The sequence below is a fragment of the Salvelinus fontinalis genome, chromosome 13 (assembly GCF_029448725.1).
Source record: "Salvelinus fontinalis isolate EN_2023a chromosome 13, ASM2944872v1, whole genome shotgun sequence".
Classification (NCBI taxonomy): domain Eukaryota; kingdom Metazoa; phylum Chordata; class Actinopteri; order Salmoniformes; family Salmonidae; genus Salvelinus; species Salvelinus fontinalis.
In genome coordinates this window covers 38,538,629-38,682,807 of record NC_074677.1, presented here as the reverse complement: position 1 = coordinate 38,682,807, position 144,179 = coordinate 38,538,629, and the positions used below count along the sequence as shown (strand labels likewise).

The 144,179-nt window shown below is 42.0% G+C and overlaps 4 protein-coding genes and 1 pseudogene across 10 annotated transcripts; 2 read left to right on the top strand and 3 right to left on the bottom strand.

Moving 5' to 3' along the window:
* Positions 1-46,743: 46,743 nt before the first annotated feature.
* On the bottom strand, positions 46,744-60,672 carry LOC129868637 (FMR1-interacting protein NUFIP2-like). Of its 2 annotated transcripts, none has more exons than XM_055942787.1 (4): positions 60,440-60,672; positions 57,234-58,910; positions 53,639-53,671; positions 46,744-53,472 (listed from the first exon to the last, which is right to left on the bottom strand). In XM_055942787.1, the coding sequence occupies exons 1-4, from the start codon at positions 60,585-60,587 to the stop codon at positions 53,420-53,422; spliced, it is 1,911 nt and encodes a 636-aa protein (XP_055798762.1). In that variant the 5' UTR covers positions 60,588-60,672; the 3' UTR covers positions 46,744-53,419. The 2 variants fall into 2 exon arrangements, with proteins under 2 accessions (XP_055798762.1, XP_055798764.1); XM_055942789.1 differs by lacking the exon at positions 60,440-60,672 and adding an exon at positions 59,708-60,006.
* A 16,833-nt stretch (positions 60,673-77,505) lies between these two features.
* Positions 77,506-79,298, top strand: LOC129868636 (60S ribosomal protein L36a). Its single transcript, XM_055942786.1, has 5 exons — positions 77,506-77,613; positions 77,939-78,044; positions 78,641-78,708; positions 78,903-79,025; positions 79,229-79,298. The coding sequence occupies exons 1-5, from the start codon at positions 77,611-77,613 to the stop codon at positions 79,247-79,249; spliced, it is 321 nt and encodes a 106-aa protein (XP_055798761.1). The 5' UTR covers positions 77,506-77,610; the 3' UTR covers positions 79,250-79,298.
* Positions 79,299-80,272: 974 nt separating this feature from the next.
* Positions 80,273-122,340, bottom strand: LOC129868635 (glycine receptor subunit alpha-4-like). 3 transcript variants are annotated; one of them, XM_055942783.1, is made up of 10 exons: positions 122,063-122,340; positions 121,051-121,178; positions 120,079-120,146; positions 119,762-119,985; positions 119,472-119,554; positions 119,136-119,273; positions 118,422-118,636; positions 117,544-117,702; positions 82,640-82,750; positions 80,273-81,131 (listed from the first exon to the last, which is right to left on the bottom strand). In XM_055942783.1, exons 1-10 carry the CDS (start codon positions 122,119-122,121, stop codon positions 80,862-80,864), a joined length of 1,455 nt encoding a protein of 484 aa, XP_055798758.1. In that variant the 5' UTR covers positions 122,122-122,340; the 3' UTR covers positions 80,273-80,861. The 3 variants fall into 3 exon arrangements, with proteins under 3 accessions (XP_055798758.1, XP_055798759.1, XP_055798760.1); XM_055942784.1 differs by lacking the exon at positions 82,640-82,750; XM_055942785.1 differs by lacking the exon at positions 121,051-121,178.
* An 8,898-nt stretch (positions 122,341-131,238) lies between these two features.
* On the bottom strand, positions 131,239-135,484 carry LOC129868634 (non-POU domain-containing octamer-binding protein-like). 4 transcript variants are annotated; one of them, XM_055942781.1, is made up of 10 exons: positions 135,361-135,484; positions 134,550-134,676; positions 134,264-134,457; positions 133,657-133,958; positions 133,453-133,548; positions 133,093-133,289; positions 132,671-132,858; positions 132,401-132,431; positions 131,839-131,936; positions 131,239-131,626 (listed from the first exon to the last, which is right to left on the bottom strand). In XM_055942781.1, exons 2-10 carry the CDS (start codon positions 134,674-134,676, stop codon positions 131,522-131,524), a joined length of 1,338 nt encoding a protein of 445 aa, XP_055798756.1. In that variant the 5' UTR covers positions 135,361-135,484; the 3' UTR covers positions 131,239-131,521. The 4 variants fall into 4 exon arrangements, with proteins under 4 accessions (XP_055798756.1, XP_055798757.1, XP_055798754.1 ...); XM_055942782.1 differs by having other exon boundaries at positions 131,239-131,629; positions 132,401-132,422; XM_055942779.1 differs by having other exon boundaries at positions 131,239-131,629; positions 135,361-135,483.
* A 4,385-nt stretch (positions 135,485-139,869) lies between these two features.
* On the top strand, positions 139,870-140,761 carry LOC129868633 (melatonin receptor type 1C-like; annotated as a pseudogene).
* Positions 140,762-144,179: the final 3,418 nt, after the last annotated feature.

Below are 144,179 nucleotides of genomic sequence, written 5' to 3'. Positions count from 1 at the left end.
AATAACACAATGTCAAATATAGGTAGCCTAGTCAAATAATTAACATCCAATCACATTAACCGTTACTCTCTCGCGGGAATTCCACTAACGGGCTGTATGTAGCCAAACGTAGCTGCTGCTCATTCCGTTTGCTCTAAATGGATAAATCGTTTTTAAAAAGTAAGGCCCGAGACACATACCAGCTCTACTGGTAGTACTGCTACTACCAGCAGTACTACATCTGCACCTGTCGACGACACAAGTTGTTCTGCTTCCACGAGCACATCCAATGCTAGCATTAGCAATTCTACATTTATTGTTAGCCCAGCTAGCATGTACACTGACAGTTGTGAATTTGATGCAGTCGAAAAACTACTGCCCCCTTACCCGGAAAAGCACCGAACAACAGACAAGGACGTTGGACCATCGAAGAGGCGCAAATATGATGAGAACTACATTGATTTGGTGTTCACTTATATTGGGAGTAGTGCCTTTCCTCAGCCACAGTGTTATATATGCAAAAGTACTATCTCACAACTCAATGAAACATTCACTGTTGCGCAGACATTTAGTAACAAAACATGCCAATTTGAAAAATAAGCCATGGGAGTTTTTTGAGCAAGAATTAAGACGACTTTTGAGTAGTAAGACATGTATAAAAGCAACAGATACCATTAATAAGACATGGCTGGAAGCGTCTTATATGGTGAGCTACCGAGTGGCTAGGACAGCCAAGCCCCATACTATTGACACAACAGTGGTAGGCCTGATCACCGACAACAACGAGACAGCTTATAGGGAGGAGGTCAGAGACCTGGCCGTTTGGTGCCAGGACAATAACCTCTCCCTCAACGTGATCAAGACAAAGGAGATGATTGTGGACCACAGGAAAAAGAGGACCGAGCACTCCCCCATTCTCATCGACTGGGCTGCAGTGGAGCAGGTTGAGAGCTTCAAGTTCCTTGGTGTCCACATCACCAACAAACTAACATGGTCCAAGCACACCATGACAGTCATGAAGCGGCATGACAAAACCTATTCCCCCTCAGGAGACTGAAAAGATTTGGTTTGGGACCTCAGATCCTCAAAAGGTTGCATCACTCCCTGGTATGGAAACTGCTCGGCCTCCGACCGCAAGACACTACAGAGGGTAGAGAGATTGGCCCAGTACATCACTGGGGCCAAGCTTCCTGCCATCCAGGACCTCTATACCAGGCGGAAGGCCCTAAAAAAGACTCTAGCCATCCTTGTCATAGACTGTTCTGTCTGCTACCACACGACAAGCGGTACCGGAGCGCCAAGTCTAGGTCCAAGATGCTTCTAAACAGCTTCTACCCCCAAGCCATAAGACTCCTGAACATCTAGTCAAATGGCTACCCAGACTATTTGCATTGCCCCCTCTCCATATCACTGTTACTCTCTGTTGTCATCTATGCATAGTCACTTTAATTAACTCTACCTACATGTATATACTACCTCAACTAACCGGTGCCCCCGCACAATGACTCTGTACCAGCACCCCCTGTATATATTGTTACTTTTTACTGCTGCTCTTTGATTACTTGTTACTTTTATCTCTTTTTCTTATCCGTATTTTTATCCGTAAGCATTTCACTGTAAGGTGTTGTATTCGGGGCATGTGACTAATAAAATTTTATTTTATTTGATTTCATTCTTCCTGCTGCCGCGGACATGGCTGGGACAATGCTGGGGGAAAAGGCCCAAAAAACTATACAGACAATGACTTCATCAAACAACACTGTTTCACAACGCATCAGTGACATGGCAGGAGATGTTTTGAAACAATTACTGCTTCGCATACAAGCCAGTGAATTCTATGCATTACAGCTGGATGAGTCAACAGACGTGGCGGGCCTGGCACAGCTCCTGGTATATGTCCGTTACGTTTATGGGGGGCCAATTAAGGAAGACATTCTCTTCTGAAAACCAGGACAAAATGAGAGGATATTTTAAAGTACTGGACAGTTTTGTGACATCAAATGGACTTGGTGGTCAAGATGTGTTGGTATCTGTACTGATGGCGCAAAAGCCATGACAGGGAGACATAGTGAAGTGGTAATGCGCGTGCAGGCAGTTGCTCCTGACGCCACTTGGGTACACTGCAGAATCCACCAAGAGGCTCTTGCTGCCAAGGGAATGCACGACAGCTTGAAAGATGTTTTGTACACTACAGTGAAAATGGTTAACTTTGTTAAAGCAAGGCCCCTGAACTCTCGTGTATTTTCTCCGCTATGCAATGATATGGGCAGTGACCATGTAACGCTCTTACAACAGACAGAGGTGCGCTGGTTATCAAGGGGCAAAGTATTGACACGTTTTTTTAATTGAGAGATGATTTTAAAGTTTTCTTTACTGACCATAATTTTCATTTGTCTGACCGCTTGCATGATGACGAGTTTCTCACACAACTGGCCTATCTGGGTGATGTTTTTTCTCGCCTGAATGATCTGAATCTAGGATTACAGGGACTCTCCGCAACTATATTCAATGTGTTGGACAAAACTGAGGCTATGATTAAGAAGTTGGAGCTCTTCTCTGTCTGCATTAACAAGGACAACACACAGGTGTTTCCATCATTGTATGATTTTTTGTGTGCAAATTAATGAAGCACCTGAGTGAGTTGGGTGCGCAATTACGCAGGTACTTTCCCGAAACGGATGACACAAACAACTGGATTCGTTATCCCTTTCATGCCCTGCCTCCAGTCCACTTACCGATATCTGAACAAGAGAGCCTCATCAAAATTGCAACAAGTGGTTCTGTGATAATTGATTTTAATCAGAAGCCACTGCTAGATTTCTGGATTGGGCTGCGCTCAGAGTATCCTGCCTTGGCAAATCTCGCTGTTAAGACACTGATGCCCTTTGCAGGCACATACCTATGTGAGAATGGATTCTTGGCCCTCATTAGCATGAAAACTAAATACAGGCACAGACTGTGTATGGAAAAAGACTGAGACTCTCTCCAATACAACCCAACATTGCAGAGTTATGTGCATCCTTTCAAGCACATCCTTCTCATTAACCTGTGGGGAGATATTTTTTATGAACAAATAAGGATTTATATGTAAGATGGCTAAATAAAGAGAAAAATGACTGATTATTATTATGTTATTATTTGTGCCCTGGTCCTATAAGAGCTCTTTGTCACTCATTCTTATGTTTAATAAATGTGTCGTATAGTGTGTGTGTGGCAGGCTTACAATGATGCCAAAAAACAACATTTCAGAGTGCGCCTACTCTGGTGCTAGAGGGGGTACGCAGCTGGAGGTTGAATGTTTGAAAGGGTACGGGGCGATAAAAAGTTTGGCAACAACTGGTAGACGAAGGGAGGAAACAGGCTAACGAAGAAATGTTGAGCCTTGAGACAATTGAGACATGGGAGTGTGTTTCAGCTCTACTGAACGAGCTGCTTTCTGTGCTTATCCCTCCTATGTTAAACATAATAAACGGCTCTCTTTCCACCGGATGTGTACCAAACTCACTAAAAGTGGCAGTAATAAAGCCTATCTTGAAAAAGCCAAACCTTGACCCAGAAAATATAAAAAACTATCGGCCTATATCGAATCTTCCATTCCTCTCAAAACATTTTGAAAAAGCTGTTGCACAGCAACTCACTGCCTTCCTGAAGACAAACAATGTATACGAAATGCTTCAGTCTGGTTTTAGACCCCATCATAGCACTGAGACTGCACTTGTGAAGGTGGTAAATGACCTTTTAATGGCGTCAGACCAAGGCTCTGCATCTGTCCTTGTGCTCCTAAACCTTAGTGCTGCTTTTGATACCATCGATCACCACATTCTTTTGGAGAGATTGGAAACCCAAATTGGTCTACACGGACAACTTCTGGCCTGGTTTAGATCTTACCTGTCGGAAAGATATCAGTTTGTCTCTGTGAATGGTTTGTCCTCAAATCAACTGTAAATTTCGATGTTCCTCAAGGTTCCGTTTTAGGAGCACTATTGTTTTCACTATATATTTTACCTTTTGGGGATGTCATTCGAAAACATAATGTTAACTTTCACTGCTAGCGGAAGACACACAGCTGTACATTTCAATGAAACATGGTGAAGCCTCAAAATTGCCCTCGCTAGAAGCCTGTGTTTCAGACATAAGGAAGTGGATGGCTGCAAACTTTCTACTTTTAAACTTGGACAAAACAGAGATGCTTGTTCTATGTCTCAAGAAACAAAGAGATCTTCTGTTGAATCTGACAATTAATCTTGATAGTTGTACAGTCGTCTCAAATTAAACTTTGAAGGACTTCGGCGTTACTCTGGACCCTGATCTCTCTTTTGACGAACATATCAAGACTGTTTCAAGGACAGCTTTTTTCCATCTACGTAACATTGCAAAAATCAGAAACTTTCTGTCCAAAAATGATGTAGAAAAAGGAATCCATGCTTTTGTTACTTCTAGGTTAGTCTACTGCAATGCTCTACTTTCCAGCTACCCGGATAAAGCACTAAATAAACTCCAGTTAGTGCTAAATACGGCTGCTAGAATCCTGACTAGAACCAACATTTTTTATCATATTACTCCAGTGCTAGCCTCCCTACACTGGCTTCCTGTTAAGGCAAGGGCTGATTTCAAGGTTTTACTGCTAACCTACAAAGCATTACATGGGCTTGCTCCTACCTATCTTTCCGAGTTGGTCCTGCCGTACCTACCTACACGTACGCTACGGTCACAAGACGCAGGCCTCCTAATTGTCCCTAGAATTTCTAAGCAAACAGCTGGAGGCAGGGCTTTCTCCTATAGAGCTCAATTTTTATGGAATGGTCTGCCTACCCATGTGAGAGATGCAGACTCGGTCTCAACCTTTAAGTCTTTACTGAAGACTCATCTCTTCAGTAGGTCATATGATTGAGTGTAGTCTGGCCCAGGAGTGTGAAGGTGAACGGAAAGGCTCTGGAGCAACGAACCGCCCTTGCTGTCTCTGCCTGGCCGGTTCCCCTCTCTCCACTGGGATTCTCTGTCTCTAACCCTATTACAGGGGCTGAGTCACTGGCTTACTTGTGCTCTTCCATGCCGTCCCTAGGAAGAGTGCGTCACTTGAGTGGGTTGAGTCACTGACGTGATCTTCCTGTCTGGGTTGGTTCCCCCCCCTTGGGGTGTGCCGTGGCGGAGATCTTTGTGGGCTATACTCGGCCTTGTCTCAGGATGGTAAGTTGGTGGTTGAAGGTATCCCTCTAGTGGTGTGGGGGCTGTGCTTTGGCAAAGTGGGTGGGGTTATATCCTACCTGTTTGGCCCTGTCCTGGGGTATCATCGGATGGGGCCTCAGTGTCTCCTGACCCCTCCTGTCTCAGCCTCCAGTATTTATGCTGCAGTAGTTTATGTGTCGGGGGACTAGGGTCAGTCTGTTATATCTGGAGTACTTCTCCTGTCTTATCCGGTGTCCTGTGTGAATTTAAGTATGCTCTCTCTGATTCTCTCTAATTCTCCATTTCTCTCTTTCTCTCTAGGACCTGAGCCCTAGGACCATGCCTCAGGACTACCTGGCATGATGACTCCTTGCTGTCCCCAGTCCACCTGGCCATGCTGCTGTTCCAGTTTCAACTGTTCAACTGCTCTGCCTGCGGCTATGGAACCCTGACCTGTTCACCAGAGGTGCTACCTGTCCCAGACCTGCTGTTTTCAACTCTCTAGAGACAGCAGGAGCGGTAGAGATACTCTTAATGATCGGCTATGAAAAGCCAACTGAAAAGCCCTTTACTCCTGAGGTGCTGACTTTTTGCACCCTCGACAACTACTGTGATTATTATTATTTGACCATGCTGGTCATTTGTGAACATTTGAACATCTTGGCCATGTTCTGTTATAATCTCCACCCGGCACAGCCAGAAGAGGACTGGCCACCCCTCATAGCCTGGTTCCTCTCTAGGTTTCTTCCTAGGTTTTGGCCTTTCTAGGGAGTTTTTCCTAGCCACTGTGCTTCGACACCTGCATTGCTTGGTGTTTGGGGTTTTAGGCGGAGTTTCTGTACAGCACTTTGAGATATCAGCTGATGTAAGAAGGGCTATATAAATGCATTTGATTTGATTTGATTTGTGTTCCATTCAGAGGGTGAATGGGCAAGATAAAATATTTAAGTGCCTTTGAATGAGTTATTGTAGTAGGTGTCAGGCACACCGGCTTTAGTGTGTCAACAACTGCAATGCTGCTGAGTTTTTCACGCTCAACAGTTTCCCGTGTGTATCAAGAATGGTCCACCATTCTGTGGGAAGCATTGGAGTCAGCATGGGCCAGCATCCCTGTGGAACACTTTCGACACCTTGTAGAGTCCATGCCCTGACGAACTGAGGCTGTTCTGACGGCAAAAAAGGCTTGCAACTCAATATTAGGAATGTGTTCCTAATGTTTTGTACACTCAGCATATATTTACCTTGACGGAGTGCTGCTGAATGTAGAAAATGGCTCAACTTACCCCACTCTCCCCGACTAACATTGAATAATATTAGACACACACAACAAAGGAGACCACGTCAACATTTCAGTACAAAGAGCTACAGTGAAGGAGTATTACATGACAATGCACGCCCATGCAGTTTTTGTGCAGCCATGCTTTGGTGAGGGATATCACTTACCTCATAATGTAGACCTTTCATCTCAATATCATATTGGGTCTCTGTTTGACTTTATTCCATTTTAGTGAGCGACAGAGTTGGTAAGTGGGACTCTGGGCTGAGGCTCGGTCATCACCATTTCCTACCACTGTCAGAAATGAATCCTGGTTTATTTAAAGCACAAATGAATAAGGTCAGATTCATCATAGTGTTCTTCCTCTCATAGTTTAAATTTTTCATGTTATTCAGGGGACAAAAATAAGCTTTCTCCTCCATTCCTGATCTGTGATATCCCATTACTCATGAGTTCTCACTCTGGGACTCATATATCTGCGTAGGCCTGGTAGGTGCTGTGAATGCAACTACTTAAAGCAGGACCTGGTACCGACTGTGAGGATTGACACTGTTTTCAAGGTTATTTTTGATCCCGAGAGAAAGAGCCCTTCCCAAGGGCAGAAGCAATTTAGAAATCAAAAATAAGTATTTCATGACTCTCAGTTTATATCAAGGCTCTAACTTTTAGCACAACATTTAAAAAAGAGGTTGCACCAATGCCGAAGAAAGAATGATACAGTTAAATATCTTGATATCTTAGACCTCAAGATGTTTTCATCCAGTCCCAACTAGAGATCATCCTTTTTTTAAAGACATTCTTATCAAATGGTCATTAAATGATCATTCGTGGGTAGCCTTGTTGAAGTGGATGAAGTGGGCATTTGGATTGCTTCAACCAATTACTGACAGCTTTTCCAGGCTCATGAAAAATGTCCTTGATGCTCACAAACAGGTTGGTGTAATTTTTGCCTCGAGGGCCACATTGGGATTTTAAAATTAACAGAGTGCCACACAGATTTTTTTCAGAACGATTTGTTTGTCAAAAGCAATTTGTGGGCCATCAAAGTGCAGTTATTTGAAAACATATAGCTCCATTATAATTTCTACATACTTCCTATTTAGTTTTATACATTCTAGAGTGGGTTTTTTTAACCCCAAAAATCTGTTTTTCTACTCAAACCTCACAGCATCGGTGCTCATAGTGTTGGGTGAGACAGGATCTTTCCAGCGGTATTCAGATGCTCCTGCAGTGCTGTGCTTGGTGGAGGAGGCCCTGTCTTTGAACTCTCTCTCATACAAACACATACAGCCCACACAGCTCTCTCATATGTAAGAAGCTCTTAGGGGCTTTATAGGGGGAGGTATGTTAGCCCTCTCTAACCCACACCCACAGGTGTCTGTGTACATTCATTACACATGCTATCTCTTTTTCCTGAAACATTACTTATTTTTGCCTGTTGACATCAGACATTAGAAACACTGTATCAGTGTAATATACACTGCTCAAAAAAATAAAGGGAACACTTAAACAACACAATGTAACTCCAAGTCAATCACACTTCTGTGAAATCAAACTGTCCACTTAGGAAGCAACACTGATTGACAATAAATTTCACATGCTGTTGTGCAAATGGAATAGACAAAAGGTGGAAATTATAGGCAATTAGCAAGACACCCCCAATAAAGGAATGGTTCTGCAGGTGGTGACCACAGACCAATTCTCAGTTCCTATGCTTCCTGGCTGATGTTTTGGTCACTTTTGAATGCTGGCGGTGCTCTCACTCTAGTGGTAGCATGAGACGGAGTCTACAACCCACACAAGTGGCTCAGGTAGTGCAGTTCATCCAGGATGGCACATCAATGCGAGCTGTGGCAAAAAGGTTTGCTGTGTCTGTCAGCGTAGTGTCCAGAGCATGGAGGCGCTACCAGGAGACAGGCCAGTACATCAGGAGACGTGGAGGAGGCCGTAGGAGGGCAACAACCCAGCAGCAGGACCGTTACCTCCGCCTTTGTGCAAGGAGGTGCACTGCCAGAGCCCTGCAAAATGACCTCCAGCAGGCCACAAATGTGCATGTGTCTGCTCAAACGGTCAGAAACACACTCCATGAGGGTGGTATGAGGGCCCGACGTCCACAGGTGGGGGTTGTGCTTACAGCCCAACACCGTGCAGGACGTTTGGCATTTGCCAGAGAACACCAAGATTGGCAAATTCGCCACTGGCGCCCTGTGCTCTTCACAGATGAAAGCAGGTTCACACTGAGCACATGAGCACACGTGACAGACGTGACAGAGTCTGGAGACGCCGTGAAGAACGTTCTGCTGCCTGCAACATCCTCCAGCATGACTAGTTTGGCGGTGGGTCAGTCATGGTGTGGGGTGGCATTTCTTTGTGGGGCCGCACAGCCCTCCATGTGCTCGCCAGAGGTAGCCTGACTGCCATTAGGTACCAAGATGAGATCCTCAGACCCCTTGTGAGACCATATGCTGACACATGCACATTTGTGGCCTGCTGGAGGTCATTTTGCAGGGCTCTGGCAGTGCACCTCCTTGCACAAAGACGGAGGTAGTGGTCCTGCTGCTGGGTTGTTGCCCTCCTACGGCCTCCTCCACGTCTCCTGATGTACTGGCCTGTCTCCTGGTAGCGCCTCCATGCTCTGGACACTACGCTGACAGACACAGCAAACCTTTTTGCCACAGCTCGCATTGATGTGCCATCCTGGATGAACTGCACTACCTGAGCCACTTGTGTGGGTTGTAGACTCCGTCTCATGCTACCACTAGAGTGAGAGCACCGCCAGCATTCAAAAGTGACCAAAACATCAGCCAGGAAGCATAGGAACTGAGAATTGGTCTGTGGTCACCACCTGCAGAACCATTCCTTTATTGGGGGTGTCTTGCTAATTGCCTATAATTTCCACCTTTTGTCTATTCCATTTGCACAACAGCATGTGAAATTTATTGTCAATCAGTGTTGCTTCCTAAGTGGACAGTTTGATTTCACAGAAGTGTGATTGACTTGGAGTTATACTGTGTTGTTTAAGTGTTTCCTTTATTTTTTTGAGCAGTGTAGTATCATATGTCAAGATTCATGTTCATTGTGGTGCCACACTGGTGCTGATTAGAGGCAAGGCAAGCTTAATTCTGACCCATGCAGCTTGGGCTACTGTCCTGTCAATCAGGGGAGGTATAGATACTGTTAGTTTGGGGATGATGAGAGTAAGAGCAACCCTGTCAGCCCTCACCATTATAGCAGGGGTGGCTAGAAGAAGTTAGATGTGTTACATTAGATACAGTCAGTGGCTGAGAAACAGAGGCCGGTTTGGCTGAGTTCCTTCACATTCTCCTGTACTACAGGGACACAGGGAGGGAGGGGGACTGGGCCTGCATCCTTATTTATTCTCAGCCAGGCTGGTGGCAGCAGGTGCGTCCCTAACTTGTAGTTATGGCATCAATTTAAATGACAGATAATTACTTTTGTGACAATGTGCCAATTAGATTAGGCCCAGGCAAACAACATAACAGCAATTTGCTATGCTCTGGTGAGCAATAACACACCGATCATCATTAAGAGCTATGACCAAAATAGCATGCTGCTGTGAATTGCAAATACTATTACAAACCAAAACGGAAAAGGAGAGATCATCTGCTTGGAAAGAAACCTGGAGGATTATATTTCTCTGACCTGTTGAATAACATGCATAAACTTTAATTAACTTATTTAGCCTTGCTTCAGGCCACAACGATTGGTTAAAGTAGGCTTCAAGACAGCAACTGTCTGTTAAGTTTTTCCAAAAAGATAAACTGACAATATATAGTGGATGTTGTGTCTACGACGTCAATGCTTCTCTGAATCTACAGGTAACTGCCAAAATAAAGGAAACACCTGAGTAAATGAGGGATACAAAGAATATTGAAAGCAGGTGTTTCCACACAGGTGTGGTTCCTGAGTTAATTAAGCAATTAACATTCCATCATGCTTAGGATCATGTATAAAAATGCCCAGTTGTCCATTATTTTGGCTACCATGGCTAGAGGAAGAGATCTCAGTGACTTTGAAAGAGTGGTTTTAAAGGGGCATAGGGGGTTTAAAGGGTATGTGTGTGTGTCTGTTTCAGTCACCAGATCTCAACCCAATTGAATACTTATGGGAGGTTCTGGAACGGCGCCTGAGACGGCCTGAGAGCGGCACCTGGAATTTCTCATGGAAGAATGGTGTTGTGTCCCTCGAATAGAGTTCCAGCCCTTGAAGAATCTATGCCAAGGTGCATTGAAGCTGTTCTGGCGACTCGTAGTAGCCCAATGCCCTATTAAGAGAGTCCCTCATACCTACAATTGATTGCTCTGATGTCATTCTCAGTTAAACAGAGACTAGCTCAGAGGTTTTCCATGAACGCACATCTCTCTTCTCCGCTCTGCATGGAACCAAATGAGACTAAAACAGCAGGGCCATATGTTTATAATATTCAGTCTTCATTTACAACCCATTTATGACTGCCTACCTGGGGAGTCTTCAGCATAATTCATTGTTATTATGATCTAATTGGTTTGCAAAAGGCTTAATCTTCCTTCAGGAATTAACAGGGTGGTGTTGGGGGTGGGAGGGTGCTGGGGGTACGGTGGAAAAGGATTTGAATAACTAAAGCTTGCGGAGAGGCATTCTCTCTTTTTTGTTTGCTCTGACTGACACTTTGGCAGCACCATGACGCATTGCTTGGGGTGGCTCCCAGAGCGAGGCACCTAGCTAACGAGAACTCAGTCATGGCAGCCAACTTCATGTTGTTTATCTGAAACAGACACTGCCTCTTCCCCTCCGTCCTCATGCCTGAATGACCGGCATGAAGAACGCCAGGGGCCAACGTCAAAGCACGAGGGCACATTTACCCATAAACGTCTCCTTTGAAATAGCCTTTGGGAGGTGCTACCTGTTGGAAACGGTGTGGTCCGGAGACGCCACAGTCACACAGAGGAATATGCACCAGGGAACTTTCCCCGGCTTCCTGTCAATAGAGCTTGGAGTGAGGCTCCATGAATAATATATCTTCTGGCATTTGCCGTCGGGGGTCTTAAGAGGGATGAAGCGGCCGCGATGCCAGTCATCCGGCACGCAGCGTGACAATTGTTCTCTCTCAGTTGTCATGGGGATTCTTATTTATTTATTCGTTCTCCAGTTTTATTGGGATATGGTGATGGACCGGGGAGGGGGGAGGTTGTTTTGTGGATGATGCATGCCTCTCTAAAGGCTGATCTTAAATGTATTAATTTGCTCTGCTACGCTCCGAATAATTGTCATGCACTGCTAGATTTACCTCTTACAGGCCTGTTATTCCCAAACTCATATTTACACCTGGCTTTTTCAATTCTGAGCTGATCCCAGATTCACAGCTGTCACTCTAGTTACACACACACACACACACACACACACACACACACACACACACACACACACACACACACACACACACACACACACACACACACACACACACACGCACACACACACGCACACACACACACACACGCACACACACAGGCACACACACAAGCACGCACACATGCACAAACACAAACACAAGCACACACACACTAATAGATATCTCAAATATATATACTGAACAAAAATATAAATGCAATAACTGAGTTACAGTTCATAAAAGGAAATCAGTCAATTGAAATAAATTAATTAGGCCCTAATCTTTAGATTTCACATGTCTGGGTAGGGGCGCAGGGAGCCAGGCCCACCCACTAGGGAGCCAGGCCCAGCAAATCAAAATGAGTTTTTCCCCACAAAAGGGCTTTATTACAGAAACACTCCTCAGTTTCATCAGCTTTCCAGGTGACTAGTCGCAGACGATCCTGCATGTGAAGAAGCCGGATGTGGAGATCCAGGGCTGGCGTGGTTACACTTAGTCTGCGGTTGTGAGGCTGGTTGGACATAATGCAAAATTCTCTAAACACCATTCAAGGTGGCTTATGGTAGAGAAATTAACATCCAATTCTCTGGCAAGAGCTCTGGTGGTCATTCCTGCAGCCAGCATGCCAATTGCACGCCCCCTCAAAACTTGAGACATCTGTGGCATTGTTTTGTGTGACAAAACTGCACTTTTTAGAGTGGCCTTTTATTGTCCCCAGCACAAGGTGCACCTGTGTAATGATAAAGCTGTTTAATCAGCTTCTTGATATCCCACAGCTGTCAGATGGATGGATTATCTTGGCAAGTGAGAAATGCTCACTAACAGACAAATTTGTGCAAAACATTTGAGAGAAATAAGCTTTTTGTGCATATGGAACTTTTCTGGGATCTTTTATTTCAGCTCGTGAAACATGGGTCCAACACTTTACATGTTGTGATTATATTTTTGTTCAGTATAGAAATGTGCACAAGCGGGAATGCTATTGTACAGTATATCTCATATGAGAGAATGCTCAGAAAAGAAGACAATTACTCTGTCTGCCATACAGTATGGATAGCAATTGTGAAGGCAATTTCTGAAAGCTTCTGTCTCATCATCTCTCTCATTCTGGGCACTTTACTGAGAAGATGGACAGAGATGATCTGTACGTTTTCAGCATTCCGTCTGATTTCACGGCACCTAGTTTCTTTGTTACACTATACTTAACTACAGATTCAAAAATAAAGAACAAAAAGGGAAGCCAAAATCAAAGGCCTTCCAAACATCCGTGCTGCTTCGCATGGTTTCAGTAGGAAGTACACTGCAGCAGGCATCTGCCCTTCAATTTGCTACAGATGACAACTGCTCAGTGAACTGTGCTGCACGCACTTTAGACTGAAAGGCCTTCCTGTCCAGTCACAGATGGAGCTGAATGATAACAGCTTCACCCAGGGGCAGCAGAGGAACGTTACCCTCTCTTGTCAGAGAAACTCTCATGGCTTCAGGCTATTATTCAACAATGACATTTCCCGGCTAATCAATATCTCATCATTGGCAGTCAACACAGCCTGATCCTTGTCCCTGGAAATAGCTGGAGTTCTAAGCGCACATATACCATTGTGTGTGTGTGTGTGTGTGTGTGTGTGTGTGTGTGTGTGTGTGTGTGTGTGTGTGTGTGTGTCTGTGTGTGTGTGTGTGTGTGTGTGTGTGTGTGTGTGTGTGTGTGTGTGTGTGTGTGTGTGTGTGTGTGTGTGTGTGTGTGTGTGTGTGTGTGTGTGCGTGCGTGCGTGCGTGTGTGTGCATATGTCAGTTGTCACATCTCACATCAACTATTTCACGATAAAAACTTAGCCTACATCAATGAATTGATAAATGTGTGACAGACATTATTAGATTACATTTCCTAGACATCCAATCTTCTCATACAAGACAATGAGGTGAGAAAATGTCCTCTCTTTACTTTGGTTTCTTTCTCTCTATGCAAATCATCAAAGAAACACATAAACACCACAAAACAAAACGCACATCAGGCTCAGAATGGTGAAATGTCAGTCATAGTTCATAAGCTAATAAGCTTTAAGGCCCCATGAGATTCCCATTCTTTTCTTGTGCAAGACAAAGCAGTTGAGGAGGCGGATGATGGAGTGAGGTGTGATGATAGGGGGGTTATGGTAAATATGAGCAGGATATAAGTCAACAGATAAAATAAGTCACTCAAAGCCGTTTCCTCTCCATTTCACACACCGCGATATAGTTACATTTTAGAGCTGTCCGTCAAAGTGACTGGCAGCCAGTCCCTCTTCAGCGATAACACACAAAAAACAACTGTGCTTTCGATATAGAATAATATCCTGTTTTCTATGATAATTACAGACACCATGCCTATTTCATTGTTGTTTTGGGGACACCTTAGATATTTAATGACAAAAATGTGTCGGCTCAATCAGAAATTACCTTTACGTTTCTATCGCACAATCTGTAACACTTTAGCGATACAGATTGAATAGAGCCTATACCAAGGCAAGAGATAGAAACACAATAATTTATTGATAAACAAAATATTGAAAAACGTATTTTGCATAGAAGTGCGGAATGTAGCATTTACGTTTTCTAATTAAGCAATAATGCCCGGGGGTGTGTGGTATATGGCCAATATACCACGGCTAAGGACTGTTCTTATGCACGACGCAACGCAGAGTGCATAGATACAGCCCTTAACCTCGGTATATTGGCCATATACCACAACCCCTTAGGCATTATTGCTTAATTAGAAAACGCACAAATACACGCACGCAAACAGACACACATGCCAGAGGTGCCTTATTGCTATTATAAACTGGTTACCAACATAATTAGAGCAGTAAAAATAAATGGTATAGGGTCTGATATACCACGGCTGTCAGCCAATCAGCATTCAGGTCTCACCACCCAGTTTATAATTACAATCAATCTTGCAGAATGTGCAGACAGTGTATGGCACTCGCTAAAGGCAGCATGCATGTTTTGAAAAAGTCACTGCGAAATATCAAAACATTCTACTCACACAGCTACATAAATGTGATAAAATTAGCAATTGCTCTTTTGTTTTAGAAACTGCATTCATAACCAAGTGGGAAGGTGGTACTTACCACATTCGACTGGGAAAAATCCACTTAATAACTAATAATAATGCTGCCCCTCCAACTCGTAATTACAACTAGGAAGACCCCGATCTTTCCCACATGCTGAACTCTAACGCCATGAACCACTGAAAATGGAAGCAAAAATGGCCGTGATTTCAACTGTCAATGGTGAAAATAGTTCATTAGTACCTTCCGCGCTCCAAGCACGTGAACACTCCAAGTCCTTCCTCCGAAATACACAAGTCGCTCCTCCGATCACTCCAACATGATGTGAACGCGGCATTACTAGTGAGAAACTCATCTATCATCCCTGGGGGGCAATTCGTATGATATGTTACGAATTACAATTTGTACAATATGTTACGAATTTGTAAGTGCTTAAGATCCCGGACTGCATCTTTAAATGCAACAACAAAACATTATTTATAAAAAGCAATATATTAATATGGTTTTTGAACACTATAATTTGTTTGCGAGCGTGATAGCTGTACTTTTAGATTATGGTTAACGCAGCTTGACATTGGTGTTTTACCCAATAAATGACTTGGAGTTTATATATATAGAGAGTGTGCAGCTCTTTTTATAAAATAATTTTCCGCAGCTTGTTTGCCATTAGCCAATCTGAGTTTCTCAACAAGTTCAAAGCATGTGAACGCATCCAACTCGTATTTACTACTTTACAAATGGAAATTACCACCTTCCCACTTGGTTATGAACACAGCATAATTCCAATAGTTCCAAATTATACTGCAAATGAAGGGTGTAATTTTCATCATAAATGGTGGATGGAGGGTCAGAGTTATAATGCTAATTTCTAAAGTTTATAAATATAAATATTTTTTTACACGTTTTCCTTTCAGAAATGGTACACATAGATATTAAGTGTGAAATTTATGCAACAGTTATAAATGCGGCCCCTGGGCCCTGCTCATCCATAAGGTCTTACGGCAGGCCTGCCTCCTGCCCCATGGAGGAGGACTGATGTCTGGGTAATGGGTCTCCCATGGGTGAGCCATTTTTCCATTTATCTTAGTTGGAGGGTGGCTGGGTGGGCTGGCAGTGGGGGGCGGATTGATGGGTGGTAATCAAATGAGGGCCAGTGTTGCTGCATCACCTGCATAAGGGACGAGCCCTCCTGATGTGACAGCTCCATTGAAGGCCCACACTCAGCACTCAACGTGGATTCTGATATTAATTGGTGTGTTTGGCACAGCCCCCGCTGCTGCTTGGCACCACCAGGTGCCATTAACTTTCTCCATTTATTACACTCAGTCCACTTGAGTGGCAGAGTAGAAGGCATTCTGATCAATTCAATTCCAGTCCATGCTCCATTGGCATCATTTATATCTTCACTACAGGTCCTTGCCAGGAATCTAACCGAAAAAACCTAATTACCTGCCTGGGAAGACGTTTTCAAAGGAAGTATTGGGAAAGCTTGGACTGGTGCCAGCAGGAGGAAATACAGTGTGTACAGAGTGTTGCAGTCCTTGTAGCATCAACACACACACACTGACAACACCTAGCACACTTTTAGTCCATCTTCATTCCATCAAAGCACGCAAGTATTGTAGTAGTACAGTGTATACAAATCATATGCTTTTATTCCATTTTTTATTTTACTTTTATTTTAGCAGTCCCATTGAGACTGAGCTTTGAAGAGCAAAGTATGATAAGAGTCTCTCACTTTCTTCACATTACAGTAGGTTGGCTTACACCACTGCTACATCAACGGCAGGTAGAATATTTAATTGAGGAATTATTTGCAACTTACTGATCATGATGGATCACAACTGACTTGACTACAACCCAGTCTGTATGTTTGAAGGTGTATTTACAGGAAAGAGAGCCAGGGCTTTTTTCACTTCATTTTGAGCTTAAAAACTCTAAATGAGATCCTCTGTTGAGCCATGTTATTATTGTCCTCAGTCGCTCTGGAATTCATAGACTATTTTTTACAATCTCATATCTATCATTTTCATTGCTGTGTTTATAACTCATCTCCACACCAAAGATAGGCCTCTTACCGTCAGGATTGCTTTCCAGTCGATTGTGCGCGAACAATCACAGGTTCTATTATGATGGAGGCATTTTTCCAGGTACAACAGGGTGAGAGGGAGCATCAAGAAAACCACTGTCTTTTTTTCACAGCAAAAATAAGGTTAATAATAAAAGACAGGGACAAGGTCATTGCTTTCAAATTACGCTTAGCCTGATCTCAACCATCTCCTTTGTCAGCTACAGGGACTGGAGAAATTGTGGCGGTGGGAAATCTCTAGCTTTCATGAAGCCAAACACCACAAAAGCCCCTTTCATTTAACCCCTTGGCTTTGTAAGCCCTGACTCGCTGGGTCCTTTTGAATGGAGACCTGAGTGTAGAGACCAGAAATGAATAGGATCAATCTCCCTTCTGGTGCTGGGACATGGAAAGGAATTCTCCTTTGGTTAGGAACAGGTAGGGAGGGAGGCCATTCATACGCTCTGCCAATCCTAATTACTTCACTATAGATTTTATACAGGACTTCAGTTATAACAGACTGGTAGATTCTGATGGTATGAACTGGAAATATTGCAAAGATATTTCTAGGGTTTTTTGAAAATCAAAGTATAATTTAAATGCCAGCTTTTAGCAGATATCTTACAGTATGTGGTGAGCATCACTTTTTCTCATGTCTATTTTTAATGCTGTTATTCTATTACAGTATCACACAAATATCCCTTTAAGAATACTGAATACACACAGACAGAATGGTATGCAAAACGATGTAACATGCTCTCCTTTTTCTCTACCATATCCTCGGGTGTGTATCCACACTATACTTTCAGTGCTGACACAATACCATCATTATTTTTACTTGCTGTGGTATTTTGGCTCGCTGCACTCAAATGAAATAATAGTACAGTGACAATGTGTGCATGGCTGTATTTAACAGCTTACATCAACCTCCTCCATTCACAGTATTCCATCCATACACTGAGAGCAGGACTGGAGCTGACAGAGAGGGGGGGGGGGGGGCAGATAGAAAGGACAGATCACAGCACTAAAAACACACCTGTATTTGTATTGTCCACATCCTGCAGGATCAGATCCATCAACAAACCCTCACTGCCTCCACCCAACCTGGTCTCAGAGTATTTCATATTATTCTGTACGTAAATCCGAGACACTCCATTTAGTATCATATGTTACATTTGTTATGGTTAAATTCGTAACATATTCGTAACAAACACTTCAGCGAGCAGGCCTTTCTAGTGCTTTCCTCACCATATTAAATAAGCATGCCCCATTCAAAAAATGTAGAACTAAGAACAGATTCACTTTTTGTGCTGCCCTTGACCAGCACAAAAACATCCTGTGGCATACTGCATTTGCATCGAATAGCCCCCGCGATATGCAACTTTTCAGGGAAGTCAGGAACCAATATACACAGTCAGTTCGGAAAGCAAAGGCTAGCTTTTTCAAACAGAAATTTGCATCCTGTAGCACAAATTCCAAAAGGTTTTGGGACACTGTAAAGTCCATGGAGAATAAGAGCACCTCCTCCCAGCTTCCCACTGCACTGAGGCTAGGAAACACTGTCACCACTGATAAATCCACGATAATCGAGAATTTCAATAAGCATTTTTCTACGGCTGGCCGAAACGGCTGAAAGAGCTGCAAAATTTGGACTCCTACAAATCAGCCGGGCTAGACAATCTGGACCCTCTCTTTCTAAAATGATCCGCCGCAATTGTTGCAACCCCTATTACTAGCCTGTTCAACCTCTTTCGTATTGTCTGAAATCCCTAAAGATTGGAAAGCTGCCGCGGTCATCCCCCTCTTCAAAGGGGGAGACACTCTAGACCCAAACTGTTGCAGACCTATATCTATCCTGCTATTCCTTTCTAGAGTCTTCAAAAGCCAAGTTAACAAACAGATCACCGACCATTTTGAATCCCACCGTACCTTCTCCGCTATGCAATCTGGTTTCCGAGCTGGTCATGGGTGCTAAACGATATCATAACCGCCATCGACAAAAGACAGTACTGTGCAGCCGTCTTCGTCGACCTGGCCAAGGCTTTCGACTCTGTCAATCACCACATTCTTATCGGCAGACTCAAGAGCCTTGGTTTCTCAAATGACTGCCTCGCTTGATTCACCAAGTACTTCTCAGATAGAGTTCAGTGTGTAAAATCGGAGGGCCTGTTGTCCAGACCTCTGGCAGTCTCTATGGGGGTGCCACACGGTAACAATTCTCGGGCCGACTCTTTTCTCAGTATACATCAATGATGTCGCTCTTGCTACGGGTGATTCTTTGATCCACCTCTACGCAGACGACACCATTCTGTATACTTCTGGCCCTTCTTTGGACACTCTGTTAACAAACCTCCAGACGAGCTTCAATGCCATATAACACTCTTTCCGTGGCCTCCAACTGCTCTTAAATGCTAGTAAAACTAAATGCATGCTCTTCAACCAATCCCTGCCCCCGCCCGCCCGACTAGCATCACTACTCTGGACGGTTCTGACTTAGAATATGTGGACAACTACAAATACCTAGGTGTCTGGTTAGTCTGTAAATTCTCTTTCCAGACTCACATTAAGCACCTCCAATCCAATATTAAATCTAGAATCGGCTTCCTATTTCGCAACAAAGCCTCCTTCACTCATGCTGCTACACATACCCTCGTAAAACTGACTATCCTACCGATCCTTGACTTTGGCGATGTCATTTACAAAATAGTCTCCAACACTCTACTCAGAAAATTAGATAAAGTCTATCACAGTGCCATCCGTTTTGTCACCAAAGCCCCATGTACAGTCGTATGAAAAAGTTTGGGCACCCCTGACAATTTTGATGATTTCCATTTATAAATAATTGGGTGTTTGGATCAGCAATTTCATTTTGATCTATCAAATAACTGATGGGCACAGTAATATTTCAGTAGTGAAATGAGGTTTATTGTATTAACAGAAAATGTAAAATATGCATCAAAACAAAATTAGACAGGTGCATAAATTTGTGTGCCCCAATAGAAAAATCACATCAATATTTAGTAGAGCCTCCTTTTGCTAAAATAACAGCCTCTAGACGCTTCCCATAGCCTCTAATGAGTGACTGGATTCTGGATGAAGGTATTTTGGAGCATTCCTCCTTACAAAACATCTCCAGTTCAGTTAGGTTTGATGGTTGCCGAGCATGGACAGCCCGCTTCAAATCATCCCACAGATTCTCAATGATATTCAGGTCTGGGGACTGGGATGGCCATTCCAGAACATTGTACTTGTTCCTCTGCATAAATGCCCGGGTAGATTTTGAGCAGTGTTTTGGGTCGTTGTCTTGTTGAAATATCCAGCGCCAGCTTAACTTCAACTTTGTGACTGATTCTTCAACATTATTCCCAAGAATCTGCTGATATTGAGTGGAATCAATGCGACCCTCAACTTTAAGCCTTTTCTGCAGAAAAGGCTTCTTCCGCATCACTCTCCCATACAGCTTCTTGTCTTCTTGTCTTCTTGTGCAAAGTGCGCTGAATTGTTGAACGATGCACAGTGACACCATCTGCAGCAAGATGATGTTGTAGGTCTTTGAAGGTGGTCTGTGGGCTGTTTTTGACCGTTCTCACCATCCTTCGCCTCTCCGATATTTTACTTGGCCTGCCACTTCTGGCCTGAACAAGAACTGTGCCTGTGGTCTTCCATTTCCTCACTATGTTCCTCACAGTGGACACTGACTGCTTAAATCTCTGCGATAGCTTTTTGTAGCCTTCCTCTAAACCATAATGTTGAACAATCTTTGTTTTCAGGTCATTTGAGAGTTGTTTTGAGGCCCCCATGTTGCCACTTCAGAGGAGAGTCAAAGAGAACAACAACTTGCAATTGGCCACCTTAAATACCTTTTCTCATGATTGGATGCACTTGTCTATGAAGTTCAAGGCTTAATGAGCTCACCAAACCAATTGTGTGTTCCAATTAATCAGTGCTAAGTAGTTACAGGTATTCAAATCAACAGAATGACAAGGGTGCCCACATTTTTGCATAGCCTATTTTTCACATCTGATTTAATTTCATACAACTTAATATTGCTACACTAAAAATCTTTGTCTGGACAATACCCCAGTACTCAACTTTTATTAGAAAATTAATGGCATGCCACTGTGATCATTTTCTGTGATGACAGAGTAAATTATTATGCAACCTCAGAGGGGTGCCCAAACTTTTTCATACGACTGCACTACCCACCACTGCGACCTGTATGCTCTCGTTAGCTGGCCCTCGCTTCATATTCGTCGCCAAACCCACTGGCTCCAGGTCATCTATAACTCTTTGCTAGGTCAAATCAAATCAAATTTTATTTGTCACATACACATGGTTAGCAGATGTTAATGCGAGTGTAGCGAAATGCTTGTGCTTCTAGTTTCGACAATGCAGTAATAACCAACAAGTAATCTACCCTAACAATTCCACAACTACTACCTTATACACACAAGTGTAAAGGGATAAAGAATGTTTACATAAAGATATATGAATGAGTGATGGTACGGAACGGCATAGGCAAGATGCAGTAGATGGTATAGTGTACAGTCTATACATATGAGATGAGTAATGTAGGGTATGTAAACATAAAGTGGCATAGTTTAAAGTGGCTAGTGATACATGTGTTACATAAAGATGGCAAGATGCAGTGGATGATATACAGTAAAGTATATACATATACATATGAGATGAGTAATGTAGGGTATGTAAACATTATATTGAGTGGCATTGTTTAAAGTGGCTAGTGATACATTTTTACATAATTTCCATCAATTCCCATTATTAAAGTGGCTGGAGTTGAGTCAGTATGTTGACAGCGGCTACTAAATGTTAGTGGTGGCTGTTTAACAGTCTGATGGCCTTGAGATAGAAGCTGTTTTTCAGTCTCTCGGTCCCTGCTTTGATGCACCTGTACTAACCTCGCCTTCTGGATGATAGCGAGGTGAACAGGCAGTGGCTCGGGTGGTTGTTGTCCTTGATGATCTTTATGGCCTTCCTGTGACATCGGGTGGTGTAGGTGTCCTGGAGGGCAGGTAGTTTGCCCCCGGTAAAGCCCTGCCTTATCTCAGCTCACTGGTCACCATAGCAACACCCACCCGTAGCACACACTCCAGCAGGTATATTTCACTGGTCATCCCCAAAGCCAAGTCCTCCTTTGGCCGCCTTTCCTTCCAGTTCTCTGCTGCCAATGACTGGAACGAACTGCAAAATATCACTGAAGCTGGGGACTGATATCTCCCTCACTAACTTTAAGCATCAGCTGTCAGAGCAGCTTATTTTTGTTAACCTTTATTTAACCAGGTAGGTCAGTTGAGATTAAGTTCTCATTTACAACTGCGACCTGGCCAAGATAAAGTAAGCAGTGTGAGAAAAACAACAACACAGACTTACACATGGGATAAACAAACGTACAGTCAATAACACAATAGAAAAAAAATATATACAGTGTGTGCAAATGTAGAAATATTAGGGAGGTAAGGCAATAATTATGCCGTAGTGGCGAAATAATTACAATTTAGTATTAACACTGCAGTGATAGATGTGCAGATGATGATGTGCAAGTAAAGATACTGGGGTGCAAAAGAGCAAAAATAAATAACAATATGGGGATGAGGTAGTTGGGTGGGCTATTTACAGATGGGCTGTGTACAGGTGCAGTGATCAGTAAGCTGGTGCGGCAGGTAACCTAGTGGTTAGAGTGTTGGGTCAGTAACCGAAAAGTTGCAAGATCAAATCCCCGGGCTGACAAAGTAAAAATCTGTCATTCTGCCCCTGAAAGAGGCAGTTAACCCACTGTTCCTAGGCTGTCATTGTAAATAAGAATGTGTTCTAAACTGACTCGCCTAGTTAAATAAAGGTTAAATAAAAAATATATCACACATTCTGAAAACTCCTAACATATTGTAGATTTTGCAAATTCTTAACATATAATACAAATTGTAATTCATAACATATCATAGGAAATGGGTGATGGACTTCCACAAATTAATACATGCCATACAAAACGTAATATATCATACTAAATGGAGTACCCTCGGATTTATGTACAGAATAATACGAAATGCTCTGAGACCAGGTTGCTCCACCATGCAATAAGAGAGGTTCATGTCACAGACAAGGACACTATCTGAGACAACTCAGTCTTATCCTTCCCGCCCCCATGTCAAGGGTAATCTTGTTCCCTGTTCGTCATATTGGCCACCACAATGAGAGGCATCATCACTCTTGCCTGGGCCGACAAAAACGGACAGTGATGGTGAACAGAGAGGACCCGTGTTGGACCACAGATACTGTCAACATAAAGCTAAAGTGAGAGATTTGAGAGAAAGGGGAGGGCAAAAGGGACGGACAACAACATCAACAACCCTATCTCTTGCATTCAAAGCCAAGAGATCTGGATGCCATCTTTTCAAAAAAAACTTTATCCGTGCATTCTTTCAATGATACAGTGAATAACAAATACTTGCTTCACTTTGCAAAGGTCACATTTTGGCAAAATGTAGTCTTATTTCATAGAACATCTGTTTTCACATTTGATTTGAACAGTTCACTGACGGCTCATACAAACATGCACAATGTATCCGTGCTGCTATCTTAGGTGACCTGTCTTCTTATTCAGGATTCAGCACTATGTATATGTCAATAGACATATTTTTAGATGGCCATCATACAGTACCCTCTACTGTATTTAAGCCTTGTTGCATTGCAAACAACAAAATCATAATCAAACGCATACCATATTGTACATGTAAATATTTGAATAAAAGTCCATTTAAACCCAACCACATCTGTTATGTCTCCTGCCGGTCATATCAAGCTTTATTAGATAACATGTTTGAGCTGAAAAGCTTTTAAGAGGCATGTTGAAGGGGCTTCTCCTTTTCCTTTCCTTAGGAATAATCATGGGCCCACAGCACCATCTACAGGGGATCAGCATTTATGGTAGCCATTGGTAGTGGTAGTACAGCTGTAGTGAGACTCAAACACGATTAGGGGGCTCAAACGTTTCTCTTTTTTATCACCAAAAATGTTACATAATCATTTTCCATTAAAAATGTCACCTCCTGGTGCTGTGAATTTGCTCTCATCTACAAGAAAAAACTAAGAGAAGAACAAGAAAAAAACAGCACTGCTGTTGATGTCATTCGTTGGAAACCTTATTAAAAGTCAAACAAGATGGGATGACATGGTAAAACATTGCCAATGTTTAGCCAGGTGAGTGGATGAGAACTAAACCACAACACAGGGAAGTGATTCAAAAGAAACGGGACTGCTTCAGAGTCCAATAAAGGCCACTGTATGTACCACTCAAGTGGATATGCTGTCAAGGGCTGGTGGAGTAATCTGTTCATACTCATGGCCATTTCATTCCAGCATTCGTTAGCAAGGGTTTTTCAGAGTATTCATGGCATCCCCTTTGCTTCTTTTGGTCTCTAGTGAATGCGTATAGCTTCAGCTCCTGCTCAGTGGAAGGATGTATGTGTAGGTTGGCCCTGATAGGTCTAATACAACACAGCTAGAGGACATACCGTGACCTTGGGACTGACTAGAAGGTTCTATCTGACATTTTGGTCAAAAATGAGTTATTCACATAGAGTTGCTGTTATAGTGAGATACACTATATATACAAAAATATGAGGACCCCTTCAAATTAGTGGATTCGGCTATTTCAGCCACACCCGTTGCTGACGTGTATAGGTGTTGTTATTGTAAAGTTGAAGCGTTTTGGAGCAACAACGACAAAACAGCTCTGAGATCTGGGACTTGGAAAAGACTCATTATCTCAAACTATACATTTTGCAGATAGAACCTTATAGTCCCAAGTCCTTGATTATTAATATCATAGGTTCTGGTCCACTTTTTCAATTACTTAGATTTTTTCCCACCACATTTTCAGAAGAAAGGCCGTAATGTAAACTCTTTATGGTAAAAACAAATAAATACACGTGCCTTAAGTCCCTTAGGAGAGACTGCTGTTTTTGGTCTTGTTCTATATCAATATAAAAACCTCCATGGAAGGTGTACTTCACAAAAATGACAAACTTACAACATTTTATAGATTAATAACAAGTAGTTTACTAACTTTGGGTGTCAGAGACCAAAAACATATATCAGTTTATTCATCCAGTGCTAAGCTTTAGCGATGTTGCTAGTTATCCATAGGATATAGTGTACTTGTCATTTTAGGGAACTATCACTTTAACAAATGTGTGATGAACATGAATTAATATATTGATGATGTGATTAGAAAGAAGGAAGTGTATTCTTTTTTTTTTAAATTGAAATAATATTTACATTCTGTCCCAGATAGAACCTTATGGCTGAACCCAAATTACATGTAGTAATTGCTGAATCATTTACATAAGAAAAAATATTTTAGGATTTTGATACTCTGCACTTCAGGTAGGTTTAAGGTAAAGACCTTAATGGGTTATGAAAGAAGAATTTACTACAAAACAATTCTGAGATCTAGGATGAGAAACTTTGATACTCAACATCTCAAAATTATGCTTTGCGCAGACTGAAACTTATAGTCCCAAGGTCTCAATACACTAAGTCACAAACCAACTCTCTACTTTAAGGAGAGGTAGACAGACTAGCCAGGTAAAACACATAGTCCAAATTGTAGGAGGGGACAGATACACTGCTTAGGCTGAGATATGGGTAGATAAGAAATTCACAATGTGGAAAAGAAAAACGATTAAATCAACGCATGCTGTGGAAAAAGTCTTCAAGATGCTACATGCATCTTCCCTTTCCCTGGTACATGGCAAGAACTCATGGCCATCCCGAGGGACTGGATGATCAATCATAGGGTCACACAAAGAACACACACCACACCCCATACTGTACACCAGTCATATGTACCAGGCATAGGACTTTATGTCAGCAAACAGTTGGCTACCAGGAGACAAGCTAATCCCCTGGTGGAGATAATGCCCAGAGAAAGAGAGGAAGGAGACCCAGTTTATTTTGGTAGAAAGTCTGCCTTAAGCCCACAGCCTTCTAATACCTGCTGACAGACTAGGCCACAAATCCAAGGCCGTGGCACAGGATGACAGTCCATGACAGAAACACACGTCCCTGGGGGGATTTCACCAGGCCATGATGGAAGCATTATTACTATCAGCAGAGTAATAGCCTCGGGAATGGATCAGTGTCATAAACACTGACTGATGTGCCATATGCTCACATAGGAGGTGAGGCACCGGAAGGCTCAGAGCAGAGCCCAACAGCAGTCTGAACCGCTAACCAGGAGGCAGGAAGGGGAGGCGAGAGAGAGAGTTACATGGAACACGTTTGTTGGTGGATGACCTTTCACCCCTCCAGACAGCAGAGAGGTCATTCTTACAACGCCATCATAGAACTTATAAGCAGTGACAAGCTGAAAGTGGCATGTTTAGACCTGGCTGGTAGAGGCCAAGCACAAATATCCAAAGTAAGGTGGTGACCACCCTCATGAGAGGTCTAGTTGGATAAGTAGAATATGATATAAAGTAATGCCTATGAGGGTGAACATCAACATTATCAACCTTTTTCATCAACCATTCACTTAAATACATATCGATTGTAATGACTTCCCATATGAGAGTTGCTGTATTCAGGGAACACTGATGGGTTGAGGTATAATGCACTGCCCAGGTAGCACAAAACATTCTGAGAACCATATGTTTCTTAGAGCTTGGTGAGAGCGTGGTTGTCCTATGGTTATTTTTCATAAAACGTTCCCACAATGTTCTGGGAATGGTGCACGATACCCAGACAGCACATGACATTTTGAGAACCATATCCCAATGGGAACACACTGGTTGAATCAATGTTGTTAAATTACGTTGAACCAACTTGGAATAGACGTTGAATTGGCTTCTGTGCCCAGTGAGATGTTTCTTAGGTGGGAATTTGTTTTTTTGTTTTTTTCTTTTTTTTCTTTTTTTATCCCCTTTTCTCCCCAATTTTCGTGGTATCCAATCGCTAGTAATTACTATCTTGTCTCATCGCTACAACTCCCGTACGGGCTCGGGAGAGACGAAGGTCGAAAGTCATGCGTCCTCCGAAGCACAACCCAACCAAGCCGCACTGCTTCTTTAACACAGCGCGCCTCCAACCCGGAAGCCAGCCGCACCAATGTGTCGCAGGAAACACCGTGCACCTGGCCCCCTTGGATAGCACGCACTGCGCCCAGCCCGCCACAGGAGTCGCTGGAGCGCGATGAGACAAGGAAATCCCTACCGGACAAACCCTCCCTTACCCGGACAACGCTAGCCCAATTGTGCGTCCAATTGTGCGTTGCCCCACGGACCTCCCGGTCGCGGCCGGCTGCGACAGAGCCTGGGGGCGAACCCAGAGAATCTGGTGGCGCAGTTAGCACTGCGATGCAGTGCTCTAGACCACTGCGCCACCGGGAGGCCCTTTAGGTGGGAATTTCAGTACTTCAACATAGCTGTCACGTCTACTCCGTCTCCAGCGCGCGACATCGCCAGTTTACTCATTATTACGCACACGCACACCTGTCACCATCATTGCACGCACCTGCGCCTCATGAGACTCACCTGGACTCCATCACCTTCCTGATTACCTCCCCTATATTGGTCACTCCCTTTGCTTCTTTCCTCAGGCGTTATTGTACGCTATTCGTGTTTCTTGTTTTGTTCCATGTTCTGTCATTTATTATTAAATACACTCCCTGTACTTGCTTCCTGATTCTTAGCATACACGTTTCAATAACGTTTTCTGCAGGTTTACTCATGGTTCTATTTAAAGTCATGTTTTCAGAACATAAAGAAAACTGCATAAAAACCACAAGAAGACAGTAACATTCAAATAATGTTTTAAGAGTTATTTAAAAAATACATACATTTCATTCTCAGTGTCTACAAACCTTTCTCTATCCTCTATCTTGTTAAATGTGTTCCAGTGTGTTGGCTGCGCCCACTAATTGGCAACACCTGATCTAAATGAGTGCTTGTTTCCTTTGAAATGGGGTCTGTTTGAATAGAAAAAACATGGCATGCTAGCTCCATCCTGGTGACTAATTCCATAGATAAAGAACAGAAGATCAAAGGTTTGAATCTCACTGACGCCATGCCACAATAAAAAAGAAAAGTGTTTGCATGATTAATGCCTAAGGAAATTAATTTCCATGTGTTCTATCTGTGCTTGTAGTTCAAAACAGTTAACCTAAGCAAGAAATGTTATTACAATTCTTATTGAACATGTTTTCAGAACATTAATTACCCTCAAATAACCTATAATTTCCATTCTCAGAACATTAATAAAACCTCCCAGGAAAGCTTTCAGGGACCCATAGTAAAACGTTCTCAGAACCTCCCTGTAACCTGAAAAATAACATTCACCGGCTAAATTTTCACTTCCGCTCTCAGAGCGTTTAAAAAACAGTAAAAAAAACGTATGGCTTTGTTCCCAGAATCAATTGGAAACCCAAAACGTACATTCCCACAACTTCCAAGGAACTAACTGTGCTGGCTGGGTGCATGGCCATTGCAATCCTTCCCATTTCTCTCTGCACATTCTCCCAGTGGGATTTTAAAATGAGCTTCAATTATACTTTTTCATCTTGATTGCATTTTCATGAGCAGCCAGAAGTGTAGTGAAGTCCTGACTGGTGATTCACTCATGAGGTGATGGCTTACTCCCCTCCCAAACCCACTTCATCAAAACAGATAGCAACAGTAGCTCTGCTATACCAACCCATCCACACACTGATAAGAGCAAAGGTCATGGACTGGCAGGGGCTGTTCATGAAAGAGGCGGCTAGGAGCCCTAGGAAGTCAAAATGAGGACCCTTGAATTACATCCTCCATAATTGTTGTCCTCTGACTTACTCCAAAAAAGTCCCAAATGGGCTGGAGACATCTCAGAGCTGTGTGAACTCTACTGTCAGAAATCTCTGGGTTTTCAACTTTCCTTCCCCTCGCCATTTCCTTCATATTGAACTTCTAAGACTACATCTTGAGAGGCCTCATCTGTCCCGCCAAGGTCGCCTCAAGCCTCACTCCGGCTATCAACAAATCTTCTCACTGCACCACTCCTGTCACCCACCTCCTCTCTCACTTTTCTTCTCATCTGTAGGCACCCTTTACCCCCTCCAACCTTTAGAGGAAAAAATAGATACAGAGAGAGTGAGCTGAAGAGAAATGAGATAAACACTAAGTGTGTCTTTGAATGATAGAGATAGAGACCCAGACACTGGCAGTCTGGGAACTAAAGTATGTTGACTTTCCTTTCATCTCAGTCCTCTCCTCCACACCTCTGGTCTACCCTGAAACTGCCAGACTTTCTTTCAGACCTGAGGATGCTAAAGGAACCACAACAAAACACAGATTTAAGCTTTGCTGATGCTAATCTGTCTTCAAGCCATTCCAGACTTGACGGGATACACAAAAAATCTCTGGAATTAAGCAGGATGCCTAGCTGATTCAGAACAAGATAACAACATGCTAGTCGTTTGCAGCTAAGTGAATCTAAGCCTTTACATAGTTCCCAAAAAATCTATGCCAGGAAATAGCAATATCATGTCCATGCTCCACAGAATACATAATCCATCGAACACTATGGAACATACTAATACTCCCACCGCAGTTCCATTCACGGTTCCCTCCTGAACACACTCCTCTTTGTTTAGAGCTGTAACTGACACCTGAGGGTCAGAAGGCTAAGTGAAAAAAAGTCTCAAAGGTAGACTCAGCAATTACATCATCATACACAGTGGGGCAACTTCCTGCAGACAGAAATCAACAACAATAATATTCAGAGACCTTTCGTCATTAAAGACAAAAATATGATTATTAAAGAGTATAAGCGATGGGTTAAACAGGCAAGTTGTATAGGTAAAAACACCTCATGACTGAGAGGAAGCTAAATAAAGAAAATAATGGCCAATCCTCAAAAAGGGCTTTAGTTTTTGAGATACCCCTACCCGTGGTAGATCAAAACACAACCATGTTTTTTCACATCTATAGATTTATGAAATTGATGGTTGTGAAAAAAATATTTTACTGCCAAAGTGGTTAAATGTATAGATATTGTGACACTCCCTAAATGCAAAAAGTGCAGAATAATGCATGGTTGACCACATAAGCCAATATCTAACCCAATATTACAAGCACTGATGTTGCTAAAATGTGGAATACCATTAGTCAGTTGTCTGGACTACATACACAAATAAACAGCATTGGGATATTTTATTGCAGCTTGGACATACAGACCTGTAAACACAGAGATACAATAGGCGGGAAAATCAACTATGAATATTTATCACAAATGTAAGCTTTACCTTTTGGTAGCTGATTAATAGACAACTTTCAAAGTGAAATTTAGACTCTTCACAGTGCTTGAGGCGTCACTACAGCCCTGGGTTTAATCCCAGGCTGTGTCACAGGTGTTCGTGACCGGGAGACACATGAGGCGGTGCACAATTGGCCCAGGGATGGGACAAGACTGTAACTACCAATTGGATATCATGAAATTGGGGGTAAAAGTACATAATATATACACTACCGTTCAAAAGATTGGGGTCACTTAGAAATGTCCTTGTTTTTGAAAGAAAAGCAAATTTTCTGTCCATTAAAATAACATAAAATTGATCAGAAATACAGTGTAGATATTGTTAATGTTGTAAATGACTATTGTAGCTGGAAACAGATGATTTTTTATGGAATATCTACATAGACGTACAGAGGCCCATTATCAGCAACCATCACTCCTGTGTTCCAATGGCACGTTGTGCTTGCTAATCCAAGTTTATCATTTTAAAAGGCTAATTAATCATTAGAAAACCCTTTTGCAATTATGTTAGCACAGCTGAAAACTGTTGTCCTGCTGATTAAATAAGGAATAAAACTGGCCTTCTTTAGACTAATTGAGTATCTGGAGCATAAGCATTTTCTGGGTTCGATTACAGGCTCAAAATGGCTAGAAACAATTAACTTTTTTCTGAAACTCGTCAGTCTATTCTTGTTCTGAGAAAGGAAGGCTATCCCATGCGAGAAATTGCAAAGAAACTGAAGATCTCATACAACGCTGTGTACTACTCCCTTCACAGAACAGCACAAACTTTCTCTATCCAGAATAGAAAGAGGAGTGGGAGGCCCCGGTGCACAACTGAGCAAGAGGACAAGTACATTAGTGTCTAGTTTGAGAAACAGACGCCTCACAAGTTCTCAACTGGCAGCTTCATTAAATAGTACCCCCAAAACACCAGTTCTTTAACACTTTTCTTTAATAAACAAGGACCCCAAACTAAGTGACCCCAAACTTGTGAACGGTAGTGTATTTATATTTTTTTAAAGGCATTTCGGCTCTAAGGAAAACAACTGGGCTGAGACATTGAAAACTGTCATTTGTTTTCAGTCAAAGGTTCCTGTGTGGATTTTATATGTTCAGCCTCTTGCAATTACGTTAGGAGACCCCCCCTAGATTTGAATGCAAATCCATTATGGTGTCCAAATCCAATATGGTTACAATTAAACAATACCATTAAATGGTGGTTTAATCACTGCATGTTTTTAAATGAGAGACATTTTTCAGATTTGTGTACTGTACTTATGACCTGTACGTAATACAATTTTTGTGTAATTCAACTATGTTTGGAATCAATAGGCCTGCCATAATTACACTCAAAGACCACTTTTTGGATATAGAAGGCAGCAGACTGCTTGGCATGGCAACCTCAAGTATTTATTAAATCTAGAATCTGTAACGGCTTTCCTCTTCCTCTTCATCAGAAGAGGAGGAGCAGGGATCGAACCAAAATGCAGCTGAGTTTGTAGACATGATTTATTAACGAAAAACACGAACTCGACTAATACACTAACAAAACAAATAAACGGTGTAGACAGATCTGAACGACGGACTCACATAACACACGAGAACGCACGAACAGGGAAAAAAGCCTACACATAAATGACACTGAACAAAACAAACCGAAACCAGTCCCGTGTGGCGTAACGACATACACAAACACAGGAGACAATCACCCACAACGAACACTGTGAAAACACCTACCTAAATATGACTCTTAATTAGAGGAACGCCAAACACCTGCCTCTAATTAAGAGCCATACCAGGCAACCCATAAACCAACATAGAAACAGAAAACATAGAATGCCCACCCAAACTCACATCCTGACCAACTAACACATATAACAAACTAACAGAAATAGGTCAGGAACGTGACAGAATCGGCTTCCTATTTTGCAACAAAGCCTCCTTCACTCATGCTGCCAAACATACCCTTGTAAAACTGACTATCCTACCGATCCTTGACTTTTGCGATGTCATTTACAAAATAGCCTTCAACACTCTACTCAGCAAATTGGATGCAGTCTATCACAGTGCCATCCGTTTTGTCACCAAAGCCCCATACACTACCCACCACTGCGACCTGTATGCTCTAGTCGGCTGGCCCTCGCTTCATATTCATCGCCAAACCCACTGGCTCCAGGTCATCTATAAGTATCTTCTAGGTAAAGACCCGCCTACTCTCAGCTCACTGGTCACCATAGCAGCACCCACTCACAGCATGCGCCCCAGCAGGTACATTTCACTGGTCACCGCATTTCCTTCCAGTTCTCTGCTGCCAATGACTGGAATGAACTGCAAAAAATCACTGAAGCTGGAGACTCATATCTCCCTCAATAACTTTAAGCACCAGCTGTCTGAGCAGCTCACAGATCACTGCACCTGTACATAGCCCATCTGTAAATAGCCCATCCAACTACCTCATCCCCATAATGTTATTTATTTATTTATTTTCCTCTTTTGCACCCCAGTATCTCTACTTGCACATTCCTCTTCTGCACATCTATCACTCCAGTGTTTAATTGCTATATTGTAATTATTTTGCCACTATGGCCAATTTATTGCCTTACCTCCCTTATCCTACATCATTTGCACACACTGTATATAGACTTTTTCTATTGTATTATTGACTGTATGTTTGTTTATTCCATGTGTAACTCTGTGTTGTTGTTTGTGTCACACTGCTTTGCTTTATCATGGCCAGGTCACAGTTGTAAATGAGAACTTGTTCTCAACTAGCCTACCTGGTTAAATAAAGGTGTGTCATGTTCTGACCTTAGTTCCTTTTTTATGTCTTTATTTTAGTTTGGTCAGGGCATGAGTTGGGGTGGGCATTCTGTTGTTTTTTCTATGTTTTGTTCTGTGTGTTATATTTCTATGTGTTTGGCCTAGTATGGTTCTCAATCAGAGGCAGGTGTCGATCGTTGTCTCTGATTGAGAATCATACTTAGGTACTCTGTTTCCCACTATGGGTTGTGGGTAGTTGTTTTCCGTTTTAGTGTTTTCACCATTCGGGACTGTTTCGGTTTTCATTTTGATTCTCTTGTTCTTTTTGTATTTTGTATTCATTCTCATTAAAAGTTATTATGGATACCTACCACGCTGCATTTTGGTCCTCCTCTCCTTCCACCAACAAAAGCCGTTACAGAACTACCCACCAACCAAGGACCCAGCAGTGTGGTAAACAGGAGCAGAGGATTCTGGACTCATGGACATGGGAGGAGATACTAGACGGTAAGGGACCCTGGGCAAAGGCTGGGGAATATCTCCGCCCCAAGGAAGAACTGGAGGCAGCGAAAGCTGAGCGGCGGCGATATGAGGAGGCAGCCTACTGGCCTGTCTCCTGGTAGCGCCTCCATGCTCTGGACACTACACTGACAGACACAGCAAACCATTCTTGCCACAGCTCGCATTGATGTGCCATCCTGGATGAGCTGCAGTACCTGAGCCAGGAAGCATAGGAACTGAGAAGTGGTCTGTGGTCACCACCTGCAGAACCACTCCTTTATTGGCAGTGTCTTGCTAATTGCCTATCATTTCCACCTTTTGTCTATTCCATTTGCACAACAGCATGTGAAATTTATTGTCAATCAGTGTTGCTTCCTAAGTGGACAGTTTGATTTCACAGAAGTGTGATTGACTTGGAGTTACATTGTGTTGTTTAAGTGTTCCCTTTATTTTTTTGAGCAGTGTATTAAAAAGTATGTTTGAATGACAGTGAGGGGCAGTGTTTTTACAGCTAATGCAGTTTGCCTGAGGCTGATGCCGTGCAGGTGTTTGTGCATATACACACTCTCATTCAAATAAACGCATAAAAGAACACACACATACATGTAATAGTGCCAGACATGCACACAAACATATACAGTTGGCATTGCTGTTATGATTGTAGTTGTCCTTGATGTCCTTTGTTTTTTAAATTATTATTTTGCATTGTTGTTTGCTGTTTTCTTCTGTCTTTTTCTTTTTTCTCTTTAGTTCATTCTCTTGGTTGTTGGTGCATTGGGGAGTTCTTGGGGGTGGGGAATGGAATTAATTAAAAAAATTATTTTCTTTTTCCTCTTGGGGGGGGACTGTGGGAGGGGTCTCGAATGGTTGAGGGACAGCTATTGGGGAACTGTGCAGGGATCTTGGAGGGTTCGGATTCACGTTCTTTGGCCTGGTGGGAGATCTGTCAACATGCCCTTGAGCAGGGTATGCCCTTGACTGGTATGGTGTAGTTGTTGAGCGGCTTCGCTGCAAGTATATTGTATGTTTCAATATTCAATAAATAAAATGTAAAAAACTAAAATTTGAATGAGCTTTCATGCTGTGGTGACTTATGTTTTGGTCTGGGAAACTGTTCAATTATCTCAACAAGGACATCATTTGAAATAAAATACAAATTATTTAACCAGGCAAATCAGTTAAGAACAAAGTCTTATTTACAATGACGGCCTACCCCGGTCAAACCCTAAACTGGATGACCCTGGGCCAATTGTGCACCACTCTATGGGACTCCCAATCACGACCAGTTGTGATACAGCCTGGAATCGAACCAGAGTATGTAGTGACGCCTAGCACTGAGATGCAGTGCCTTAGACCACTCCACCACTCGGGAGCCCAAATATTCCATCTATGGCAAAGAAGAGGCCCCTTAGGATAGTCAAAGTTAAACAAAGATGCTGTATGTGATTGTTTACGGTGGCTGGGTATTGACTGTGAGAGTGGTCTTTGTGCACCATGTTTGATCAGTTCCACCACCTGTTCAACGCCTTTACTTTCCATCAAAGCCCATGCACCATCTTCAAATGTTTATGTTCTACGTCCCTCATAACCAATGCTTTATAGTCATAGTCTATGACCTACATTCTAAGTAACCTCTAGGTTCTGTCACTCTCTTCATCTTCTGCTTGACCTGCCCCAGCCAATAATCACAACCAACTACCCACAGTAAATATCAGCCAAATAATCATCCTAAACTCTTAGAAATAAAGGTGCTATCTAGAACCTTAAAGGGGTTCTTTGACTGTCCCCATAGCATAACTCTATGAATAACCATTTTTGCTTCCTGGTATAACTTCCTGGTAGAACTACATGGAACCCAAAAGAGTTCTACCTGGAACCAAAAAGGGTTCTACTATGGGGACAGCCGAAGAACCATTTGGAACCCTTTTTTCTAAGAGTGTACCTGATTCCAAAGAAATATAAAGCAATATTGAGCATGTGACCTGCAGGACTTTCTGCCACATTCAACATAAAAAACTTCAACCGCAGGTCAATAAAGTGTTGGAAAGATGTACAGGCAGGTCTGTTTGTGACAGCCCTTTCACAGACTCTCCTTCACAACCAGACAACCAACCATTTGATAACATTCCAGTTACTTATTGGCATGCAAGCTGCATCTGCTGAGTGCCTGCACCCAACTGTTATAGAAATGGAAACTGATCACCACACAGCCCTGAATACCCTGCCAGCCATACAGGAAGGTTACTGCCCTTGTCGCTGCAGCTTGCCCAGAATGCCCAGTTAGTTGCGCAAGTCAGGCCCCAGGACTACAACCACTACTGGCTACTTTCTCTTCTCACTCTGTTAGCACACACTCCCCAGCTAGCACATTTGTTTCCTTGGAAGTTGTGGGAACATACTGTATGTTTTTGATTTCACATTGGTTGTGGGAACAAAGCCATATGTTTCCTGACATGTAAAACTGAAGGAAGAAAATTACGATCTGGTAACAGAAGTTAATAATTTGCCTGTTCTGGGAACATATATATGTAGTTTGCAGGGAGGTTCTGAGAATGCTTTACTCGGTTCGTTGAAAGTTTTCCTGGGAGGTTTTATTAACGCTCTGGGAACAAAAATTATAGGGTATTTGGAGTTTTTTTTTTAAACTTCCTTAAAACTTTCACTGAATGTTTCAATAAGACTGCTAGTGTATTTGGGTTATTTTTTATTTATTTATTCCAAGCACAGATAGCACACATGGAAATTGATTTCTTTAAACCTTAATCACACAAACACATTTATTTTATTATTGTTACACAACATCTGTGAGATTTGAACCTATAATCTTCTGCTCTCTATCGATGGAATTAGTCTTAGGCACCACCAGGATGGAGATAGCAAGACATGTTTTTACACATACAAAGCTGTTCATTTTAGTCTATTCCAATGGTCCCCATTTCAAAGGCAACAAGCACTCATTAAGATCAGGTGTGGCAAATTAGTTGGAGCTTCCAACACACCTGAGCATACTTAATTAAGAGTCTATTGACGCACCGGTGCATCAATCTATGCCTTCGGAAAGTATTCAGACCCCTTGACTTTTTCCGCATTTTGTTTGGTTGCAGCCTAATTCTAAAATGTATTAAACAGTTTTTTCCCCCTCATCAACCTACACACAATGTCACGACTTCCGCCGAAGTTGGTCCCTCTCCTTGTTCGGGCGGTGTTCGGCGGTCGACGTCACCGGCCTTCTAGCCTTCACTGATCCATTTTGCATTGGTTTTGTCTTGTCTTCCTTCACACCTGGTTCCAATCCCATCAATTACATGTTGTGTATTTAACCCTCTGTTTCCCCTCATGTCCTTGTCGGAGATTGTTTGATTGTATGTGATATGCATGTATTATGTTGGTGTGCGACGGGTTTTGTACCCACTTTTGTTATTTTGTACATTTTGGTTTTTGGAGTTTTATCAGCATTTATTGAACAACTCCATTATTACCAAGTTCGTTCTCCTGCGCCTGACTTCCCTGCCACCAACACGCACCCATTACACACAATACCCCATAATGACAAAGCAAAAACAGGTTAAGAAATTTTTGCAAATGTATAAAATTAAATATCACATTTACATAAGTATTCAGACCCTTTACTCAGTGTTGAAGCACCTTTGGCAGCGATTACAACCTTGAGTCTTCTTGAGTATGATGCTACAAGCTTGGCACACCTGTATTTGGGGACCTTCAATGCTGCAGAAATGTTTTGGTACCCTTCCCCAGATCTGTGCCTCGACACAATCCTGTCTCCAAGCTCTATGGACAATTCCTTGGACTTCATGATTTGCTTTTTACTCTGACATGCACTGTCAACTGTGGGATCTTATATAGACAAGTGTGTGTGCCTTTCCAAATCATGTCCAATCAATTGAATTTAGCACAGGTGGACTCCAATCAATTTGTAGAAACATCTCAAGGATGATCAACGGAAACAGGATGCACCTGAGCTCAATTTCGACTCTCATAGGAAAGGGTCTGAATACTTATGTAAATAATGTATTTCTGTTTTTGTTTTTAATTGGCAAAAAATGGGTCAATATCATTAAAAGTGTTATTTTTGTCCGCAAGATAAATCATTCTAAATAAAAAATATACACTGGATCAAATTTCAAAAGGATCCTTATGTGTGTATGCCTTCATGATAATAGAAGCATAATGACATAAACTTCAAAGTAAATTTTATAATTTTTTTACTATTTTATTTCAGTGGAAGGAGGCAATTTTTCAATGTCCCAAGTGCTGCACAATCAACTTCAACGAGAATATTTCAGGGTAAAATTCTACACAAAAAAAAATATTTCAACATTTTCTAATTTTCTTCATTAAATGTTATCTTGTGTATAGTCTTTTTATGTGAAATGCTGCACTTTTTATAAGAATATTGACTATTTTCTGTACGTCCTCAAAGTCAATGACATCACAAACAGGAAATTATGTCACTTCCTTAGCGGGAAAACAACTGTGGTGAACTTGGTGAGTATCTAGATTTCATACTATTATATTTTCATCATTATATGTTGGTGATGTGATGTGGGAAAGCATAACATGTCCACCCTGTTAAGCAAAAATACAAAAGATGACAATCGAATTTCATAATTTCCATATTTATTTGTCAAACAATGCAAATTCCTTTTCAAGCGGTAGCCATTATCCTAGCTTCATCACGATCACTTGGAGCATAGTTGCTCATTTTAGCTAAAAATGTCCACCCTGTTATTGTCCACCCTGTTATCCATGTACGTGTAACAGGGTGGACATGCACTCAACAGGGTGGACAAATGGATATCTTGCAAAATATGAGTTTTGGTTCATAAATTGTATTACATAATTACTAGTATATATAGCATGTATAGTGTTTTAAGAATAAATACATATCAATTGAATCAGTTCTTTCTGAAGGAATGGCACCTCCTCTTAGCGCATCTGAAAGACAGCGGCATTACAGAGAACGACATAATGCTGACCCAGAAAGAAGGAGAGAGTATCTAGAGAAAAAGAGGGAGAAATGGAGGAAAGATAAATAGACAGGGAAGAAGAAGGCAATAGCTGAACTCAGTGACAGAGTGGAGTGTGCAGAAAGGAAGAAATGGAGATATTCAAAAAGGATACTCAGAGCCAGGGCCAAGGCTAATGCGTTGCTGCAGTCTGCAGAGGTAACCCTCCTTCCTCCCCTTACACACATAAAAAAATGTTGTACAGTAGCTGGTTGAGTATTGAAATGTGTAAGGTGTTTGTTACTCTTTATATCTTATCATATGCTATCTCTTCTCACCTCAGATGCCTGCCTTAGATGCCATTAAAGGAACGATGAATATTCATCAGGTTGTCAGTGTCTCACCAGGCCAGATAAAATACAGGGATATTACTTGTCTGTGCAAGGATAGTGGCATGGTGGACTGTCCTTGTTTTCAGCTTTAAGAGGCAACTCTAGGTGACCCTGCAGCATCTAACCAGCTCCCTGCATCTCATGACAAGGCTGACACCACATGGCGACCTGGCACCATTGAACTTAATCACGTAGGGGAGTGGTGTGTCCATTATGACCATGAAGGATACCCTGGCATCATCATGGATGTAGAGGAACACAACAGTAAGGTGAAGTGCATGCACCGGAATGGCATCAACAAATGATTCTGGCCAAGTCCAAAGGAAGATATTTGTTGGTACTCTGATGGACAGATACTTTGTCTGATGCCAGAGCCACAGGCTGTTAAACGCTCTGTGCAGATGGAAAAATAAAGTATGTGGAAGAGCATTTGGGGTGAAACGGGGAGAGATGGAAAGAGGGGGAGGGGGAGAGGGGGAGAGGAAGAGAGGCACAGGAATGTGTTTTAATGCTAATTCCAATGATTTTGTACCGGCATATGTATTTTTGTGTTGTTGCTTTTGAAAATGTAACTAAATAGCAGTTCCAATGTACATCTATTACTATGTAGATGTCTATTCAGTGTTCAGTATTCAGTGTTCAGGGTTTAATTTATGTTCTGTCCTGTTACAGCCATCCACCCTGTTATCTTGGAATCTTTTTCAAATTAATTCAGTTACATTGTCAAATATCAAAAATGTGTGTAATGTATTTTAAAGAGTAAGACAACACAACACAATTATAAACTTGGATAAAATATCATTAATACCTGTCTCAATTTAGAAAGATAAGGTGCAAATTAGATGAAGCTCTGTATAAAACCACGCATTGTATACAAAATCTGTTATTTCTTTATATTTTGACCAGAACAACTGGACAGGATTGACAAGGGGACACAATAGCTTTATGAAAATTTAAATATTATTAAAATAGTTGAATGAAAGTAATTAAAGACAGTTAAGTGCATGTCCGTAACAGGGTGGATATAGCATATGTGTCACGCCCTGACCTTAGAGAGCCTTTTTTATGTCTCTTTTTGGTTTGGTCAGGGTGTGTTTGGGGTGGGCATTCTATGTCCTTTATTTCTATGATTTGTGTTTCTATGTTTTGGCCCGGGTATGGTTCTCAATCAGGGGCAGCTGTCTATCGTTGTCTCTGATTGGGAATCATACTGAGGCAGCCCTTTTTCCCACCTGTGATTGTGGGTAGTTGACTTTGTTGGTGGCACTATAGCCCTCGGAAGCTTCACGGTCGTTTATTTGGTTTCTTGGAAATGTACGCTTACCACGCTGCACTTTGGTCCACTTCTTTCGACGGCCGTGACAATATGGCTGATTCACTGAAAATGTGTTTATAATTATCTAACTCCTGGAGCTTGGCCAACATGTTTTTCTACAAGTCTAATATTTCCTTTTTATAGTAAAACATAAAAGGAATACAACATTTTTAAATGTTGCATGGTCCAAATGGTACTGTTTTGTGATATTGACCCAAATATCTTAAAACCTGTTTTCACTTTGTCATTATGGGGTATTGTGTATAGATCGCTGAGGAAATTGAATCCATTTTAGAATAAGGCTGTCACGTAACAAAATGTGGAAAAAGTCAAGGGGTCTGAATACTTTCCGAAAGCACTGTTAGTAACATAATAAAAAAATCAGTCAGTTCAAGCTAGAGATATCAGCGGTGGAAGGTGGTCGAGCAACAGCGGTGTTTGTCAGACCATGAGACATCCTGGAAATCGGTATTCTCACGAAAACGTCTGTAGCATCCGAAAGGGAGGGCCTACAAACTAATATGACCACTCTATGGAAAGATGAGAATCTCCGTTTTGCCCTATGACCCCCACAAGCCAGACGGGACTCGTCTGATGTCGGTATGGTTGATGTGCCAACTTCTGTTTATAGCGTCCAAACTGTTTGGGCTATAAACGAATGTGACTCCATTGTGGAATGGGGAGATTCTCATGAACACAATGGTGTTCTCTACGACTTCTCCGAAGGTAACCGGTACCAGTTTTTAAAAAATAAATAAAAATGGAGGTACTTTTGTGCCCCTCAATAAAGGGTACAAAAAAAATATATCCTTAGTTTTCTTATATCTCCTAGATATAGGAGACACTTCAAAACCGTATTCCTTCACCGTAGGCACCAGCCCTATGGTGAAGCATGGTGGTGGCATTATCATGCTATGGGGATGTTTTTCAGCGGCAGGGACTGGGAGACTCGTCAGGATTGAGGGAAAGATAAACAGAACGAAGTACAGAGAGATCCTTGATGAAAACCTGCTCTAGAGCACCCAGGATTTCAGACTGGGGCAAAGCCTCACCTTCCAACTGGACAACAACCCTAAGCACACAGCCACGACAACACAGGAGTGGCTTCGGGACAAGTCTCTGAATGTTCTTAAGTGGCTCAGCCAGAGCCTGGACTTGAACCCGATCAAACTTCTCTGGAGAGACCTGAAAATAGCTGTGCATCAACCCTCCCTATGCAACCTGACAGCGCTTGAGAGGATCTGCAGAGAAGAATGGGAGAAACTCCCCAAATACAGGTGTGCCAAGTTTGTAGCCTCATACCCAAGAAGAATCGGGGCCATAATCACTGCCAAAGGTGCATTAACAAAGTACCGAGTAAAGGGTCTGAATACTTATTTAAATGTTATATTTCAGTTTTTATTTTTAATACAAATTTCTAAAACCTGTATTGTGTGTAGATTGATGAGGGAAAAAAAACGATTTAATCAATTTTATAATAAGGCTGTAATGTAATAAAATGTGGAAAAAGTCAAGGGGTCTGAATACTTTCCGAATGCACTGAGTTTAGGGGGTCTCACAATATCTATTGCTAGCTAGCTAGGTTTCCATCCAATTGGTTACAGATTTTCATGCGAATATTCTCAAATACGCATAAAAACAATATGTATATTTTCCCAACAGAGATGTTTCCATCAAATTGACATGTTGCACATAAAAAGGCTGTGCGTGATGACATAGTGCACATAAAAATAAATTTTGTTAAATGGGTTTCCATCGCCACTCTACTGATGGTTTTCTCACAAAAAATTGCATTCTGAGACCCGACCCCCCCCCCAAAAAATTGGGATTTTTTTCAAATCTAATTGTCCTCTGTAGTGGTCATTAGGATGTAAATATAAAATAATTGACATTACAGTCAATGGGTACAGTAGGTTAAAAACAGTTACAGCATCTGGGTATCCACTACAAAGGGCATTTCTTGATAAGCTATACAATGAAACAATTATTACACAGCCCTGACAACTCACTTAACTATTTCTGATATATTCACTTACAAGAAACAATTTCAATATCACTCACACAAATTATACACTTGTCACGCCCTGACCTTAGAGATCCTTTTTATGTCTCTATTTTGGTTTGGTCAGGGCGTGAGTTGGGGTGGGCATTCATGTTTTGTGTTCTATGTTTTCTATTTCTGTGTGTTTGGCCGGGTAAGGTTCTCAATCAGAGGCAGCTGTCTATCGTTGTCTCTGATTGAGAACCATACTTAGGTAGCCTTTTCCCACCTGTGTTTTGTGGGTAGATGTTTCTGTTTTTTGTGTCTGCACCAGACAGAACTGTTTCGGTCGTTCTCTTTGTTGGTTTTGTTCTTCAGTGTTCAGTATTATTAATAAATCATGAACACTTACCACGCTGCGCTTTAGTCACCTTATTCTTCAGACGGCCGTAACAACACTGAACAAAAGTATAAACGCATCAATTTCAAAGATTTTACTGAGTTACAGTTCATAAGGAAATCAGTCAATTTAAATAAATACATTAGGCCCTAATCTATGGACTTTACATGACTGGGAATACAGATATGCATCTGTTGGTCACAGATACTTAAACAAAAAGGTTGGGGCGTGGATCAGAAAACCAGTCAGTATCTGGTGTGACCACCATTTGCCTCATGCAGCACAACACGTCTTCTTCGCATAGAGTAGATCAGGCTGTTGATTGTGGCCCGTGGAATGTTGTTCCACTCCTCTTCAATGGTTGTGCAAAGTTGCTGGATATTGTCGTAAACTGGAACACGCTGTCGTACATCTCGATCCAGAGTATCTCAAAATGTGCTGAATGGGTGACATGTCTGGCGAGTATGCAGAACATGGAAGAACTGGCACATTTCCAGCTTCCAGGAATTGTGTATAGATCCTTAACATGCATTATTATCATTCTGAAACATGAGGTGATGGTGGCGGATGAATGGCACGACAATGTGCCTCAGGATCTCTTCACGGTATCTCTGTGAGTTCAAATTGCCATCGATAAAATGCAATTGTGTTCGTTGTCCGTAGTTTATGCCTACCCATACCATAACCATGGGGCACTCTGTTCACAATGTTGACATCAGAAAACCGCTCGCTCACACAACACCATACACGCTATCTGCCATCTGCCCGGTACAGTTGTAACTGGGATTCATCTGTGAAGAGCAGACTTCTCCTGTGTGCCAGTGGGCCATCGAAGGTGAGCGTTTGCACACTGAAGTCGGTTACGATACCCCGTGTGGCTCAGTTGGTAGAGCATGGCGCTTGCAACGCCAGGGTTGTGGGTTCATTTCCCACGGGGGGACCAGGATGAATATGTATGAACTTTCCAATTTGTAAGTCGCTCTGGATAAGAGCGTCTGCTAAATGTACTGTAAATGTAATGCAGTCAGTTCAAGACCCTGGTGAGGACTACGACCATACTGATGAGCTTCCCTGAGACGGTTTCTGACAGGTTGTGCAAACTCACAGTTTTATCAGCTGTCGGGTGGCTCGTCTCAGACCATCCCGCAGGTGAAGAAGCCAGATATGGAGGGCCTGCGCTGGTGTGGTTACATGTGGTCTGCAGTTGTGAGGCCCGTTGGACGTACTGCCAAATTCTCTAAAACGACGTTGGTAGAGAAATGAACATTCAATCTGGCAACAGCTCTGGTGAACAATCCTGCAGCCAGCATGCCAATTGCACGCTCCCTCAAAACTTGAGACATCTGTGGCATTGTGTTGTGGGACAAAACTGCACATTTCAGTGGCCTTTTATTGTTCCCAGCACAAGGTGCACCTGTGTAATGATCATGCTGTTTAATCAGCTTCTTGATATGCTACACCTGTTAGGTGGATGGATTATCTTGGCAAAGGAGAAATGCTCACTCACTATGGCTCCAAATTCTTTAGAAATAAGCGCTTTGCTCGTATGGAACATTAATTTCAGCTCATGAAACATGGGATCAACAATTTGAATGATGCGTTTATATTTTTGTTCATTCTAATTAATAATTACACACACTTCATTTTAAATTTCCATAAAATGTGCACATTTTGATGGAAGAGGGTTTTTTTTAAACCAGGGAGATAAAGTTGTCAAGGTCACACCCCCACACATATATAATTGAAAAGCCCAGAATGTCCTCTCAAAAGGACAATAGGACTTAATACAGTGGCTTGTATGGCCTCAGAGATACGGACCAAGAGCTGATGTCCACTAGAGGACAAAAATGAATTGCTGGGTCTCAGGAGGCTATAGTGAGTGTGCCCACTCTGGTGCGCCCTAGCCAACAGCGCTGCTGGCTGGAGCGCACGTATAGCCTACATGGTGAGATTATTATGGACAAAAGAGCGAGATAAATTGTATTTTTAAAACGGCAGTCAAGCACTAATTACTATGTCACCAGAATAAGAATAACCCTCGATATTTATTGGAAAGGAGCACGAAGCTCATCATGTGACTGACTCCAAGTTTACTTCGATATGGTTATTATATCCATAATTGCGCATAAAAGCTTTTCCACCAACATTTCTCGCATAATTCATTTCATCGATACAAAAAGATCCCACCTTGTGTAGAGTATTTTGTTTTGTCGACATTTGGAAAGGTTACCGAAAAATGTGACTCACCACCTGGTTTCGGTCTTATGTAGCAAAATCTGTTTTTTGTTTTGTTTTTTACATTGGTAAAAAGTAGAGACTCAGACCTACAAATTTGTATATCATACACTGCATTTTTGAGGAACAATGGGAAAGTAATTCTGATTTGAAAGTTGATAAACGTGTAACTTCACTTTTTAGAAAATGGCCTTTGAATGTTTGTTTTGGCACCTACTGGAGAGCTTTGTCTACACACATTCTGCATTTTTCACTCCCTCTTAAGCCTGCCTCACCCATCTCTTTAAGGAGTCACATGTGAGGTCATGTGCTAAACAGTGAGTAGTGTTGTTAAGATTTTCCATCAGGCCTGTCATTACATTTTTTATTCAACATGTACTTTACTTACACAAAAAGGTTGGATGGAAATCTGGTTAATTTAACCACTTTTTCAGTAATATATTTTTACACAACCATCCATTTCATAAATAGGAGATGAAAAAGCATGGTTATGTTTTGTTCTACCTCAGCTACCTCAAATTTGGAGGCCTTGCCCCTAGCTTAAACAATGCTGAGCCAGGTTCAAAGTGGCAGTGAACAGGAAAGGATGGGGGATGGAGAGGGAGAGCAAGGCCCAGCAGGAACTGTACAGGATATTATTAGAACCAAGCGTCCCTTGTACCAAATCAAACTTCAGCAGTATTCATACAGTACATGGATCAAACACTATTGAAAATAAATATGCATTATTTATTCATATTGCCTTAATTCTTAGATAAATATCAAGTCTACAGTGAATTTGTTTGAACAGCAGCCATACTTGCTGGATGGGGCTGTTGGCCTGGAAGAGGATTTGTCAGATAACAGATGTGATTAATTTCAACCACAACTAACTTAGCTACAAACATATTATACACATGCAGAAAGAAAAGTAGTAAAATACTAAACTAAGGATAACAGAAAGCACAGGAGGCAATGGATGAAACAGAGAAGAGACCAATATTTGACAAGTGGGTTGTTGTTCTGGCTTCAGGAATGGAGGTTCAAATCCACTCTCTTCCCTCCTGTTGCTACACTCCAGTTGGGCTTTGAGGATGGATGCCACCAATGCCACCGAGCGAGGCAGACACAGTCAAACTAGATCAGAGAAAAATTTAAGATCTGCTATGCAGCCCCTGTGACAGTCAGAGAAACAGAAAGCCCAGACACAGGCATCATTACACATCATTCCAGCTAACAGCAAACTCAATCCCAAGGCGCTGCCTGCCACAATGTATGACTGGCTATACTGTAGTGGTTCAGAACAGCCAGGAGATGGGGGGATGTTCTCAGGGTAACAGACAGCGCTTCACCACCCGTGTTAATTTTTTTTTTTAGACATACACAAATGACAGACTGTTTCTCTGCTATCTGAAGTATTTCCCTGCTTTCTAAAGTAGCCTCTGCTTTGGGTACTTGTTCCTCATTTCCCAGTTTCCATGTTTTGTCCTCTACCTGTAGCATAGAAGGAACTGTGTTTAGAATTACAAACAACATTTTGTTGTTACTTGCCAGACCAGGGCAAATGTTTCAACATTTGTTAATCCCAAAATACTGATATAAATGGCAGAATGGTACCAGAAATCAAACATGATATGGTCCCGTGTGGCTCAGTTGGTAGAGCATGGCGCTTGCAACGCCAGGGTTGTGGGTTCATTCCCCACGGGGGGACCAGGATGAATATGTATGAACTTTCCAATTTGTAAGTTGCTCTGGATAAGAGCGTCTGCTAAATGACTTAAATGTAAATGATATCAATGCTCACCAACATAGCCTATGTACCATGACGTTAGGTGCTGCAGCAAACTTCCATTTTCATGGAAAATTCAGCAATAGGTGAGTGAGGTGCACTTAATTTTCCACGCCTTGTACCGGACCTACTGTGAAATCCTTTGTTTTCCTGCAATGAGATCTCAATTGAAAATGTTAGGGGAGAACTAAAAAACAAACCAGTGACGATTTTTAAAGAAAATTTTACATTTTAATGGAAACTGAAATTGTGAACACTGAATTTCTTTCATTTATTACATTTGTTTGGAAATTGAGGGATATTATCATGCAAAAAATAAAATAAGCATTTGTTAAATTCAGAAAATGAAACCATTTCACACTCTAAAACTTGTAAATGTCAACTTGTAAATGCCTCAAATTCTGAGGGACAAATTTCCTAGGGGCCAATTGATAAACCATCAACAGGCACAGAGAGTACAAAGATGGACTTGGCACCACACACAGCTGTTTTCTAAAGACACACATCTCAGTATGACCACACCACCTTTCAGAGCCCCAGAAATAAACACTTTTCCCTTGTCTTTAACATAATGTGCATCTACAAATAGCTCTCATGTGCCAAAGAGAGTAAACAAAATGGCCCCATCCCAACCCCCCCCCCCCCCCCCCCAAAAGAAAAATGTTTTTACAGGAGGCATGGGAGACCATGTTCACTCCATTTTCACCTTAAGTCCAGCATTTCCCATTACAGACAATCGATAACTGGATGAAGAAGCAGCACTTTCGGTATTTGTGATTTCTATTTACATGTTGTTGTTTTATTTTAGATTTGTCCTCACTCATACCAACACAGACTCCCACAGTGGCATTCAGCTGCTGTTGGCTCAGACAAAGGCTGGCTTAAACCATCAGTCTTTCCAATCTAAGAGCATGGACCATACAGCGGCTGAATATCCGAGTAGTGTACCTTTGGCGAACGTGAAATAAGAGTTGTCAAACAGTACAAATTCTTTATAGGCGCACTCTGGATTTCTTTCATTGCTCATATGTCCACCATTACCATTTGTTTTCAGACACAAAGATCTGAACATTGGGGCTGTATATAAAATTATGAGAATTGAGATTCAATAATGAAATGGTCTTTAAAAAGTAGGTACTTGTTAAGATTTAAAAAATGAGACAGCCTAATTCTCCCCATCATTTTCCTTTGATGCAAAATAGTTCCATTCTAGTTGTGCATCTACAAATAAATTAAAGTGACACAAAATAAAATAAAAACAGCTTATTAAACATACAAAGTTAATACATTAATGCGTTAGAACAATTAAAAAGTAAAATTCTAAATTGCTCTACTAACTTAACGACGGACAGACTATAATATACCACCAAGCAGTTTTCATTAAAATGCAAGCCCACTGAAAGATTTTGTACATCATTCGATTTTGAGCTGTGAAATTTTCCTTCAAAACATCTAAAAACACACATTGCTTTCAGCTTCTTTCATGTCAGTGAAAGGATGCAGCAAAGGAAGCTGTAAAAAATGTTAAACAGCATTGCAAATGTTGATTTTTTTTTTTAACAAAAAAACATGGCACAAATTATTATTTTTTTAAAGAAGAAAAGATCCTAATCACTGTAAAAGCATACTTTTCACACAGGCACATGAACATGATACAAGGGTCTTGAAAAAAAAGGTGAAACTTGCATATAATTGGAAGAGCTCACTTTTACACACACATCAAACAGCAGTCCTCCTATTCAGAACTCGGAGGACTGTGCGAGTATCCTTGAGGTGATTGCACGTCCTAAGGAGGATGAAAATACAGACAGAAATCACTTTCTCGATTTTCTTTCACCACACAAAGCACAAACGCGCTCTCTTGTAGCAGAGTATGTCTCAAACCAACTCCTCTATTAAGAACCAGTTTTTGGTTTACATCCTACTACACTATCGTTCAAGTAATATAGCTATATTATTTTCTTAAATACAAAAAATACCCATTTTACTTAAGTGCTTTAAAATATCTAAGGGGGAAAACTTTTGTGTTATTTCCCTAGAGATCAATGAGCCCTCTTAAGAATCAAATAAAAGGGGACATGTCTGGATCAAAACAATGAACATAATATGTACTTAGGACTGTTAGAGCACACCGACTCCAAAGAGATTGCATGCCCGCTTTCACAAAGAAGCATACTTGTTCTCCCACTCAGGATTAAAAATAAAAATAAAATTTAAAAAAAGAGGTTAGGGTTATGAAAATGACAAACTTGTTTGTTTTTTTTACGTATGATCTGGTGTTTTCTATTCCAATATTTTGGGGAACCAAGTAAAGAAACATAAATCGACTGCATGAACATTCAGAGTACAAGTAATAAAATTTAAAAAAGATATTCATTTAATTTTTTTGCCGTCAATGTCACCATTGCAAACTATTCAAACTTGGTTGTCCATCGCAAAAACAATTCCCACTGCCGATCAAGACAAAATAAAACCGATCAATTTCGCCATTGTCCAGCATTAGCCAAATAAGATATTATTTTGCTCGATAAGAGTTTCCCCATCTGATAACACTTAGTAAAATACCACATCCAGAGGTCTATCCTTTGCTTTGAATTCCACAGCGAAGTAACTTAAAAAAGGGCAATCTCACCACTTTTCAACCTAATTGTCATTATCTCCAGCACAATACCAGTGTCTACATATGTGAAAATGGTGCATTACTAAAAAGTTCTACCTGATAACAGCAATTTTTCAAATGCAATGAGATTCACAATGACATGGGGAGCAAGAAAATACCCTCCCTCTGGCTAGAAACTTGTTGCAGGTTTTGGAAAATCAGTTTCTTACTTTTAAAACCTACCCTGTGATGTCACAGAGAAGCATTTTTTTAGGACCTTTCTTCTAAACCACAGAAATGTGCGTTTTTCATATGTAGACACTGGTATGGTGCGGAGATGATGAATGAGGTTGAAAAGTGGCAGAATTGCCCTTTAAGTGTATGTGAGACACAGTTTTGTACACAGCAGGGGTATATGTGACCTTCTTGTAGTTCCCTCTCAGTCTGCAAGAACAAGCCATGATGTGACCAGAAAACACAAGAGAGGGCTGGACTAGGAAGCACAGACATAGATTCCTGCCATTGCATATAACCTGGACTGGGAACACAGAGAAGTGCTTCAGGTCATGAATGACAAAAGAATCAAGGACAGTAAGAGATCCAATAACAGGTGGAAAACGGTGCAAATCAGTGTGCTTAAAGTGAAATTGCCTAAACAGAGAACTTAAAAGGTTTGAAGCCTACATAACATGTATGACAGCTGCTTGCAAGCAATGTCAGTGTTTTCTGTAAGCTAAATATTTTGGTATTTTATCACAGCTCTGTAGTTTAGTATTAAATATGACTCCAATTCAATATTTTAGCAATTCAAATTTGAGCACAATATGAGGATCTTGTTCTGAACCATTTGGCAGAAAACAAAATTGTTCCAACTTTGTCATGGCTTTACCAATGCTACCTGAGTGACATTTTGTATTTATTCATTTATTTTTCTTAAAAAGAACAGCCCAACCAAAGCCATTCTTAAAAGAAGTTAGTATGCCATTATATAAATATATACACAGTACCAGTCAAATGTTTGAACACACCTACTCATTCATGGGTTTTTCTTTATTTTCACTATTTTCTACATTGTAGAATAATAGTGAAGACATCAAAACTATGAAATAGCACATGGAATCATGTAGTAACCAAAAATGGGTTAAATCAATAGAGTTTAAATTCTTCAAAGTAGCCACCCTTTGCCTTGACAGCTTTGCACACTCTTGGCATTCTCTCAACCAGCTTCATGAGGTAGTCATCTGGAATGCATTTCAATTAACAGGTGTGCCTTAAGTTAATTTGTGGAATTTCTTTCCTTCTTAATGTGTTTGAGTCAATCAGTTATGTTGTGACAAGGTAGGGGTGGTATACAGAAGATGGTCTTTTACCAAACAGTGCTAAGTCCATATTAAGGCAAGAACAGCTCATTACTTTAAGACATGAAGGTCAGTCAATTCAGAAAATGTAAAGAACTTTGAAAGTTTCAAGTGCAGTCGCAAAAACCATCAAGCGCTGATGAAGAAACTGGCTCTCATGAGTACTGCCACAGGAAAGAAAGACCCTGAGTTACCTCTGCTGCAAAGGATAAATTGCTTAGATTGCAGCCCAAATAAATGCGTCAAAGTTCAAGTAACAGAATCATCTCCGCATCAACTGTTCAGAGGAGAATCAGGCCTTCATGGTCTAATTGCTGCAAACAAACCACTACTAAAAGACACCAATAATAAGAGACTTACTTGGGCCAGGAAACACGAGCAATGGACATTAGACTGGTGGAAATCTGTCCTTTGGTCTGAGGAGTCTAAATTTAAGATTTCTGGTTCTAACCGCTGTGTCTTTGTGAGATGCAGAGTAGGTGAACGGATGATCTCCGCATGTGTGAATCTCACCGTGAAGCATGGAAGTGTGATGGTGCTCTACTGGTGACGCTGTCAGTGATTTATTTAGAATTCAAGGCACACTTTACCAGCATGGCTACCACAGCAGCGATATGCCATCCCATCTGGGGGACTATCATTTGTTTTTCAACAAGACAATGACCCAACACACCTCCAGACTGTGTAATGGCTATTTGACCAAGAAGGAGAGTGATGGAGTGCTGGCCTCCACAATCACCCAACCTCAAGCCAATTGAGATGGTTTGTGATGAGTTGGACCGCAGAGTGAAGGAAAAGCAGCCAACAAGTGCTCAGCATATGTGGGAACTCATTCAAGACTGTTTGAAAAGCATTCCAGGTGAAGCTGGTTGACAGAATGCCAAGAGTGTGCAAAGCAGTCAAGGCAAAGAGTGGCTACTTTGTTTAACACTTTTTTGGTTATTTCATAGTTTTGGAGGTCTTCATTGTTATTCTACAATGCAGAAAATAGTAAAAATAAAGAAAAACCCTTGAACAAGTAGGTGTGTCCAAACTTGACTGGTACTGTATATCTGTAGTAATTGAAAGATTTTTAAAAAACTATGTTAAATAAAGTGCTATTAATCCACACAACCAAATAATTTATGCTAGAGAAAAGAAACTAATGTCCTTCCTTAGCGCAAAACCAAAAACCCAGAGGGAGATGGTAGTACCAATGACATCGTGGTTGTCCACTCATTGTATTGCCAAATTTGTCCTGCCTTGACATATTTAGGCCTCTTGACACAATCACTTTGATCAAAGACTAACGCGATGATACAGTATTATGAAACGTCATCACCACCAAATCTCTATGCACAGTATAACAAAGAGCGGCTGGTCTGGGGCATGAAATGATTACTATTGCGATTGTTTTCTGTCTAAAATTTGCTTGGTTATATTATACTGCGACTTCTCACATCTCATCCACACATGCAAGAAATACATTGTCATAAGAGAGAGATTAAAGACCAAATGCTGAAAGGGCAAATAGTATCATATGCTGAACAGGTTGGTCAGCAAATCAAAAGCAAATTGCTTGAGAAAGAAAATAGGAAATTTGCCATTTCTCCACATGGTGTCAGCAAATATAGCTTAGACAGGCCTAATGAATTAGACATTTTGAACCTCCTTACTGATGAAATACAAACATTTTTTTTTTTGTGTGATTTTGTTTTGTTTTTTGGGGGTGAAATATCACTTACATAGATAGCCCTTGCTCCACAATGTCACTTCTCTCATCTTCCCAAAAACTCCCACAATCAAGTGAAAAGCTCAAGAGAACCTACAACTAAAATTAAGGAACAGCCTACATCAATCGTAATCTGAAGTTAATGAAATTTGTAGACTGAAAACAGCAAGTGTTAAGAAATAAAAGTACAAATAAAGCTAAACTCAGATAAAGACAATTAATGCCAAAACTTTTTTACTGATTAGCACGGCTACCAAAAACTGACAACCGAACCACGAGATTATGACACGGCTTTAGTTTCATTCCGATTTGACACGTCTCTATCTGTGCTCTGGGAGCTTGTTGCTACTGTAGATCACATCTGAAATCGCTAAACCATACAAAAACAGAGTAAAATAGTTGTCAAAACTGATACCAAGCAGTCAGGTCTTTGCTGGGCATAGTTATTTCACTAAAGTAATTAAGACAAATGCGTTCCCTCAACATATATATTTCTCATTTAACCTGCAGCCTAACAGGACTATCAATACTACCAGCCTTCTCATAATCTTCACATTTTGTAAATTTCAAGGCGTTCTTAGAATTGAGATAATTTTCTTTTAAAATGTATTCAAATGTGCACATATACTGATGTGTATGCATAAATCATAACACATACACAAATGTACATATATTGGACTAATTTGAATGCATGAGGAAATAAAACGATTGAGGCATCCTACTGTCATACAGTCACCACAGTTCAATGGGCAAGAGGATAAAGGCTCGGGAGGTGCAGTTTGCACCTTCCTCAGTCTTATGTCCCCAACACCCAGAGGAAGGAGCTATGAGACCAACATCTATTACAGCAGAAAGTGTCACAAGTGTCCATTCACATGAGAGAGGCACCCAAAATTTCTTTCAAGTGTTTGAGTCTTTGTGTAGTCCAGAGCGTCAGCAAAAGCTCCTGCGCTCAACTTAATGCCAATAATTGGATTAATATTTCCTCATATTACACCTTCCCTTGTCATCTTCCTCTTCTTTGACGCACCCCCCAAAAACGAATCCCATTATCCCATTCTGTATTCCAATAAATGTATGTCACAGGACACACATCTTTCTGTCCCAATATCACAGTTGACTCAAGTTTGTTTTCCAAAGGGATCATAACCGCCAAAGAAGACATCTGCAGCACCCAGGTAGGGAGAAGGTACATGTAATTGTTGACATGCACTACCTCACTGATCAGGTCCATCCTTGGTCTTGTCATAACAGACTACTCTTTTTGGATCTGGGGGGGAGAAGGACAGAAATTGAGTGTGTAAGCCCTGGGGAACTTAGTTAACGCATAATGCATGTTATTCAAACTTCAGCTGTATACCTTTGAACATCAAATAGAAAACCCAACTTCACATCTTTAAAAATACACTACACAGAAAAGAGACCTTTTACTTTACCTTGTTTTTGCAAATTGAAAACATATTCCATTTCTGTAGAGAAAAAAAAAAATGATTATCATCTCCAGATGCATAAGACAATTTTATTATTAGACACATTGTCTTTAATGTGAAGCTAATGGATTTAAAGCTTTTGGTGCAAGTGAAATAGTAGGTTAACGCTACTAATGTGTAATACATATTAGATTAAATGGGTCCGATTTCAAGTTTTCATAATCTGTAACTGGCATTTCTGGACTCCGATTATGGCCGATTACATTGCATTCCACGAGGAAACTCCGTGGCAGGCTGACCACCTGTTATGCGAGTGCAACAAGGAGCCAAGGTAAGTTGCTAGCTAGCATTAAAAACTTATCTTGTAAAAAAATAATCACTCTTCACATAATCACTATTTAGCTACACATTGTTGATGATATTACTAGGTTACCTAGCTTGTCCTGCGTTGCATATAATCAATGCGGTGCATGTTAATTTATCATCGAGTCACAGCCTACTTCGCCAAACGGGGGATGATTTAACAAACTCGCATTCACGAAAAAAGCACAATCGTTGCACGAATGTAACTAACCATAAACATCAATGCCCTTCTTAAAATCAATACACAGAAGTATTTTTTAAAACCTGCATATTTAGTTAAAAGAAATTCATGTTAGCAGGCCATATCAACTAGGGAAATTGTGTCACTTCTCTTGCGTTCATTGCACGCGGAGTCAGGATATGTGCAACAATTTGGGCAGTCTGGCTCGTTGCGAACTAATTTGCCAGAATTTTGGTTTGGTTCCGTATTTCACTGAAAGAATAAATGTTTTGTTTTCGAAATTATAGTTTCCAGATTTAACCATATTAAAGACCAAAGGCTCGTATTTCTGTGTTTATTATAATTAAGTCTATGATTTGGTAGAGCAGTCTGACTGAGCGGTGGTAGGCGGCAGCAGGCTCGTAAGCATTCATTCAAACTTTACTGCTTTTGCGAGCAGCTCTTAGCAATGCTTGAGACTAGAGGTCGACCGACTATGATTTTTCAACACCGATACCGATTATTGGAGGACCAAAGAAAGCCGATACGATTCATCGGCCGATTTTTTAAAATGTATTTGTAATCATGACAATTACAACAATACTGAATGAACACTTATTTTAACTTAATATAATAGATCAATAAAATCAATTTAGCCTCAAATAAATAATGAAACATGTTCAATTTGGTTTAAATAATACAAAAACAAAGCATTGGAAAAAGTAAAAGTGCAATGTGCCATGTAAGAAAGCTAACGTTTAAGTTCCTTGCTCAGAACATGAGAACATGAAAGTAGGTGGTTCCTTTTAACATGAGTCTTCAATATTCCCAGGTAAGAAGTTTTAGGTTGTAGTTATTATAGGAATTATAGGACTATTTCTCTCTATTTAATTTGTATTTCATATACCTTTGACTATTGAATGTTCTTATAGGCACTTTAGTATTGCCTCGCTCCTACCTGGGCTCGAACCAGGAACACATCGACAACAGCCACTCTCGAAGCAGCGTTACCCATGCAGAGCAAAGGGAACAACTACTCCAAGTCTCAGAGCGAGTGACGTTTGAAACGATATTAGCGTGCACCCCGCTAACTAGCTAGCCATTTCACATCGCTTACACCAGCCTAATCTCGGGAGTTGATAGGCTTGAAGTCATACACAGCGCAATGCTTGAAGCCCAGCGACGAGCTGCTGGCAAAACGCACAAAAGTGCTGTTTGAATGAATGCTTACGAGCCTGCTGGTGCCTACCATCGCTCAGTCAGACTGCTCTATCAAATCATAGACTTAATTATAACATAATAACACAGAAATACGAGCCTTAGGTCATTAATATGGTCGAAACCGGAAACTATCATCTCGAGAACCAAACGTTTATCCTTTCAGTGAAATACGGAACCGTTACGTATTTTATCTAACGGGTGGCATCCCTAAGTCTAAATATTCCTGTTACATTGCACAACCTTCAATGTTATGTCATAATTACGTCAAATTCTGGCAAATTAGTTCGCAATGAGCCAGGCGGCCCAAACTGTTGCATATACCCTGACTCTGCATGCAATGAATGCAAGAGAAGTGACACAATTTCACCTGGTTAATATTGCCTGCTAACCTGGATTTCTTTCAGCTAAATATGCAGGTTTAAAAATCTATACTTCTGTGTATTGATTTTAAGAAAGGCATTGATGTTTATGGTTAGGTACGGTCGTGCATCGATTGTGCTTTTTTCGCAAATGCGCTTTTGTTAAATCATCCCCCGTTTGGCGAAGTTGGCTGTCTTTGTTAGGAAGAAATAGTCTTCACGCAGTTTGCAATGAGCCAGGCGGCCCAAACTGCTGCATATACCCTGACTCTGTTGCAAGAGAAGTCACACCATTTTTCCTTGTTAAAAGAAATTCATGTTAGCAGGCAATATTAACTAAATATACAGGCTTAAAAATATATACTTGTGTAATGATTTAAAAAAAGGCATTGATGTTTATCGTTAGGTACACATTGGAGCAACGACAGTCCTTTTTTGCGAATGCCACCGCATCGATTATATGCAGCGGAGGACACGCTAGATAAACTAGTAATATCATCAACCATGTGTAGTTAACTAGTGATTATGATTGATTGATTGTTTTTTATAAGATAAGTTTAATGCTAGCTAGCAACTTACCTTGGCTTCTTACTGCATTCGCGTAACAGGCAGTCTCCTCATGAGGCAGGTGGTTAGAGCGTTGGACTAGTTAACCGTAAGGTTACAAGATTGAATCCCTGAGCTGACAAGGTAAAGATCTGTTGTCCTGCCCCTGAACAAGGCACTAAACCCACCGTTCCTAGGCAATCATTGAAAATAAGAATGTTTTCTTAACTGACTTGCCTAGTTAAATAAAAAGGTGTTCAAAAATATATTTAAATTTGGCCAAATCGGTCCAAAAATACAGATTTCCGATTGTTATGAAAACTTGAAATCGGCCCTAAATAATCGGCCATTCCGATTAATCGGCCGACCTCTACTTGAGACACAGCGCTGTTTATGACTTCAAGCCTATCAACTCCTGAGAATAGGCTGGCAAAACTAAAGTGCCTATTAGAACATCCAATAGTCAAAGGTATATGAAATACAAATGGTAGAGAGAGAAATGGTCGACGCGTCATAATTCCTATAATAACTACAACCTAAAACTTAACTGGGAATATTGAAGAACTGGGAATATTTAACAACCAGCTTCATATGTTCTCATGTTCTGAGCAAGGAACTTAAACTTTATCCTTTTTACATGGCACGTGTTGCACTTTTACTTTCTTCTCCAACACTGCGTTTTTGCATTATTTAAACCAAATTGAGCATGTTTCAATATTTATTTGAGACTAAATAGATTTTATTCATGTATTATAAAAAAAGTGCTCATTCAGTATTGTTGTAATAATCATTATTACAAATATATATATATATATTAAAAAAATATTTAGGCCGATTAATCGGTATCGGCTTTTTTTGGTCCTCCAATAAATCGCTATCGGTGTTAAAATCATAAAATCGGTCGACCTCTAATATGTTCATAGAATTGATAAAGCAGGGGAAGAGGAGTTACCTTTAGTGTGATAAGTAACAGCAGCTTTCAGATCAAACGACCCCCAGCTACCTCTGTCCAGGCTCTTAGAATGGGGCGGCTCTTTAGACAGACCCAACACCAGGTTGGTCAGGGGGACCTGGGCAGGCACAGCACTAATGTCTTTACAAGAGGCCAAAAAAACTGCACCTGGACTCTTAGCCTCACCCTTTGTCTTGTCCTGTCTAGACAGCTGAGCCTTTTCCCCATCCTCACCCTTCACTGTAGCAGGTGGGCAAGCTGGGGCACTAGTCCTTTTCTCTGAGTCTTGAGCCAAAGTGAGAGGCAAAGGCTCTGGGATTGATAGATTAGAGTCAAGGCCTGGCTTGGCAGCAGGGCATTGCTCCCCTTGAAATGTTACCACCGCAGCCTTGCCCAACACGGCAGCCACCGGCCCGCTTCCTCCTTCTGGCCCCACGTTTGGCTCATTGATGAAAGACAGCCCCCACTGATTCTGGAAAATGTCCCCCAAGGCTTTCTGATTTGTCTGAGCAGCCTGGGTGTCCAATTGGCGAGCACTAGGGAGCACAGGTTGCATATTTAAAGGGTTTAGGGGGTAAATGAAAAGAGTACACTTTCTCAGATCTACAGCTGCAGGGTTGGTTAAAGAGTTATAGTCATTGTCCAAAGTGGATGCTACGTTCTCCCCACATGGGAGAGAGGGGGCTGGCGGAATACTACTAGCAGCGGGAGTGAAGAAGGTACCAACAGACGGGCAACTATTTCCATCTCCAGAAACGGGGCCATTAGTAAAGCTAGCTGAGATGATGGTTTTCATAGCAGACATGGGGACCTGCGAGAGTCTACCAGGCACCTGAGGAGGCTGCACCTCTCCTCCAGTCTGGGCTGCTTTGTTGAGGTTCTCCTTAACTTTACTTGCATAACTAATCTTGGGCACTATTTTAGCACTACTGTTGTCCACAGGAAATACTGGAGGCGGCTTGAATAAAGTCCAAGAGTCCTCTTTTGAAGAGGAGGAGAGCTTGGCTTTAGGCCTATTCTCAAACTTTTTACCAAAGGCACCTGCAGCAGTCTTACTGTCTGAGTTTTTCTTCTGCAGTTCACCCATAGCCACCTCTGGAGCATCCATCCGCTTGACTGCTGTCTGGGCGTCTGCTTTATGGACAACTCGCGAGCTCACCAATTTCTCTGTTGGTTCAAGTCCAGAAACCTCTGGCTCCTGTGTGGCATTGCCCTGCTGCATGACTCTCTCCCTTTCTCTTGTCACATGCTCTGTGTTCTTGATGCTGTTGCGTCTGGTCTTACGTTTCTTAGGAGTAGTATATCCACCTTCTGAGCCACTGCCATCATTATCAGGGGGTGTCTTGCTGGAGTAACCATTTGTAATATGAGCAGAGTTTACCACCCCATTCAGAAACAAAGCAGATTCCTTTTTGTCCAAAAACTTTCCCTCATAGTGATTAGTGAAATCCAGGGCCTTGTCATTTATGCGGTCCATATTCTTCTTGTGAACAAGACCCTCTTTGCTGCCCACTTTTGAAAGAGTGGTAAAAACATTTCGTGTTGACTTCTGTTTTACGTTAGCATTTATCAAATGTCTGTTACCATTGCTGTTGGTGGGAAGAGGGATACCAACAAAATCCTTTGCAGACAGAATCTTCTCCCCCGCCACCTCCCCGGTGTTTATTTTTCCATTGCCTGTAAAAGAAAACAAAAGAAAGTTAGTTGCACTGTCAATAATACTTCTTTAGACTATAAAGTCCAAGCAAAGTCCATAATTCCCTACCACCTCACTCTCCAAATATATCAAAAGGGACTAATATACCTAATCTGTCTACAAGAATGCAAGCTCGCAGCTCCTTTCACAGGAAACATGGCAAGGCCTTAATAAAATGCTGTAGACTGAAAAGGTCAGCTGGCAGCAAACAACCACACACCAGTGCCAGATCAGATTCCCTTGAACATAGTAGTCCCATAGCCTACTTGTGACTAGATACCATACATAAATCACTGAAGAAAAATGTGTGCTGTAGGTAGAAATTACCATAACATTGTCCTATAACGTTTGATAAGGGGAAGGTGGTTGACAATGTAACTAGGCTTGACTTCGCCAGCTAATACTAAAATACGTTCCATACTAGCATCTAAAGACAACATTTTAAACTAGATGAAAGATTATGCCATTGCGCCTAAAATACCTGTATAAAATATTGATTAACAAATAACATGTTAATGTTATAGCCAGAATAACTAAAATTGTGTTAAATGGTGTTCTATTTTCTTGTCTGAACTGAAGCCAAGGTATGTAACATTTTGTTTTATGCATGCCATCAAGTGTGAACTTATCGAAAGAAACTGGCTACAATTACATTTCAAGTCACGTACTTAGTTAGCTAAAACAAGCAGAAATTGGTTCTGAATTGTTTATTAAAATAAAAATCCCATGAATCAGCCCGCTTGCTAGCAAGAAAATGCTATGTCGGCAAATCACCTACCCAGGCTAACATGTTTGCGTGGCTTCATCATGGTTAAATAAACGCAACAGGCCCGACCCAGTCGAACCTGCTTGCAAGTGTAAAATGTCTGGCACGAACCAGCTACTTAATCCCCGAAAAGTCTCAAAAGTTAGTTAGTTAGCCATCTTGCTTTTGCAGACCTGTCTGCAGCCAGGTGGTAGTAAACAAAATAAAATTGAAACTTGTTTTATGGACAAATCTCACTCTCGTTGCTAGGATTAACTAGCTAGCTCGTTAGCTTTCTATCTCGCATTTTCTAACATGGCCGACGGGAAATGGCAACTCAGAACATTCCAGTGGAGCCGGCTTGTTTTTGTTAGCAAAATATTTCACGGAATTCCGACCAAATTTGCATGAGTTTTTTGACAGAGTCAATGTATGCACGTGACAAAATAATTCAACTACAAAATGACTAATTAGTAACACAGGTGAATTTTGTCAGGGAGTAGCATAAATGTAGAAATGGGTGGGGAAACCGGAGCACAAGGTCAATCCGCATCTGTCAAACCATCAGCTGTCACGCGACGTTTAACTACCCCATCCAGCAATATGCAGCGCTTGACCCAGATAACTAATGAGCTAAATATGTTTTTTTTAACAGCTTGCAACCACTCTGCTATGAGTCACGCAAGCTACATCGACGTAAGTAATAAACTGGCTAGCTAAGTCATTGACATTAGCTAGCTTGCTAACTTTTCCGGATGGCCCAACCTGTTTTCTTCGTCTGCGTTTCCTGATGCTGGTACTGGAAGTAGATCTGATCATTTTTTAGAGCTGTTTTGTATTGAATGGGGTTTCTTTCTTCTCCATGGTGGTGATATCGTCTCTCTTGTGCCCGATCTTTGGGCTGTTCCTCCATTGAAGTGTAATATAATATCCGAGCTCGTCTACCAGTGTGCACCGCTCACTGGGCAAGTGGGAAAGCAGACTATTGAACTGTCCAATCAACGCCACTGACAAACGGAAGCTATTCGAGGTCTCTGTATTCGTCAGCTGTATATCTAAGAAGTATTTTAAAAATGTTGGTGGTTCCCCCAGCAACATTGCGAAGGTATTGTCAATATATACATTCATGCAGGTTGAACAACTGGAAATAATATATAAATCAGAAGCGTAGAGATTATATTTTATTCAAGCAAATCTGAACTGCCCTAAGTGGTCCAGTCACACACACCATTGAGACCTGCTGAGACATGTGTCCATATACGGTTTATGCATGTATCACATTGTGGTTGGTTGGATTTTACAATACATAATTCTGTATCATGCATCATTCTAGCCGGCATTCAACTGACACGGGAAACAATTTAATCAAGATACAAATACTGTCTGTGTAAAAAGCATACTAATTATAAAATATAGTTTAACACATTTGGAATATGCTTTGTAGCCATCTGACATGGTGTGGTGGACAGCTCTTACTGTCAGAGCTACTGTAAATTGCTATCCAGGCACCAGGTGGTGGCATTTCATAGTTTAGAGATTTCATCCCACCCTAATCTTCAAATACTGGTAGTCAATGTTTGACCACTAAGTGACCACTCAATTTGTATTTTAAAAGCACGTAATGAAACAAATTATTATACAGACATAACCTAAGGGTACTACTATGCCATAAGAAGGATTAAACTGTGAATAGCTTTCATACACCATGAAGATAGACCCGGTATTTCCCACTACCTATTGATGAACATAAGGCACCAGCACCACTTGACATCTCACCACAGAGATGTAATATTGGTTTATGCACATCACATAGAGGACCAAGTCCGAGTGATTAAGCCACCCTCACCCCTCCTCTCCCAGCCTGCTCTCTAAGGTGCCGGAGGTCACTGTGCTTGTGTTGCCGTCTGGAAGTCTACTTGAGTGCAGTGAAAATGCATCAATGTGAAATACCTCATCGGTTCCGTTGCTGCTGGCTTCTTTCTTTCATTTGCTTTTCAATCTCGCATTTTGGCACTGTGGGTGATGCAGTAGGACGGGTGGCAGTGAGCGGACTAGACGTTCTCTCACAGGAGCCACATAGAGGTTTGGTGGTCCTTGGTGTAGGTTTGTGTGTGGACCACCACCATTGTGGAAACTGTTGACAAAACCCTTACAATCAGAGAAGATCAGATCTCACTCAAGGAATTTGATGTAATGAGTTGTGTGCAAGGAATTTGATGTAATGAGTTGTGTGCTCATCACAGCAGCAGATATTCATATATGCATACATGCCAACACTTTTTTTCTGTCATGTAATTCCTTAGGTTGCACTTGTAAGTGCCAACAAGTTTTATTTTTATGTTCATTCTTAATTAAGAGCATTTCACTCATTCAAAAGTTCTGGTCCTAAGCCGTAAATAGCATCTAAAAGGCTTGTATCAGGGCATGTATTAAAGAGCAGACAGTGTGAGACAAACTTGCTTCTTGTCAGGCAACAGAGCTCTTCCCGCACTAGCCAATCCCCATGTTCCTTTGGAAACATCACTCATTTTGCAACCATATGCAAGGTTCTCAATTGTTATCAAAATTATGTTTTTAATATTGTGAGAGGGTAATCCTCTCACAAACAGCACTACTACCCTAATCCATGCCTTATGGTAGTAGTGCTGGAGAGCATGACACCCGGTGGCAGGTAGCCTAGTGGTTAGAGCGTTGGGTCAGTAACTGAAAGGTTGCTGGATCGAATCCCCGACCCTGACAGGGTCATTCTGTCCCTGAGCAAGGCAGTTAACCCACTGTTCCCCAGGTGCCAAAGCAGTGGATGTCGATTAAGGTAGGCCCCCGCACCTCTCTGATTCGGAGGGGTTGGGTTAAATACGGAAGATACATTTGAAGGCATTCAGTTGTACAACTGACTAGGTATCCCCCCCCTTACCCAGTTTGCAGTAATGCCAAGTCTCATAGAATGGTTTCCTTATTTGCAGTGGCACATCTTTCAGGGCTCCTGAGTGGTGCAGCGGTCTAAGGCACTGCATCTCAGTGCTGGAGGAGTCACTACAGACCCTGGTTTGATTCCAGGCTGTATCATAACCGGCCGTGATTGGGCGGCGCACAATTGGACCAGCGTCGTCCAGGTTAGGGTTTGCCCAGGGTAGGCCGTCATGTAAATAAGAATTAGTTCTTAACTGACTTGCCTAGTTAAATAAAATAATAACAAATCTTACTGCAGTGTGTACAGTGGCTTAGTGGGTATCTGTTAGGAGAATTAAGTTCTCATTCTTTAACCAATTAAATTACTCAGTCTGCTATCAGGATTTGTAGGATACTGATAGAAATAAAAACAGACAGAGGCCCAGTCTACAATAGTCAAATGTTTATTTACTGGAACGTTCTGCCAATCATTACATGTACATTGGTTTATATACCTCTCATTTCGTCATAAATGTCCCTCTAATACAATGATAATATAGTTTACAAGTCCTTCTCGTATATTGCCTGCCCCCTGTTGTACAAGCCCAAGGTTTCTCCCCTCCCTGGTTGGAGAGACTTCCTTCCCTGTTATCAGTTCCACAGTGGTCAAAAGTTGTCTGCCACAGTTCCTTGCCTACTAACAGTCCCTCTTTCTTATGGACAAACATTCTTCATCAGACAGAAATATAATTCTGTTAGTTATAGTTATAGTTAAATGTATACATCATTTAGTCATTATTCATAAAAATCCCATAACAGTATCACAACCATTCATAAAGGTCAGAACAGATACAGTATATGGTTTGCAGGAAGAAATCACTTTAAGATTCACTCATGTGTCTATATTTGTTATCTGTATTTTAATGGCCATCTGACTATACTGTCATGTGTCCCTGCTTGTCTCCTCTAGCTCGGGCACGCCTCTCCATGCCACAGTGTCCGTGTGAGCCACAGCCATACCCTGGGGGGTCCGTGGGGTGCTGTGGATCAGTCTGGCAGAGGACCAGCCAAGCAGCAGGGAAGGCAGTTTGTAGACTCAGATGTGGTTCTGGTGTAGGGAAGTCCAACAGAATCCTCATAACACCAGGTAGGACAGTGCAAATGGAAGGTTTGTGTTGGCCTCTTTTGAATCTGAGTGTTGAAGTCTCCTTACTCGTCTCTGGTATACAGTCCCTTTACAAGTCAAAATGTTGAATAAACGTCATTTTAATTTACTCTACCTGTTGTCTGCTTTATTTTGTTCTTCTGCTGTTGAACATTTTAGCCAAAATATCAACAGGAAAGTATTATTAAACCAGCTTCAAAATGCAGGTCTCCAAGTGTGTCTCTCACAATTTGTTTGAGGCACATGCACAAGACTGAAGTGTATACTATTGGAAGTCTTGCAGGTGTTTACATGGTTTTGCACATGACAGGTGATAGAAATCTCAATGGCAGTACCAGTGTTTTGAAAAGTCAGTTTAATAATCCTGTGGATATTTTTTCTCATTTGTAGATTCATAAGGACCAACAGCACAGAAAACCGGTAGTTCAAATGACATTTATTCAACATTCTGGCTTGTAGATCTTGTGAGAGTACACTTTCCAAATAAATGTACAGCATTGTCTCAGAGGTATCACAGTCTGATGTATTAGATTTGTGTATAACACATTATTCCTAATGCTTGGAGAGAGAATTGTATAGCACTGAGCAGAAGGGATTTATCTCTGTTGATGGGCCCTGTCTGTAATGTTATTGTTGGCCTTGGGTCTGCAGAGACCATACATACTTACTATGAACTGTATTTAATGTAAAATATTCTGCATGAATGTGTTTGCATAATATTATGTATATGAGTTGGGTCTTTATACGAGCTTGGTCTATAAGAGTCCACAAAGAACATGCGTATTTGTATAGTGTGTGTACTTGTCTGTGTGCTTGCTTGTTTGTGCCTGTTCATGTGTGTGCCTTGTGTACGCTGATGCTAAGACTGTTTCAGGGTTAATGAATACATAAGGTAAGCTAGTCAAGCAGAAGAGACGCAACCATGCGTTTCCCCTGGCATTAGCTTTCAGCTTCAATACAGAACAACCCATCTTGCTTTTTATTGTGATGCCAGTAGAAGTCAAGCTCAACCCGGATAGATTGAAGGATGCCTTTGTGATGCTAACATCACATAATAGATACTTAGTCCACAGTATCCTTAACTGGGGTGTGTTGTCTTTAGCAAATGTGCTGTGATGTGCCCTTCTAGATGTGTTTATATCATGTGACTTATCTGCTCATTTAGCCCCTGACATTCTGTACCTGTTACTGTGGCCCTGTTTGTCAATTCCATATTTTCCTGTTTGTTTATGGTTTACAGTTTTGGTAAATTGTTACTTTGTTGGTGCTGTTTTTTGGGGGGGGGTTTTTTGTCCCTACCGAGGAGGATGGAACTCATTGAACCAGCCAGAGTTCTATGGAGAGCGGAGAAATTTGCGCTAACACACAGCTTATCTCGGAGGCTTTAATTGGCACATGAACCATGAAGGGACCCCCACTGACTCTCACAGCACTTAGACAGGCTGGATTTAGCATTTTGATTGCTGGTGTTGACGTTGAACTGACAGAAAGTAGACATGGCTCAATCATAGATAAAACAGAGGGAAACATGCCCTGGAAGAGTGTTACTTGTCATTGCCATGTTGGATTGAGCGTTTGAGGGTTACATCTTTCAGACTGCTGGGCTCAGAGGCGGCCTCTGTCAGGGTATTGATTGGCTCTGGAGGCTGAGGTCAGGTCATGTGTCACTAGGGCATCTTTGTCTGTAGCTGGTAGGCTTGGTCTGGTGTGAGGAGGAAGTCATTACAGTACATTTCAAACACATCCATTAACCCCCCCCACACACACACACACACACACACACACTGATTTCACAGATTCAAACTTTTCACATGATTTTTGAGAAATGCTGTATTTAAAAATACAAGATTAGTGTTTGTTTCAAAATGTATTTCCTATCCACACAGTGTAGGATTGGCGAATCTCTGACATCAATGAGACTACAGCGTTTGCTACAGTACATCATTAATTTATCTCCTCATACAAGTATTTGGGAGTATGGCTAGACGGTACACTGTCCTTCTCTCAGCACATATCGAAGCTGCAGGCTAGAGTTAAATCTAGACTTGGTTTCCTCGTAATCGCTCCTCTTTCCCCCAAGCTACCAAACTAACCCTGATTCAGATGACCATCCCACCCATGCTAGATTACGGAGAAGTAATTTATAGATCGACAGGTAAGGGTGCTCTTGACCGGCTAGATGTTCTTTACCATTATTGTCGACACAGAGCCCCGCCGATCCATCACGACTGGACTGCCGACGTGATCGACCGATGTGGTCTCAACAGGCTATTCTGTTACAATATCACAAAGAACCATCTACTAGCCCCGACCCGCTAGCTTTTCTGAACGCTATGTCCCCTGCTCGCCTAGCATAGTAGTGACCGAACAGCACCCTGACTCACCTATTGCTGCTCTTTTGAACCTATTATCACTCGGCTACGCAGCTGATGGCCCCTGGACTGTTTCAATAACACGGTACCTCTTTTTGTTTACCTGTCGGCCCCAGCCTCGAACTCAGGTCCTGTATGTAACTAACTGACCCGCTCTGCCCATTCATCACCATTTACCCGTTGTCTTAGCTCTCCTGATCAACACCTGTGATTGCATTATGCCTCTCTCTAATGTCAATATGCCTTGTCTACTGCTGTCTTGGCTAGTTTTTATTGTTTTACTTCACTGTAGAGCCCTCAGTCCCGCTCAAAATGCCTTGGATAGCTATTTCATCCCACCCCACACGCATGCAGAGACCTCACCTAGGTTAACTGATGCCTCCAGAGACGAAACATCTCTCATCGTCACCCAACACATAGGTGTACCTCCACTGTACTCACCTCCTACCATACCCTTGTCTGTACATTATGCCTTGAATCTATTCTACCACGCCCAGAAACCTGCTCCTCTTATTCTCTGTCCCCAACGTACTAGACGATTAGTCTTTAGCCTTTAGCCGTACCCTTAATGCTACTCCTTCTCTGTTCCTCTGGTGATGAAGAGGTTAACGCAGGCCCTGTAGCACCTGGGGAATAGGAGTGGAACTGGGGGCTATCATTTGTTGACTTCTGTAACTGTAAAAGCCTTGGTTTCATGCATTTTAATTAGGGACGGTATTTTTTGGCGCGGATTTGCCGATTTATGTTTTTTTTTTTTTTTTTTCTCCAATTTTTTTTAAACATTTTTTTTATACCTTTATTTAATTAGGCAAGTCAGTTAAGAACATATTCTTATTTTCAAGGATGGCCTAGGAACGGTGGGTTAACTGCCTCGTTCAGGGGCAGAACGACAGATTTTCACTGTCAGCTCGGGGGATCCAATCTTGCAACCTTACAGTTAACTAGTCCAACGCAATAACGACCTGCTTGCACTCAAGGAGACTGCCTGTTACGCAAATGCAGTAAGTTGCTAGCTAGCATTAAACTTATCTTTAAAAAAACAATAAATCATAATCACTAGTTAACTACACATGGTTGATGATATTACTATATATTATCTAGCGTGTCCTGCGTTGCATATAATCTGACTGAGCATACAAGTATCTGACTGAGCGGTGGTAGGCAGAAACAGGTGCATAAACATTCATTCAAACAGCTCTTTCGTGCGTTTTGCCAGCAGCTCTGTTGTGCGTCAAGCATTGCGCTGTTTATGACTTAAAGCCTATCAACTCCCAAGATGAGGCTGGTGTAACCGAAGTGCAATGGCTAGCTAGTTAGCGCACGCTAATAGCATTTCAAACGTCACTCGCTCTGAGCCTTCTAGTAGTTGTTCCCCTTGCTCTGCATGGGTAACGCTGTTTCGATGGTGGCTGTAGTCGTTGTGTTGCTGGTTCGAGCCTAGGGAGGAGCGAGGAGAGCTATACTGTTACACTGGAAATACTAAAGTGCTTATAAGAACATCTAATAGTCAAAGGTTAATGAAATACAAATGGTATAGAGGGAAATAGTCCTATAATTCCTATAACTACAACCTAAAACTTCTTACCTGGGAATATTGAAGACTCATGTTAAAAGGAACCACCAGCTTTCATATGTTCTCATGTTCTGAGCAAGAAACTGAAATGTTAGCTTTCTTACATAGCACATATTGCACTTTTACTTTCTTCTCCAACACTTTGTTTTTGCATTATTTAAAGCAAATTGAACATGTTTCAGTATTTACTTGAGGCTAAATTGATTTTATTGATGTATTAAGTTAAAATAAGTGTTCATTCAGTATTGTAATTGTCATTATTATATATATATATATAAAAAAAAGCCGATACCGATTAAATCGGACGATTTTATATATCTATATATCTATATATCTATATATATCTGGCCTGTCTCCTGGTAGCGTCTCCATGCTCTGGACACTACGCTGACAGAGACAGCAAACCTTTTGCCACAGCTCGCATTGATGTGCCATCCTGGATGAACTGCACTACCTGAGCCACTTGTGTGGGTTGTAGACTCCGTCTCATGCTACCACTAGAGTGAGAGCACCGCCAGCATTCAAAAGTGACCAAAACATCAGCCAGGAAGCATAGGAACTGAGAAGTGGTCTGTGATCACCCCCTGCAGAATCACTCCTTTTTTGGGGGTGTCTTGCTAATTGCCTATAATTTCCACCTTTTGTCTATTCCATTTGCACAACAGCATGTCAAATTTATTGTCAATCAGTGGTGCTTCCTAAGTGGACAGTTTGATTTCACAGAAGTGTGATTGACTTGGAGTTACATTGTGTTGTTTAAGTGTTCCCTTTATTTTTTTGAGCAGTGTATAAATTATAGTCGTACTTTATCAAACACCTTTTCAAAATCTGCTTTGAAGACCAGGCCTGGTATATTTGATGTTTCATAATGTTCAATTGTTTCAAGTAATTGTTGTATATTATCTCCAATATATCGTCCATGTAAAAAAAAAAAAAAACTGTCTGATCAAGATGAACAATATCTGGTAAAGCCTTTTTTATCCTGTGCTATGCATTTCGCCAGGAAGTTAGCATCACATTGAAGTGTAAGAGGCATCCAGTTTTTTTAAATGGACTGGCTTTTTATACTTACCACCTGGGTCCTGTTTTAGTAGTAATGAAATCAGACCTGGTTGAGTACTTGAAAGTCTACAAGTTGAAATGTACTGCCTGTCTTGGGGGCAGGGAGTTAAGATAATTAGTCCTAAAGCCTGGGAGGTCTTATGTAATGGAACATCCAGAGACTGTCAGCACAGATTGACACTCCTTATTTTGAGACATCTCTGTGCTTCCGTCAGGTCCAGCTCGTCCCCAAGGCTTCCCCTCTCAGACACACACTCCAGAATTGAGCACTATACCTGTAGGTATGAGTCAAGAAATAATTTTATAGCATCACCCGCCTGCTGCTGCCCACTAGTTGAGTAGGCTTCACCCCAGGGGTATTGATAAGTTGTAACACAGCTGTGAATAAGGCTCAGAGAAGTGAGCCAGCCTTACCAGACAGCACAGGAGAGCACGCTGAAAATCAGCAGGGTCTGCAGAACTTCATAACCCAGTTCAGGCAATGACTCCTGCAGACTATACTTTGAACCAACTGGGTTAACATTTGAACCAACTGGGTTAACATCAGCAGACTGTGCATAGTGAACACTACTTGCATGCAAAGGGTAGCCCCGGCACCGTTATGTTTACTTCAACAGAGCAAGTCTTAGATCAGCTACGCATCTGTCAGTTTACTTAAATGTCAGGGGAAAAAGTTATCTGTAGTAGGCTAACACCTTCATTTTAATTTGTACATTCTACATGCATGCAGTCTGTGTCATTATATTCTTCCCTCAGCAGCACTGCCCACAATGTGCCTTTTCTATGAAATAATCTTCTCCACACAGATGAACATGATGCCACTAATGAGTATGGTGGAGTGGCGTGACTCCTTTGTTTGGGTTTAATCATATTAAAACATTTGGTCGGGCGTGTCCTCGTTCTCTGCCAGATCATGTTTATAAAATGTAAGCAATGAGTGAAGAAAGCACAGAAATGTAATTCTGACAAAGAAAGTGTTTACAGAAAAGCACATAAACCTGACTTAGCAGCAACAGCTAGGGTTTCCCTTTTGTAATGTTAAGACTGCTGGATTTGCACTTCTTGGAATTCCCTCCCATGACACATTCATTTTACAGTGAACTATGTTTTTACTCTCTGCTTCTGTTCAAGACTCGTTGAGATTGAGAACCAGAACTGCTCTTTCTTCACTGAGAGCCTGTGAGTTTATCATATAAAGCTCTTACGATACGACAAGATGAGACTGTGTTAGAAAACATTAGATTAGCTTCACTCAGGTTTCCTCACGTCCGCATAGTTCATTCTGTCCTTCTGTTCTGGTTGAGGATCAGTATCTTGACTGCCTGGATCAGCACTCCCTGGCATCCTATGACCATTACCTGGGTTATACAGGCTGTGAGACCGAGGATGAGCTGCAGAAAACACTGGCCATGCTGTAGAATGAGAACAGGTGAGAGGTCACGAACCCTCATGTCCTTTTCATCTTATGAGTACCAAAGTCAGTCCAATCACACCCAAATAAAAATATTTCTGGCATCAGGGCCCAGTTTTTCAATGGTTATCTATATGGATTTTGCCTATCGGATAGGATTAAATGCATAGAAACAGAATGATTAGAACAGACAAATCATTGACTTTAATGGGGACTCCCGTTCTAATCATTCTATTTTTTTGCATTTAATCCTATCCAATAGGCGGAATTCAGATAACTTTGAAAAACCGGGCCCAGAGAATCTAATCCTAATGGGTTTACCTCCAGATCTAAGAAAGAAAACAAGTAGGCGGCCAGTACGATGCAGAAAACTTGTGAACTATTTACAGATAATATATACATAAAGTAGGAGCCAATCAGCCTATAGTTTACATCAGGACGCACAACTGCAACGCGTTTCGAGTACTACAAGAGTCTTCTTCAGGCAGTGTTTTACCTTAGATCTGCCATCATGTCAGAGCACAGTTGTAGACATAAAACACAAAGTTCCTCGGGTCACAAAAGTGTATTTCCCCCCCAAGGTACTGCAGGGGGAGTACTGACATCTAGAGTGGCAGCATGCTGAGGCCAGGCCTGATCACATCTGAGGGTGGGCTCCGTGGAGCAGTAGGACTACCAGAACCAGGCCTTGCTGGCTGGGGCCAGGGACCTGAGGTACCATCAGGGCAGGCTGGAAACCTGCATGCAGATCCTGGAGTACCCCAACAAGGAGCTAGAGTCCCAGGTCTACCGGCTCAGGGAGATTCTACAACAGGGAGTCCCAGTCAGAGGATAGCAGATAGGGGGATGCCTTGAATGCAGTCCTATCCACATGAAGGTGCATCCTTTTATTTCCTCATGATATTAGTATGTGTTTAGAGAGAGAGGATTCCAAGGACAATGTATCAACTGGAACCCCATCATCGGTGTTACAAAGAGACCAGCTGGGGAGCCAGCTAAGCACAGGAGCCAGCAACACAGAACCCCCAGGTAACATAGTATGCTAGTTTGATATGAGGATTAACTGTCAAAAGGCATTAGGGGCCTGTCTAAAAGGGAGCCCTCATGCCTTTGTTTTCCCTCTGTGTAAGCATGACCGGCCTTAGGCTGGCCTCACCCTGCTCCATCACCTTCAACAGGCCATAGAGCAACTGAAGAACGTCTTTCCTTTACACGGAACCCAAACCGGCTGTGCGCGTGCGCCATCGTGCATACATTTATTTTGTCCCCCCCCACCAAACACGATCATGACACGCAGGTTAAAATATCAAAACAAACTCTGAACCAATTATATTAATTTGGGGACAGGTCGAAAAGTATTAAACATTTATGGCAATTTAGCTAGTTAGCTTGTACTTGCTAGCTAATTTGTCCTATTTAGCTAGCTTGCTGTTGCTAGCTAATTTGTCCTGGGATATAAACATTGAGTTATTTTACCTGAAATGCACAACGTCCTCTACTCTGCCAATTAATCCACACATAAAATGGTCAACTGAATTGTTTCTAGTCATCTCTCTTCCTTCTAGGCTTTTCCTTCTCTTGACTTTATATTGCGATTGGCAATTTTCATAAATTAGGTGCATTACCGCCACTGACCTCGTTCGTCTTTCAGTCACCTACGTGGGTATAACCAATGAGGAGATGGCACGTGGGTACCTGCTTCTATAAACTAATGAGATGGGAGGCAGGACTTGCAGCGCGATCTGCGTCAGAAATAGAACTGATGCAACGCAGGCGCTCGTTGGCGCGCACAAGCAGTGTGGGTGCAATAATTGAATAACAGATTTCTACATTTATTTTGCATCACACGCGACGCAAGTGGTGTGGTCAGCCTGTTAGAGACCAGAGAGAACTATGAGTTCCCTTTCAGTCAACTTCCGTACAACATACTATGGGGAGTCGCTCTCTCGTGACTTCGGTTGAAGCATCTACAATCTCGCCAGACAAGGCCAATGAAATCCGCACCTCCCTGGATGCCCCGCCTTCCATAGGGAATAAGCGTGAGGCTTGGATTCATTCCTTCAATTATTCTACATTTCACCTCTCATGGGCTGTAACCAGGGTTTGAGTTTTAGTGAGGTCCAGAAGGGGGCTCCCAGGAACTTTTCTGAAAGTTGAAGCTCATTTTATGCATTTCTATAAAATAAAAAAACGTTAAAATGCTATTTGGAGAACAGCAAAAACAAGCAAAAATGACCCCAGCCATTATCATCTTGGCTGCTGTAGGTTAATTCACCTCAGTCGCTCTACAAACACATAGCCTATTAGCTATACAATGCTAATGTTATATCCCTGAAAGGGGGGAAATATGATTATTCACACTGACAAGTAGAAGTCAAGTCTGGGCGGCAGGTGGCCTGTGGTTAGAGCGTTGGACTAGTACCTGGAAGGTTGCAAGATTGAATCCCTGAGCTGACAAGGTAAAAATCGGTCGTCCTGCCCCTGAACACTGTTCCTAGGATGTCATTGAAAATAAGAATTTGTTCTTAACTGACTTGCCTAGTAAAATACATTTTAAAAAGTGACTAAATAAAAACATATTACATTTTTAGAACAGTATTGCTTGCATTTTAATGTCGGCCTACAGGGGAGATGTTCATATTGAAACATCTTATTTTAGTAAATTCCTAACTTGTTTGATAAGATTATTACAGATTCTCAGGGGACACCAAATTTGGGAACGACATTAATAACCTCTCTGCTTGCTTTCTCTCACCTCTTTTTCGTCCTGCATGCATTGCAGCCTGCCTTACGCTTCGAACACACCGGCTGCGTCATTGCGTTTCGATACACCAGAAGTACATTCATTTCCAATGGAACGCTGCATTTGCCTTGCAGCATTGCGTTGCAGAGGCAGTTGCAGTGCGTTCTGTGTGGTGCATCGAACGTATGCATCAAATTGTATGAGTGGACTTGACAGAAAGTAGCAAAATATGAATGTAGATTTTTTTTGTTGCACACATTCAGTAAAAATTTGGGATTACATAAAAACAGTTTGATTGCATAATTTCTTTACATGTTTTATTTATTTATTTGCCAAGTATATTATTTATTCGATGACATCCTCAAATTAATTGTGAGAGCCTATAATATAATTTCCCTCAAATGCAGTTTTGGAGCGAAATGCAATAATAAATAGTCAAGATAGGCAGAGTAGGCTCTTTCAACAATGAGACCAACGTTGAGGAAGGTGGTCTTGATCGCGCTGTTGGGCCGGGACCAGCCCCGCCGAAAGCGCAGGTCTGTGTGGGTTCAGAGATGGTTAAAGTCCCGAAAGCAGGCAGGGGAGTTCCACCTTCTAATTCAAGAGCTTCGACTGTTTGGAGAGGAATTCCGATGTTACTTTCATCTGGACCGAAGCCAGTTCGATCACCTACTCCAGATGGTTGGAACCAGGATCGCCCGGATGGATACCAACTACCGGGAGTCCATCAGCCCAGTTGAACGCCTGGCGATTTGTCTAGGTTAGCTAGCTAGCTAACGCTAACTAGCCACATCTAGCACAAGCTCACTACTAAACTGACCTGGCAATCCTACTATCGTGGACACTTGTCTCCAAGCAGCATTTTTTTGTGTTTATGTCCCTGTAGCTGTCAGCAGTTGTGTTCAAAAAGACACGGTTTTAAGGATACTGCGAAAATGATTCTCTTCCATGTGTCCAACCGCATGCGACCATTTGCAAAAGGTACCTGCATCAGTATAGTTGCCTAGCTGCGCAAAATGTTATGCAGCAGTGATGCAATGACGCAGTCGGTGTGTTCGAAGCGTTAGCCTCACCACTGAGCGCCACATCACTGTTTGTCTCAGTAGCGTACTCTGTAAAGCAAAGTTATTATGAGAATTTAGAAGCATATTTTTTGCTCCTGCTGAGGTAGGCTCCGTTTAACGTTGACTTCTTACTTAATCCTTCTAGCTGGCTAAGTAATACTAGCCAGAGCCCTTCAACGTTACGCAATACGTCTCTACCGGCAGCTAGCCACCTGACTGACTGACATGACATATCTATAAGCTACTATTTACCAGTTCTGCACTCATTCTCTGAGTCTGGTTTTTGTTTGTTTGGTGGTTGTATGTAGACACGTCAGGAGTCGCGGGACGGTTTGAAGATGGCATTTTTCCAGTATCTCGCAAACACACTGTCTGCAGCATCTCTAGTTACCAATTTGAGCGGACTTCAAGATGGGGTAGTTCGTTTCACATCTCAGGCTCTCGGTTTGTCCCACGAGAGGCTGGAGTTAGCTGTTTGAGCGAGTGGTGAATGTGGTGCTATAAAGGCAAATCCAAGTGTCAAATCTGGGCGACGCAGGAGAAAATAACGAAAAAAACACCGTTTATGATTCCCACTCGTTTGCAGAGGCAGGCGCTAATATAATTCAGTCAGATCAAGAATATAAGGGTTCGGAGCTTTGATCAACGCTAGGAGCAATGTTTAGATGTTGACCCGTAATTGATTTTCTTTAGTGTGTACAAACGAAATATATATATATTTTTTTTAAAGTGTGAAAAGATTACCGAGGTCCGGTAAGTGTCCTATGTAGTTACGGCCATGTCACCTCGGTTTGAACATGAACCATTCACGCTACTAAAACAAACAATTGGAACACGAGACTGTCTTACGTTGTGCCAACTAAACTGTTACTTAGTGGTAGTAGAGCGTGGTCACCCCCTGGACGTTGTGTGCTGAAGTGTACTATAGAATACTACAGTACTAAGTGTAGAATTATTGAAATTACATGACCCTACCCTGGACTAGATTGAGGTAAATACTAAACCCTCCCATTGAAAAAGCATGACCCTCCCCCATTTTCCTCCATGTAACCATTCTGTACATGTTGATTCACCCCTTAGGAGAATATTACATCAACGTTCCACCAAACAAACACAGAACATGGTTGCCATGTTCTCAGAATATACAATATTAATGTTCTAGACACGTTATGGGATGTTGCAAGAACATTCATGTGTCCAGTTTTCTGAGGGTTAGGGAAATATTCCATCAACTTCCCACCAAACATACTCAGAACATGGTTGCCATGTTCTCAGAATGTAAGATACAGTATTAAAGTTCTACAAACGTTTCATGGGAACGCTGCAAGAAAACGTTGGTGCTGGTGGCCTGCGTTCAATACCCACTAGAAGAGTCACCCTACTCTCACATTCATAGCAGTATATGTTAACGTCATTATTTGGCATAAATTACACCACACCTATCTGTTCCAATTAAAATTAGTTTCACATTGAAAGATGGGAATTGGTAGAATTCTATATAGCTGAGCATCCACACCACATACCATGTAGAACAAACGTGTCTCTCATTAGGAATCACATCAGCTCTCATCATTGCATTTCTATCTGTAACATTCTTAATTTATTGCTGAAACATGGCCCAGGTGGTAGTGTTGCTTCTGATACACAACAGAGTTCCAAAAACAGATTCTGTTCCAAAAACAGATTCTGTTCCAAAAACAGAACAGTCACTCAGGACCAGTGTTGGGTGTAATAAGTTCCTGTATTTAAATATTGTAATATTAGTTACTTTTTCAAGTAACCCGTTTATTACTTAAGCAAATCTCTATATACAGTATACATGTTTAATGTCTTGTCTCATGGTAACGGAATTCATTCTGTTGGCTAACTTGTTTCCAATAGGCTATAGTAAAGCCAAAAATCAAAGCAAGATGGCAGCTGTGTTACCCTGCTAAATCTTTTCCTTGTGGAAATGCTCCCATTTTATTTTTTGTTAATCGAGGAGATCAGTCAAATACAAACTCTGGAAAGGCAGCATTGATCTCTTTGTCCGGAAACACCACATCAAACTTGAAAAAACATCTGGAGGTTGTGCACTAAGCTGGTAGCCAAAGTTCTAGAAATTGGTGAAATCTACACTGAGTGTACAAAACATTAGAAACACCTTCCTAATATTGACTTGCACCCCCTTTTTCCCCCAGAACAGCCTCAATTTGTCTGGGCATGGACTCTTCAAGGTGTCGAAAGCATTCAACAGGGATGCTGGCCACTGTTGACTCCAATGCTTCCCACTGTTGTGTCAAGTTGTCTGGATGTCCTTTGGGTGGTGGACCATTCTTGATACACACAGATAACTACTAAGCGTGAAACCCAATTCTTGACACACTCAAACCTGTGTGTCTTCCACCTACTACCATACCCCATTCAAAAGCACCCTCTGAATGGCACACATACACAATCCATGTCTCAATGCCGGTCACCTCCCCTTCATCTCCACTGATTAAAGTGTATTTAACAGGTGTCATCAATAAGGGAACATAGCTTTCACCTGGATTCACATGGTCAGTCTATGTCATGGAAAGAGCAGGTGTTCCTAATGTTTTGTACACTCAGTGTATTGGTCCGGACAATCTATATACCACAAATTAAGATCTGATTATTTGAACGTGTATTCACTTCACTTGATTTGTGAAATGTGTATTTTAAAAAAAATGTGCCTCGTGTCCAGAGACTAAATATAGTAAAATATAGAAACAGCTGTAGTTCAAACAACAATGAGTTGAATCATATTTGGCACAGGTCAAATAACAATACTATATGCTTTTAAACAAATACATTCTGAAAAGTATTTTAAAATACATATGCTGAAGTCATTTTAATGATTTAAAAAAAATGGTCTCAAAAAATGGTCCCAACTTTGATTGACAGTGGAAGTATGATAGATAATGATAATCTTAATATTTCAATGTGGCCTGTGTAGACACTTGTACTATGTTGACACCAAATTTCATGCAATAACACCAAACATAATTTGTTCAGTGGTGCATTTTGATATTGTATTAAATACCGTACCCTGGCGTGAATGGGTTAATACACATTGAAATGAATAAACAGGCTAATGATGAGAATCATGACCCTGTTTTACAAAATCAGTCTAACGTTTACTGGATGGAAATCTGATGTGTTGTTTTATGGTATCAGGCCAGTCTTTCTATGTTGACGTAATATTTCATGATGTTGATATTTTTTGCATTTTCAATAATTAATAAATTCATAATTCAATGTTTCTAACATAATTATTTTCCAAATGCAGTTATTAATGTCAATATTACATATTCTAGTCTCTCAGTACTGGTTTCAGTAAATTAAAGTCAGATTTCATTGTCACAATGTAGGCTTACAAGTAATTTCTTCATTCTTACATCTGTGGACTGAGAACAGCCATACAAATCACTTACCTGTAACAAAGATGGTTTAGTATGGTTTTAGAAACTCTGTGCCAGTACTTTCCATGAAATGATTTTCTCTTCTGCTAGGCGGACTTAATCCACAGGACGGCACTATTGTATTGCACAGATCTCTTCTGTGCAGCTCACACACGCATTTCCGGTTTCATCTACATGCGGTCTCCTGACTTATTTTTCTTCCTTTGACATCCTGCATCAAGAGTGTGCAGTCATGGTACGTTTTCGTTACCAATTGCTAATTTGTAACCCACAACTATTTCAAATATGTATTTATGCTAGTTTATATTGTATGTAGGAGATAATGTGTTGCAACTATTGTTCTCCCTCCCGTTTCATAGGAGCCAGTTGGTTGTGGCCCTAGAGCGTATTAACAGGAATTAGCTAGCGAACGTTAGCTAAACAAACACTTCCAATGCAATGTGGTTAAGCTAACGTTGCTGAACTTGCTAGAACGCAACGTGGCAAATGTTACATCGAAGAGAAGCCTTAACTATGGGATCTTTGATAGTCATTTACTTATTTTTGTATCACTTATCTAGGTAAACGTACCGAAGACCCGCAGGACTTACTGCAAGAAATGTAAGAAACATCAAACTCACAAAGTTACCCAGTACAAGAAGGGGAAGGATTCTCTGTATGCACAGGGTAAGTTTGCTATAGAGTCTAACCACAAATAGAGCAACGAGACATATTTCACCGGATGTATAATTGTGAATCATCCGAATTGTTTCCACTCACTAACAAATATGGTGCTGAGAGGAAGCCCAGTGGCAGGCAGTGGGAGGAGATAGATTTTGTCTGACATTCTGAAATTCTCATCCATGAAACATTTGACTTCAATAGTTATCTGTTCCCACAACTATAATCTGTTATAAACAGAGTCGACTACATTTTGTGGTCTTTACCTTTTGTCAAAGTAAAAAAAAAAAAAAAATGTTATTTAGAAGTGCAAAGGTAAATTGAGTTATTGCACATGCACCTCACAGGGCATGCAGTCCCTAACGGATATATGCAGATACATACTAGAAACGGCCAGTAGGATCTCGCTAGCACGTGCTTGGCTCTGCCCTCCTTGCATGATATGACTAATTTGTTCCCATTGGAAACGACAGGCTGTGGTCTATCTTGGTTTACTTATAAATAAAAAATCTTTGGTCTAACGTTACTTCCCTTGTCTGCTTGAACATGTATTATGTGTGGTATCTACCTTGGCATGCATTTATCAGGTAACTGTCTTTCAGGCAAAAGGAGATATGACAGAAAGCAATCTGGTTATGGTGGCCAGACCAAGCCTATTTTCAGGAAGAAGGTATGGAAGAATCATAATGGGAAAAGATTTATAAATTCACATCGTCTTCCCCTCCTACCAATGGGACATGTTTGTTTGCAAATTGCCACTGTCTTCGGTTTTAGTTTCCATGTCAATACTCAGTCTACTAGTCAGAACATATCATTTCCATCTTTTTATGTTACTTGCTCAAACCCTTGTGATTTCTCCTGCAGGCTAAAACTACAAAGAAGATTGTTTTGAGGCTGGAGTGTGTGGAGCCCAACTGTCGGCAAAAGAGAATGGTGCCCATCAAGAGATGCAAACACTTTGAACTGGGAGGAGACAAGAAGAGAAAGGTAAGCATACTGGTTCTCCTCAGTTTTGAGAGCCAACAACCTTTGCTTCTACTCGAAGCCTAATGGCAAACCAGAGCATTGTTTGGAAATAAGGCAGTAGGCAGACGGTGGTGTTAATGAAATTGAGTTAATGGGTGGTGATTTGAATCTCTTTGCAGCAATCTGAAATACCAATTTCTTATGTCTTTTTCTCACTCTTTCAGGGCCAGGTCATCCAGTTTTGAGCTCTCTTTTCTTGGGTCACTTGTCAATAAAATATGTATTCTAACTGTACTTGAACTTGTACTGTATTTACTGTCAGTTAATACACCTTTATGCGTTGAAACATTGGAACCAATCAGATAAGGGATCTTGAGTTATCTGGCACATGTAGTTACACATTAAAGGTGCAATATGCAGAAATTACGCTACCATTTCCCAGTTGCTCAAATTCGAATATTTTGCCTAATTTCATTTTGACAAATCAAGCAGTAATTGTGTAGAGAATCATTGTACCATAACTGAAATATGTTTTCCATAACCTAAAATATTGTATTTTCAGCTGTTTGAAGCTGGTATAGAAAACTGAAAATAAGACGCAAAATGAAACTTACGATCGGGAAGCATAGAAATAGCACACATTAAACTGATGTACTGCTTCTTAGATCTGCTTTCAATGAGAATGACTGATCTATAACTCACATTTCTGTGAAATTTGGTCAGGTTGTCCAAAAAGATACATTGTAGCAATATATGTGTCTAGTGAAGCTTGGTGATGATACCTTCGCCCGAATTGACTTTCAATGGTGTGAAGCCAATTGCTACATAGTTATCTTGCTAGGGGGCAGAATGTTTCTAGTTGTTAAATACTTGTGAAGGAAAACAAACTAGTTAATGCCTATGTATTATTCAGTGTTTCTAATGGAATAGTTGCTTCATCCTGAACTTTTATTCCCCTCTTATGTATGTTTTCATTCACTGACTTGTAAAAAAAATCCTCAATGGAAGCAAGCTTAGAAACATTGGGACATCTGCATGAATTTGTAGTTTTGACAACAGCATGGTTTTATATTTAAACAAATTATAAATTTTTACGCTAGCCATTGACATTTTAAAGAAACATCCAAGACAAGGTGCATAAAGAAAAGGCTGACAATTAATGAAGGACATCGCCTAACTAGACAATTCAAAATGTCCAGCATTCACTTCTGTTGATTCATGTACCAATAGTACTGTCCCATTACATAGTATTCCATATTAGGTTGAAATCATTTGTAGGGATTTATTAACAATTTGCCAGAAACGAGTATAAAATACAATTCCGGGGAGGAGGGGAATCCAACATTTCCATGCAGTCCTGCCTCAATATCTGGGCTTGTGCTTGCTCCATGAGGGTGACATTAAGTGTCCATAGTACAAGGACTACAATATTTGTGCTAATTAGTGCATTCGACTGGAATTGTAAAAAAATAGAGAGTTAAAGGGGCAATATGCGTTTGGACTTAATTTATATCTACACATTTGATTCTTGGAGGGTCATTAATTGCATCCAGAGCAGTCTACACATTTGAGTGATTATATTTCTCCAGCCCAATCCCATTGTTGTTTACCAAATCAGTGGTGGGGTGAAACTTTGTTATTGTATAAACTGCAGATTGCCCCCTTAAGGATGACACTTGGACTACATCAGGTTTGCTAACTTTAGTGAAAAAATGAATGGAACTGGACATGCAGTCAATTATTTTTCCATTGGCACAGCGAATGGATTTGACATTGTCTGTAAAAGTGTTCTGTGGAAGACTAGGTTCAACTCCGTATTGGTTTTTAGTGCTGTAATTCAGTCCTCATGTTGGTTTGTCACAGAGTAGCTCGGATGGCTTCATTCCGCAGCACTTTGTAGGTGAGCCAATAGAAAACATTGAAGCAGAGGAAACTCAGAGGGAACACGGCCCTAGATATGGTGTCGATCCTTTTTGCCCGATCTACAAACTGCCTGCGGATGTCATACAGTGGGAACCCATGAGGTAAGGCCTGAAAGATTGGGGCATCCATCTCTGGTGGTGCATCGCCTGCTACTCCATAACTATGGAGAAAATAGGCCTGGCTCTGCTCCACCAGCTCCTGCTCCTAAGAAAGAACAAAAGGAAAAGGGCCAAATGTCTGTCACCCTCAGTCATAACCTGCAATATTTTCTCCACATTACTTGCTGCATACTGGATTATGATTCATGTCTTGCAAAGTCAACAAGGCCTTTGTAAGAATTGGATTTTGTGATAAATACATTACACAAGGTTAAATAGACAACCTTAACTCTAAATGAGATCTACAGTGCCTTTAGAAAGTATTCCCAACCCTTGACTTTTTCCACATTTAGTGTGATAGAAAAAAAATATTTAATTGCAATTTGTCAACAATCTACACAATACTCTGAAATTGGAATTATTTTTTATTAATGGAAAATAAAATGTCTTGAATAAATATTCAACCTCACCGAGTCAATACATGTTAGAATAACTTGTGGCAGCGAATACAGCTGTGAGTTTTTCCAGGTAAGTCTAAGGGCTTTGCTCACTGGGATTGTACAATTTTTCAATACTTCAAGCTCTGTCAAGTTAGTTGTTGATCATTACTAGACAGCCACATAATTCTTGCCATAGATTTTCAAACCTAAACTTTATAAACTAGGCTAGTCAGAACCAGTCAACATTCAAGGATTTTTCCTGTGCTTCTATATTCCATTTATTTGTATAAAAACAACTCCCTAGTCCTTGCTAAAGAAAAGTATACCCATAACATAATGCAGCCACCACGTTTGAAAATATGAAGAGTGGTACTCAGTGTTGTTGGATTTGCCCCAAACACAATTCTTGCTATTCAGAACAAAAAGTACATTTTCAGTTTTACTTTAGTGCCTACTGTACAGACTTTCTTTTCACTCTATTTATGTTAGTATTGTGGAGTAACTACGATGTTGTTGACCCATCCTCAGTTATCTCCTATCACAGCCATTAAACTGTCTTAAAATCACCATTGGCCTTATGATGAAATACCTGAAGGAAGGGCGCCTGTATCTCTGTAGTGACTGGGTGTATTGATACAGCATCCAAAGTGTAATTAATGCTCAAAGGGATATTCAATGTCTGCTTTTTTCTTTACCCATCTACCAAAAGGTGCCCTTTTTGCAAACCATTTGAAAAACCTCCCTGGTCTTTGTGGTTGACTCTGTGCTTGAAATGCATTGCTTGACTGCAGGACCTTACAGATAAGTGTTTTTGTGAGGTACAGAGATGGGGTAGTCATTGAGCCCATGCAACTTGTGACTTAAGCACATTTGTACTCCTGAATGTATTTAGGCTAGCCACAAGGGTTGAATACTTATTGACTCAAGACATTAATTAACATTAATTAATTTGTAAACATATCTAAAAACAATTCCACTTTGATATTATGGGGTATTGTGTGTAAATCAGTGACACAATCTCAATTTAAACTCAGGCTGTAACACAATGTGGAAAAAGTCAACAGGTGTCAATACTTTCTGAAGGCACTACCATTTTGTTTTTCTAAGCGAACAAACAGTTGAATACCCCATTAAACTGAACTCCAGTCAGCATGAGAAATTTTGTTTTTTTTACCCTGGCACAGACGCTGCACTGCTGAGGGCCAGGCAGGGTCCCCTGGGAGGAGTTGTTGCCTGGCAAGTTGTTACCTTTCACTTGGCTGCTCTCCCCACTTCCACTTCTCTGCTAATAAACCCAGAGCAACATGGAGGTCTAGCAGGCATACATGAATACTGTGATTCAATCTAAACAACATGCAGTGACACATTACTGATTTACATTCATTTTTCAAATGTACATTTAATAAAGTCCGACATACCAACTGAGTGTGTAAAGATCTCAAAATAACAGGAGAACTAGGAGAAACAGTAGGCTACCTGGTCCCTGGAACTGATATAGATGCAAGTGTCAGGGAAAGATAGAGAATTTTAGTAATGCTTCATTTTAAGGCGTCCTTATTACAGTGTAATTACATATGTAATTACACTAAGTATTGTAGTTAATTGTAATAACATGTAACTGGTGGTAATTGCAGTCTGTAATTACAGAGGTGTAACAACAAATGCTTGTTACCATGCTTGTTACAAATGGGCAAGTTTCTACTAAATTCACCTATCTAGTGTTTCGTTTCTTCCCTGCTGCATCGCATTTAGTGATAACTATCACAAGGACTATAATCTTTTGTGCACTGGGTGTCCACTGAGGTGATCCTAACTGACCTAAAACAGGGAATTTTACTAGGATTAAATGTCAGGAATTGTGAAAAACTGAGTTTAAATGTATTTGGCTAAGGTTAATGTAAACTTCCGACTTCAACTGTATATATAAATACAACTTGTGTACATTACCCATTATGACAACCTGAACCTCCTTGCCATCCAAGTGAGAGGATGAATCCATAAGTACAATGTAATGTGTTACAATGTGATACAGGATTTAGCTGTTTAAAATAAAGTGTATTTTGAGGTGAACTTACATAGTACATTACCCATTCTGACAACCTGGTCCTCATTTTAAGGCTTCCGGAAGCGCCATCCAAGTGGGAGGATAAGCACACTAGTACACCAGAATGCATGTAATATCTGTAAGACCAATGCAAATACTAGGTACTACACAGGATTTAGGTAGTTAAAATTTAGAGTATGTTGGGTACTTGTAATTAATGTGTACTTACACTGCTCAAAAAAATAAAGGGAACACTTAAACAACACAATGTAACTCCAAGTCAATCACACTTCTGTGAAATGAAACTGTCCACTTAGGAAGCAGCACCTATTGACAACAAATTTCACATGCTGTTGTGCAAATGGTATAGACAAAAGGTGGAAATTAAAGGCAATTAGCAAGACACCCCCAATGAAGGAGTGATTCTGCAGGTGGTGACCACAGACCACTTCTCAGTTCCTATGCTTCCTGGCTGATGTTTTGGTCACTTTTGAATGCTGGCGGTGCTCTCACTCTAGTGGTAGCATGAGGCGGAGTCTACAACCCACACAAGTGGCTCAGGTAGTGCAGCTCATCCAGGATGGCACATCAATGCGAGCTGTAGCAAGAAGGTTTGCTGTGTCTGTCAGCGTAGTGTCCAGAGCATGGAGGCGCTACCAGGAGACAGGCCAGTATATCAGGAGACGTGGAGGAGGCCGTAGGAGGGCAACAACCCAGCAGCAGGACCGCTACCCCCGCCTTTGTGCAAGGAGGAGCACTGCCAGAGCCCTGCAAAATGACCTTCAGCAGGCCACAAATGTGCATGTGTCTGCTCAAACGGTGAGAAACAGACATGACCTCTAACCTAAATAGGAAACTGCATCATCATGCAGCCGACACCAACAAAGCTAGCTTTTATGCTAGCTAGCTACATCTGTTTACATTGTAGCAACTAGTGCTAGCAATTCAGTGAACAACTATCCCAGAATGGAAATATTTAACATGAATAACAAGTAACAGAATCGATTTTCTCTGTACCTGTTAGTGAATTAAGCTGACACCAACCAGAATAATTTTAGGTTGGGTCCTCCTCTCACAAATTGCTTGGTCTGCTGCTACATAAAAAAAAATGTTTTGTGCTGCTACATCATTGTGGACGTATGACAGGTAATCTTTCAAATCAAATCAAACTTTATTAGTCACATGCGCCGAATAGACCTTACCGTTAAATGCTTACTTACAAGCCATTAACCAGAAGTGCAGTTCAAGAAAGAGTTAAGAAAATATTTATCAAATAAACTAAAGTAAAAAATAATAAAAAAGTAACAACAAAATAATAACGAGGCTAAATACAGGGGGTACCGGTACCGAGTCAATGTGCGGGGGTACAGGTTAGTCAAGGTAATTTGTACATGTAGGTAGCGGTGAAGTGACTATGCATAGATAATAAACAGCAAGTAGCAGCAATGTACAAAACAAATGGAGGGGGGTGGGGGGTCAATGTAAATAATCTGGTGGTCATTTGATTAATTGTTCAGCAGTCTAATGCCTTGGGGGTAGAAACTGTTAAGGAGCCTTTTGGTCCTAGACTTGGCTCTCCGGTACCGCTTGTCGTGCGGTAGCAGAGAACACAGTCTGTGACTTCGGTGACTGGAGTCTGACAATTTTTTGGGCTTTCCTCTGACTCCGCTTAGTATATAGGTCCTGGATTGCAGGAAACTTGGCCCCAGTGATGTACTGGGCCGGACGCACTACCCTCTGTAGCACCTTACGGTCAGATGTCGAGCAGTTGTCATACCAGGCAGTGATGCAACCGGCCAGGATGCTCTCGATGGTGCAGCTGTATAACTTTTTGAGGATCTGGGGACCAATGCCAAACCTTTTCAGTCTCCTGAGGGGGAAAAGGTTTTGTCGTACCCTCTTCACGACTGTCTTGGTGTGATACCCTAACTCTCAACCTGCTCCACTACAGCCCCTTCAATGTTAATTGGGGCCTGTTCGGCCGGACTTTTGTTGTAGTCCACGAGCAGCTCCTTTGTCTTGCTCACATTGAGGGAGAGGTTGTTGTCCTGGCACCACACTGCCAGGTCTCTGACCTCCTCCCTATAGGCTGTCTCTTCGTTGTCGGTGATCAGTCCTACCACTGATGGTGTTGGAGTCATGCATGGTCACGTGGGTGAACAGGGAGTACAGGAGGAGACTAAGCACACACCCCTGTGGGGCCCCAGTGTTGAGGATCAGCGTAGCAGACGTGTTGTTGCCTACGCCTTACTACCACACTGACGAGTCTAATCATGTAGGTATTAGACTCGGTCAGGGAGATGTTGAAAATGTCAGTGAAGACACTTGCCAGTTGTACTCAAAGCATGCGCAGACCACGTCCTGGTAATCGATCTGGCCCCATGGCTTTGTGAATGTTGACCTGTTTAAACGTCTTGCTCACATAGGGTACCGAGAGCGTTATCACACAGTCGTCCAGAACAGCTGGTGCTCTCATGCATGCTTCAGTGTTGCTTGCCTCTCAGCGAGCATAAAAGGCATTTAGCTAGTCTGGTAGGCTCGCGTCACTGGGCAGCTTGTGGCTGGGTTTCCCTTTGTAGTCTGTAATAGTTTAAGCCCTGCCACATCCGACGAGCGTCAGAGCCGGTGTAGTAGGATTCAATCTTAATCCTGTATTGACGCTTTACTTGTTTGATGGTTACTCTCAGGGCATAGCGGAATTTCTTATAAGCGTCCGGATTAGCGTCCCACTCCTTGAAAGCGGCAGCTCTAGCCTTTAGCTCGATGCGGATGTTGCCTGGAATCCATGGCTTCTGCTTGGGATATGTATGTACGGTCACTGTGGGGACAACGTCGTCAATGCACTTATTGATGAAGCCGATGACTGAGGTGGTATACTACTCAATGCCATTTGATGAATCATGGAACACATTCCAGTCTGTGCTAGAAAAACAGTCCTGTAGCGTAGCATCCGTGTCATCTGACCACTTCCGTATTGAGCGAGTCACTTGTACTTCCTGCTTTAGTTTTTGCTTGTAGGCAGGAATCAGAAGAATATAATTATGGTCAGGTTTGCCAAATGGAGGGCGGGGGAGAGCGTTGTATGCATCTCTGTGTTAGGTATGCGTAACTGGCTGTAAGGGAGTCAGGTGCAGGAGAGCAGAATTTGGGGAGCAAACGGAGCCTTTTATTTAGGCGAACAAAACACACGGCACAAAGAACACTAAACACAATATGGGTTGACATAAGCCAGCGCAACCAGTCTAACGTGCGCAAACACGAAACAATAAACAATTCCACACACAGACATGGGGGGAACAGAGGGTTAAATACATGACAAGTAATGAGGGAAATGTAAACCAGGTGTGTGGGAAAACAAGACAAAACAAATGGAAAATGAAAGGTGGATCGGCGATGGCTAGAAGACCGGTGACGTCGACCGCCGAAACACCGCCCGAACAAGGAGAGGAACCGACTTCGGCGGAAGTCGTGACACTCTGTGTGTGGAGTAGAGGTGGTCTAGAGTTTTTTTCCCTCTGGTTGCATATGTGACATGCTGTTAGAGATGAGGTAAAACGGATTTAAGTTTGCCTGCATTAAAGTCCCCAGGCCACTAGGAGCACCGCTTCTGGATGAGCATTTTCTTGTTTGCTTATGGCCTTATACAGCTGGTTGAGTGCAGCCTTAGTGCCAACATCGGTTTGTGGTCATAAATAGACTGCTACGAATAATATAGATGAGATCTCTTTTGGTCGATAATGTGGTCTACATTGTACATTCATACATTGTACAGAGGCAGAAGCAAAAAATCAATTATTGTAAAATCAATTATTTTGCTTACGTTTAAGAATGATAAATAGCCAGGATAGTGGTGTTTCGCTGTGAAGCTAAAATTACATTGCATTAGGACCACTGGTGTTTTATTTCCAATGAGCAGGTTTGCATTGTGATAAATTCATACAACTATAACACCCATGCATATTATTAAATGATGCTGATGTTCACGATTAGCTTGGTTTTATATTCACCTTATGCATTGATAACTAAATGATAGGCGACATGATGCAATACAACTAGATTAGAAGGCCTAGACCAGGGGTACTAAAGTACTATTTAAGGTCCAGTCAAACACATTTCCTTGGTGCAAAAGGTCCGGATGGATAATGTAATTTATCGGCGTTGTAACAAACCCCCACCTCGCAACCCATGCGACCCCAAAATGTTCACACCCCTCTTGTTGCCAGTGAGAAAAGGTTGCAGTTTTAAAGTGCATTTCCAGCCATTCTACACATTTAGCACGGGGCGGATTTTTTTGGCTGTTTTAAAGTTAATTTCCTGCAATTATATGCATTTTTCCATGTCTTGTGTGTGTTTATAGTGTACCAGGGGTCGAAGCCCGACCGAGTAAAATAAATAATAAAATAAAAAACTATTTTGGGGGTGTGTCAATCTGCGTTACGTATTGACCCCGTTCTGTGTCCGGATCCGTTCCGCCAGATGAGTATGGAGGGCCTAGACTATTTCATCCTAATGTAAGCTAAATGTATTGGATACAAAACAAACACTGGCAATGTCCACTTTAATTATATGCATGCATATCAAACAGGAATAATATTAAATTAACTCACCATTGTAATATTATTACTCTCTCCCTACAGGGGATTAGACAGATGAACTGCAGCCCAAATTCCCAAGCCTCAAACCAGAACAGGTTTGAGGCTTGGGAATTTGAACAACAGTTCTTGTGTTATTTCTTTGTTTTAGTTGGTCAGGGCGTGAGTTGGGTGGGTTATCTATGTTTTGTGTTTCTATGTTGGGTTTCTCATTTGGCCTGATATGGTTCTCAATCAGAGGCAGGTGTTAGTCATTGTCTCTGATTGGGAACCATATTTAAGTAGCTTGTTTTCTGTTGTGTTTTGTGGGTGGTTGTCTTCCGTGTCTGTGTGTTCCACACGGAACTGTTTCGGTTTTCGTTCGTTCAGTTTATTGTTTTGTAATTCAGTGTTCAATTTGTTCTATTAAAGTTTCATCATGAACACATACGACGCTGCGCTTCGATCCTCCTCTCTTTCTCCCAAAGAAGATCGTTACAGAACCACCCACCATAACCGGACCAAGCAGCGTGGTAACGGGCAGTAACAGCAGCAGCAGCGGCCGAAATCTGGAGAGGAATGGACATGGGAGGATATTCTAGACGGCAAGGGATGTTACACATGGGAGGAGATTCTGACTGGTAGGGATCGCCTGCCATGGGAACAGGTGGAGGCAGCCAGGAGAGCGGAGGTAGTAGCAAAAGGGAACCGGCGTTACGAGGGAACACGGCTGGCAAGGAAGCCCGAGAGGCAGCCCCAAAAATGTATTGGGGGAGGGGGGGGGGCACACGGGGAGTGTGGCTAAGTCAGGTAGGAGACCTGAGCCAACTCCCCGTGCTTACCGTGGTGAGCGAGCGTACGGGCAGACACCGTGTTATGCGGAAGAGCGCACGGTGTCTCCAGTACGTGTGCATAGCCCAGTGCGGTACATAGCAGCTCCTCGTATCGGCCGGGCTAGAGTGGGCATCGAGCCAGGTGCCATGAAGCCGGCTCTACACATCTGGTCTCCAGTGCGTCTCCTCGGGCCGATGTACATGGCACCAGCCCTATGCATGGTGTCCCCGGTTCGCCAGCACAGCCCAGTGCGGGCTATTCCACCTCGCCGCACTGGCCTGGCTACGGGGAGCATTCAACCAGGTAGGGTTGGGCAGGCTCGGTGCTCGAGACCTGTAGTGCGCCTCCACGGTCCGGTCTATCCGGTGCCTTCTCCAAGAACCAGCCCTCCTGTGGCAGCCCCACGCACCAGCCCTCTGGTGGCGGCGCCACGTACCAGGCCTCCAGTTCCAGCACCCCGCACTCGCCCTGAGGTGCGTGTCCCCAGCCCGGTACCACCAGTTCCGGCACCGCGCACTAGGCCTACTATGCGCCTCCAGGGTCCAGTATGCCCTGTTCCTGCTCCCCGCACTCGCCCAGTGGTGCGTGTCCCCAGCCCGGTACCACCAGTTCCGGCACCACGCACCAGGCCTACTGTGCGACTCAGCAGGCCAGAGTCTTCCGTCTGTCCAGCGCCGCCAGAGTCTCCCGTCTGTCCAGCGCCGCCTGAGCCGCCCGTCTGTCCAGCGCCGCCTGAGCCGCCCGTCTGTCCAGCGCCGCCTGAGCCGCCCGTCTGTCCAGCGCCGCCTGAGCCGCCCGTCTGTCCAGCGCCGTCAGAGCTGCCCGTCTGTCCTGAGCCGCTAGAGCCGCCCGTCTGTCCTGAGCCGCTAGAGCCGTCTGTCAGTCAGGAGCTGCCAGAGCCTGACCCTAGTTCTTGTGTTATTTCTTTGTTTTAGTGTGGTCAGGGCGTGAGTTGGGTGGGTTATCTATGTTTTGTGTTTCTATGTTGGGTTTCTCGTTTGGCCTGATATGGTTCTCAATCAGAGGCAGGTGTTAGTCATTGTCTCTGATTGGAAACCATATTTAGGTAGCTTGTTTTCTGTTGTGTTTTGTGGGTGGTTGTCTTCCGTGTCTGTGTGTTCCACACGGAACGGTTTTCGTTCGTTCGTTCAGTTTATTGTTTTGTAATTCAGTGTTCAGTTTGTTCTATTAAAGTTTCATCATGAACACTTACCACGCTGCGCTTTTGTCCTCCTATCTTTCTCCCAAAGAAGATCGTTACAATACTTGTCATTTTTTATAGATATTCACCATTTTATTGGTTTTCCTGTATCTGTGCATGATCACAGATCATTGTAGAAAAGTTGTATTAATCGTATGTACAGGATACACATGGTCCAACGAAATGCTTACTTGCAGGTTCATTCTCGACACAAACAACAATAAGAAATAAAAGCTAATACGGATATAAAATAAATGGCTCAGTAGAATGGATAACATTTTAGAATCCCCAAGTGAGGGACATCAAGGAGATTAACATTCAAAAGCTTGTTCAGTACACCTCATTCAACTAATTGTGGTCTAAATTTTAGACAATGAATAGTTGAACATACATGGTGTTTGCTTGGTAGGAATAAAGACTTGTACATAGCAGAAATCATCCACGTCTGTATTTTAGAATGAGCTTCATATGTTATAATGAGCTGACAATTCTGCATGATAGAGAATAACATGTGCGAATCTACTTCTAACATAGCGATGTTGCACACTGCTGAATAAACTCCTGGATAGGGTGATTTTCATGGTGGATGGGAAGTTCCCAAGTTCTTTACATCTGTCTGGGTGATGGGGTGGGATGTGCTTCAACCTGAGGCGAACAGAGCAGACATATAAGGCCAAGGGAGGAGAAATGAACCTCACTGCTCAAATTTGAGTGCTGGTTCAAGTTGCTGAGAACCACAAATAGCTTTGTTAATGTGCAATGGTTTTGTAGACAGTTTTACATATTCATAGGCTTGATCAAGTTGTCACTGATTTACTTTTATTTAATCATTTCATTATTTAAAAAAATGTCTTTGTATGCAATGGTGAAACACGAGGGGAGGGGAAAGTGACAAGAAGAAAGTTGTATGCACTGTATGCATTTACTGATCATGTAAGAATGCACAAATAACTTGGCTGGCTAACAAGCCTAGATTGAACAAAACATGGTGTCATGACATTGGCCTAAGGGGGGAGGTTTCTGACACCCATAAATACCTTCCCCTTTTTCCTCTCTCTATTCTACCGATGTGACTATTGAAAATCCCTTTGTTAACATTGAGAGAGAGTTTGATGACATCAAAGATGGGAAACGGAGCCATATTTCGGTAATACAACTAGTTGAAAATATGCGTTGGGACTTAATGAATATGATGTCAGTTCAGTTGGTGTCTGAGACAGGATTAGCTTAATCAGGTAATGTGAATTACAGAGAAATTATTTTATAGAATAGCATGTCATATCACTTAATCCGGCATAGCCGAAGACACGACAAAGGCTATCTGCATTTCCTATGTTTTTAATCAGATGTCATTAAAATGTCAAACCTCTAAACCAGGTTTTTTTGTCCTGCCAATGCCATGGATTGAAATGAACGCATCAGTTGCAATCTGTCCCTGAAAACAAATGAACAAAAAGATTTGCTACATTTCTCATTAGCTGCCTATAAAGTTCACCAATACAGGATTTTTTAAAAAACTGTCCGGGTCTTCACAGTTGACACCGCTAATTTTACGATTAGTTAGTCATCCCTAAACAGCTGATAACCAGGATGAGATCGCCTGCTAGCTAGCCATCGTGTCCGACGAGCTATGAATGGGAAGCGGTGTTTCACCACGAGGCATCCTGTGCTAGTGTTTCATGCCTATTAGCTTGGCTAGCAGGCTGATAAACAGCAGTGACTCAACATTTGAATTCAAAATTCATGTTAAAGTAATTTGTTGAATAAATAAACGTAATACTTGCATTTTACAAAGTTATTCCTTATTCCTCTGAAACATTTTCTCCCAAGCCAGGACTTCAGTCTGCCATTAATTCAGAAGTTTTGGGAATTTTCGCTGTGTCGCAAGGTTTTATGGGATAGCCTCCCCGGCGAAGGGAACGAGAATGTATGATCCCTTGCGTGCTTTTGTCACATCCTGACCTTAGAAAGCCTGTATTTTATATGGTAGAGTAGGTCAGGGCGTGACTAGGGGTTTTTAGTCTAGTTTATTATTTGAATGTGGGTTTCCAGGTTTATTTTTCTATGTTGGTGTTGTGTATGATTCCCAATTAGAGGCAGCTGGTAATCGTTGTCTCTAATTGGGGATCATACTTAAGTTGTATTTTTTCCACCTGTGGGTTATGGGATATTGTTTATGTTTAGTTGCCTGTTAGCACTGCATTGTTGTCACGGTTCGTTTATTCTTTATTGTTTTTGGTTTTCTAAGTTTCACTTTATAAATAAATATGTGGAACTCTACATACGCTGTGCCTTGGTCCGACCATTATTACGAACAGCGTGACAGAATATCCCATCAAAACAGGACCAAGCAGCGTGCCCAGGAGGAGAAGACATTCTGGCCTCTGGGGGAAATTATGGCTGGAGACGAAAGCCTTCCGTGGAAGCAGACGCAAGCGGTGAGGGAAGGACAGCGACGACGCCAGGGTTCGCGGCCACGACGTAAGACACGACGTAAGACAGCCCAATTTTTTTGGGGGGGGGGCACACGGGGTGGTCGGCTACGCCGAGGGGTGAGTCAGAGACCGAGGAGGAATATTGGGACAGATTGAGCGAGGAGTGGTTGGCGAAAGTTGAGGAGAGTGATGAGAGAGAGCTGTTGGTTTGGCAAGACAGTCGCCCTGAGGAGTGTATTAGCCGTCCGATGCCACCTGTGCCAGCTTTCCGCACTCGCTTTGTGGAGAGTGTCATCGATCCGGTACAATGTGTGCCGGTTCTATGCACCGTGTCTCCAGTGCACCTCCACAGCCCGGTACGTCCTGTGCTAGCTCCACGCACTTCCCGTGCGAAGGTTGTCATCTGTCCAGGACATGTTGTGTCAGCTTTACGCTCCAGATCTCCAGTGCGCCTCCACGGCCTAGTAAGTCCTGTGCCGGTTCTACGCACCGTGTCTCCCGTGCGCCTTCACAGCCCAGTACGTCCTGTGCCTCCTCCCTGCACTCGCCCTGAAGTGCGTGTCCCCAGTCCAGTACGTCCTGTGCCTCCTCCCTGTACTCGCCCTGAAGTGCGTGTCACTAGTCCGGTGCCACCTGTACCGGCCCCACGCATCAGGCCTCCAGTGCGCCTCCCCAGTCCAGTACGTCCTGTGCCTCCTCCCTGCACTCGCCCTGAAGTGCGTGTCCCCAGTCCAGTACGTCCTGTGCCTCCTCCCTGTACTCGCCCTGAGGTGCGTGTCACCAGCCCGGTACCACAAGTGCCGGCCCCATGCACCTGGCTTCCTGCGACGATCCCCAGTCCGGAGCTTCTGGCGACAGTTCCCAGTCTAGAGCTTATGGCGACAGTTCCCTGTCCAGAGCTTCTGGCGACGTTTCACAGTCCAGAGGTTCCGGCGACAGTTCCCTGTCCAGAGCTTCCGGCGACGTTTCACAGTCCAGAACCTCCTGAGACGGTCCTCGGTCCGGAACCTCCTGAGACGGTCCACGGTCCGGAACCTCCTGAGACGGTCCATGGTCCGGAACCCCCTGAGACGGTCAACGGTCCGGAACCTCCTGAGACGGTCAATGGAACGGAACATCCTGAGACGGTCAACGATTCGGAACCTCCTGAAACGGTCCACGGTACGGAACCTCCTGAGACGGTCAACGGTTCGGAACCTCCTTTCGACGGTCAACGGTCTGGAACCTCCAGCTCCATGGCCGGAGCCTTCCCCTGCGCCGGTGCGCAGTCTGAGCACGGCGTCCAGTTCAGCTCCAAGGCCAGAGTCTTCTTCTGCATTGGTGCCCAGTCCAGGCACAGCGTCCAGTCCCGCTCCATGGCGGGAGCCTTCCCCTGCGCCGATGCCCAGTCCAGACACAGTGTTCAGCCTGGGTCCATGGCTGGATCCGCAGGATGAGCGGGTACTTCGTCCCACACCAGAGCTACCACCGACACTAGACACCCCCCCTAACCCTCCCTTTTTGTTTCAGGTTTTGCGGTCGGAGTCTGCACCTTTGTGGGGGGGGGGGGGGGGGGGGGGGTACTGTCACATCCTGTCCATAGAAAGCCTGTATTGTCTATGGTAGAGTAGGTCAGGGCGTGACTAGGGGTTTTTAGTCTAGTTTATTATTTCTATGTGGGGTTCTAGGTTTAATTTTCTATGTTGGTGTTTGTGTATGATTCCCAATTAGAGGCAGCTGGTAATCGTTGTCTCTAATTGGGGATCATACTTAAGTTGCATTTTTTTCACCCGTGGGTTATGGGATATTGTTTATGTTTAGTTGCCTGTTAGCACTGCATTGTCGTCACGGTTCGTTTATTCTTAATTGTTTTTGGTTTTCTAACTTTGGTTTTCTAAATAAATATGTGGAACTCTACATACGCTGCACCTTGGTCCGACCATTATTACGAACGATGTAACAGCTTTGTTTTCCAGACCTCCCAAGTACGCTTATAGAACTTCAGGCAAACCTAGTACATACTTGCCGTTACACATTCTTAGGTTTAGAATCGCACTTGAAAAATGACAGTTCACTTCCATACTCGCTATATGCTCTAGATAGAACACATATGCAATTTGGAACACAGGCAACGTTTATCTATGAAATATCACAAATTTCACTGAAATATATTAGGTCTCAATTGAATATACAAATAGTTTGATTTAAATAGAAATGTATAATTTTAACATGACTTTCTTTCTGTTTTACTTTTAGCTGCTTGGACAGTTTCACCACCACCATGTGAGTTATCTTTTCCCTTACAGCTTAGACTACAGGGAGCACAGAAAACAGACACACCTAGTATTTCACTGTAATTCTTTACATTCTTTGTATTTCTAACAGTTTAGCAGAAGGCCACCATACCGCATTAGAGATGGTAAATGCATGAGAAGACAATGTCTTTTATTTTATTTTTTACTAATTCATCTGTTTCTGATTCTTTGTCTGATTTGGAGCTCAATTAGTACATTAGTCTACGAGTTAAAGGTGAGTAGGTTGTCTTTTACTACTACAATATATAATTTGCACTATTTTGTCACTGTTTTTCATGTAACACACAGATGTTCTGCAGTTATATTCTGAACTCTGCCCCTCTCATCTCTCTCCTGTCCTGCCCAGTTAAAACAGAGCCTGTAAACAACAGTGAGACTGAGTACCACAGAAGGCAGCACTAGACAGCCATGCAGGCGCAGGTAACACCACACACAGTTTCAGCCTCTCATTTCTTCCTTTAAAACGGAGCGTAACATGCATACTCACAGATGTTGTTGTACCAGCCATATTAAAACCAAGTTGCAGATAGCAGTTTCCCTTCAAACCAATACCCATGAGCTGTTCATGTGATGACACCTTTACTCGCTCTTGTTACAATATATGCTTTTCCAAATTTATTCAAGATCTCATTTTCTTTCTCCTAGAAATCATATTTTATGCAGTGCTGGTGATATGGGCAATCAAACATGTCAGCTGTTGCTTCATTGGATAATAAAATTGCCATGCAATCTTATATCTTGTGCAATCCGTCCATTCTTTTGAAAGAATGTGGATTGTCCTACATGAACTTTTCTGAAGGATGAGGAAGGAATTCAGCAGGTTGTCCGACAGGAAAATGACCCTGGAAATCTTGTGGAATTACCTTCAGGATATCCCACTGGATTTTGGGGCCATTTTTGTGTAGGACAATTCCTGCAAGTAGTCCTTCAGGAAACAATCCTGCAGGATTTATTTGAGAACTTTCTGCAGGATTGTTTTTCTAAAAGACTACCTGCATGATTCCCACAGGAAAGTGGCCCCGAAAATCCTGTGGTATATCCTGCAGGTCTTCCTATTCCTGCAGGATATATATTCTGGAGGATTCCTGCAGAATTTTTCGTTCAGGATTCCTCTAGGACTTTTTTGTAAGGGTATAAAAATACCTAAAAAAAATACCTAAAAAAAATACCTAAAAATTCCACACCAGTAACCATGCAGGAAATATCCTATGCAGTTTGGTTTTGGAATAGTGTAATCTGTGTAATACCTTGAATTGTATGAGCCGATGTCTGGAGTTAATGGAGCAGGTGTGGATATACTCCAAGCTATCTTCCCAGTCTGCCATCGAAATGTCAGTCCCTAGTTCTTCCTCCCATTTTGCCTTAATGGCCTCTGTAGAGGGTGTACTAACCGATTGAAAAGAGTCATATAAACGAGATATCAGTTTGTCTGAGGTGGGGGATGTTTTTATGCATCCGTCAAACATGGAAGGCTTAGCGTTCCCAAATGTTGGGAGGTGTTTCCTAACATAGTCTCTGATTTGTAGGTATCTGAAAAAGTTATTTCTGGGAAGATTATAAGTTTCCCTCAGCAACTCAAAGGAAGCAAAGGTCCCTTCTATATATAAATCCCCTATGGTACTTATCCCCAACTCTCCCCATTGCTCAAAGGTGTTATCAAGGTTGGAGGGGGCAAAGGAGGGGTTCCTGGCAACAGGGAGCATGAATGACATTGGTCTAAGCTCAAAGTGGGTTTTAATTTGCTTCCAGATTCGGACTGTGCAATGTATAATAGGATTGTTACGATAAAGTGACCTCTCCAGATTGACAGGCGACAAAATCACAGCACCAATAGAGAAGGGGTGACACTCCTCACGCTCCATACTAAGCCAGGTGGGTGACGGACGTGCGTCATCCAGCAAAAACGTAACCGCACGGAGGTTAGCGGCCCAATAATAAAATATAAAATTTGGGAGAGACAATCCTCCTTCCATCTTGGATTTGCAGAGGTGTTTTTTACCTATCCTGTGTGTTTTATAATCCCAGATGAAAGGATTGATAATTGAGTCCAGTTGTTTATGAAAGGATTTAGGTATGAATACTGGGATGTTCTGGTATAGGTAGAGCAGTTGTGGGAGGAAGACCATTTTAATGGCATTAATTCTTCCGAGCAGAGAAATTGGGAGAGTTCTCCAAAATTGTATGTTTGTTTTTAGTTTTTGCATCAGCGAGGGGAAATTCTCTTTAAATAGTAAGGAATAATGTTTGGTAACTACAATTCCTAGATAGGTAAATTTTTCTGAAGATAACTTAAGTGGAAGATGTTCTAGCCAGGAGGTGTTTTGTAACCGTATGGGCATTAATTCACTCTTGTTCCAATTTATTCTGTATCCCGAGAAGGTACCAAACAAATTAATCACATCAAGAATAGCTGGAATACTAGCTTGGGGTTCTGTTACATAGAGGAGAATGTCATCTGCGTATAGGGAAATCTTATTTAGAGTATCTTTAGTATTATAGCCGTGTATTGCTGCATCAGATCTAATCGTCTGAGCGAGAGGTTCAATGATTAGGGCGAAGAGCATAGGCGACAGCGCACAACCCTGCCTTGTCCCTCTGTAGAGGTTAAATCGGGGCGACAATGATTGGTTAGTGAGTATTCTCGCACAGGGGTTCCTATATAAAAGCTGGATCCAATTTATGAACCCATCTCCAATATTAAATTTCTGTAGGACTTTGAATAGATAGGACCACTCAACTTGGTCAAAAGCCTTCTCGGCGTCAAGAGATATAACGGCAAGGTCCATGTTTGGTAACCTCTGAGAATACATAATGTTGAAGAGGCGCCTGAGATTGAAGAATGAGTTTCTTTCCGGGATAAAGCCGGTCTGGTCCGAATGGACCAGTTTGCCAATTAAAGTGCTAAGCCTGTTAGCCAGGGTTTTTGCTAAAATCTTTTGGTCTGTATTGAGGAGGGATATTGGTCTGTACGACCCTACCTCTTCCGGATCTTTACCCTTCTTATGTATAACTGTAATGAATGCTTCATCCAAAGTAGATGGGAGAGCTCCATCCTCTCTGGACTGAACCAACATTTTGTGCAGGTAGGGAGAGAGCATGTTGCTGAATGTTTTATAGAATTCACCCGGGTATCCATCTGGGCCCGGGGTCTTGCCACTCTTTAGAGTTTTGATTGTTTCTCGAATTTCTTCAAGAGATATTTCCTTATTCAGGAAGTTAGAATCTTCCTGGTTCAGGGCAGGAAGATTACAGTCATCCAAAAAGTTTTGCATAATTAAGGGGTTAGAATCGGCTTTAGATGTATATAGAGTCTCATAAAACTGACGGAATCTGTCATTGATGTCTTTGGGGGAAGAGAGTAATTCCCCAGATGCAGACTTAACTTTGTGAATCATTCGGTCACTCACAATTTTTCAAAGTTGTCTGGCGAGTAATTTGTGTGGTTTGTCACCAAACTCAAAATATTTTTGCTTGGCGTAGAGAAAAGATTTAGCAATTTTAACTGAGAGAGTCTGATTATATTCAAATTTTAAAGAGGTAATTTTTTTATGTTTCTCCATAGATGGATGTCTAGCATTCTCCCTATCCAGTAAGTGAATTTGTCCCTCCAGTTCTACCAATTTTCCCTTGTTTTGCCTACTCCTGGCAGTCTGATAGGAGATGATACAGCCTCTCAAATAAGCCTTAAGTGTTTCCCACAGTAATGCTGGGGAAGTCTCTGTGTTGTCGTTGGTATCAAAGAAAAATGTTATTTGGTCTTTAAGATGTTCACAGAATGTTGGTTCTGTGAGGAGCTGAGGATTTAACCTCCAGACCCTCTCGTTTGGTACCATGTCACCCAATCTCAGGGAGAAGGTGAGTGGACTGTGGTCCGAGATTATAATATCATGATACTTCACATTACAGGTATAGGGGAGTAGTTTAGCATCAACCAAAAAGTAGTCAATTCGAGTATAAACATTGTGAACATGAGAGTGAAAGGAGTATTCCCTGCCCGTAGGGTTAGTGATCCTCCATATATCAAATAAGTTAGAATTCTTTATGTAGGTATTCAAGAATTCACTTGAATAGGAGGTGGGGGTTCGCCGGGTAGAGGATCTGTCCAAATATTGGTCTAGCACGCAGTTAAGGTCCCGTCCAATGATCAGGTTAGTATGGGAGATATCTGGAATCTGGGCAAGGATTCTTTTGAAAAAAGAGGGGTTATCAATGTTTGGCCCATAGATATTTAGTAGAGTTACAGAAGTAGAGTGGATCTCTCCTATTACGATCACATAACGACCCTCTTTATCCACAATAGTGGTTTTATGTAGAAAGGGAATTCCTTTCCGTACCAGAATCGCTGTGCCTCTCGTTTTGGCAGAGAAGTTAGAGTGATACACTTGCCCCACCCACCTACATTTAAGTCTGCCGTGAGAATTATTTTTCAGATGGGTTTCTTGCAAAAATATGATATCAGACGAGAGTGCTTTCAAGTGGGCTAGGACCTTGCCTCTCTTAATTGGTTCGTTTAAGCCCTTGACATTCCAGGAAGTGAATGTGAGCCCCGCCCCCCTCTCATTTGTAGTTCCTATGGTGGCCTGCATAACTTGTAACTCAATAAAAAGGTAAGAAAGCGCACCAAACCATCACGATCAGCATATGTAGCAGCTACACCCGAGCAGTATCCAACCAGCCCCTCCCCCCCTGCAAGCCCCTTTACTTCCCACCCTGTTCCCCTACTTTCCCCACTATTTACCCCCCCGCTCAACCCACCTTTAACAGGCATACACAAATAGGAGAGAAAATAAAATAAAAATAAAAATAATAAACACATTGTCTGGCCGATGCCAAAAAAGCACGGCGCGACCTCGAACAAGAGGTGAAACAAAAATAAAATCCCGACTGTACGTTCACCTCTCACTATCCTAGAACTTCTACTAACATATGAACTGAGGAGGATCCCGTGAATAAAGTGTCCAATTAGCATCTAATAAACCTAAAGAGAATAAGTTGCAACCTACACATATTGCGCACTTAAGCGTCATCTTGGGTCTATCTATCCCTGAGATAAGCAAGATATAGCATCACAAGATTATTTTGCTAAGCACTGCCGGTCTAAACATGAACCATCAGCAACCAACTTAGACAGCCGTACATTTACATATTGTGGGTTAGATCGGAAACAAGAATTTTTCTAAATTAAACGTATCCCCCAGTCAGAAAATAAATAAATAAAAAGGTTATATACATGTATACATACACACACATACACATACTTAACCATATACATATATATATATATATATATACATATATACATATACATACATACATACATACACATACACACACACACATACATACATACAAACACATACACACACACACACACACACACATCCCCAAAAAATACATATAAAGGTATATATTTAAAAATATATATATATACATATACACACACCCATACATATCTACATATGCGCATATACACATACATACCCATACATACAGAAACATTCATGCCCCAGAGTAATAATCTACACTAATTTAAAATATACACATACATAATAGTAACATGCTAAGAGAAAATAATTATAAAGTACAAATAATAATTATATGTACGCACACCTACCTAGACACTACAGAGGGCTGGTAGGGATCTAATCGGGAGAGCGGCCCTCGGCTATATCAAAGCACAAAACATCCACTTGCTATCCAGGTGTCTGTGTCTGCCCCTTCCCCACCATCACCCCCAATCCCCTGCAAGCTTTAAATAAATGGTATTGTAATAACAATAAATGTAAGAATTAAAAAATAAATAACGAAACAAAAAAAAAATGGGGGGAATATAAGTATATTCATCCGAAAGTGTCAATGATCAAACCTGGAAGGCATCCTAAATAGGCATCGCTCTGAACACAGCCAGAATGAAAGTGACTTTAATTGAGAGCCAAGACCGCCCTCCACAGCATCTTACATGTTCGGTAGCCCTTGTTGAGACCGTTCAATACGGTTTCACCCGTTATGGTTTAGTATGGATTCGATTCCATGAGCAGACCCTAACACACAATGACAAGGCACTCTAACCTGTACGGGGGATTGGCGTATGTTCCCGGATAAACTTCTCTGCGTCCAAAACCGAGGAGAGCCACATCTTCTCACCAGAGGGCGGGGTAATTCTTAGTCTTGCAGGGAAGAGCAAGGCTGGGCGAAGATGGAGTTTGTAGAGTTTGGCCATGACATCTCTGTAGCCGCCACGGTCCTTTGCCACATCGGGCGCATAATCATCATAGACACGGAAGGGGTGCCCTTTATGTAACAGGTTGCCCCTCATTCGGGCCTCGCGCAGGATAAGATCCTTGGTCTTGAAACTGTGACAGCAGATGATTACTGGGCGAGGGCGTTGACCCGGTCCAGGCACTGGGACAGGGGCGCGATGTGCACGGTCCAGCTGGGGGTCCGAAGCCAAAACTTGCATCCTTGCATCCCATTGCATCCTTCAATAGCTTGGCGAAGAAGTCGGTGGGGCGAGAGCCCGCCTCTACCCCCTCTGCCAGACCAACAACGCGAAGGTTATTACGTCTGGAACGGCCCTCCAGGTCGACCACTTTCACAGAAAGCCTCTGCACAGTGCCCTGTAGTGACGAGCACAGCTTCTCTAACTCGTCGATCCTACCAGCGCTGAATTCAGAAGCCCTCTCAAGGTCCACAATACTCTGGCCCTGCGAAGCGACCGCTCGAATGGTGCCCTCGATTTTGGTGTCCAGTTCAGCAATAGTAGCCTTAAGATCCTCAGCTAAAGCAACACGTAGTTCTCCCAAAGCCTGGGTAAGTTCTTTAAGTGTCACGTTGTTGCCTGTGCCTTCCGCCATGTCTGTCTCGTTGTTTGGTGTGGAGTAGGCCTCCGATGTGGATTTATTGTCCTTTGGTCGCTTATTACTCGGCATTTTTACACAGAAAGCTACGATGTTGTATTAGAAAGAAACGTTTGTTGTAAAAAGTATCATAAAGTAGGTTAAGTTAGATTATTTCGCAAAAAAGTTGCAGGAGCCTCTCACACGCAGCCGTTCACTCCAACATGCTAGCTCCGCCCCCCAGACTTGCACCTTTCCTCAGTGTAAACAATGTACTAAGCAAGTGTCAAATTGGCTTTTTACCAAATTACCGTATGACAGACCACGTATTCACCCTGCACACCCTAAGATTCCAAGAACACAGGATGAGATGTTACTATCCTTTGTGCAAGCACTTCCAAGAGTTCATGAACAGTGAGCCTGGTGAAATTTGGGGAGCGCATCGTCAGTAGTGTACCTTTGGTTCCTAGGATGCTTCGGCCTTTCACACTATACACCCTCCCCAAAGGCGGCCAGCGACAGGGTGATCAATCCTACGCTTGCGTCCCATTCCCAATTAGTCATAGGAGTTGCCTTGTTGTTAATAGCCAACATCCCATGGGACTATGCATGACAGGGGCGTCCTCCTCCCTGAGTCAAGCATTGTTGACCGCATACCTCCTGGCCCTCTCACTTCGGGGCCCAGCTGGGGTCTTTCCTCTTCATCCAGAGCCATTGACTGCTGCCTTCTGCCGCCTCTGATACAGCTTTGATTGCCGAACACTGGCTCTGGCCTTTAATTCCCAGGTCTCTAAGCAGTCTGTTTGTAGATGTTGCCACAAAACCTCTGCAGCCCACCTCCACTGGTCGGACTTCTGTGTTCCAGCCATGATGCCGTGCTTCGGCAGCTAGATCGGCATAGCACAGATGTTTTCGCTCATAAGCCTCATCTACTGAGTCCTCCCAGGGTCACTGTGAGCTCAATGATGAAGACCTTCTTGAGCGAACGGGACCAGAGCACCATGTCAGGTCTTAGGGTGGTGGTTGCGATCTCCGGAGGAAACACAAGTTGCCGGCCAATGTCAGCTAGCATTTTCCAGTCGCGGGCCAAGCGCAGCGGGTCTCGCTCTAATGGTGTAGAGCCGCTCTTCGGTGGTTTAGCCCCTTCGCGGACAAAGGTCGCCCGTAAGGGTTGCGATGCTGTTGGGGGTGGTAGGGAGTTGGTGGCAGCTCGCTTGTCCTCCAGGGCGGACGCAAGGTTTTTAAGTACTTGGTTGTGACGCCAAGTGTAGCGTCCTTGGGTGAGGCTTGTTTTACACCCTGTGAGAATGTGCCTGAGGTTGGCTGGCATGGAACAGAGGGCACAGTACGGATCTTCACCATACCATTGGTGAAGATTAACTGGTGTTGGAAGGACGTCATATGTTGCTCTGATGGAAAAGCTCAACCGCCTCGCTTCCATGGCCCACAGATCCTTCCAGCTGATCTTCCTCTTCTCCACACTGTCCCATCGAGTCCACTGTCCCTGTTTGGCAAGATAGACTGCCTTGGCCCACCTTGCATCCTCCTCCTGATGGCGTACTTCCTGCACTACCATCTTCCACCGCTCTGGTGCAGTGGCCTTACTCCAAGCAGCACGGCTAGTTAGCCCAAGGCCTCCTCTCCCTTGCTGAACATGACCCACAATGTCAGCATGTCTGAGGGCTGCTGTTGCCTCCTGGACTGCTTTTCCTGGCCTCCATTTGCACCCAGTTGCCAAGGTCGGCGCGTTGTTGCTCACCACTGGGTCTCGAGATTCATTTAGTGTCATCTGTAGCCTGGTTTTTGCACACTTGAATTCCTCTGTTAGACTGGTGAGGGGCAGCTTGAGGACACCATCTCCATAGAGGCCTATGGTGGTAAGGCATCGTGGAACTCCGAGCCACTTCTTTAAGTAGCCTGTGACTCCTCTTTCCATCTTCTCAACTGTTGAGATTGGAACCTCATACACTGCTAGGGGCCACAACACCCGGGGTAGGAGACCAAACTGCAGACACCAGGCCTTTAACTTTCCAGGTAGCTGGGTGTTGTCGATGGACTGTAGGCTACTACTGATGTCTTTGCGCAGCTGTTGCACCTGGTCTTTGTCCTTCAGGTTTGCATCATACCACCTTCCAAGGCTTTTTACCGGCTGCTCAGACACTGTTGGGATTTGGTCATCTCCGATGAAGAATTTCAGGTCAGAGAGTACTCCCTTCACAATCGAGATGCTGCGTGACTTGGATGGTTTAATCTTCACACGGGCCCAGCTGATGTTCTCCTCGAGTTTTCTGAGCAGTCTCCTGGTGCATGGGACAGTGGTGGTCAATGTTGTAATGTCGTCCATGTAGGCTCTGAGTGGAGGGAGGCGTAAACCAGAGTCGACTCGCTGTCCACCAGCAACCCATTTTGAGGATCTGATGATAACCTCCATTGCCATTATGAATGCCAACGGGGAAATGGTACATCCCGCCATTATACCTACATTCAGGCACTGCCATGAGGTGGTGAACTCTGAGGTGGTGAAGCAGAACTGAAGATCCTGGAAGTACGACTTCACCAGGGTTGTGATGGTGTACGGTATGTGGAAAAATCTGAAGGCAGACCACAGGAGTTCATGGGGCACAGAGCCAAATGCATTGGCGAGGTCGAGGAAGACTACGTGGAGGTCCCTTTTCTCCACCTTGGCCATTTGGATCTGGTGCCAGATTATGCTGGAATGTTCCAAGCAGCCAGAGAACCCTGATATTCCTGCCTTCTCTACAGATGTATCGACGTACGCATTCCTTCGCAGGTACTCGGCCATCCTCTGGGCAATGACCCTAAAGAAGATTTTACCCTCGACATTCAGTAAGGAGATTGGGCGGAATTGGCTGATGTTCACTGCATCCTTCTCCTTAGGGATCAGGACCCCGCCTGCCCTACGCCACACTTTGGGTATTATCTTCTTTTGCCAAGCTGTTCTCATAAGCCTCCAGAGGAACCTCAGGACGTCTGGTGCGTTCTTATACACTTTGTACGGGACTCCATTTGGCACCGGGGCTGATGCTGTTCTTGCCCGTCGAACTGTGTTTTCCACCTCTTTCCATGTCGGAGGGCTGGTCTCAATATGATGTTCCGGGGGTTCAATGGGTGGGATATCTGATGGGATGGCCAGATGGTCATGTCGCTTTGAGTTAAAGTTTGTTGTTATCAGGTGCTCCTCTAGGTCTTTCTTTGTTGTTTTTAGAGCTCCACTTTTTTCCTTCGTGAAGAGACTTTTAAGGAACTTGAAGGGATTTTTATAAAATCGAGTTCTAGTTTGTTCTTTCTTCCTTCTGCGTTTCCGTAGGTTCTCTGCTCTACGGAGGGATGCCAACCGGGTTTTAATGTCAGCCTGAAGTGCCTCTATGCCCTCCTTTTCCACTTCCGAGGCCTTCTTCCACTGTTTCTTAAGCTGTCTCCTTTCTTGAACGAGGCACTTGATTTCTTGTTGCCTCCTGGAAACTGGTGGGGTTGGAACCTTTCTCCCGCCTTTTGCCTCTTGCACTCCAAAGCTTTCTGCCCCGTACTCATAGATGATGTCCCCCATCCTCTCCAACTTCTTCTCCACTGTGCCTCGAAGTTTCTCGAGTGTCAAGGTAAGGTCAGTATTCACTGCTTCCCACAACTCCTTGTCACTGGCGCCAGGCCACTTTCCATACGGTCTGTGCCCTGGTAGTCTCCTCTCGACTGCAGGTCTGGGAGGCTGGGTGAGTTCCACTCCTGTTGTTGGTTCCACCTCAGTTGTTACTTCGGTGCTTGAGTTTACGTCCTCCATGACAGTGGTACTGATGCACTGCAAACTATGGTTTGCGTCCAGTTGCTGTGCTTCATTCGACTGATTTGATCGCTTTCGCAGAAAGTGATCAATGCGAGGCCTCTGTCTCTCTTTACCCAAACACCCCTTCTTCCCCTGGTGGATCCTCAACCCATGGTGTGATGTAACTTTCCTCCAACCACAGACACATACCTGCATCTGTTTGTGGCCCGCTGTTGCAGCGGAACTTGTGACAGTTGCTGTGGTGTTCTCTTGTGCTGTGCTCTCATTACTCGTAGTCGTTTCCGGTCCAGTCGTTACCATGTTGTCAGCCGATGAGTCATCTTCCACCCCCGCTCTCTCAGACTCTAGGGGTATTCTCGTATGTTGACTTTCTGTAGCTAAAGCGGGTGTTTCCAACATACTGCGAAGCATGGGAAACTACAGAATTGGGAAGCTACCCCATGACTGTCCCAGTGGGGTCTATTCCCTCCTGTCAGCCGTCTCTCCGTGCCGCCACAAGGACTTTCCCCTGTTGTCAGCTGATCTTTCTCAGCAGTCACTGGACGAGTTCAGATATTCAGATTCCAAGAACACAGGATGAGATGTTACTATCCTTTGTGCAAGCACTTCCAAGAGTTCATGAGCAGTGAGACTGGTGAAATTTGGGGAACGCATCATCAGTAGTGTACCTTTGGTTCCTAGGGTGTTTCAGCCTTTCACACTATACACCCTCCCCAAAGGCGGCCAGCGACAGGGTGATCAATCCTACGCTTGCGTCCCATTCCCAATTAGTCACAGGAGTTGCCTTGTTGTTAATAGCCAACATCCCATGGGACTATGCATGGCAGGGGCGTCCTCCTCCCTGAGTCAAGCATTGTTGACCACATACCTCCTGGCCCTCTCACTTCGGGGCCCAGCTGGGGTCTTTCCTCTTCATCCAGAGCCATTGACTGCTGCCTTCTGCCGCCTCTGATACAGCTTTGATTGCCGAACGCTGGCCATTGACTGCTGCCTTCTGCCGCCTCTGATACAGCTTTGATACAGCTCTGATACAGCTTTTGATAATATATATATACGAATTGGCAAGGGCACTAGAACAGTCTGCTGCACTCACTTCTGTCATCATGAAGTGCTTTGAGAGACTAGTCAAGGATCATATCACCTCCATCTTACCTGCCACCCTAGACCTACTTCAGTTTGCATACCACCCCAACAGGTCCACAGACGATGCAATCGCCATCACACTGCACACTGCCCTATCCCACCTGGACAAGAATAAGAGTAAGAATGCTGTTCATTGACTACAGCTCAGAATTAAACATCATAGTACCCTCCAAGCTCATCAATAAGCTTGAGGCCCTGGGTCTCAACTCTGCCCTGTGCAATTGGGTCCTGGACTTTCTGACGGGCCGCCCCCAGGTGGTGAAGGTAGGAAACATCTCCACTTCGCTGACCCTCAACACTGGGGCCCCACAAGGGTGCGTGCTCAGCCCCCTCCTGTACTTCCTGTTCACCCATGACTGCATGGCCATGCATGCCTCCAACTCAATCATCAAGTTTGCAGACGACACAACAGAGGTGGACTTGATTACCAACAGCAACCAGACGGCCTACAGGGAGGAGGCGAGGGCACTTGGAGCGTGGTGTCAGGAAAACAACCTCTCACTCAACGTCAACAAAACAAAGGAAATGATCGTGGACTTCAGGAAACAGGAGCACCCCCATATCCACATCGACGGGACAGCAGTGAAGGTTGAAAGTTAAGTTCCTCGGTGTACACATCACGTACAAACTGAGATGGTCCACCCACACAGACAGTGTGGTGAAAAAGGCGCAGCAGTCACCTATAACCCTCACAAAGTTTTACACAATTGAGAGCATCCTGCCGGGCTGTATCATCGCCTGGTACGGCAACTGCACCGCCCTCAACCGCAAGGCTCTCCAGAGGGTGGTGTGCTCTGCCCAACTCATCACCGGGGGCAAACTACCTGCACTCCATGACATCTACAGCACCTGATGTCACAGGAAGGCCAAAAAGATCATCAAGCACAACAACCACCCGAGCCACTGCCTGTTCACCCCGCTACCATCCAGAAGGTGAGGTCAGTGCATCACGTGCATCAAAGCTGGGACCTAAAGACTGAAAAACAGCTTCTATCTCAAAGCCATCAGACTGTTAATCAGCCATCACTAACACAGAGAGGCTGCTGCCTACAAACAGACTTGAATCATTGGCCACTTTAATAAATGGATCACTAGTCACTTAAAATAATGCCCCTTTAATAATGTTTACATATCTTACATTACTCATCTCATATATATATACTGTATTTCATACCATCTATTGCATCTTGCCTATGCCGCTCGGTCATCCATATATTTATATGTACATATTCTTATGTGTATTAGGTAGTTGGTGTGGAATTGTTAGATTACTTGTTAGATGTTAGATATTACTGCAATGTCAGAACTAGAAGCACAAGCATTTCGCTACACTCACATTAACATCTGCTAACCATGTGTATGTGACCAATAAGATTTGATTTGATTATCACCCAGCCTCACCCAACTAGAATCTGAAGTCAAATGTCTACTGTTTGCTGATGATCTGGTGCTACTGTTCCCCACCAAGGAGGGCCTACAGCAGCACTTCGATCTTCTGCACAGTTTGTCAGACCTGGGCGCTGACAGTTAATCTCCAAAATAGGTCCAGTTGCCAGGACCACAAATACAAATTCCATCTAGACACCATTGCCCTAGAGCACACAACAAACTATAACTGAACATCACCACCACAGGTAACTTCCACAAAGCTGTGAATGATTTGAGAGAAAAGGCAAGAAGGGCCTTCTACGCAATCAAAAGGAACATAAAATTTGACATCACAATTATGATATCTCAATCAGTTATAGAACCCATTGACCTTTATGGTTGTGAGGTCTGGGATCCGCTCACCAACCAAGAATTCACAAAATGGTACAAACACCAAATAATGCATGCAGAGCAGAATTAGGACGATACTCCGCAAAATCCAGAAAATAGAAGCCGTTAGAGTCTACAACCACCTAAAAGGAAACGATTCCCAAACCTTCCATAACAAAGCCATCACTTACAGAGAGATCAACCAAAAGAAGAGTCCCCTAAGCAAGCTAGTCCTGGGGCTCTGTTCACAATCACAAACAGACTCCACAGAGCTCCAGGACAGCAACACAATTAGACCTAACCAAATCATGAGAAACAAAGATTATTACTTGACACATTGGAAAGAATTAACAAAAAAACAGAGCAAACTAGAATGCAAACTAGAATGCTTTGGCCCTGAACAAAGAGTACACAGTGGCAGAATACCTGACCACTGTGACTAACCCAATATTAAGGAAAGCTTTGACTATGTACAGACTCAGTGAGCATGTCTTTGCTATTGAGAGAGGCCGGCAGTAGGCAGACCTGGCTCTGAAGAGAAGACAGGCTATGTGCACTCTGTCCACAAAATGAGGTGGAAACTGAGCTGCACTAACCTCCTGCCAAATGCATGACCATATTAGAGACACATATTTCCCCTCAGATTACACAGACCCACAAAGAATTCAAAAATAAATCACATTTTGACAAACTCCCATATCTATTAGGTGAAATACCAGTGTGTCATCAGAGCAGCAAGATTTGTGTCCTGTTGCCACAAGAAAGGGCAACCAGTGAAGAACAAACACCAATGTAAATCCAACCTATATTTATGTTTATTTATTTTCCCTTTTGCACATTGTTACAACACTGTACATAGCCATAATAAGACATTTCAAATATCTATATTCCTTTGAAACTTGTGAGTGTTATGTTTACTGTTAATTTTTTGTTTATTTCACTTTTGTTTATTATCTATTTTACTTGCTTTGGCAATGTAAACACATGTTTCCCATGGCAATAAAGCCCTTTGAATTGAATTAAATTGAGTAAGTGAGTGGTGGGGAGGGCGTTGAGAATGAGCACTGCAAGCAGGCAGCTGAGCCACATGAGTGAGAGGAGACAGAGCAGCATATGTGCATGTCGTTTTACCAGTTGTAGGTAGGCTATTTAGATTGTCATTATGGAGACACCTATTTCCAACCCTTTTTCCACAAAATTAAATGTACATACCACCTCAACCAGCCTGACTAACCGGTATCTATGTAGCCTCGCTACTTTTGTAGCCTCGCTACTGTATATAGCCTATAGTCTTTTTACTTTTGTTAGATTTCTTTACTTCCCTATTGTTCACCTAATACATTTTTTGCACTATTGTTTAGAGCCTGTAAGTAAGCATTTCACTATAAGGTCTACACCTGTTGTATTCGGCGCACGTGACAAATAAACTTTGACTTGATTGGTTGAGGCCAATCCACCACTGCTTTCACCTTTCCAGGATCCATCTGAATATTGCCCTCAGCAATGGCATATCCCAGAAAGGTGATTGCAGAGCGGTGGAACTCACACTTCTCAGCTTTCACGAACAGTTGATTGTCCAGGAGGCGCTGAAGGACCTGTCTGACATGAAGAACATGTTCTTGTGCAGATCGGGGAAAAAAACAGGATGTCATCAAGGTACACGAACACAAACCGGTTTAGCATGTCCCGGAGCACATCGTTGACCAAAGTCTGGAAAACATGACCTGGTACTCATAATGTCCACTGGCTGTGTTGAAGGCTGTCTTCCACTCACCCCCCTCGTGTATCCAAACCAGGTGGTAGGCATTTCGAATGTCCAACTTGGAAAATATGGTGGCCCCCTGGAGAGGTTCAAACGCCGAGGAGAGGAGAGGTAAGGGGGGTAACGATTCTTGTCAGTAATGTCATTAAGTCCCCGGAAGTCAATGCACGGATGCAGGGTCTTGTCCTTCTCCACAAAGAAAAACCCTGTGCCGACAGGAGATGCAGACAGACGGCCCCAGTGGCCAGAGACTCCTCTATGTACTCTTCCATAGCTTTGGTCTCTGGTTTGGACAGAGAATCGATTCAGAGGTGGTGTAGTGCCTGGGAGAAGAGCAATGGCACAATCATAAGGACGAGGTCATGGTATTCTGTGGGGATAGCAGAGACATCCACAGTCTTGCTAACATCCAGAGGAAGACGACTTGAGGAAGGCTGTGCTGCTTGAAGGCAGTGGGAATGGCAAACTGGGCTCCAACCCAGGATGGAGCTTGTGGTCCAGTCAATCATCGGATTGTGCTTTTAAAGCCAGGAAAATCCCAAAACATGGGGAGATGCAATGAGGAGGAACTGTATTGTCTCACTGTGTTTACCAGAAACCCGGAATTGAACGGGCACAGTACAGACAACAGTTATTATTCAACCTTCGTGAGCATTCCCCAATTGATTACCTAGCTCTTCCCAACTGCATAGCTCAGGAGTATCCAACTCACCCGTCGTAGATTCCCGAGAGTGCTCGGTTGGCTTCGAATCCTCTCTGAAGAGCTACCTTCGGAAACTTCCGGATTCCCTTGGAGGTGAACGTGCCAAAGCGGGTGCACGAGTGTGCCCGAGACCAGACCTCCTCTCACTCTTGCATTCCCTTAGGCATCCATCAATTTTAATGGTAAGGGCGATGAGGGAGTCCAGATCCATCGGCAATTCCCGAGCAGCTAGCTCATCCTTCACCTCAGATAATCCGTGCAAAAAAGTATCAAAAAGAGACTGCGGATTCCAGGCAATCTCGGCGGCCAACCTGTGAAAATCAGTCCGCATAGTCTGCCACACTACGGGAGTTGACGTAAATCAAGCAGTTTACTGGCCGCCTTTCTCCCAGAAACCGGAGACTCAAATACCTTTCTCACGTCTGCCGTGAATTCCTCCAGATGACCACAAATGGCAGATTGTTGCTCCCAAACTGCCGTAGCCCAAGAGAGCACCCATCCCGACATTAGCGTAATAATATACGCTACTTCGATCTGTCTGAAGGAAACGAAGATGGCTGTAGCTCAAAAATAAGCGTGCACTGAGAAAGAATACCCCGGCAGGATTCCCCGAATATCGTTCCGGGGGAGGTAAGCGGGTTTCTCGGGGAGCCGGGATAGGCTGTACAAACTCACCACAGATAGGGGGATTTTTTTTCTCCAGAGGTGGCAGGTAGCCTCTGAGCTAACTCCCTGATTTGCTCCATAATAGCCTTTAACCCATGGTCATGGTATTTCGTCAAGGACCTGAGCCCTTCCAAAAGGCCCTGTACCAGCTCCTCATGTCTCCTAATGGTGGCTTCCTGCAGGGAGACAGCGTGGCGGAGCTGGTCCAAGTCTGCTGGGTCTGTCATGGCCAGTTCGTATTATCAAGGCACAAGGCGAGACCCAGATGCAGACACAGGAGGCAGATGGTTAGAGTCTTACAATGTTTAATAATTCAAAGGGGGTAGGCAAGAGAATGGTCATGGACAGGCAAAAAGGTCAAAACCAGATCACAGTCCAGGAGGTACAGAGTGGCAGAGAGGTTTGTGGTCAAGGCAGGCAGAATGGTCAGGAAGGCGGATACAGAGTCCATAAATAGGCAAGGGTCAAAACCAGGAGGACTAGAAAAAGGAGAATAGCAAAAGGGAGTACAGGGAAAACACGCTGGTTGACTTGACTAAACATACAAGACAAACTGGCACAGAGCGACAGGAAACACAGGGATAAATACATTGGGGAAAATAAGTGAAACCTGCAGGGGGTGGAGACAATCACAGGAACAAGTGAAACAGATCAGGGCGTGACACCTGGAGCTGTCAAACGGATTTAATCAGTGGTGGAAAAAGTACCCGTGAAATTCACCCAGTGAAATACTACCTGAGTAAAAATCTAAAAGTATTTGGTTTTAAATATACTTAATTTTTAAAAGTAAATGTAATTGCTAAAATATACTTCAGTATCAAAAGTAAAAGTATAAATCATTTCAAATTCTTTATATTAAGAAAACCAGACGGCACCATTTTCTTGTTTTTATTTATTTATGGATAGTCACGGGCTATTGCCATCACTCAGACATAATTTACAAATGAGGCACGCGTGTTTAGTGAGTCCGCCAGATCAGAGGCTGTGGGAATGACCAAGGATGTTCTATTGATAAGTGCAGGATTTTGACAAATTTCCTGTCCTGCTGAGCATTTAAAATATAACGAGTACTTTTGGGTGTCAGTGAAAATGGATGGAGTAAAAAGTACATACTTCACTACATTCCTAGTAAAAGTTGTCAAAAATATAAATAGTAAAGTACAGATACTCTGCAAAAAACGACTTAAGTAGTACTATTACTTAAGTACTTTACACCACTTGATTTAATAAATAGGCTATTTTATAACTTCAGTTTATTGTTGTTGTAGCCTTGTGTTATTATGCAATTATTAATGCCAATGTTTAGTAAATTAAATTGAAAGTTATTAATTGTGATCATGGTTACAGTTCTATCACAATTTTTTATATAATTTTTAATAGAATGCATTAGATTGAAGGTAACAGTCAGTCAGATTAGGCTACAGGTAAAGAAAACACTGGCTGTTGTTGACAAGCATAGGCCTAGTCAGTTCATATCCATATAATTAAAATTTGATTCAGTGATTGAAATGATGACCCTATTCCAAAAGGCTATTGGGCAATGGAAGCACTTCTTACGTCAATCTCCTCACTATTCATGTTGAATAAATTAGTCTGTCAATTTGAACTAAGCAAGCTGCTAAATCATTCATCTTGCCTACATCTTGCCTAGGCTACTGTAGGCTATCTGACATGAGATGTAGGCCTATCAGGCGTTATAGGCTACCTGCATCTAGCTAGCCAAACCATAGCAAGGTTGAATTACAATCATAAACCCAGATTTTAGTCAGTAGGCCTAGCCTATGCCTATGGAAATGACAAGTCAATCTAGCAAATAGGCCATTTATAACGGTTTGTAGTCATAACATCTGGCACATAATAAGGGCACAATTGCTAGAAAATAGCCTAACATTTTGTAATGACTTTCCTCTTCTTCTGACGAGGAGTAAGAGATATCGGACCAATGTGCAGCGTGGTAAGTGTCCATTTTAATATATAAAACTGAACACTACAAAAATACAAAATAACAAAGTGAATGAACAAACGAAAATCGAAACAGTCCCGTATGGTACAGACACAGAAGACAACCACCCACCAAACACAATAGAAAACAGGCTACCTAAATATGGCTCCCAATCAGAGACAACGACTGACACCTGCCTCTGATTGAGAACCATACTAGGCCAAACACATAGAAATATAACAACAGAACAAAACATAGAAAAACAACATAGAATGCCCACCCCAACTCACGCCCTGACCAAACTAAAATAAAGACATAAAAAAGGAACTAAGGTCAGAACGTGACACATAAGTTTTTTGAAATTTAATAAGGGCAAATTATATTTTCTCTTGCAACATACTCAAATTCCTTTATTAGTCACATTATAGCTTACTAGACTGATTATTTTGATGGAAACCTTCTTTGGTCGTTAGAAGTTAACCTGTTGGGGATGGGGGCGCTGTTTAGACTATTTATGCTAATTTGGCTAATTTTTTAAACGGCTTCCCACAAAATCCTTGATCGTACAATATGCATATTATTATTATTATTGGATAGAAAACAGTCTATAGTTTCTATAGGAGTTGAAATTTTGTCTCTAAGTGGAACAGAGCCCATTCTACAGCAATTTCCCTGACATGGAGTCAGATTTGAGAAATGTTGGCCACTCTTCTGAAGTCAGTTAAAAGGGCACTGTCGTTGCTATGACTATACGGACACTTCTTACGTCTTCCCCTGGATGCCTTTACGTGATGACGATTCCAACGGGGTCGATTGCGCGTTCACAGGCCCTACAAATGAAAAAACCCTGAAGCTAGTCATTCTTTGGGAGCTGCGTCATGAGCCTAGAGGACACCGGCGCGCACCTGTTCCAAGCGTTAGTTTAGCCTGTTATATTTCTCCGGTCATCTTTTCACTCGTTATAGGAGGTAAAAACATCATAAGGTAGTTAATTTAAAGCGTTTTATAGCAATTTATATCCGTTTAGTGCGATTTTGGGACATTTATTTTTGCAACGATGTGAAAAGTTGGGCACGCTTTTCAGTTCATCCCGAACGCAGTTGACATTTCCACATGGCAAGAGGACAGCTTTCCACCAAAAGACGATTACTCCCAAGAAAGGATCCTTTGCCCAAGATACTGATGGAAGAACAGCTCAAGGTAGGACATTTTTATTATGATAAATCGTGTTTCTGTCGAAACATTTTAGTGGCTTAGGACGCCATGTTTTTTGACGTAGCTTCGCTTGGCGCAAACTGTATTGAAAAGTAAGGATAAATTAAAAAATGTAATAACGCAATTGTATTAAGAATTAAATTGTCTATCAATCCCTGTCCACCCTATATTTTTTAGTCACGTTTATGAGTATTTATGTATAAGAGTAGATCACTGTCTAAGTGGCGCAAGGACTTTTTCTTTACCAGCTTGTCTACATTTCACATTGTCTAACCATGATTTTGGTGGCTAAATATAAACATTTTCGATCAAACTGTATATGCATGTTGTAATGTGATGTTACAGGAGTGTCATCGGAAGAATTCTGAGAAGGTTAGTGAAAAAATTAATATCTTTTGGCGATGTTGACTTTTATCGCTCACTTTGGCTAGAATCAATGCTGGGCTGCTAATTGCTATGTGCTAAGCTAATATAACGATTTATTGTGTTTTCGCTGTAAGACACTTAGAAAATCTGAAATATTGTCTGTATTCACAGGATCTGTGTCTTTCGATTCGTGTATGCTGTGTATTTTTACGAAATGTTTGATGATTAGTAGTTAGGTAAACACGTTGCTCATTGTAATTATTCTAGTCCATTTGTGATGGTGGGTGCAATTGTAAACTATGCCATCTACCTGAAATATGCACTTTTTTCTAACAAAACCTATCCCATACCATAAATATGTTATCAGACTGTCATCTAATGAGTTTTTTTGTTGGTTAGGGGCTATAAATATCTTAGTTTAGCCGAATTGGTGATGGCTACTGGTGTTGGTGGACAAATAAAAGATGGTGGATTATGCTAATGTGTTTTTAGGTAATAGATGTACATCTTTACATATTGTGTCTTCCCTGTAAAACATTTTAAAAATCGGAAATGTTGACTGGATTCACAAGATCTGTGTCTTTCATTAGCTGTATTGGACTTTAATGTGTGAAAGTTAAATATTTTAAAAAAATATTTTTTTTGAATTTCGCGGCACTGGTTTTTCAGTGGGGGGGGGGGGGGGGTGTGCCGCTAGCGCCACGCTGATCCTAGACAGGTTAAGTCGATATCCCTTCTTATTTCACTCAATAACGTTATTGAAAAAGGGTTTATTGGCTAAATGTGGCAACTTCTCTCTTGCTGTGAAAAACCCCCATCTTGGCTAGCTTTCAGGGCGTTTTGAGTAGTCATTGGGCTAGAAATTTTAACTAGACCGGGTAACTATGGGGCAGAACATACGAGGTTGGCTTAGATTATTGACATGTAAACTATATTTCATTTCCAATGTTTATTAAAAACATAAAAACATTTGCACAATGAGCACTTGTTGTCTCTCAAATACTTTGTTACAGTTGTTTGTTAGCTAGCTAGCAAATGTTTTGCCATATTAGCATTGACATGAAATCAGTCAAAACACCTCAAAACAAGACGTGTTATAAAGACAAGATGAAACCAGCCTCTTACGATTCACCACATGGCCATTTCTTGCTATTCTTGCTAGCAATCTGGCCACCCAGAATCTCAATAGCTGACTTCTGCACAATGGAAGCTCGCACATTGTTTTCATGACGTTGTCAGCTAACCCGTCTATAGGCTTACAATTTGTCAAGCACAAATGACTCTCACAATTTTAACTATAGTTTGTTTATGAGTCTAAAAATATTTAATTGATGGCTAAAGTAATTGATCCATTGTCAAATGCACCGTTAAAGGATTTAACAATTGAAAGTATTTTATTGAGGTGAACCGTTTGTGAACCTGTTTTTGCCATTGGACCTGGGCATCAGACTCCAGATCTTTATTGCAGAGTTATGTCAATGAGGTGCTCGGTTTTCAATTGGCTTACACTTATCATATGGTTTGTGTAGGCTGAAATGTGGTGTGTTTGGATGCTATCGGAAACTTTAAGATTTGTAACGAGCATTCGTTGTTACACCCCTGTAATTACAGACTGCAATTACCACTAGTTACAGTTGTTATTACAGTGTAACTATGAATTATTACAATTAATAACCATACTTGTTACAATGTAACTATTACACTATAATAAGGACTACTTAAAATGAAGTGTTACCAGAATTGTCATAATATTGTGGGCAGGCTAGCTCTGGAGCGACACACAAACTGCTACCACAATTCAGTTAAATAATTCCTGACAATATTTTTTTTGATCATTCTCTTTTGCGTTACTTGTTTATTTTCATATTTGTCTCATTATTTTGAGATGCAAAGGGAAACGGCAAGCTAAGCTGTTGTGCAGAGCACTTATAGCCAGAAGAAGAAAGAAAAGGACTTGAATTTAGCACAGGCCAGTGGATCTGTGGATCTCCCAGCATGAGATATGACAGCCAGCTGAACTGTGTAGCTGCTGCATAACTGGACTTAGATGGAATAGCAGGCGACAGCAGCCTGAGGGGGTGGGCTGCACAGGGGCTTGTACCAATGATTTATACACTAGATGACTGATAGGGGGGCACTGAGTTGAAGCCACCATGCCGCCATCTTGGCACTCCCCCACCATTGTAAAAAAACACATTTTGGAAGCTATAGAAATGCATTTATTAATGTCTACATTTGTTTTTGCCAAATGTATTCTATTACAGACACCTTAATGCTTACTGTTTTGTAATACTAATCTTACTGACACTACAACATTTAAATACTTAGATACATACATTTTGTCCTTGAAACATTTAATTGAAATACTGCACAATTCCATTCATTCCTATGGAGGATTGCTTTTACTGGGGAGTGCAAATATGGCTACCCAGTGGTGTCAAAGCCTCTTAATGGCCAATATATAGCATCAGCAATGCAATGTTTATACACATCATTGTACTGTACTCACAGTTCTCTGCCGCTGTTGTTCTTTGATCCTTTTCCTCAGTCTGAAGAACTCTTTGTGTTGCCGTGAAACAAAGTTTACTGCTGCATACTCCAGCAGTGCAGCGAACACAAAAAGAAGACACACAGCCATCCAGATATCAATGGCCTTCACATAAGACACCTACACAACCCACAAAATAAATTAATAATGGTTAGAATCACAACTTTTACATGCAGGTAAACAACACGGTGATGGTGCTCTTAGTACAGGAACGTTCCCACCACTGAAATAATGTGGGGGCCTCCCGATAGGCTCAGTGGTCTAAGGCATTGCATCGCAGTGCTAGCTGTGCCACTAGAGATCCTGGCTTCGAGTCCAGGCTCTGTCACTGCCGGCCGCGACCAGGAGACCCATGGGGTAGCACACAATTGGTCCAATATTATCCGGGTTAGGGGAGGGTTTGGCCGGCAGGGATGTCCTTGTTCCATCGTGCACTAGCGACTCCTGTAGCGGGCTGGGCGTAGTGCACGCTGACATAGTCGCCAGGTGTACGGTGTTTCCGCCGACACATTGGTGCGGCTGGCTTCCGGGTTAAGTGGGAATTGTGTCAAGAAGCAGTGCGGCTTGGTTGGGTTGTGTTTCGGGGGAAGAACGGCTCTCGACCTTCACCTCTCCCGAGTCTGTACTGGAGTTGCAGCGATGAGACAAGGCTGTAACTACCAATTGGATACCATGAAAAAGGGGTAAAAAATAAAATAAATAATGTGTGATAATTGGGTAATAAGTATAGAACTGGTAGTTTCTGAGTTAAATCATATTTTTAAATATATGTTTATTGACTATATGTTGGTTGTCCAAACAGAACACCTAAGCAGAATACAATATAATTTCTCTCTGACCTTAGGCAGAGATGCCCTGGACCCAGAGCTTTGGGTTGTCATGGTGAGCACTGTGGTGATACCAAGGCCCACTCTAGCCGGGGCGGCGTCCATGTTGATCCAGAAGGAGACCCAGGAGAGGATAACGGTTAGCAGGCTGGGGATGTACATCTGGATCAGGTAGTAGCCCATCTGTCTCTCCAGGTGGAACTTTACCTCGATGCAGGCAAATTTACCTGCCAGCATGCCAGATGGTTGGAGATGACATTTTTTATTTTATTTTTATTTCACCTTTATTTAACCAGGTAGGCCAGTTGAGAACAAGTTCTAATTTACAACTGCGAGCTGCGACACTGTCATAACCTCTTAAGGATTGGACCCTTTAAAAAAAATGTTTTGCCTAAAATGACAAACCCATATCTAACTGCCTGTAGCACAGGACCTGAAGCAAGGATATGCATATTCTTGATACCATTTGAAAGCAAACACTTTGAAGTTTGTGGAAATGTGAAATAAATGTAGGAGAATAGAACACATTAAACCCCCACATCTTTGAAATGCAAGTGAAAGGCCAAAATGTATGTCTATGTCCTGGGAAATGTTCTTGTTACTTACAACCTCATGCTAATCACATTAGCCTACGTTAGCGCAAACGTCCCGCGTGGGGACACCGATCCTGTAGAGGTTTTAAGCAAAGTGTGGCAATAGCATACCATTTGGGAGTCCAGAATCTACCTGTGTTGTAGTGCTTGGTGCAGTAGCCCAAGTCTTTCTCTTCTTTCAACACAAACTGAGGAAGCATCAGGTCATCAGCCACCTGGACAGGACCAATGTCCAGCCACTGGAAACACAGGTCATTCATGGTGTAGCCAACTAGAGCACAGAGGAGAAGAAGGGAGAACATGGGTTTCTTTTATTCATGGTATAGCCAGCGACAGAGGGAGTTTATTTATAAAGTTGTCAACAGCAAAGCCTGTCTAGTCAAGTGTAGAGAATGGGGAAAAAGAGGCGTCAGGGAGTGAAACTAGCCAAGTGCAAAGAATAGATAAAAAGAGGGAAAAGAAAACTCACAGCTTTCCAGCTGCATAGAGCATGTCTGAATGTCCATGGGGAAATTCATCAGATCCATGGGGCAGGACAGGATCAGAGTTAACCTGGCTCACAGAACCAGGAGCACATAGTGAGAAGATGAATCGAAGACAGGTATGGGGAGCTTTGTACAATCTAACATTACCTGTGGCTTCAAATTGAGTGTAGAAAGTCAAAGATGTGAACTTTTGCTAATTATTGTTACTGATCACGTTATAACATTTTATTATCTATCAATATGAGGAGACTACTGTTTTAGAGACACTGGTCACCTGATACTGTAGAGGACATTCCCATCTTGAAATATCCGCAGCAGTTTGTTGTCTGTGGTGACTTCGTGAAAGTTTGCCCCCTTTTCATTGGCAAAGAAAAGGTCAGGTTTCCAGATGGAGTCCAACATGGAAGGATCCAGATCCAGAGAGTCGTCAGGGTACTCCTTATAGGCCAGTCGCGGGTCGTTCCATTGTTGACGTAGAAACACATTGAGACGATAATCCTATGGTAGTTATTGTACAAAAGAGACTATTAAATGGAGCGAACAGCCACTGTTTGGATGAAAGGTGGATGACGATAGTGAAAAGACCCTCACCATTGTGGTTTCTGTGATGGATCCAAAGCTGTTGATGAAGAGGTTAATGGTGACGTTCACAGGAGGACCTGAAAAATCGTCCATAAGAAACTCAGCCATTCATATGTGATATATCTGTAATATAAATATAAATGCCATGTTTCACTTTATGCTGCTTTCTGAAACAGGCAGTGTTCTTAGCTTCAGATGTACAGTAAAATGCATTACTCATACATGTTCATTCATACATGTTTATTATCTCACTGAAAAAGATGCAGCATCTGTGGCAAACACAAACTGATCAGAAAACATTTTCAGGTCTACAGTATCTAAATTGCAATGACATGAGGATTGTATTGTCTACCATTGCATAATGGAATAACAGCTCTCTTAAATGCATATTGGGGCAAGTTGTCTTGTATTAGATTGAGTTATCACAAACAGACAGAATAAAATGGTGTTGTCATTTCCAATACACTCCCATTAGTATATTGCATCTCTCAACTACTGACATCCTACATTTTTCATAATATAATTTCCTAAGAGGGTATAATTTATTAATTCTACTTGAGTTACATTAGTGTATTTATAGACATCAGCAGGGAGTTACCCTGCAAGGCATGTACTGGCATATTTCAGTGATGTGGAGCAAGCATGAAATATATATGACGAGATGTGACCCCTGAGAAATGAAGAGGAAGTATGTCAGAGGGAATCTGCTGGCTTCGCTGGCTGTGAAGAAACAAAATGAACTAGGCCTGTGGGTGAACATGCATTCAAAATGACACTTTTAACCAAAAACAAACACTCTGAGTTATTCTGGGTTCAAGTACCACAATAAATAGAAAGTGGAAATCTTTCTGATTTATGTCACATTGTGTCTTAGATTTATTCTGTAAAACTACTGTACTATACCCACCTGTTTAGGGTGTACTATACTGTAATGTTTATTACTGTACTGCGTAATCTACTGTACTATGTATTGCAATATACCTTTGAAGTTGGGTCTAATGCGGGCGTCATACCCAGATGTCCTTCCCATAAGTTTATCCAGGAAGTCAGATGGGGAAGGGGCCTTCCCTACCCTGCTAGGTAGCTTAATCTCCTTACAGGACCCAGGCCTGCCAAAGGGGAGGAGGAAACCGTGAGAGGAAAAGCAGGAGCGCTATTATTTGGAACTGATGGGCAACTACTGCTTCAGATGATGGCCATGATAAAGGGATTTGATTCATACAGGTGAAGGTGAGAAGTTACACTCTGTATCTTAAGTGATTTTCTGCTAAAATATTTCTCAGAAAATATAAGGAAATAAGATATGCTCTTTGTATTTGCCATCTTTTTGTAATGAACCACATGCACTAAAGTAAAGTCGTTTTTGGTAATACAATTGTAATATTCATATAATTACAATTAAAAGGATGGTACTTCAGTGGGAGTGATCAGTTATATATTATATTGAAATTAGAAACACGCAGGTCATGTAGCTTGCCCCTTTATGTAGACTGTTGTATATCTCATCCAATGGACAACATCCTATCTCCACTGTGTCTTTCCCAACGTTCCAAATCGTCTCTTTCCGTCTCTCAGCAGTTTACAAATCCTAGTTATTGCTCATTTCTTTTACAAAATGCAATGTAAAACATGTTTAGCTCATCACCTCAATAAAATATATATGTTACATGTGTTCCTTAGGCACATTTAAATAACATGAACCTTTCACATAACTATATTTCTCTGTAGGTAATTAGCCTGATTTTCATATAATTGGCAAAACATTGTAAATTCCCTATGGTTCAACAACTTCTCTCACTTCAAAAGTAGCTGATCTATATTTCTTCATTTGATTACACATTATAAATGTACACTGAAACAACATATTTAGTTTTTTTTGTCTCCTCCCCAATTTTACTCAAAACAGCCAGAGGCATAGGCTATAATAAAACAATAATAAGTACCTAAAGGCTTAGTAAGCCTAAGGGCAAGACAATAGTTAGATGTGTCTTACCTGCCTTGTAGAAAGCAGACAGACGAGACCCATACCATCCATGGGACTAGTGAAAGCATTCTCTGCTTACAGCAATACACATCAAATAAAGGACAATTTTATTAAGTATTCAGAGGCATATAACTCAGTGAAGAGTCTGTGAACCTATGCAGAGAACCATGGTATTGCTCCGCTACCCAGACAAATCCTTATGGAGCTCTCTGAACCTCCCGCTCTCTGCAGGTGTAACATCCAAGACGATGCTTGTCTATAACTCAAGGTCTGGGGAAGTTTTGCTATATGAGAGTTTGTGTGGAAGACCACAAGCTTTATCTCTTTTTCATAGCCACATGCATGCTGCAGGAATTACGTCAGGAATATTTAAAGAGACAGCAGCATTTTAGACTCTCTTTTCAGTGCACTTTTGGGCCCAAAATACCTTGAGATTTTATCTTATGATGGCTTTAGACTTTGAGCACAGTTTGGATCCACACTCTTATGATGGCATTTTATGTGGAATAAATCCTTTTTCCCCCCACAAGTAAAAACACATTAATAACAGAGAACGTGGACATACATTCCCCAAATATATATTTATAGATACTTCCATTATTAAAATAGTAATTCATTTCAATAATTATTTATTAAATAAACATTAATTGGTAAAAAGGATTTTGATTTTGAAGTCTAGCATGAGAAGAGGGGCACTCAAGGCAGTCAAATGCAAGAGTCAAATAAAAATGGGCAAAAGGGGAAGATATTTTGCATATTTCTTTCTTATGAGAAATGTTAGTTGTCTCAACTAGTTACATTTTCTGTTCACAGGTTAATCACTTCAGTATCTTTGAACACCTAGATAAATTACAACACCTAAGAGAGTCTGCTAAATTACTAAAATATAAATGTAACTCAGATTTATAGTAAAAGTCAGACATAAGGCGGCAATACATTTCACACAGTTTTTAAAAATAGTAATTATGCCTACGACTACCTTAGCAACAGGGATGTTAGCTGCACATGTTGTCATAAGACCTTTCCCTCACATCTGTAAGACCTTTCCCACCTTCCCACAGGAAGGTGTTTAAGAGCCAAAGTGTCAGTGGATGGGGAAAAATCAATACAATCATGCAGTAAGTTTTCTGCACGTAAAACAATTTCCAGTTCCATAGTGGTTAAGTAGGCCGGCCTTAATTTTAATGAGGCAGCCTTCTTTAGAGCATAACGTATTCTGCAGAGCATACTGCAGACCTACTTTACCAGTGAGTGGCTCTGTATGCTATAACCCGCACAGGTCAGGTACTCTCTGAGCAGGACTGCCTGTTCCCAGCGACTCCAAGGAGAGCCATGGCACTTTTACCAAGCCAGGAACAGTCTGTAAGAGCAGTGCAGGCAGGTTAGTAGTGATGGTTGAAATTTGGGAATGGCTCTTTTGATTAACTAAACTGTGTTTCAACATGGTGAAACCTTGCATAATAGATTCCAAATTTGAGCTTGTGTAATTTAATTACCAACATTTCAACGATGCGAAACCGTGATGTCTTAATAAAGTACATTTCCAAGAAAATGTGTATCAATGTGCTAGACTATAGTGCTAACGTTCCATATCAGAACCAGTTCCCCTAACTGAGAGGTCATATCTTTGGACATAATAATGCAAATCGTAGGATAATTCAAAATATTTTTATTGCAGCCTTTAACATAATGAACTGCTCTGATCACACTGAAAAATAACCTCCACGTACCAGTATATTGTTAGTACTTTGTACACCATCACCTGTATTCCCGGGATGAACAATTTCACCTTGATCACAAAATGCAACATTTAAACTATAGATTGATTAGACAGGGTGAATATTACTATTCACTATCTTGAATAGAAAATTAAAAAAACAGATGCATGTGATATAAATTACCAACATTGAAAATATTCCAGCGACATGAAATGTACATGTACAGAGTAGATGTGTCAGAGAGTCTCCCTTTTCTTTTCAAATGTATCATCATATTAGGGTCTGCCAAAGCCTGGCGATGACGGTGAAAGTTCAAAGCCTTCATGAGTAGTGACAGCGTACATCTCCCTGCATAGGCTCAGCCTCCCCAGAGGAGAGAAGACTCAGTTGTTGTGAATGTTGAAGAGCTTAGCCACTTCATTCAGATCGGCATGTTCCTCTCCATCTTTGATGATCTGCAAAGACATGAAACATCAAAGCAAATCAGTCTATATTTAACTCTGTTTTCAACTTGACTTTGGTGACACTAAGTGTTAGAACAGAGAAAATATTTCTCCTCAGACATTTGTGACGGTTCTCACTTTCCTTGCGACGGGCATTCTGTTGAACACGTTCCACAGGATAATGCCTACCACCACTTTGTGCCTACCACCACTTTGTCTCGCAGATAGAAGTTCACTCCTTTCCCGTAGTCGTCCTTCTGCTGGGGTTTTGGAGCGGGTGCACAGGTGGAAGAGGCTACAGGGCTACTGGTCATCCCCTCAGTCTCTCTCAACGGATTCCAGTTATTACAGCAATCAGAGGAAAGACGCTCAGTCTATGTCTTCAAATCAATTGTTTTGGGGGGATATTAAATATTTATTCTTGATTTGTAAAGTACACAGGGGTCCTTCTGTAGAATCAGATGTTGACTGTAAATCAGTATATTGTGGAAGGTCATACCTGACTTTTCTGTGGCAGCTTTGGGGGTGTTCTTAGCAGTGGCTTTGGCAAACACTCCAACACTTGGAAGGTTACTCTCTACTATCCCTATGGACTCATAGCCTACATCAGGCCCCAGGTCACTACTGTGGGACGCAACAGGACATGAGATACATAGTCAGGGTTCAGAGGTCAACGGAGAGGGAATCATTGGCTGAATCCCAAATTATTCCCTTCCCTCGCCCCTCCATTTGTGCGTTCACATGCGCCTCTGGCATATGCACAAGTATCCCAAAGCTGAGGCATTGAACATTAGGGTGTAGGGGCTCATTAGACCCTCCGATAGCCACTTTGACCGAGCCAGCTACGCTGCCGGCTTCAGAGCTAAGTAGTATCCCATTGTTTTTTAGCTTGTGCAATTTCACACAAAAGAATGAAGAGGCATGCCTAATTATGAGCCACCTGTATTTTTGTGTGTCTGATTTCGAGGCTTGACACTTGCATACAAAGTACCTCCAAAATGAAATGTTTCATTGTTACTGAGGTTTATGTCTTGGAAAACGACAGCGGACATTTTTTTTATTTGAATTTCATGCTTGTTTTATTATTTAAATGTTTTATTTATTTATTTTACCCTTATTTTACCAGGTAAGTTGACTGAGAACGCATTCTCATTTACAGCAACGACCTGGGTAATAGTTACAGAGGAGAGGATGGGGATGAATGAGTCAATTGGAAGCTGGGGATGATTAGGTGGCCATAATGGTATGATGGTCAGATTTGGAATTTAGCCAGGACACTCGGGTTAACACCCCTACTCTTACGATTAGTGCCATGGGATCGTCTCTTATCGGCTCTTAACCAACCATGCTGTTATTATTTACTTTTTGCATTGTTCGTAACTTGTTTTGTACATAATGTTGCTGCTACCGTCTCTTATGACCGAAAAGAGCTTCTGGACATCAGAACTGCGATTACTCACTTCAGATTAGACAAATAGTTTTTCTTCAATGAGTCGGACGGGAGCGATATACTACTGACACCTGACCAGGTCCAGATCCCCGTCATTCGCTGGAGAAGGACACTGAGATTTTGCGGAAAAAGATCAGGGTGCCTTGTGATGATCAGGCAACAAGTGACTAATCTGCCTTTGCCTTCCCTCCTGCTAGCTAAAGTTCAATCGCTGGAAAACAAATGGGACGAACTCAAAGCACGTATATCCTACCAACGGGACATTTAAAATTGTAATATCTAATGTTTCACCGAGTCGTGGCTGAACGATGACATTAAGAACATGCAGTTGGCGGGTTATACACTCTATCGGCAGGACAGAACAGCACCCTATGGTAAGACACGGAGCGGGGGCCTATGCATATATGTAAACAACAGCTGGAGCACGATATCTAAGAAAGTCTCAAGGTTTAGCTCGCCTGAGGTAGAGTATCTCATGATAAGCTGTACTATTTACCAAGAGAGTTTTCATCTATATTCTAAGTAGCTGTTTATTTACTACCACAAACCAATGCTGGCACTAAGACTGCACTAAATGAGCTGTATAACGTCATAAACAAACAGTAAAATGCTCATCCAGAGGCGGCGCTCCTAGTGGCCGGGGACTTTAATGCAGGGAAACTTAAATCCTTTTTTACCTCATTTCTACCAGCATGTTAAATGTGCAACCAGAGGGGAAAAAAACTCTAAACCACCTTTACTCCACACACAGGGGTGTGTACAAAGCTCTCCCTCACCCTCCATTTAGCAAATCTGACCATTATTCTGTCCTCCTGATTCCTGCTTACAAGCGAAAAACGAAAGCAGAAAGCACTAGTAACTCGGTCAATAAAAAAGTGGTCAGATGAAACAGATGCTAAGCTAGAGGCCTGTTTTGCTAGCACAGACTGGAATATGTTGCAGGATTCTTCTGATGGCATTGAGTAGTACACCACATCAGTTACTGGCTTCATCAATAAGTGTGATGACGTATGTACGTGACTGTACGTACATACCCCAACCAGAAGCCATGGATTACAGGCAGCATCCGCACTGAGCTAAAGGGTAGAGCTGACGCTTTCAAGGAACAGGACTCTAACCCAGAAGCTTATAAGAAATCCTGCTATGCCCTCCGACGAACCATCAAATAGGCAAAGCGTCAATGCAGGACTAAGATTGAATTGTACTACACCTGCTCCGACCTGGTCTGATGTGGCAGGGTTTGCAAACTATTACAAACTACAAAGGGAAGCACAGCTGCGAGCTGCCCAGTGACACGAGCCTACCAGACAAGCTACAGCAATTTACTTCTATGCTCGCGTCGAGGCAACTAACACTGCATGAGAGCATCAGCTATTCCAGACGACTGTGTGATCACACTCTCCGTAGCCGATGTGAGTAAGTCCTTTAAACAGGTTAACATTCAGAAGGCCGCAGGGCTAGACAGACTCTGAGCATGCGCTGACCAACTGACAAGTGTCTTCACTGACATTTTCAACCTGTCCCTGACTGAGTCTGTAATACCAACATGTTTCAAGCAGACCACCATAGTCCCTGTGCCCAAGAACACTAAGGTAACCTGCCTAAATGACTACCGACCCGTAGCACTCACGTCGGTAGCCATGAAGTGCTTTGAAAGGCTAGTCATGGCTCACATCAACACCATTATCCCAGAAACCCTAGACCCATTCCAATTTGCCTACTGCCCCAACAGAGCCACAGATGATGCAATCTCTATTGCACTCAATACTGCCCTTTCCCACCTGGACAAAAGGAACACCTATGTGAGAATGCTATTTATTGACCACAGCTCAGTGTTCAACACCATAGTGCCCTCAAAGCTCATCAATAAGCTAAGGACCCTGGGACTAAACTCCTCCCTCTGCAACTTGATCCTGTACTTCCTGACGGGCCGCCCCAAGGTGGTAAGGGTAGGTAACAACACATCCGCCTCGCAGATCCTCCTGTTGTACTCCCTGTTCACTCAAGACTGCATGGCCAGGCATGACTCCAACACCATCATCAAGTTTGCCGATGACAGAACAATGGTAGGCCTGTACACCGACAACGATGAGACAGCCTATAGGGAGGAGGTCAGTGACCTGGCCTTGTGGTGCCAGGACAACAACCTGATCAAGACAAAGGAGATGATTGGGGACTACAGGAAAAGGAAGACCAAGCACGCCCCCATTCTCATTGACGGGGCTGTAGGGGAGCAGGTTGAGAGCTTCAAGTTCTTTGGTGTCCACATCACTAACAAACTAACATGGTCCAAATACACTAAGACAGTTGTGAAGAGGGCAAAACAAAGCCTATTCAGCCACCCTAGTCATAGACTGTTCTCTCTGCTACCGCACTTCAAGCGATGCCGGAGCACCCTGTCTATGTCCAAAAGGCTTCTTAACAGCTTCTATCCCCAAGCCATAAGATTCCTGAACAGCTGATCAAAGGGCTACCCAGACCCCTCTTTTACACTGCTGCTACTCTCTGTTTAATATCTATGCATAGTTACTTAGGTTACATTGTAACTCTACCTACATGTCCACTACTGTTCAAAAGTTTGGGGTCACTAAGAAATGTCCTTGTTTTTGAAAGAAAGGCAAATTTTTTGTGAAGAGGCGACTCCGGGATGCTGGCCTTCTAGGCAGAGCTCCTCTGTCCAGTGTCTGTGTTTTTTTGCTCATCCTAATCTTTTCTTTTTATTGACCAGTCTGAGATATGTTTTTTTCTTTGCAACTCTTCCTAGAATGCCAGCATCCCGGAGTCGCCGCTCCACTGTTGACGTTGAGACTGGTGTTTTGCGGGTACTATTTAATGTAACTGCCAGTTGACGACTTGTGAGGCATCTGTTTCTCAAACTTAACACTCTAATGTACTTGTCCTCTTGCTTAGTTGTGCACCGGGGTCTCCCACTCCTCTTTCTATTCTGGTTTGAGCCAGTTTGCGCTGTTCTGTGAAGGGAGTAGTACACAGCGTTGTACAAGATCTTCAGTTTCTTGGCAATTTCTCGCATGGAATAGCCTTCCTTTCTCAGAACAAGAATAGACTGACGAGTTTCAATAGAATGTTCTTTGTTTCTAGCCATTTTGAACCTGTAATCGAACCCAGAAATGCTGATGCTCCAGATACTCAAATAGTCTAAAGAAGGCTAGTTTTATTGCTTCTTTAATCAGCACAAGAGTTTTCAGCTGTGCTAACATAATTGCAAAAGGGTTTTCTAACGATCAATTAGCCTTTTAAAATGATAAACTTGGATTAGCTAACACAATGTGCCATTGGAACACAGGAGTGACGGTTGCTGATAATGGGCCTCTGTACACCTATGTAGATATTCCATAAAAAATGTGCAGTTTCCAGCTACAATAGTCATTTACAACATTAACAATGTCTACACTGTATTTCTGATCAATTTTGATATTATTTTAATGGACAATTTATTTTTTCCGTTCCAAAACAAAGACATTTCTAAGTGACCCCAAACTTGTAATGGTAGTGTACATATTACCTCAATTACCTCAACTAACTGGTGCCCCCACACATTGACTCTGTACGGTACCCCCTGTATATAGGCTTGCTATTGTTATTTTCAGCTGCTGTTAAATTATTTGCTACTTTTATTTTCTATTTTCTACTTAACACTTCTTTTTCTTAAAACTGCAATGTTGGTTAAGGGCTTGTAAGCACTTCACTGTAAGGTCTACTACACCTGTTGTATTCAGCGCATGTGACAAATAAAATCTGATTTGATTTGAAATGGGTGAGAAAAAATCTATTGAATCCATTTTGAATTCAGGCTGTAACATCAAAATGTGGAATAAGTCAAGGGGTATGAATACTTTCGTAAGGCTAAACTTCACGTCAGTTGCATGTTCTACCTCTTTCCCTTTAGGTACGTTGGACATTTTATCTACATCAAAATGTCTTTAATTGGTAGTGGTCAAAACCTATTTCCTGCACTTGGAATGGACAGAATACGGTACAGTTTCATTCCACCTTCAAATATGCAAATTAAAATGTAGGTTATAGGTTTTGGGTTAAATGAGATTATTTGAGTTTATATCCCCCTTTCATCTGTTTATACAATCTCTTTCAGATATTTTCCTGCACGCTGACATTTTAATTCAGCAGCATCTTAAAGATCCTAGTAATATCCCCTGGTGCTTTTGAAGTGACACTTGGTGAGCTAGTCTTGTTGTCCTTGAAGTGTCTTACTTTAAATGTATTGTTTCAATGGTAACACTAAGTTCTCTCAAATCTAGTGAATATTGGTGTACCATTTATTCAATTTTATCTAAAGATACACCAGTGTGGTCCAAGCTTGAATCAGGATACATCCCTACTTCTAAGACCTTTCTGAGATCCTGGATGGTAACTTTGGAGTTGAAACATACAAAGTCTTACAAAACTACACATCAAGCTAACCAGCTACTCCTGAGAAATATGGGACTGTCTCGTGGCTAAATGAAGGTCTGCACTAAAAACAGCATAATCTGGGCCCAGGCCTGATGTCCTGTCACGTTACATTCTTGCTGACTCAGGAAATACAGAATACCTCAAAGCTCACATTGTTTTGCTTAATGTCCAACTATTAAAGAGAAATCTAACAGACCTGAAAAATGTCAAAACATTTACGCTATTGTTTTGATCTGCAAATAAATAGCAAGAGCAAGTTGTCAATGTGGTATGTTGTAGACTGCAGTGGAGACTGATGAGTGGATAACGGCTCATAATAATGGCTGGAACGGCGCAAGTGGAATGGCATCAAACACATGGAAACCTTGTTTGATGTATTTGATAGCGTTCCACTAATTCTGCTCCAGCCATTATCACAAGCCCGTCCTCCTCAATTAAGGTGCCACCAACCTCCTGTGGTAGACTGGCAAAAAAAACAGTTGATCTTTGTTGGACAAACACTTGAGTTCAATGTTTAAATGGCCATAGTTAATAGCCCTATTTTACTGTACACCAGTATTTTAGACAAGAGGAACAATGTTATTTTATAAGACAAATATACCTTTATACTATTTCTATTCCATATCATTTTCACTGGGAAGCGTAGCAGTGTTTTGAAGTATACTGAACACAAATATGAACGCAACAATTTCAAAGATCTTACCGAGTTACGTTCATAGAAGGAAATCAGGATTTCACATGATTGGGCAGGGGCGCAGCCATGGGTAGGCCTGGGAGGTCATAGGCCCACCCACTGGGGAGCCAGGCCCAGCCAATACTGTTGTGTATTGATATTCTAGTTGTCCCTTTAGGGCACCTGTAACCCCCCCTTGCTTACCTACGTTGAAATGCTTGGAATGTTCTTCCTGTGAAACGCATTAAACAATGCCCACGTTAATTTCTACTCCCGTCTCATGTCCTGTCCTTATATTAGTTGTTTAAGCAATACATTGTGCCACACAACAAATACAAATGAATTTTCCCCCACAAAAGGGTTTTATTACAGACCAAAATACTCCTGACTCCTTCGCTGAACCAGCCTTTTGAAGGAAAGGATTACATTCTAACACGGTTAACGCACAAATAAAACACATGAAAAAGTACCAAGGAATTACAATTTTATTTAAAACTGTTCAGAAAGGCTTATTGAGAGAGAATGAGTAACACATTTACTATTGCTATATAAAACATTGCTTTGGAGGAATAAAAAAAAAAAGTCTATACAGAATCAGTACATCTGAAATACGAAAATGCCAACTCGTGATGCTATTTTAAAACAAAAACATTCTGAATATTTCCCATGCAATTTTCACAGTACATAACATACCATGTATGAATTTTTAAATATAGTACAGTTTCAAAAGTTAAAAAAATGTAATTGACCAGTTTAAAATCTGCGACGCTTGTTGGCACCAAAGTCCGCAGGGCCTTGGCCAGGGACTCTTGGGAACACAGGCTGGCCTCCTACGGGCATGTTGTTGTTTCCTGCCCCCTGCTGGGAGGAAACAGAAAAGACACGCAAGATGAGTGATAATGACAAATGAAAGTCTCTTGCAGCTATATATTTACATGAGATTTACAAGATTAACACAGAGGTGAAATGATCAAATACATATTTGGTTACCCTATCCCTGTTTGCACAATAAATGTGTTGATCTTGGTATTTAAATATATTGTTTGTTATTCTAAAATGTCTAACATTACCATTAAAGGGGGGTTCTCGGCAGGTATGTTGGCAGCTCCAGGGATGGGCACGCTGGGGTTTCCTTCACCACCCATCGCGTTTCTGTTAATTCCTTGACCTACACCAAACCAAAAAAAAGACAGCACATCAGCAAACCAATACAATACAGTGGGGCCAGGAATGATTGGATCCCTTGATTAAAATTAGCAAAAAAAATACTAAAATAAATACAAATACTGAGCTATATTGTATGCTAAAAATAAAATACTAAATATATATTTTATCCTAATGCAATTGCTCAGCGAAACAGGTTGCTTAACAAGTAATTTTTAAAAATTCAAAAAAAAAAAGATGGGGTTCAAGAGAACACATTGGGAGGGATCTAAGACATTAGTATAAAATAGAATTCTTCATATTTTATACATTTTCTGTATTTATCAATATAATTATTTTACACTGTCTTTTTTACTCATCTTTATCAAGGGTTCCAATAATTCCAGATCCCACTGTATATACTAGATAACATGGTGACCATCACCCTTGAGAGCTCAGTGAAGATCTGAAAGCTAATGTAAACCTGACCTTGCATGTGCATCCGCATCTCCTGCTCCCGCTAAGAAAAATGATAACACATTAAAAATTGCATTCTTTAATCACATAGACTAAACAGTAGACAGCTTAGAAAAAGCAAACAAAATATAGTTTTAGTCCTTTTTCCAATTGTTTAACCACAAACACAATTGCAAAGGTGCTTAGACACATTTAGGCAACTTCCATTTGTGTATAGAGGAATAATGATAGATATTTCTTTATCAGAGTATTTAAAACCAGTGTCAAATAGCAATGACTCACATTTCCAGGGAAGTTCCCCTTGAAGCCCTCCTGCTGCCGCCTCATCATCTCCTCACTGTGCATCCTCATCTCCTCCTCCCTCCTGCGATGTTCCTCTTCTTGACGGAGCTCCATCTGCTTCCTCTTCTGCATCTCCTGGTTATGGAGCTCCTCCATTCTCCTCAGCTCCTCTTGACGCCTCAGCAGGTCTGTAATGAGATGAACACCCCATTTGTTAGTAACCTAGTCAAAAGACCTACACCATATGAATCAATTACCAACAGGATTGGATTCAAGTGGTGTATGAGATTGACATCCGGGATACATCTGGTGGTAGGACACTTCAAGAAATACATACATTTCTCCATAAGACACCCTGTTTTGTGTTTATGAGTGTCATTAACCTTGGATTGATAAGGTAGAGTGACCCAGATCACACATACCTTGTCTCATCAAGATAACCTGGTGCTCATGTCTAGCTGCCTCCATCTCTTGCTCCAGCTTCTCCTGAGCCTCCTTGATGTTCCTGTCCACCTGCTCATACTGTTGCTTCTCCATCTCCATCAGGGCCTTCCAGCGCATGGCATACTCATACTCAAATGTCCCTGGCTGAGCAAATCTCGGTGGCTGCTCCCGCTCCCTGGCAGAGAGATTTTACACAAGAAAACCAGATCAATATGCAACACTTTATTGTCATGGATTGTACCTCTTTTCAGCAGCATGGTGCAAGATTGTTCTATGCACAGTTCTGACCAATGTATTTGGAGAAAGTATGCCAAACCCCAAAAACTATGATTACTCACTTGTGAAACACTTGGTTTTTGTTTACAATCCTCTCTGGCAGTCCCTCATCCTCATCAAACTGCTCCATTGGCTCAACTGTCACTGGCCTGGGGAATCTGAAAAGCGTAAAACAATCAGCATTACCTCTCCCATTTTGAAAACATTACAACAAAATGCATTTAAAACATTACATGTTTTCATTTTATTTCCAGCATAATACTTACGCAGTCAATAGAAAGGCTCCATCTGCACACCTATCCAGAGCCTTCCTTGCTGCAGGCTTGGCTGTGTATTCCACAATCCCTTTTCCTGTGGGTCTCCCTCTATCATCTACTATGACTATGGCCCTTTCAATCTGGCCAAAGACAGAGAAAGCCTCTTCCAGGAGCTCATTGGAAATGAACTGTGGCAAATTCCTCACAGTTAGAGCAGCACCATGTGTTGCAAATCGCACGCGCAACTGTCTGCCTCTGAATGAGGTGTCATCAAGCTCGGCTTTAGCAATCTCAGCCACTGTTTTTGTCTCCTGTTGGTATTAAAGTATAAAATAAGAACATTTACAAAGTAGTCACACGTGAATGCTTTCCCATTCATTTAAGATTGAGGAATATAACTTCTATCCCTTGAACATGCTACTGTGACAGAGTGGAAATTCAGCCCAAACCAGGGTGCAAACTTACAACCCTCCCCACTGTAACAAAAACTCAAGAGGCACTGTCAATATAACTGACCCAGAAAGCTAAGGCAATTCTGAATCGGGGATGACGGTACTTCTACATCTCAGGAAGGCAGTAGTGATGCACTTGGTCATCCGCTACACTAACTACTTACCAGTCTAATGAATCCAAACCCCCGGTCCTTGTTGATGAAAATCTCAGCTGCCTTGCCATACTTGGAAAACAACTTCTCCACCTCTGCCTCTGTAACACCAGTTGGTAAATTTCCCACAAACAGACGGCTACGCTGAGTGTAAGTCTTCTCTCCAGGTTTCCTGAAGTGTTGTAGATCTATGGTTATCCCTGCATCTAAAGAGAAGCAAAATATTAGAATTATCTAATACTGGATGATTTCATTTCCTTCCAATACAGAACTCAGGAGTCAATGAAACCTATCTTACTTGGGCTCTCCTGCTCATCTGCATGCTGTCCATTGCTGTTGACTCCAGGATGTTTCTGGTTTTCAAACTGGTGTCTAGATGGGCCATGATACTGCTGTTCTCCACGGGGGCCCTGGTTTCCTTGCATCTAATTAAAAGGACAGTCATTAACAGAGTCACTACATTGATTTTTATTGCTAATACCATCGGGCAAAAAAAATGCATGAGATGTCAAAGCCAGAGGAAGGCTATAGCTAACGTTAAGCTGGCTAGCAACGTGTTTCGTTATAACGTTAGCTATAACAGATAATTTCAGTCTAAAACACATTTTGGCTAACGTTTAACAAGCTAATCTTATATGGTAACGAGTGGCGTTGAGAGCTACCATTGGCTAGGTAACAAAATGTAATATACAGTAGCTAAATCAACTTCCTAGCCAACGTTAGTTACTGTAGAGTAACGTTACCAAAATGTGAAAGCCAACGTCTTTGTTTGCTAGCTAGCATAGCATAGCTAGCTAACTAGTTCAAGACGGGCAGTGGCAGCTAGCAAACCAATATCGATTGTTGAACAATCTGTTAGTTAGCTAACGAATTAAAACATGTCCGTTAACTGTTAGCTACTTATGTGAAGCTGGCTAGTAATTTCGCTACTTACCTAAGCTACCAATCCTCACCACTAAACTAACCATCCTCACCACTAAGCTAACATAGCTAACTAGCACACCGTTTTGTTCCTAGCAAATGTATGTAACATATTGCTAGTTAGCTAATATAAGCAACTTCTCAGATGAAAGCAACATTTTTGCATATTCAACTATTACGTTTCATACCTTTACAAAATAAATGTTTTGGGATTCCAACACACGTAGAAGGGAAAATCGCTCTTTACAAAGAACAGATAATGGATTTCACAAACAACCTCTTGATTCCACTTGAGGAAGCAGATTGGCTGACTGGGAGAAGGCGGATGTAGTGTAGACATGCAGTGATTGGAAGAATTCCCGTCAATTATATAGAGAATAGTAAATCTAACAATCTAATTGGTGCATATTCTATTTTGACCATTCCTTGATTTTGTCAGAGATCTGAAAATAATGACTATTGAAATTAGATTAATTGAACGGTTTTGGAACCTCTGGCCTCTGAACACTGGCAATTTGACTGGTAAACTCTTGGGTACAATCGCAATGGCTGCCTGGTATTATGATGCAATAATTTCCATGCAATATAGAATGTTCCTTCAGATAACGTTAACTCATGTGGATCATGCAATCTAATGTACTTTTTGCAACGTCAGTTGCGTTGAATCAACAAATCACAGCACATTTTGATGGGTACACTTCCTGCTTATACTTATTTTACTTCCTGCTTTGCTACATAGTACCACAGTATGAGTCATAATACCCATAAAACCTAGCAGTCAAACAGGGAAATGGTTTCAATCGTTTTTCGACCATTCATTTTTCCCATAGGAAACACTTAAAATAAGGGGTGTGTTCCGTGTGGGCTTACCCTGGCGTGATGTTTTGATAACTGTGCAAAGCTCTCTTGGACAAGGTCACTTTTATCAATATAGTCACCTGCAATTACCCCCTGAAATGAACCGCTCATTAGCCGCTAATATGGCTATCATACAGAACTACACATCTTGTCGCAAGCTTTGACATCATCCCTTAAGGCACATTTCTCCATGCAGTAACCTAGCAAGTAAATATTATAACCTTAATTGTTTGAAATTGTGTATTTCTTGTGTGTATGCTTGTTTAACATTTTTTTAATTACCTAGCTAGCTACCTTTAGCATTTTTTAGTTACTAGAATTACCCTCTGGCCTTTGTAGTAACTAGCTAACCTTAACCTCTCCGTTGATCTGAAGCCAGCTGCCAGGATGGTTCGGTGCTATGTACCGGATTGTACCACTACTCCGATAAGCACACATGCATTTTATTGTTTTCCGACCTCTGTAATCGAGAGGTGTTGTTGGAGCTGTGTGATAAGGTAAACCCTGTTTGCTAGTTGCGAACAAGCTGTTTTGGTTAGGTCAAAGATCTATGGTTAGCTAGGTGTTTATGAAAATTAGCGAGATAACCACTGACTGTAGTTACGTGTACAATGCACGTTGCCTTCCTTACAAGTAAAAAGACAACCAGCATAGGCTAGCATAATGACTGTTGTGAACTTTTTATTGGCAAGTATTTAGTGAACTAGCCAGCTAGTTAAAGTTAGTTCACAGTTTGGTAGTAATACTTTTTCACGTGGTGACATGCTAGCTAGCATTAGCCCACCAGGGAAAGGATATTTAGCTAACGTTAGCTTGTTAACGTTAATTCCCCATTTGTGTAGTCAGATTTGCTAGCTAACGTTACGACGGCAAGGATAATTGGTTAGCTAGCATGTCACCTCTTAGAAAAGTCTGACTACATGAACTGTTTATTTAAAAAAAATTGTACTTTTACCCCTTTTTCTCCCCAATTTTGTGATATCCAATTGGTAAGTATAGTCCTATCGCTGCAACTCCCCTACGGACTTGGGAGAGATAAAGGTCGAGAGCCATGCATCCTCCGAAACACGAACATGCCAAGCCACACTGCTTCTTGACACATTGCTCGCTTAACCCGGAAGCCAGCTGCACCAATGTGTCAGAGGGAACACCGCGCAGCTGGCGACCGAAGTCAGCTTGCAGGCGCCCGGCCCACCACAAGGAGTCGCTATAGCGCAATGGGACAAGGAAATCCCGGGCCCGGCCAAACCCTCCCCTAACCCGGACGACGCTGGGCTGATTGTGTGCTGCCTCATGGGTCTCCCGGTTACGGCCTGCTGTGACACAGCCTGGGATCAAACCCGGGTCTGTAGTGACACCTCAAGCACTGCATTGCAGTGCCTTAGATTGCTGTGCCACTCGGGAGGCCCTGGTGAACTAATGTTAACTAGCTAGCTAGCCAAATATCGCCTGGTGAGCTAGCTAGTTAGAAACCTTGGTTAGATAGTGAGCTAAAGTTGGCTAGCTAGCTCACAAAGTACTTGTGGCCTCAATGTTTTCCCCATACAGACACAAACTCATCAAATGATACAATGTTGTGTAAAACATTGAATTTGTAGATGCATCAAAACGGACTTTATATCCCCTTTTCCTAGTTGTTTAGACATGAGGCGTGCCACGCGGAACATCGGGCTCACCCCAAGAGAAAGCAGTGCATGATAAATGCCACCCTCAGCAAAGAGATCTGCTGGAAGTGATGGGGGAAAGACATAATTTAAACATCATGGATATAAATTCCAACTGTGCCCATGATAAAATGCAATGTGAATTGTGTTGTACTACTGAATGAAACTGAGCAGATGCACTCAGACCAGCCTTTGCGATTTAATTTACGTTAACTACATTACTTTAGCTGGCTGCTTTTGAGCAAAACTTGTATAATATAACCTATTCTGGGAGCCTAGTGTGTGTATGAACTTTGTGGAAGTTTTGAACCATTGGCTTCCCTGAAACAGGTACTGACAGGAGGCGCGACGAGAACGTTGACCCGGAGCCTGCCCAAAAAATTGATTGGAATAAAACCTCAAAGTAAGAACAAAAACTGTGAAAAAACTATAAGATATTTAGATGTTCACTGATGCAAAGACAGCTTTGGGAGCATGTGGTCCTTGAAAAACTCCTCTAATCCAGCAAAATGTGTCTGCCAGAGGTCGTCATGCTGGATGCCCATTTGGGGATCTGATGGTATTTCTGATTGTCTTAACTCACCACCACTAATGAGCTGTGAAGCTTCTCAAAGTAATTTTTTCTTCACCTCAAACATGCAAGTAAACAAAGTCTGTTTTTACATCCATTGAGAATGACATCTTCCCAGCTCTCTCCCTGTCAATAACCATTCAGAGTGAAAGGGAAAAAAATGTCATGCTCTGTTCCAGTGGAATCTTCAGAAAATTGGCCTATCCAATTTACTTCTTATCCCTTGTGCAAATGGCTTACAGCTGTGTCTGTCCTGAGCTCACTGGTGCAGGAAACTCTCAGGGTTCAGAATATGCAAGCTTTGGCTAGACTAAGTTGATTGTTGATACAATGTTTCAAGTTCCTTGCAGACAGGCCATGAATAGCAAATGTGATTTAATTTTATTAGGATATTTTCTACCTGCAGGCTGCAATGTTTTTATATGTTGACTATTTTTGTAGGCTATTTTTTACATAATTGGCAATGGCAATATAAATTACTTTTAGATTTGTATCTAGATTTGTATAATTTTCATAGATCACATTTTTATTAATCACATGACAATGATTTTGAGAAGACTTTATAAATTGCCACTCCAAATGGAAAAGGTTGCCGACCCCTGGTGTAGCCTATTACCGGCAACTTTGGGAGCGTAACAGGAGAATCTGCAAAGCCCAGCAGCAGCTGGAGGAGGAGGTTTGGGAACAGTTTTTTTCTACTTCTGGTTAGGCTATCTTGATTTCTGTCTCCTTCGAGTCATTTGTGTGTGTCTTCATTATTTAATGACAGCGTGCTTAAAGCATCAGACAAGCTCAGTCGCCTACATGTAGTTGATTTTATTAAAACACATAGGGTGTATGTATGTATGGAAAATTACACGTTTTAAAACTTCAACCAGTCGATTGGTCGAAAGACCAGACTACTCTTGGTCGACCAATATTTTTTGGGGTCGGGGACAGCCCTAGATAAATCTTTGAAATTGTTGCATGTTGCATTTATATTTTTGTTCACCATTCTTTGTAACAAGTCAGATTTGTCTGTCGATGACAAAAATACACTGATCTACAATCCAAATTGGATGATGTTTACATAAAGAAGGTGAATAGCACCTACATAAAATCAAGGGCAAAGTGGATAAGATTATCAAGTCAAGACAATTCTACTGTATTATTGAGAAGTGTGTGTTTCTCTGGCTGGACATTGGTCATCGGAGGGAGAGAGAGATACAGGCGCTACTCCTGTCAGGAGGAATCATGCTCCATAAATCAAACTGATGACATAGAGTCCACAGTAGGAAATTATTTTGCTTCAATTGGCTCAGTACATTTTGTCTCATTGGATTAGACATTTTTAAGATTAGGTTATTGATTTGCTGCTCAAGTTTACCTGAACAAATACTACTATATTAGTATGCACCTAGTCTTGTGAAACCGGACGACTGTGTCTCAAGTCAAATTTATTTGTCACATGCGCTGAATAACACACGTGTCTCTAAATATTACGCAGTAACTGTCTGGCCATGATATTAGTATGCACTGGAACAGCCAGATATATTTAATACGGCTGCATGTTTATATTCACTAAGTTGGACCACTAAAATTATTGTTTTGTCTCTTGTAGGAAACATCTTTGGTGAGCATGTCGGTGGAAGACATGGTGGCAGTGTACCCCTACCCCCTGGCTCTCCTGTACATCTTCCACAATGACTGGATTGTTGGGGACATGCACTGCCAGCTCAGTGGCTTTATCATAGGCCTCAGTATCATTGGCTCCGTCTTTAACATCTTGGCCATTTCCATCAACCGGTACATCTGCCACAGCCTGCACTATGACCACATGTTGTGCACCAGGAACACCTGCTGTTACCTGGGCCTCACCTGGCTGCTCACTGCCATGGCCACAGTGCTCAACTTTTTAGGAGGCTCTCTGCAGTATGACCCACGCCTCTTCTCCTGCACCTTCACCCAGACTGTCAGCTCCTACTAGACCAGCTCTGGTGCTGATCCACTTCCTGGTGCCCCTCTCGGTGGTCTGTTACTGCTACCTGAGGATCTGGGTGTTTATCATCCAGGTGAAACAGAGGGTGAAACCAGATGACAAGCAGAAACTAAAGTAATTTCTTGACTATGTTTGTGGTGTTCCTAATGTTTGGTGGGCTGGGGACCACTAAACATTATTGGCCTGGCACTGGCCATTAACTCGGGAATGGTGGCAGCAAAAATCTCAGATTGGCTCTTTGTCACCAGGTACTTTATGGCCTATTTCAACAGCTGTCTCAATGCTGTCATCTACGGGTTACTCAATCAGAACTTTAGTAAGGAAAACATACACATCCTCTTACTGCTGTGTACTCCTCAAACAATTTTTGATGTAAGGCTACAGGTGTTGGACTGAGGGATTTAAAAGAACAAATAAACCATCCAGTGGCGAGCCGTCATTCAGCCTCACATTTTTAGCAAAAATGGCCTGTTTTGCATGTTATTTTAGCATTAATACGTGTCTCATATCCATTTACAAACAAGGTAAAAATAATATATCATTGAGTTATTAAAGCCGCATACAAACATGGTCTCTTTTTTTCTTTTCTTGAGTAAGGCAGCTCTAAAATGCAGGTGTTTCAGCCTAGCTCAGTGCTTTCTGTGGTGGGGCAAGCCAACAGAAAATACGGAGCGTTGCGCTGTGATTGGCTCAGTGTTCTGTCACTCATGGGTACTTTACGTCACTGCCAAGTGGAAGAGGAGACCTTAAACTCTAGCCCTTCAAGTGTTACATTAGAAGTGCTCATCCATGAACACTCAAGGTCATTGGCCACAGATAAAATTACATCAAATCACATTATACAGTAGCTTTGATTGGACTATTCATGTCAGCATCATACTTTCACAATCTTAGCAAGCAGTCATCATGAATCAAGTCGACAATATACTGGCAAATCCTTTTTAATCCTTGTCATATGACGAGAAATAATGAAGAGAAATTATAGATAAAACGTATCGGCGCTCATTGGCCATTACACAACAAGTTGTAAATCGCAAATTCAACAAGTGGTTTGGAAGAAATCAGTGACAGTGGCTGTGTGGTCCCAAATCTGGTATTAAGGGGGTATTAAAACTTTTCCAAGTTTAAAATTAAAAACATTCAACATGATTTGTGCCACGCTCAAAACAACTGTTAACTTGACTTCAGTGAGTTTCAAGACAACTAGGAAGTCGGGAATAAACAAGCTCCGACTGGGAAAATACGTTTTGAATGGTCATCCAACTCGGAATTGTAAATCCGGCCTCCAGTTGTTTTGAAAGCACCATAAATCCAGAGAATGCCAAACTTTGATGACAAAATTTGCGCACGAAGACCTGTCGTGCCACCTCCTGTTCAAGTGATCACAACACAACAAGGTGAGTCCAAAAAATGTATTATATGCTGCTGCATAAATTATTCAATGTGCCAGGGAGATATGTATACTATAGCTAAGAAAGTAATACTAAGTGTATGTTGTGAAGTAAGATGTTAGTGGCCCATGTGCCACACCCTAATAATTTGGTCTATTTATCCCTCTTAATTGCACCTACTGTTCTGACTTGGTGGTGCACATGTAGCCTATAACCTGTTTGAGAGAAATGTAAACATTGAATATTGTAAGAGCTTTCATTGTCTGCTTATACTGGATGCATCCTACGGTATCTTTATCCTACGGTTCTGACTTGGTGTACAGGGAGAATATTGTAAGAACGGCCCATGTTCTGAATTCTGTCCCTGTACATTTCAAAAGTGCTAAACAAATAGTTATATTGACTAACGTTACGTCCGTCCTAGCTTGCTCATTAATGTCTTAATCGAAATTACGGATTACCTCTTATCCACTTGTCATCCCCTTATACCATAGTTTGAACATCTCAATTGTCATTAGAAACCATATTTGTTTAAGCAAGTGAGACATTTTTTTTTAAAGGCAGTAAATGAGGCTGAACTGTTTCACTGCCAGACAAGGCTCCGCTGATAGCCAGGTGTAGCAATGGTAAGATGTTGGGACTGCTGTTGGGAAAGCTTTATGTAGGCCTTAACAGTTTGTGGGTACCGTTTGTCATCGTTATAGTGCAATTAATGTATTATTTACTGTTGTTTTATGGCTTTGCTGGAATGCCTCCCACTTTATTTTTCCCCCACCCTGATTGACATGCTAAAATGGCCACTGAAACCATCACACATAGTATCAAACAGGCAAGGGTGAAGGAGAATAGCTAACTACTGTCCACTTCTTCCTTAAAAATAATATGAAAGGGCACAATATAAATGTTATGCTTTCATAGGCTATACCATGTTTTTGATCAAATTTATTCAGTGTTCAAATGTATTTTTTTGCGTAACCAGTATATCATGCTTTGTGTCATATTTTTGAGCCTAGAAAGAAGTTTGTATTGTAAAATTCTGCTACATTAGATATTTAAAGAAGTTGTCCTTTATAAGTTGTACAGAGATTACTTCATAGAGCATATGCAGTTGAAGTCAGAAGTTTACATACACTTAGTTTGGAGTCATTAAAACTTGTTTTTCAACCACTCTACAAACATCTACTTTGTGCATGACACAAGTCATTTTTCCAACAATGGTTAACAGACAGATAATTTCACTTATAATTCACTGTATCACAATTCCAGTGGGTCAGAAGTTTACATACACTAAGTTGACTGTGCCTTTAAACAGCTTGGAAAATTCCAGAAAATGATGTCATGGCTTTAGAAGCTTCTGATAGGCTAATTGACATCATTTGAGTCAATTGGAGGTGTACCTGTGGATGTATTGCAAGGCCTAACTTCAAACTCAGTGCCTCTTTGCTTGACATGGGAAAATCAAAAGAAATCATCCAAGACCTCAGAAAAAAATTGTAGGCCTCTACAAGTCTGGTTCATCCTTGGGAGCAATTTCCAAACGCCTGAAGGTACCACATTCATCTGTACAAACAATAGTACGCAAGTATAAACACCATGGGACAACGCAGCCATCATACCGCTCAGGAAGGAGACACATTCTGTCTCCTAGAGATGAACGTACTTTGGTGCAAAAAGTGGAAAATCAATCCTAGAACAACAGCAAAGGACCTTGTGAAGATGCTGGAGGAAACAGGTACAAAAGTATCTATATCCATAGTAAAACGAGTCCTACAGTGGGGCAAAAAAGTATTTAGTCAGCCACCAATTGTGCAAGTTCTCCTACTTAAAAAGATGAGAGGCCTGTAATTTTCATTGTAGGTACACTTCAACTATGACAGACAAAATGAGAAAAGAAAATCCAGAAAATCACATTGTAGGATTTTTAATGAATTTATTTGCAAATTATGGTGGAAAATAAGTTTTGGTCAATAACAAAAGTTTCTCAATACTTTGTTCTATTCCCTTTGTTGGCAATGACAGAGGTCAAACGTTTTCTGTAAGTCTTCACAAGGTTTTCACACACTGCTGCTGGTATTTTGGCCCATTCCTCCATGCAGATATTCTCTAGAGCAGTGATGTTTTGGGGCTGTTGCTGGGCAACACGGACTTTCAACTCCCTCCAAAGATTTTCTATGGGGTTGAGATCTGGAGACTGGCTAGGCCACTCCAGGACCTTGAAATGCTTCTTACGAAGCCACTCCTTCGTTGCCCGGGTGGTGTGTTTGGGATCATTGTCATGCTGAAAGACTCAGCCACGTTTCATCTTCAATGCCCTTGCTGATGGAAGGAGGTTTTCACTCAAAATCTCACGATACATGGCCCCATTCATTCTTTCCTTTACACGGATCAGTCGTCCTGGTCCCTTTGCAGAAAAACAGCCCCAAAGCATGATGTTTCCACCCCCATGCTTCACAGTAGGTATGGTGTTCTTTGGATGCAACTCAGCATTCTTTGTCCTCCAAACACGACGAGTTGAGTTTTTACCAAAAAGTTATATTTTGGTTTC

Bases quoted from the DNA above. Each gene is read 5' to 3' on its own strand.
- LOC129868637 (XM_055942787.1), bottom strand. From the start codon at position 60,587: ATGGAGGAACAGCCCAAAGATCGGGCACAAGAGAGACGATATCACCAC. The intron at 58,911-60,439 runs GTTGGGCCATCC...TTTCTTTTACAG, and splicing joins AACGCAGACGAAGAAAACAG to GCAATGGAAAAATAAACACC. The intron at 53,672-57,233 runs GTAACTCCTCTT...TTTTCTCTACAG, and splicing joins TGTTACTTATCACACTAAAG to AAATGGAATATGTTTTCAAT.
- LOC129868636 (XM_055942786.1), top strand. The intron at 78,045-78,640 runs GTAAGTTTGCTA...ACTGTCTTTCAG, and splicing joins GGATTCTCTGTATGCACAGG to GCAAAAGGAGATATGACAGA. The intron at 78,709-78,902 runs GTATGGAAGAAT...TTTCTCCTGCAG, and splicing joins AGCCTATTTTCAGGAAGAAG to GCTAAAACTACAAAGAAGAT.
- LOC129868635 (XM_055942783.1), bottom strand. From the start codon at position 122,121: ATGCTTTCACTAGTCCCATGGATGGTATGGGTCTCGTCTGTCTGCTTT. The intron at 121,179-122,062 runs GTAAGACACATC...CCCCTTTGGCAG, and splicing joins GTCTGCTTTCTACAAGGCAG to GCCTGGGTCCTGTAAGGAGA. The intron at 82,751-117,543 runs GTGAGTACAGTA...TGGGTTTATTAG, and splicing joins AACAACAGCGGCAGAGAACT to CAGAGAAGTGGAAGTGGGGA.
- LOC129868634 (XM_055942779.1), bottom strand. From the start codon at position 134,676: ATGCAAGGAAACCAGGGCCCCCGTGGAGAACAGCAGTATCATGGCCCA. The intron at 131,937-132,400 runs GTCAGGTTTACA...GGTTTGGTGTAG, and splicing joins GATGCGGATGCACATGCAAG to GTCAAGGAATTAACAGAAAC. The intron at 131,630-131,838 runs GTAATGTTAGAC...GTTTCCTCCCAG, and splicing joins CCGAGAACCCCCCTTTAATG to CAGGGGGCAGGAAACAACAA.